Source organism: Sylvia atricapilla, chromosome Z (genome assembly GCF_009819655.1).
Source record: "Sylvia atricapilla isolate bSylAtr1 chromosome Z, bSylAtr1.pri, whole genome shotgun sequence".
NCBI lineage: Eukaryota > Metazoa > Chordata > Aves > Passeriformes > Sylviidae > Sylvia > Sylvia atricapilla.
In genome coordinates this window covers 15,527,133-15,671,311 of record NC_089174.1, presented here as the reverse complement: position 1 = coordinate 15,671,311, position 144,179 = coordinate 15,527,133, and the positions used below count along the sequence as shown (strand labels likewise).

At 38.7% G+C, this 144,179-nt stretch overlaps 1 protein-coding gene across 2 annotated transcripts; it reads left to right on the top strand.

The window, feature by feature from the left end:
* Nucleotides 1–52,630: 52,630 nt before the first annotated feature.
* Nucleotides 52,631–107,167, top strand: ST8SIA4 (ST8 alpha-N-acetyl-neuraminide alpha-2,8-sialyltransferase 4). Of its 2 annotated transcripts, none has more exons than XM_066339119.1 (5): nt 52,631–53,096; nt 57,437–57,568; nt 67,188–67,445; nt 78,858–79,151; nt 102,381–107,167. In XM_066339119.1, the coding sequence occupies exons 1-5, from the start codon at nt 52,984–52,986 to the stop codon at nt 102,655–102,657; spliced, it is 1,074 nt and encodes a 357-aa protein (XP_066195216.1). In that variant the 5' UTR covers nt 52,631–52,983; the 3' UTR covers nt 102,658–107,167. The 2 variants fall into 2 exon arrangements, with proteins under 2 accessions (XP_066195216.1, XP_066195217.1); XM_066339120.1 differs by lacking the exon at nt 102,381–107,167 and adding an exon at nt 91,226–92,780.
* Nucleotides 107,168–144,179: the final 37,012 nt, after the last annotated feature.

Here is a 144,179-nt window from a genome sequence, read left to right as displayed (position 1 = left end):
GCATCTAATATAATATTTATTTTATATACATTATTTTTATTATATATATATGTATATGTATGTATTTATGTAATATATATTTTATAGTAAAAGCATGGGGACTAGAGCAAATTAGATTCCTATGCTATTAAATCTGGCCTTGTGGTTGATGAGAAATAACTCTTTATTGGTGAGGGAGGGCATGCCACGCTCATTGCTTTCCCTGCAAAGGAACAGTGGCTCTGTAGGCTCTTGCATTTTCTGTGGCTCCTGTGTTGGTGTGGTGGGTTTGTTTTCTTGTTTAGCAGATTCATCTTGGTATAACCAAACAGCTCAATTTTTTTGTGTGTGTGATTAGGTTTGCTACATCTGCTTCTACTCGCCACTCACAGATCATTATATATTGTCTGAAGCAATTTTTGGTACAGAAGTAAATACTTGAGAACACAGATTATTAGCAGAAGTCCTGTGAAGTGATTTTGCTTTCTCTGTGAGAAAGCAGAATTACTCGTTGGAGGTTAACTTACATATATGCCAGGTATTTAATTTTTTTCTTTCATAACAAAAGTATAGAAAGGCAATTTAAAAAGGTTGAATAATTTTCAGATTGTCTGACATTTTTCTCTTGATGAAATATGACACTTTAATTTTGTTCAAATCCAGAAGATATAGAAATTGAAAAAACATAGATGTAGCTCTGATAAAGATTTCTATTTCTTCTCTAAAAATATATATTTTCTGTAGAAATGTAGGAATGTTGATATTTTTGGAATATATCACAAATCATGCCACTCACATGCAAGAACTAACCACCTTAGCTTCTAGTAGCTAACATGGGTTTTCAGAGTATTTTCTTCTCCTCCTCCCCCACCTTGATCCAAAAAGAAAAGAAGTGTGCAAAACAAACGAGAATTTCCTTCATTTTCAAGTTATCTGGAATGATATACGAAATTAATTGCTATATGATTAACCAGGAATATTGGTGGATTTTGTTAAACACCCCTTGAAATTCATCTGGTCTCTGATTCCAAAGTGTAAGTGTTCTAAATCAAAGTGTATAAGATAAAAGAACTTCTCAGACAACACTTTTTCCAGAGGGGTGGGGAAAACTCAGGTCTAGCTGATCGCTGAAGATTTGCTTTCCCAGTACAGCTGCTTTAATATCCAACACTTGCAGAGTTCCCAAGCTCAGTTTTCAGTGAAGACTTGTACGTTTTCTGGAAAAGGCTATCCTGGAATCTTATTCAAAAGCAAAATGTCACTTGAATTATGATATTTTAGTGTAATTTAGGACCTTCAACAGTTGGAGCTATGGCAGCCATAAAACAAACAAATTCTCATTGTACCTGTGGTGATTATAGTGTTACACTGTAGAGCTGGAAATGGAGCATCCCCATCTCAGAAACAGATGAGTGACTCAAAAGAAGAGTGTGTAGTACCTAATACTTTAAGTCAAAGACTAGGCTGAGTATTTCCACCCACTACAGTGCAGAAAAAAACCTTGTTTGTCATTGATTTAAATTACTAGACAATGTTATTTTCCTATCACAAATAATACTTAAATTAAACTGACATCAACTTTACCATCTCATGCTGATTTTTTGTTGTACATTTCTGCCTACTGCTGATACAACAATCATCCTTGATTAAGACAGCTATATGTCAAAAAAAGTTGCCGATTATCAGGGACTGCACAGATACAGAAACTGCTCTGCTATGCCAGGACCAGACAGAGCTATAAATATATTAATTAATATATTTGATCTCAAAAGAATATGTATTATTTTGTGCTCTATTAATTATGTATATTTGGGTTAGAAACCATTTTGCTAAGATTTTATCTGTTTCCTTTCATTGATTTTTTTTATCCCTTAAGAAACAAACTTCAAACCAGATTCCTGGAAGCTTGCAAATACTTGACAGTTGTGGAGAAATAATGTGATGGACTGGCCACTTGCTTTGTGTATTTCTGACTGTCACAAGGATTAGAGTTTTCATCTAGAGTACCAACGATGCAGCTAAACTCAAGCCAGCTTTGGTGATATTAAATTCAACATTTGGGTATCTACATAGTGGTGTTAACAACCAGGAAGAGGAACTAGGTTCACAGTATAACCACAACAAAAATAAAACCAATTAAGACAGAGCTTGCAGTGCATAAATTCCAATATGACAAAAGAGCAGAACAATGTGAAAGATAAAGTGAAAATCTAGAAAAAAAAATTTTATATATATATATACACTTATATTTATATGAACAGTACTCTGACATCAAGAACTCTCTGAGATGCAAGCATTTAGGAATGTTTTTCATGTCTGGTGTTATAAGATGAAAAGGAGATATATATATATATGCTATTTACTCTAAAAGGTAGAGAAAAGGCACAAAGGACTCATTTTATTTTTTATACTAAAGTAATGTGCTCTGTTTAGCCTTAGAGCTGCAAATTATGTAAGTAGATTTATCCCATAGACTAGTGTAGCTATTTTAGCTTTCTTTCTCCCATGTAATTTGTTTAGCATTTTTAGATTCCTTGTCAAGTGATACCCAGTTTAAGTTGCAGTTGTAATTGATACTATAATCATTACATCATCAGTTCCTATATGCAAATCAGAGATGTTTTTTAACATGAATGGGATATTTTGTATACAGTGACAAGTTATGATTGTTTTTCACTGTTCTGTTTCTTTTCCTAGATATTGAAAAGCAGTTCTTGTGATCTTAGGATGGTCTTGGCTTGCTCACTATTGCATTTGTGACAGATGATGGATATGGCTCATGAATAAGAGGGCCACACAAAATACAGCCCATTTCAATTCTTTCAGGAAAAATTTAAGAATTCTTTTCAAAGCCAGCATTTGCATAAATATTGTTGAATGATGTAGACATGAAGGATGGTGACATGAGAATAAGTGTACTCTTGCCATTCTGGTTCTGTATTTATTGACTTATTCAGAGCTTATTAGTGTTTTTCTCTGATAGATTGCAGTGTGACAGCTGCCTGAAAGCCAATGGACAAGTTTTAAGACTATTCAGCTGGTCTTCTGATTGTTGGAAGATCTAGACTTCTGGTTATGGACCAAGTCCTATTAGATGGGAGTTAGGATTACAATTTTCATTTTTAGATAAGATTTCTCTATTCATCTGCTAGCAATTTCTTTCACTTGACGTGAACCCTGACATAGCTCATGAATTTCTGTATCCGTTCCCACAGAACAGTTTGTTTCCCTTCTGACATTCAAATTAATCTTTATCCTAGGGCATAGCTGCCAAAAGAAGTTCTATATAATAAAAGTTACATTTATTTAAAGTCATATCTATTGAAAGTTTTATTATATTTTTGTCTAATATATAAAATATCCACTCAATATTGTAACTATGTAATGTAAAACTCCTTTTCTACTAGTGTAGAAAAGATATGGGTAGTAGTTAATACTAGAGGGGAGATCATCATATGTACAATATATTTACTTTAACTTTGCACTAAAACAAAAATCAAACCCTTTACTTAAAGCTGCTTATTGTTATTTCCCAAGGAATGTTAACTGGTAACCATGACAAGCATAAAACACCCCAGTTATAGAATTACCTTTCAGAATATACATGGTCCAACATCATTCTCATGTTCCAGAGGCAAAATATTATAGATGCTACAAAACTGTCCGAGCTGAAAACTTTGTCTTCTTATGGATAGGCAATTACTCAAGGTAAAATCTGCATGTATGTAGTCCAAGCTTGAAAGCTGTGCCTCAGTCTAATGTGAGTCATAAAAAGATGGGCACATTTTCCAGCAGGTTCTCAGTTGCCCATACTGGTGCTTGGTCTGGCTTATCCCTGTTACAGTTTATCATTGCTTCTGGTACCTACAGAGTGCATTTGTAGTCAGAGGTCCTGTACCCTCAGTCAGCTCAATGTAGAAATCCTCATTTAAATTATACCCAAGTTCTGCTTTCAGTCCTAAGGCTAACAAGAGTAATAATCTCTGGTTTTCTCTTTTGCTATCCCTTTGCTGCCTCTGGAGTATTTTTTTCTAACAGATACTCCTAGAAGTCTTGTAAAATGCCAGCAGCTGTTGTGCTGATACTGGCAGTTTTTGCACTTCCTGTTGTACTACAGCTCTCCCTGCTTCTGTTGAAGTTCCTCTTCTGAAGAGATAAGTTCAGAAGGATAAAAATGACCCCTACATCATGATTTGTTTACAAAGTTATTTTGAATTACTTACTGAGACAACAAGCATTAGTGACTGCTTCTTGATCCTAGAAGATTGCTGTTAAAGCACTTCTTAGAGGGTCTGTATCTTCTCTGTCACTTCAAAACGTAAAGGAATTTGTCTTTGAGAATGTGAAGAATATCACAAAGGAATTCAAGGCATCGCCGCTCAGAAAACAAACTTAAGGCATTGTCTTTCAGAGAAAGAAGCTAATTTAGGCGCTGCCATGTGCACATTTAAGAGTCTGATGTACACGAAGAAATGCTGATGCATTAAACTTTAAAGCCATAAAATTTGTCACTGTATTCTTTCCAAAGCAGGCAGACATTCTTGGGGAGAAGCAGCAGGCTTGAAAATACAGAAGACAAAACAGTAATTTTGTATTACGTATTATCCATACAGATAAGGTAAAGGCCCAGTCAATCCTATCTACTATTAACTGATTAGAAAAAACACTGCCATTATTTCTTTCTATCCTTCTGTCTTTACTTGTTTATTTGGCTTTGGAGTTCTCTGTCAGTTAGAACTTTTTCTTTTCTTTCAGTGAATGTATTACAAGTTAGAGTGGGGTCAGACAACAAGTGTAGTGGGCAGGTGTGACAGCTTTTTAAAGACAGTTTAACAGTGCAGATAGAGGTTGCTCTGTGACAACTGGCTTCAGTAATGGTCATCTGATAACTAGCTAACTACTATAGCAAGTGAGCTTCCAGCATATCCTTAAATACATAGGAGCAGAACACTAATGGGAACACTACTGGTATTTGTCACCCTTTTTTAACAGAATGCAATGGTTCAAAATTTCCTCCCCCACAGAGAATTGTCCCTGGAATTACAGAAATATCTATAATCACAGAAAGGAAATTATACTACTTTTTTTCCGATTAATTGAGCCTAATATTCAGTTCTTGAGAACTGATAGGAGACAAGAGGCCTAGCCAGATTTGATTAAAGATTTATTTGTTGATAAGAGGAAGATGGACATTTTAAGTTAGTCTGTTTCAGCTAAGGATAGACCAATAAGGAGGCTGTTGAAAGTAGAGCCAAGATAAGATAAATATTTATTTTTAATTATAAATATTATAATTTGCTAAAAGAGGTAAGTTACCATGAAAAATGATTGTTCACTTTTCCTTCCAGGAGAGTCAATTACATCCTTGTAGCATTTTGCTTTGAGAACATGACAATCTTCCTAGCAGGTTTGAGCTATCACATAGGGAAACTAAGGCAGTGTGGATGGATTGTCACAGCTCCCAGAGACACTGCAGCAGATACAGTACAATTGCTTCAACTACAGGTGACTTTTATAACTACCCTTTTAACTGAATATTAAGGTCAAGTGCTGTTTTTAGGACTCCTGGCAGTCCCGGCTTGAAAATGAATGCTAAACCTTGTGTTGCCTTTTTGGACGTGACATTAATTCACTAGTTTCACAGATGCAATTTTACATAGAGCTTTTTTGGGAGGTTGTTTCTAACTATGCTCCCCACTTGCATACTCCTAAAAATGGAACATCATGCTGTGTTGTAATGTTGTAAAACAATTACTTTACCTTATTTTCTGATATTAAAGTTTAATTCAGGAATGCATATGTGTAAAATTCTTCATGGGTACTGGTCAGTCTGGGGTGTAAAACCAAAAACTCTATTTTTTAAACTTATTTATAATGCTTCATAAACATTGAAATTGCTTTACTCATTAAAATTGTGTTAAATATGCCACCAACCAATCTGTGGCATATTTAACATCACTATGCACGGTTGTAGTGTTTTTCCATTTGTTGCTGCTTCTGTGAAGCTGATGTTCTCAGGGATATTTGATATTGTGTCCAGTGACTGGCAAATAAATATTCTTTGGAGGCTCTGGGCATAACTGACTTCTGCAGAAGTTCATGACACAGCAAGGAAACAAGCATTCCAAGATTCTGCCCGAGACCCAAACATGTAAGTTGCATTTATCCTTCTTAAACCAATAGTGCTAAATAACTAGCTAATTTCTTTATGTTTATGAAGAGGTAATGGTGAGCGGAAACCTCACTGGTTTGCATTTACAATTTTGGTCTTCAATGATTTAATCCTAGCATAAGCTTTTCATTCAGCTGCTTAAATCTTCCAACAATTAAGTTTGTGTCTTAGCTGTTTTCTAAGTGGTGGACTTTTTGGTTAGTAGTATTGTTTTACCAAGACAATATAAACTTACTGATTGGTCAATGGGCTTAAAACTAGAAAAGAAATAATGAAAGACTGTAAGTAGCTAAGCACATCTCACTGTCCATGCATATATCATGTTAATGCATATCGAGAATCTTGCCCTTGTGAAATAAAGATCTGCTTCTAATCATCATAATGAAAAATGAAAAGAAAAAATACTAAAATCTCATCAGAGGGAAATTTGATAAAGAGGATGTTAGCTTGGAAAACTGCAAGTAAGAATAGCCTTCCACTTCCAAAGAATTATTCAGACACTAAAGAGCAGTTTCTGAATGAATTGAATTTTAAACCCAAAATATTGACATCCTTCACTGCTCTCAAGTAATACAATCAAAATTTGATGGTTAAGATACTCATTTAAGATATTAAAAATTAGGGTAAAATGTAATTTGTTTTAAAAAAAGGAAAAGATAATGTCCTCCTCCTGGGATATTTTTTCATTAAAAATTATCTTCTCCAATAATCAGCAGAAATTTTATTAGATAACTTAAATATATTCACTACTCTATAAAGCAAGTGCTAGACTAAGAGAAATTGCTAGGACAGATTTGTAACTATCTCTTGAACTGATGGATAAGTAAAAGGTCTTACAGCCACATGGCACTGCTGAATACCAGATTCATGTCTTTGCATTTACAGAGTAGCAGAGTTACTAGGGAAAGCTTGAGAATGAACGCTTGGAGAGCTCTTAAACTGACATTTTAAATTTATCATTATCTGATAAGATTGTATACAAATAGAATTTTTTGGAAATTTTTGGAAAACAATCAGAGAAATTAAGAGAGAACTCAGACTTTTTGCTTTGTTTGAAAAATACTTAAGAACACCTGAGCATGAAAAGGTGTATTGATGTCAAAATAAATTAGATATGTCTGTGTAGCTCTACAAGGAACACACTATAACTTACTACCATTTAAGTAATAATGGAAAAATTTTAACAAGGAAGAAATTCTTGCATGTTGTTTGTCCTGGTTTCAGCTGAGATAGAGTAAATTTTCTTCTCAGTAGCTGGTGAGGTTCTTTTTCTTCAGTGGGAGGTCATGTTGATAAAGAACTGATGCTTTGGCTCTTGCTAAGCAGTGCTTGCCCTGAGTTAAGGACTTGTCTGTGTCTTGGGCCCTGCCAATGAGGAGCTACACAAGAAGCTGGGAGGGAGCATGGCCAGATCAGGTGACCTAAATGGGTCATTGGAAAGAGATATTCCAACACCATAGAACATCATTCCCAGCACATAAACTAGGGCAGTTGGCTGAGAGAGACCAAGCACTGCACAGGGTTGGGCTGGGCATATTTCAGTGCCTATAGACCAACTGTGTTGTGCATCACTTATTTTTCTTTGGTTTTATTCCTCCCTCTCTCTCATCTCTTGCCATTACAATTGTTATTTTTGTTGTTGCTGTTGTTGCTATTTTTGCTGGTGTAGTTATTAATTTTTTCTCTTTTTTTAACATGTTTTCATCTCAACCCACATGTTTTACTTCCCTTCTGACTCCCCTCCTCATGGAGGGCAAGCAGATGAGTGGCTGTGTGGTACTTGATTGCTGACGGAGGTTAAACCACAATGATTTTAAAAGCAGCCTGAAAATATGAATTTGAGTTGAATCTTTTTATAAAAGGGGAAAAAGCCAAACAAAGTTAATATAATTGATAAAGGAGTGCAATAATTGTAATTTGCTTGTCATTCAGTGTGCTTTTAGTTCACTAGAGATCTTTACTTGATGGAAACCATGGACCGGATGGAGTACAGTGTGAATCCTCAATATAAAATAAGATAAAGTCTGCCTGTTAGTATTTTTTCAAATTAACTTTGGATCTTGAAAAAACATTCCAAGACCACTTTGCCTGCCTTGTGGAACTGCAGTATTATCAAGTTTGATAACCAAATATTTTTAATGTAGAACTTTGAGTTCATTTAAATGTATTAAGATGTTCCATAATAAGAACTTTGGAAGCACTGTCCTACAACCAAAAGTCATTCATTTCTGTGGTCTTTATTTCCAGACTGAGCAACACAAATTCTCTTATTTAAAATTTATTGACAACTGAGAATCAAAATTTGCCTAATACCTACCATTTTTAAGTCTGCATGTTCCATAGATTTCAGTGAGACAAAACTGGGGTCAAAAGTGGAGCTAAAATGCACCCAGAATATTTCATATATAAGAAACCTAGTCATCGCTATGTGAAATGTTCAGTCAATGCCACCAAAAATACAGCCAAATCCAGAAAAATTTGGAGAAGTGGAAATTATAGGCAGAGTAAAGATATCAAAGTAAAACCTTATGTGTGCCCTAGACAATTCTTAGCTTCTGGGCACATCCACTTTGGTATAAAAATTTCTGTGTGATGACAGTTTCAGAGATTTTTTTTTTTTCAATCAGAGTAACAAGTAACACTGTCAGAGCATTGCTGCAAAAGTCAAGATTTTCCTTTTCATCTCCTCAAGGGGAGGAGGAAATTCAGTCCAGACCTCACTGGAAACAGGAGGAAACAGGAAACATTGTGTGAAAGCTGGTACTTCACTACACTACCAAAATCAGACTACAAGAGCACTACATAAAATTACAATTCTCCCTCAGTTCTTTGAAAAAATGGCTGGAGATACATTTACAGTATATGAATCACAAATAATAGTTTTTTTACATGAATATTTTACTTGTAATTACAGCTCCTTTAGATGCATCTCAGGAAAGGTTACACCAGGAAAGAATGGTCAGTGGAAAAAATTTCTGCCTGCTAGATCTATAGATCTCAGTTAACAATTGATCAGTAGAGGACAAATACTAAAAGTAAACCTTTTGACTATTTGTCAAATGTCAAATTATGCACGAAAGACGCTTTTCAGTAGACTACTGCCATAGTCTACCTTATGCTAGGCAATGTTATCTAGAAAATGCTGCCCAAACCAATACTTTCCCGAGAGGAATCTGCTCCATGATAACTCTCTGAATTTATCTCTATTTAAATTACAACTTTCCAGGAACACAGATTCAAAAACTTTTCTTGTAACCTTTACAGTTGGCTTAAAATGCATAGTAGCTGTAGTTGGTTTTTGTTTTCAACTTATTTTAAGGTGTTTTTCTATTAATGTTACATTCTATTAACATTCTAGAAACAAAACGTTTGATGGCCGACAACTAAATTGGTCAGTAAACCCTTGTATTTCAATAAACTGATTTTTTTTCAGCTCTGGGTAAGGCTTAACTTCTTTAGATTTCTTTGGCCAAACAGGTGTAGATTTATATATACAGAAAGAGTTCTGTTACTTACACATTCTTATGTCTCAAGACAACTAAGAGAATCAAGTATTTTTACTGGAACTAAGTACTCCGTAAATTGGGTAATCTGATTCACAATTGTGGAGTTCAGATGTTGATCAAATGCCTTTTCTTAAACTGACATGTCTCTACTGAAATTAGTGTATTAGTTGTAGTGTGGTTGCTTATTAAAGAAACACAAAGTTGTTAAAAGAAAAGCAATAGGATTTCAGAATTAATTACTTGAAAGTTAGACAATAGCAGAGTAAGTATTTGCTGTGGAAACTTAGTTCATCTGACTGAGTGCATACAGTGCATTTTTCATGGATCTCCCATTTCATCTGTGTTAGTACCAGATACTGTTCAATTAAATGTTCCCTCGCTCAGACTATGCTCTGTGGACACCATTAATAACCTACTTTTAGAATTGCTCTGATATATGTCCTTAGGATTACAATATTAATGAATTATCTTCACAGCATAGCTCTGAGGTGAGGGAGAGACACTAATCCCAAATGCAGAGGTATCAGAATTGACCAAAACATTTGGCTACCCTGAAGAGCTAGGATCAGAGACTTCCCTTCTCACTGTGCACGAAGCACACATCTGGTGATTTCAGCAGAGATTTCCAGAACTATTTGCTACTGCAAATCACAGTCTGTATTATATTTGGTTTGCAATCCTAGTTCAAGGACTCTCCAATCCCCTTCCTCTTCTTCTCTTTCAAAGACAGCCAGGGTGGCGCAGGTCCCCATGCCCAGCACTGTCTGTGAATGATATCTGACGGACAAATCTCTGTCATCCCATGCCAAATCCTACAAGGTTTAAGAGAACTCTTTTAACACATGAAAACACTTGGAGCCTCCTGCTATAGCCCTGAGAACCAGGATACGTTTTGCATCAGCATAGCCACAGGATCTCTACTGTATTTCCCAGTAAACAGGGTGGTGCTTACTGGAAGGAGCACTAGGGCCAAGTGAAGAGGGATCTAACTTTCCAGGGCAGTGTTCAGGCCCTTTCTCTTGCCCCATTTTCACACAAAATATTCCACTTCATTCATTCCACTCCTCTATGAGACCAGAACACAGTGAATGAAGTAGAAGGAAGAGTAAGAGAATAACTAACATGTTTTCTGTAGGAACTATGGGAACTAAATTAAGCCGTGACCAGCTTGATAGCTTCATTTTAGTTGAAACTCCTTGTCTTGGCAAAAACAGTTACATTGTCTCACTTATGATAACATTATTTCAGTGTTTTGCTGTGATTATACAAATTGCATTCTGTGAAAACTGTGAGATGAAAAAGACCCTGAGGTGAAAAAGACCCTGAAGCTGCTGAAAGCTGTTACCTGCCTGATCACGTTTTGACCTGAACTTAATGGCTGGTTTATAGTACCTTACTGTATCATGAGCATTGGGAGCTTGATCATTCAATTAATTTTCTTTCATTTGTAGGAATGCAGCTATATTCTGACAGACTTATGCAAAAAAAAAAAAAAAGAAAAAAAAAAAAAACAAACACAAAAAAACCCATTATTTCTATATTTTACTAGAGTAAGAGAAAACAACACAAAACCCACCCACCCATTCACCCATCCCTAAAGAAACCTCCAACCAATTAAAATGAACAAAATCCCACACCAACCAACCAAAAAAACACCTTCACAAAATACCCAACCCAGCCAACTACATAAAAAACATTCCAGAAGGCATTTTACAGTATTTTAGAGAAATACTACTACTATGTATAGGTACATACATAAAATGAACTATGAAGGTAACAAAATTATATTTTAGTGTCATGTTAAGTGTCAAAAAATATAATAATTCATCACTCTTCAAATTTCTCACTAGTAAACTGAAATCCCTGAAGGAACTTTTATTAAAAATACTTGCCTGGTAACAGAACATTGTGGACTTGGGTTTATATATTGAAAAATCATTTCAGAGGGATTTGGACTAAATGAAAAGTTAAATTAAATGTCTATTAATATTTTTAAAATCTCTTTTCACATACATAGCACATCATCACTGTTGGGTGTCACTCTCATAGTGGCTGTTTCTGTTATTTTCTCATCTTTACCTCATGGGAAGCCACTTGGATTCTGTAGCATTGGAATCAATGCTTTAAATTTTGACTTGTAAAGATGTGAAAATCAGCAAGGAAGTAACAAGATGAAAAATGGTTAAATAGTACTCCTTTTAGGAAAGGAATGGAATCAAGCCTGAGAAGTTGTAATCAGCTTTACAAAAAATTAAAACATTATTTAATGTCAAAATTAGCTAGTATTGGTGTGAAAATGATGTCAGCTTTTTAACCAGGGGGTAATATTTAAACTTACTATAATCAATTCCTGCATATATTGTAGTTCTGGAAGTAATTATAGTCTTACCTGCCTTGGTTTTGGAATCTGAAAGCTTGGCGACAGTTTCAAAAGTAAGTCTCCTTAGTATGAGGCAACTCTAACCTGGCTGGGTTTAAGAAAATCACTCAAAGCTTGTACTGAGAGAAGCATGTTTTCCCTTCCAATTTATGTGTAAATTAGCATGCCTTATTTCAAACACAAAGAAGAAAACATTTGTCCAAAATTGCAGAGTGCTTTCTGATCCACAAAAAGATAGCCACTTCTCCTTCTTTTAATGGATTACAAGGTATCATGTAATCCATTAAACATGATTATCATGATTACAATGGTCATGAGGTATCTATTTTCATTTTAGATCCTGTATTTGGTGGAAATGAAGAAGCAATGTACATCTATACACATACAAATGAATATCTATATCTATATATATAAATGAATATGTAATTTTGTATATACATGTATATATTTACATAAGTACAAAGTCATATAACTTTCAAGCTTCAGAGTTGGTCTGGAAATAAATCCTGTGTGATGCTGAGTTGAAAGTGCAGAAAATAGTCAGGGCATGGAAAGTTATGACAGTCCTCCATTTTCCATATAAACTTAGAATCAGACCAGATGTGACCTTAAATATGGGGAAGACATTTGGCTATGCTTAAAGAAGCTTTTTTGAAGCACTAGTGTTACAAATATTATTTTATGATTATCTTAAATGTTAACACTGTAAATATTTTTCTTTGAGGTAGTTTCCTCACAAATAAGGATAATCTTTTATTTAATGTCACAGGTCTCATCTTCCTGAATTTTCCATTCTTACAGTTTTTAACAGGGTCCACAGCAGAACCAGTAATTTTTTTCAGTATTGGTTCTAGCTGCAATACTCTTAGCATCATCTGCTTCTTTTTGATGTAGCTTTTGTATGTAAATAATCTGCTGTTCAGGTAAAATAAAGCTATTACTAGATACAAAGATCTTTTAAAAGTAGATATATTGTACATGTAGTATGCACATTAAGAGCAGATGCTCTCTATCTCCTGTTTAGATGGTAAAGAATCCTGATCTGAACATAGGAATGACAGTTTAGTACTGACACTTCTTTGTAACCCTGCCTTGTGAATTGAATATAAAGTTCAGGTTTGCTCATGCCAGATTGTTTTAGTTGCCCCTTTCTTATTTAAATGTTTTGAGTTTAGCTGTCTTACCAACTCTGCATGTTTAGAGAAGCCTGGGCTGTCTGTAAGACTGCTCCACTTCTTTTTGACAGATATGTAGTCTATCTGGGAATGGTCCTCACCACTCTCTTTAGGCCTGTCTGAGTTGATTTAGGCAGATTTGATAAATGAGGGAGCAGGTTTAAGTCCACTTTAAAATAACAGGTGTACTGCAACACCCTGAGTCAATAATTTGAGCTCAGGCCATAGGGTCATTTTATTTTAGGCTTACCTGTTATCTTTGTGTAGTGTGTTATCTGTTGACTCTAACAAGCTCTGTGCTTATCAGTTTTTGAAGACAACACATCACCAATACTTCATTGTTCTTCCATAAAGGAAAGGTAGGATTTTACATTTCTGTCCTTCAAAGAATGCAGGACTACATTTGTTTTCTTGAAAGCTAAAAAATGTGGAAATCAGGAATGCAGAACATGTTCCCCCCAAGATTTACAGTGAAAAAACCCACCAAAACTGGCCAACCACATAATCCAGGATGGGCTGTGACCTGCAAAGTGTGCTGACAGACATTTCTGCATTCTTGGATATTCCAAGCTACATGGTGTAGCTTAGTGTTTCCCCACACTGACATTATGCTGCATTAGAGAAGGGATTTTTAAATGGAAAAAACATGCTGGTGTCAAAATTAAGGGATATTTAAAATCTCTTACACATTTCAATCATTTAGAGAGCTGCCTCACAACTTTTTACCTTGGAGCCATTTTTTCTGAGTAAAGAATCTAATGCATTATCCTAAAAAGAACATTTAATCAGTGCCATCATCAAATTAATGAAATTAATTAAATCAATCTAATCAATGAAATACACAGTAAAAAATCCTCAGCATCCAAAGTGGAAGAGTTAAAAGTAAGAAAGAAAACATGGAGCTGCAAAATTACTAGCCATAGTTTCTAATTTCATGAAGCCTCAGCATGAGAACAGAAACAAAACTCTATATTCACCAACCTTAAAAAGGGCTTTAGGAGTATTGTAGAGAATTGCTGACTCTAGTTTACTTACTAGGGTAAGTCAATAAAAGCAAGAGCGAGATGTACTATAATAAAGCAAATTTTAACATATCCATCACTAAAGACAGTTAAGAAAATCTTACATTTCTTGCCTGGTTTGGGACAAAATTTAGGAGGAAACTTCCCAAAGGGGTCTCCTCTCAAAAACAAATTCCAGCAGCTCCTTACCCAACCAGTTTGGGAGAAAAATCTCCTTGGAGAAAAGTGGAAAAAAATAGTTTATTTAACAAGCAAAGTATTCACAAGCATGAAAAAACGAATAATATTAAACAATGCTTGGAGAAGCCTCTAAAGCATCTCTAATTGCTCTGAAGAGACGGCAAATTCAGAGAGTCCTTCTGTAGTTCAGAGAGTCCTCTGTGGGTGTGTCTCAGTCTCTTCAGTCTCAATCCCTCCAGGTTTGGACCCAGTGTCCAGGCTGCAGAGCAGCTTGGGGCCCCCCTGGGCGATTGTCCTGGTGTTCTGGACTGGACAGAAGCTGAACAGTTCCAGAAAAAAAGACACAATTCTGGGAAAACCTTCCTTTCTGAAGCTAATGAGAAAAAACAGTGAAAAAAGTGAAGAAAAACTCCCTCTCTCTCTCTCTCTCTCTGCAAAAGCCGAGAACTCGGAGAGTGCTGAGCTCTTATCTCTCTGTGTTTTGAATACAAAGCGGGAAAAATTCCGTGGCCTTCTCTCTCCCTCTTGGCCTAACTTAAAGCTACAAGATCCATTTCTGAGCAAAAAGACAGATGATGGGGGTACCAGCATCATAAAGTCACCCCAGGAAACTTTCTTAGGATAAAAAGACAAACTTCTTATGTATTAACAACAGATTAGGATTAATAGGAAGCTGAAAATGTAATTTTTCAGAACAGATTATTATGGTGGTTTAGCATGAATGTGAAAGGGTTTTTTTTCCCCTAAGCAAGTTCTAGCATGGATTGACAGCTTGGCTGACAAATAAGTATTGTATATGCCTCTTGACATGCAGTCTTAAATCAAAGATCCCACTTGATCTGGGCCTCTTTCCTTTTCCAGATGGAAAGGAGCTAACATGACCTGGTAAGTCAGAAGTTCGGGCTGGGCCTCCCCGGGCCAGGCCCAGCCAGGGCTCAGGGTGTGCCCTGCCTGTGGACAGTGGCCAGGGCTGGCAGCATCCCCTCTCTGCCCCAGCAGCGTCCCCTCTCTGCCCCAGCAGCGTCCCCTCTCTGCCCCAGCAGTGTCCCCTCTCTGCCCCAGCAGTGTCCCCTCTCTGCCCCAGCAGTGTCCCCTCTCTGCCCCAGCAGTGTCCTCTCTCTCTCCCGGCTCCTCCGATGGGGAGAGGAGGAGGAGGATTGCAGATGGGCAGCACTGGCCCTGTGCCAGGGGCCACGGTGACTATGCTCTGGGCTTGGCTGCCGGAGATCTGGTCCGAAGGAGGAGAGACTTTTGAGAACTTTTCTCCGGAGCTCCAGGGAGCTGATCCAAGTTTGAGTTGCTTTAGATCTGACCAGGGTGGAGGAGGTTTCGTCCATCAGCATTCCTGAGCCTGCTCCTTCTCCCCCTTCTTCCCCCACATCACCTGCAGCCTTGAAGTTCTGAGAGTCAGCTGGAGAGGAGATAAAAAATAACCTGGGCAAAGACATTAACCCTTTTTCCCTCCTCCTTGGAAGACAGAGTGATTTAGAATGTAGAGAGACAGCATTGAGACAAAGTCAGTGAAAGAACTGAGAAAGACTATTGGAAGATGGAATGGAGGAAATGGACATTTTTGATGGGGCTTCTCAGGATGTGAATTATGGGGAAATGGACTGTTTTTGTAATATCCTAATGCTGCTTGGGAGACTGCAAGTTCTAGCCAAAGGATTGTGTGTACTGATATACATGGGTTTTAATTGAGAATGTTGAATAGAATATGTCCCCAGCTCCTGGGAAAGAATGAGGAGGTCTCTATTTCTTTTGAGATAGAGACGAATTTAGAGATAAAAGAGAATCCTTGTTTTGTGCTAGAAAAGCATTCTTAAAATGATGCCCCAAACATGTGGAAATCCATAAACAGCTTGGGAAACTGTTTTATGGGTGGGACTGCACAGAATCTCCAAAATTTGGGGCAGTTGCAGATCTGTGGCGTTGAAAGCCACCAGAACTTTTCTTGTGGCATGTTCTCCATAACTTTAGAGAGGCTCCTCTCCCAAGGTGATGTAGGATCATGTTTAAATGGTGGCAACTGACTGAAAATCATAGTTTTCTCTCTGTGTTGAGTGGGAAAGTGAACAGAAGGAGGTGGGGGGGGAAGGTGTTTAAATGTCTCAAGTTTTTGTCTCTCTCTTTTTCTTTAGTGTATGTTAATAAAATCTATTTGTTTTTACTTTTAAGTTGTGCCTGTTTCGCCTTTTTCTCCCAAAATCCTGCCTCCCAGTTGGTAAGTGGAATTTGGTGAATGTGAAACCACAACATAAATGGTGCATTGGCCGGGAAACTCAAACTGAAACCACAACAGTTGTTTCCTGGTTGCTGTCACACCTGCCTCTGGTAGTTCAAAATCCTCTCTCTAAAGTGAATAAGATCTTTCAGGGGAACAAAAACAAAACCAAAAAATCTATATACAGCAAAACAGCTCCTCCACAATCCCACACTCACTTTCACTCCAGACTGCTCTCCTGACCACTGATAGCATCACAGGCCACACATTTTCCCTTCAGTGGGGCTGTTGAGTGGCACAGTGTGTTTGGGATTTTCTTTGCTGCTGCTCCTTATTTTTGTAGTTTTTTCTCCATGTTGTTGTGGGTCTTCTGGAAGCTGCAGACTCTTTGGGGAAGCACCTCCTCCTTCTCTGACCATAGTACTCGCAACATTGTTTCTCACTCCAGCTTTCTTTCCTCCTCTTCTTCTCATTCTCCATTGTTTCTCACCTCCTTAAATATTCTTCCACAGAGGCATGACCACTCTGGCTGAAGGAATTTTCTTAGGGCATGAAGACATGCCCTAATAAAAGGAGGTCCAGTAGTGCCAGCTGAAATGGCACAGAACAGTCTCACTGTCCCCTTTCATAAGTGCCTCTGAAGCCACTCGCTGCCAGCACCTGGGCACCTGCACCCAGTACAAGGATTAAGGTAGTTTCTGCTTCAAAATTTTCCACAGACAAAACCACTAAGATCCATGCAAATGGTTGTAGAAACTAGCTGGTGAGGAAATAGCATAACAGAGGACATGCAGAATCGAAAAATGCACAATGATGTACAAAAGGAGAAGCACATTTTTTGTGAGTTGAGAACTACTCATTATAGCACAATTTTTCCAGGAATGGTGGGCAGCTCAGTCCAAAAATCTAGGAAATACTAAGGAAGAATAGAACAGAAAATATCACTATTGTGCTGTCACATCTTGAACACTATGTGCATTGTAACCCTTTCTCAAAATACTTAAGCACAAAAATGCAGAGAATAGTAACAATTGTGGCTGAAGTTATACCATGCTTTTTAGAGGAAAAGGAACTGTAAAACCATAAAAATTACAGATAAGAGCAATAGGTGATACATCCCTGCAAAATCAGGTATGGTACAGAAAAGGTAAGTATAGGGTCTTCATTACTCCTTTTAGCACAAAAACAACCTGGCAGGCTCCCACTGAAATGAGCAGGCAATATTTTCCTGGGCTTTTTTTGAAGCGGAAATGCTTTTTCACAGTGTGCTTAACATTAAACTGAAATTAATTTCCACAGGAGGTTATTAGCACCAAAAGTGCAAATGAATCAGAAAAAAATGATAAGGTGAATTAGTGGAACAAAAGTCCATGGGGACTAATGAATGTGATCATGTGACTCAGGATGTCATAAAACTGATTCCTGGAAAGGAACACCAGCAGATGCATTACCTTTTAACAAACCTTGGAGAGCAGGCTTTGCAGGACACTTCTGAAAGCAAGTTTTTGGCAAATGATCTGAACCAGTAAAGCAGTCCTAAAACACAAAAGATGAGGAGCAGCCTTACTTAGCCTAATTCCATTGAAATACATATGTACCAAAGAAAAGAGTATTTGGATTTTACCTCCTTTTCTGTCTTTTTCTCCTGTTGGTAAGTTGCAGGCTTGTGTTGTGCATTCTATTCTCATTGCCTTTTTTTCCTCCCAGAAAATGTGAGGGAGAGTAGTAGGAAAATAAAATAGCAGTATCAGCTGTACAGTTACCTGTTTCTGAAAAACAAAACCCTAATATGGAAGGAGGCTCACAGGAGATAGGCAAAGACAATGTACCCACAATAGTACCATGATGTAGCATGGAGTGACTGTTTACCTACATTTGCATTATGTTTTCAGCACTTTTTTTTTTTTCATTTTTTTATCAGTTTGTTTAATTTGATTTATAGTAAAACAGAAACCCCATTTAACATCATCTGCAAATAAGCAAATTTTACATAAAATATAGCCTTCCTTCTGTGGAAAATCTAAAAGGACCCAGTCAGAGAGTATTGGACTGTAGTACTACGATAAATCTGCACAATTTCTTTCAAAATAACAGTTATTAAAAGTATGCTGTGTAACAACTGAGGCATGGACTCAGACCAGCAGGGATACTGAAAGGTTTATTCAGACAGACAAGCTGTTTTTATACACTTCTTCAAGACACTGTATTTCCTTACATGGTATTTTTCACTAAGTGACCTATCACACATTGCCATGTCAGAAACACACTTTCCTAATGCCTTTCTTTGAGGTGATCACGGGCTGTTCAGGTGTCTGGCAGCTTATGGCAGTCTCTGTCAGGAATCTACCACATTGCATCTCCTTCCCAGAAGGTCAGCCAGAGACAAGCCTCTCTGTGCTGCCACGGGGTTCTGCAGGTGCATCTCACAACCTGTAACTTTATTCTATTTTATTTCTCTCTAAAATGCTGAGGAGCCCCAATCATACCTGCAAAATATTTCAGATCTTCTGTTTACTTCTCTGCAAAGGGTCTGTCATGGAACATTTTAGTTCCAGTTTGGGTGTTTTTGTAGATACAGTGTTGACTGCAACAGCAAAATTCAGCTTATTTTTCAGTATACAGTCTGATGAATGAACTAAAAGAAATTACAGTCTTTTCTGCACATTTAATTTTATTGTTTATGACAAAAATAGAGCTCACCTCAACCTATTTGCTTTGGACCTCTCTTCTTTGCTGATTTCATAGCTTTTATTTATTTAAATATTTCTCAGCAAAAGTTTTTCAGTGCTCTCCATTCACATAGCCTTGCTTCAAACACTCATGCCTTAGTCTTAATAAATCCCAAATATATCCACTCAGCTATAAAACTTTATTGATGTCAACCCTTGAGGTGTTGTTTTTTTTTTCCTTTTTTCTTTTTTCTTTTTTTTTTTTTTTTTTTTTTTTTTTTTAGTGGGTGACTGAGTGAGGAGCTAGTGAGTAAGTGAGTGAGTGAGTGAGTGACTTCTTAGTACTCAGGTACTGGCTGGGGATAAACCTCAATACACATTAATTAAGGAAGATGATATTACATACTAATACATTACTTACATAATACTTACATAGTAATATATTACTTATATAATACATTACTTATACCCTGTCTAAGTCAGCAAATTTTGACTAAGTGGGACAAAAATGCAATGATCAGTGACAAATAAAAATTCCCATTAGAAAATACAGCAACATTTGCAAACATTTTGTAAAAATGACTGAAGATACTGGGGTTTTTCCACAAAGGAAAAAATAATGATAGAAATTGCATAGAATACAACTTTTCCCTAAAATATACTTTCATTAGCTCCAGCACTTAGCACTCATCTGGCTCTCAGCTCCCGGCATTAATATCTTTAATGTTTAATATTCATGCCATGCTCCTATAGTAGTAACTTTTAATAAAAATGTAAGGAGAATATCAACTCGAACACATTAACTTTATAACATGTTTCTTTATTTGAAAGTAAAGCACTTAAATTATGTCATGAATGTATTTTTTCAAATTGCAACTCTCAAATGGGTGCTCTACTGCACTTACTCCCCTTATACTTCCTTGACATGGAAGTAAATGAAGCTTTTAAAATAGGAGTTGAATAACATAAATAAAAAAAATTATGACAAAGTTTAAAATAACATTTTATAGACAGTTACCTTGGTAAGTAATAATGATTTTTTTTCAGTGTGTTCATTGGCCATATCGTTCTCACCCAAACACAGATTTCCCAGTAGATCTGAAAAAAACTCAGAATTTGATAACAATCTGTTTTATTTCAAAAGGAGCTAGTTACATGAAATGAAATACCAAAGGGGGGTTGGATTTGGTTTTAATTTTTCATACACTCCGTTGCTAAAGATTTTTGTGTGGTAACACATTCCATTTTTATGGGTGCTTTTGGCTAGCCTAAGTAGCACTGGAGGCAAAAGAATGAGATCACTGCTGCAATTGTAAAAAGGAAATACTAGAGGTTATTTTGCATAAATTAGATTTATTCTGATTGACTGGGCTAGTTATTTAAAGATCTGGTTTCATCTCCTATTCAGTGTAGGCCACTTAGAGAAAAATTTTATAGTAGTAGAAATGGTAATGTACAAGGAAAAAAAGGCTCTACAGGCTGAGTCTATCTAACTGTAAGATTGTCCAATTTACAACATAGATTTTCTGATCTTGAGAGTGCATGTCTAAAATTGTCAAGTTACTATAAATACATACAGAAAAGTTGGAATTATTTTCGCAAGAGTTAAAGTCAAAATACAGCCCAGAAATCTTATTTCATCTTTAGCAGGTCAACCCCTTGAGAATTTATTACTGTAACAGTTAGGACTAATTGAAGCCCTGACAAATTTGAAAATCATCTGCCTGCTTTACTCATGCTCCTGACAAAGTATTTGTCTTTTAACTTTACTGAAAGTTTTCCTTTCATGAAGAATAGACTTTTTGAATTGGTAATTTAATTTCTGATTCTCAGTTAAGGTTTAAATAAAATTTCCCCTTTCATTTGTCAGTGTTGTATATACAGATGTGGTTTGAAATTTAACTGATAAAAAAAAGCAACTTACAGCACTTTTAGCAGAGAAAAGAAGAAAAGCTGTACAGGTCATATGGCCTTACAAGTAACTTAGGAAAAAAATAGAAATTGCCCATAATGTGGAATTTACATAGAAGTTTATTAGTGGACTCGAAGATAAACATTTATTGAATTTTTTTTCTTTTTCATCTGTTTGCTACTTGAACATCAAAAATTAAATCCTGTCTGGATTATATGACTCACCAGAAGTCTAATCAATCCACTGAGTCTGTGATTGAAAAACAGGATGGAATTTCTTTGTTGCAGTTATTAGACAGCTGAAGCTGACAAATGGGGAAATCTTTCTCTATTCCATATTATGATACTTCAAAGAGCAAGACCATCTGCAGACATACATACTTTTTTTGCATACTAATATAAGACTGAAATTTACTCGCATGGCAATTACTAAGAAGAATATTTATATGGAAGATACTTTGAAAACAGAAAGAGATTCAGCAGTTCAAGAAACACATATTTTTTACATTCACTTTTTTTTTTTTTTTTTTTTTTTCCTGACTGAAAAAAACATTCCTGTTCAGAAACTGCTATTATGTGAATGATTATCTGTATTAGATCTGCATGGGAAAACACAAAACAGTTGTACAAGTATTTAATTCTTACACATTAAAAATAAAACACAATCTAAAATTTAACAAGAAGTCAAAATGCTTTAGCAATAGTTTGAAAAAAATGTATGTGGCAGATATATCAGATGACTTAGCTGGGGAGGTTGGGGCTGGGCAGAAGAGTTGAAACACTTTAATGTTAAAACAGTGTGTTTAGACTCTATTTAAACCTCTGCATGGTTTTTGAGTTATTATTCAGACCTTATGTGTATTTAGCTGCCAGGGTTGTATTCATTCCCATCTTGATTTTCAGGATCTGACACAAGAGATATTCTCAGATTATGCTTTTTGGAAACTGTTCAAATAAAATAGAATATTATATTTGAAAAGAATCCTATTGCAATACTATCAATATCTCTGTCTACTTTTCTATTTTTGCATTTTTGATCTATACTTAGATGGTGGGATTAACACAAATACTTCTTAATTAATTAGCAGGAATTAATTAAGAAGTGAGTACTTTAGCTTTGGACTATTATCCATGCTTCAGTCTTTAATCCAGGCCCCAGGGCAGAAAGCATATCATCAGTCAATTGACCAGGACTGATGATTAGGTGCTTAGGATGGTGCAAAGGTAAAATCCAAGTGAGATGTGACTTCATTCTGCTGTTTTCAGCCCGTGTGGTAAGAACAGATGTAGACTGAGATAGCTTCTGTAATGTTGGCTGGGTGCTGCTCTGCTTCAGAGATCTGAGTTCTTGAATGATTAATTCAACAGCTTGTTAAATTTTTCCTTATAAGTAATGTTAAATGCTGATTAAATATCTGCATATGAGAGTCCTTCCAAAGTGCAGCTGGTAAAAATAATGTGATACCTGTAGTCCTTGCTTGTTCCAGTGTATGCATTAGATCAAGTTTTCTTAAAACACAGAAACTGAATACAGATTTTAATGCACAGAACTCCTCCTACATTTGGCATATCTCCTTAATCTGTATTTATTTCTATAAATATTGGGCCACATATGCACCCTGTTAGTATTTTTAGATTATGACTAGAACTATGCCATTTTAAAAGTATCTCCATCTGTTCTTTTATGAACTCACAAAAAAAACCAAGACCAAAAAACCCTGAGAATCAATACGAAGAATATATTATCTGTAAGGACTAAACAGTATCCTAAAGAGGCTTTAGTCTGAAATAATCTTGAATATTTTAACAATATTTTAAAAATCCCCTCTATTGAAAGTAAAATAAAACCCCAAACATTATTATGAATGTAGTTTTATACAGTCATAATGTATGCAGACTGCAGCAATGCTTGGGTCTATCTTCCTTCATGTGCTTGCTATTTTGTAAGCATAGCTAAAGGACTTCACAACACTGAAGATTAAAATGCTCTGGTTTTCTCTGCTGCCTGCAGAATCCCGTAGAGTCTTTTCTGAAGTACCTGTCACACGACTTTGAGTTCTAAGAGAACACAGCAGCTGTTGTTCATTGGCCATATACAACAGCTATAAACAACATTAAAGACAACTCTTGATATTGACTCATTAATCACTTCATATAACACACTTAAAGACCCTGGCCAATATATAAAATCCAGCTTAGTGCTGGATACATAGGCACATGTCCATAAATATGCCATAAATGTGATGCTTAGAGATAGATAAGAGTGTTCACAAAGCCTGTCATCAGGAAATTACTTCTAAAAAAACTCTTTAATAGCCATGGCATGCATGCAGAGGAGCAGTGTTACATATTTTCCCCATATTGTTTATTTAAGTGAATGTAATTGATTTTAGGCTGAACTAAAAATCCTAAAATGCACGTAGGAAAAATAGAGGTGATCAGGGTAATATTTCAACCATATCAGCTTTTAGAGATTCAATAACTGCTCAAATAAAAATGCTAAAACAAAAGTAAATCTGTGTTTGAATATATATGTATATATATAACTTATTAAACAGGAAAATAGATTAATTTATCTAAAATGAGCCAAAAGAAAACCTCTATACACTGAAGATAACTTAGTAATCAGAGTGTTCGCTTCAGCCTGTGTCGTGCTTTTGATGCCTTTCCTCCAGATAAGTAGTTTTGTGTCTTCTAACACATGCTGTAAGTATAGGTAGGAGGGGCTTTAGCAAGCCAAGAAATGCAGCAGTGAAACAGGAGCTGTCCTTTCACTTACGGTCAACTGAAGTGACACACGGGCCCCTGAGTGCATTCCAAGGGCAAGTGGGTGGCAGGAACCGAGACATCACTCCTGTCCAAAGATGTAAGAACAATTAGAAAGGGCAAAATGTCATTTCACATTGAGCCCTGACAAAACTCGTCCTCTTTCTTCCCCTGAAATGAGAGGCAGGGCTGGGCCTTTGACGAGATGGGACCGCAGCATTGTAAGTCAAGGGCATGGAGCCCACAGGAAATGTTGAGATGCTGGAGCCACTCCTGTAGTGCTGGGCTCATTGTACTCCCCCAAAATATCTTCCTCTGCCTTAAAAACAACTGATGGAGATGGAAAGTGCAGTAACCAGTTTAGTCATAGGAAAGCACTCAGGTGCTTGCCCTGGCCCTTTGGGCTGGTGCCAGCTACAAACCTGTGACAACTTCTGTCTACTGCCGTGACCTACCAAAACAGGGTTTGGAAAAAAGGACATGTTTTTTTCATAAATGCACCAGCTCTTTCATTTTACTTCCTTTTTTGTGAGGGCTGCCAACCCTTTTGTACCCTGAACGGCTCTCCAAGCCTCTATCTGAAGGCCTGATCTGAGCTGTGATCTTCCAGCCAGCACCCCACCGTGAGGGGATGGCGAGAGCTCTGTGTGTCAGCCTTGGTCTGGAGGCTGAGCTAGGGGTGATAATTATCCCTTTTTTGGATGACCTGTGAGCAGTGACTGCCAATTCTCCAAGGGCCATGACAAGTTTCCTGCAGGAGCAGGAGGTCCCCGTGACCGCAGGCCCTGTCCTGCTCTGCCCTGGCCCAGAGCCATTGAAAGCTGGCGCTCTCCAGTCACCCCATGGTTTCTCCTCAGGCCATGGCATCACTCTGGGGGCTGCCAGGGTCCCACCTCACCTGGGAAGCTTGTGAGAGTTTGACACATGCAGGTGTTCTCCCAGGTTATCCCCATTCCTTTGGGGGGTGACCATTTGCCCCTCACGGTTTGCTGTCAAATGGTGCCTCCTCCCTCATGCCTCCTCCCTCACCCTGGCGGTCACTATGAGGGGACATTGGGGCTTGGCTGGGGCTGGAAATGGCCCCAAATGGCCTTGAACTCCTGTGGGAACCGTGCCAGCAAGGAGGTAGCACTACTTCTTTCAGGGAACTGTGGAGAGAGATGAGGTCCCCTCTGGGCCTCCTTTTCTCCACAATGAGAGAAACTGTGCTTTGAATTAATATCTTTCTTTGTATTTATGGAACCTGACATGCAGCACAGTGAGTGCTTCTGGTAAAGAGGGAGGTGTGTGTGCTGTGCAGCCAATAAATAACAATGGTTAATAACTGTTTTGTTAACCAGCAGTGTAAAAGCCATTGCCATGGGCCTCACCAGCCTAGTATGCACAAGCAGACACAGTGCCCATGGACGTAAAGGTCTCCCAGGCCCATATCCCACTGCTGAAGACCCCAACAGCTGTGATATTGTCAAGGCTACACAGTTAGTACATGTTCTGAGTATGAAAAGTGTTGAAATAGATGGAAGTGTCCTCAAATGTGAACCAGGATGGGTATTTTTACAAAAGAAACATTTCCAGTTTCATTTTCTTGCTGTAGTGGAAGAAGAAAAATCACTTACAATTGCTATTGTAAATAAAAGCATTTCAAGCAAGTTTGTTTAAGTAGAAAATTCTACTCCTCAAGGTACAGCCCCACTCTTTTTACAAGCCTTCCACTGAATGCAGTAAGGAATTTCCTCAAGTAGGAACTGCTGGGTGACAATCAGATGTACTTTTTTTTCAGGATGCAACTGTCTCTAGACTGGGGAATATTGAAAAAATGGTAAGTAAACTGATTTTTTTTCCCCTCTCATTTAAGGTATGGAATGCCAGAGTGCTGCAAAGGACTGGTAGAAGCAGGATATGCTGTTTGACAACCAGACAAAGAAAACGTGACTCTTCTTCACTGGACAGCAATAAACAACAGACAGGAGCCAGCGAAGTGAGCTGGGAGTCCTCGTGACAGTAACAGTGTGATCTGCCACTGTTACCTGTAATGACTTTGTTGCTTTTGTCCCTGAAAACAAAGGAGTGTTGCTTGAGAAGAAAAGGGTAGAATTCTAATTCTAATGCACTTACCTTTGTGAAGATGTCACTGAAATGTAAAAGATAGTCCGTTTCTTTCTGTGTGAAACTGTGTAGTACATGAAATCCTTAGGTTTTCCTGGGTTTGTTTCTGTAACAAAAATGAAAGCTGGTTTTAGAACTACCTTGCTAACAATTATATTTTTTCTTCAACATTTTCTTGACACAGCATCACTTACTGCAAAGCCACTTTTGTCCATTTGCTTCTCTAGTGATTTTTTTATTACATTATGATTATAATTTACTCCTTTAGCTATGTTATCTTTAGTATAACATGTCACTATTTTATTATGTCTGTTTCTGACCTTATTGTGCTGTTATTACACAGATATGACATTTCCATAGGTTCCGTGGTGGATCAGCTCAGTGGAGATTTGAATTCTCTGCCCCTGCACTGCATTAGGTAATGCTGCTTGCAACCACTAGCTGCAAATCTGTCGGTATTTACAGCTGTGGTAGCATTTCCTGAGATCCAGAGATCAAAGCGCTGCTTGTCTGGAGAAAACATAACCTGAAATAATTCTTCTGGGAAGACTTCTCCATTGAACTTCATTTGGAAGTTCAGTGCTTTCTTCTGGACTCTCAGTCTTTTGCCAGAGTCAGGGACTTGGATGACTGCTCCCAGGAGAAGTTACTGTAGAAAAACCATTGTATTCTAAATCAGTGCTTTGCCCTAGGCTCATTAATTAAGCTGTATATATTTAATATAATTTCCTGAATAAAGCCATGCAAATCTGAAAGAAAACTGCTTTCTGTGGGGTCTCTATGACAACTATAAGGACAATGCTTTAATTAAAATATCAATTTTTAAAAATCAACTCTAGCGTTTCATTTTACACATCGTTATAGACAAGAACACCTTGCCAGGTGAAGCCAGTGTCCAAAGCAGCTGTACAGGGATGTGCAAATGCCAGAAGGGATTCTAGGACAGCTGGACACCCTCCGGTGGGCTCAGCCTCCCAGGCTGGGGCAAGGAAAGAGCTTGAAGAGGCCCTCACTGCAGAGGAAGAGGGGCAGGGACAGGGGCATGAAGTGACCATAGCAAATGTTGGGAAGAAGGGGACAGAGGGATATTGGTGGGAAAAGGGAGACACAAGAATCCTTGAGGAGGCCAAGCCCTGCTCAGCAACAACTAAACTCTCCACCTGTGATCCACAGCCTTCCCCTCCTACATTAAACCCAGCACTGTGACAGTTTCTGGAGGAAAGGAATCCCAGGCAAATCCAGAACAGTGGGAACATTCAGACACTCGTCCAAGAAAATCCAAACTAATTTAAGACTAATGCCCCTTAGAAGAACTGACCTTGCTCTATAGACACATTCCCTGTAGTGCGAGGTTATCTCGGAGGAGATCAATCTCCTTGGTTTCATCTGGATCATCTCCACTGCCAAGCACAGGCTGTTCCGCATTGGAAGAGCCACAGCACTGTGATACCTGTAGGCTGAAAACTAATGGCTCCAGGAAACTTGCTGCTGGGACACTTGCCTCTGGGAACATCTTGGAGAGGGATAGGCTCCTCTTTTACCTTCCAGGCATTTCCTGGCCATCTGCATCCACAGGGATGAGCAGGTTCCACTCACAGCCACGGCTATGAGGGAGCAAAGACACCTGGCCAAAGGGCTTCCAGCCTCTGCAGTCCAGAAGCCATCAGGGTGATTCCGGGACGGATGGATGCTCTTGCCAGAAGGAGCCCAAGTGTGCAAGTCTTCCTCATCCCACTCCTCCATTGCTGATTGTCAGGGAATTCCCTGGAGAGGCAAACACCTCCCTTTGATGCTGGAGGATCTTCTTGAGCACCAAGGGGGAAGTCTTCTCCTCTGGCACTGCAGTAGCATCCTGGAGCCACAGACTGGGAACTGCTAGCTCCAGGATGCATCCTTCTTGGACAAATCTTTCATGAATTTCGCTTATGGGGTGAGCAGGGCTCAGATTCATCTGCTAGGCTCTTCCTGGCCATCTGCCTCCTCAGGAATGAGAAGGTGCTGTGGACAACCACAGCTCTGAGGGAGCAGGCAGTCCTGCCCTAAGGGCTTCCTCTGTCTCCAGTCTGGCAGCTTTCATGCAGGCACGGGGAGCGATGGAGACTCTTGCCATGAGCGTGCTTTTATTGTGGAGGCAGGAATGTGACGTAACACACCACTGTTAACGCACCACAGCCGACTTTTATAAAGCGCTCTCTTTCTTATACAGACCTGAAGGTCTGCACGCTCAGTCCCCATTGCCTGGGCCAGTTGCCATCCATCCATCCAGCCAATAGCTGCTCTTGGCCCCAGCCATCAAGGCCTGCTCTTCAATGGTCCTTACTGGCTAAGAAACATAATCACGCTACTCATATAATTAGTTACTTTTCAGTTAAAAAATGGGGATAAATTATTACTGTGAAGTCTTCAGGCCAGCTGTCAGCCATCACAATAGTATTTACAGTGTGGAGATCTTCCTCTTCCTGCTCTTCCACTGCCTGCTCCAGACAGTCAGCTGGAAATGGGAACACCTACCTTTGCTGCTCGAGGATCTTGTCCAGCACCACACCAAGGGTCTTCTCCCATGGCACAGCTGCATTTTCCTCAGAGCTATGGACTGGGAATTGGCAGCACCAGGATATTCACTCCTGGGACACACCCTTCTCTCACTGCAGTACTGCTGAGCACTAGGCTCAAGTGTCTGCTTTCAGGCTTTTCTTGGCCATCTGCATGTTCAGAGACAAGCAGGTCCTGCAGAAACTCATGGCTCTGAGTGAGCAGGGAAGTCCTTCTTCTGACTGCACTCTGGCAGACAAATCTACCTATCTGGAGGAAAGGCATCAAAAGCGTGACACAGGCTGAAGGGAACGCCCTGATCACCCCTCTTTCCAACAGGTTTCTTTAGCTGAAGTTGCTAACAAGTTGCTAACAGACTCGAGAGCACGGAATGGATTTGCAGATGTTTTATTTTTCGGACCCTCAGTCCTGCGTGAGACTCGGTAACTGGGTGCTGCAGAGGCGCCGACAAGGCATCACAGACGCCCGCCACACACCCAAGGGTGCCACAAGATCTGCTCCAGCTCTGGCCGGTCCGCGGGGTGCTTGGACAAACACCAGCGGACCAGGTGTTGGCACTCTGGGGACAGAAGGCAGACAGCGCCGGTCACTCGCCGGGCCCGGGCTGCGTGTGCTCAGAGCTGCCCTTTGCGGGCCAGCGGCGCGGCAGGACAAGCGCCACCTCCTTCAGCCACAGTGCCACCACGCCCAGCCCGTCACGGGCCACCTCCAGCAGCCGGCCCTTGAGGGCCTTTGAGGACCTTTGCTGGGCTGGCAGTGCTTTTGGTCCCCCAGCACCTTTGGGGGACCTCTGTGTTCGTGTCCCCCCCCCACCACCACCACTCTGGGGAGGCAGGCGTTGTGTCTGTGCTCCTCCAATTTAGGGGACAGGGGTTATTCACTCCTGCTTTGTGCTTTGGGGGCAGGCAGCGTCAGCTCTCCGTCCCCTTCCAATCTGGGGGGTCTGTCTCTTTGTTCCCCCCTGATTTGGGAGGGCACCACGGGCTCCATCCAGCTCCTGTTTTGAGTGGCCAGCATTCTTTCCGTCTCCATCTGATTTGGGGGTGTCAGCTTATTGTCCCCCTCTGACTTGGCGAGGGGCTGGCACTGTTGCTGTCCTCGCAGCTCCCAGCCACTCTATGTCCTACTTACCTTTTGAGATTGCACTTGGGTTTGGTCTTAGAGTTGCAGTTGGGGCTGGTTTTGGGTTTAGGGCTCAAATTCCCACTTGGTTTAGGGCTGAGCATTTGGGAAGGGCCTGGAATTGGGGCTGGTCATGGAGTTAGGGCTGGCTTTTAGATTAGAGCTGGGATTGCTAAATGTGGCATTTGCCTTAGGCCTGGCCTTGAGATTAGGTCTGGAGCTGTACCAGTCTGGGACTGGGATGGGGTTAAATCTGGGACTGTGAGGACATCTCAGCACAGAGTGAGATGGAGATCAGCATCAGGGTGAGGTTTAGGACCAAGTACACGCCCAGTAGCACGGGGCAGATGTCACTGCAGGATGTCCCTCAAAGAATATTCTCTTCTCCAAGCTGAACACCCCCAACTTTCTCAGCCTTGCAACATCATTGTCAGGGCTGAGACAGATGCTTTCACATTTTTAAAATATTTTTTTTCTGCAATATAAAAATGAGAGAAGCTTGGTGCCTCTGGCTTCCTCTCCTGGAGGAAGATGTCTGGAGAAGGGCAGGCTTAGCCAGTCCTACTCCATGGCACCAGCTGAGCCCAGGATTTGCTGGGGTTTCCACAACTGTGCTGAGTGAGCTCTAACCCAGGCCACCCCCTCTGCAAAGGAAATTGCACTTTTCTGTGGAAGTAAATGGAATGAGGGCAAGACAATTTCACCAGCTCCATTACAGCAAGAGGCTGGAATAGCTGGGGATGTGTCAACTGAGCATGACAGACCCCTGAGCTTCTTCTTCCAGGAAAAGCCCAGCACAGAAAGGGTGATAAAAGGAATCCCTCCAAGCCCCTGTGCCGCAGCTACAAGCACAGAGAGGGGTGGAGCAGCAGAGAGCACCCAAGTGCCAGCAGCCAGTGCTGCCTTAGGAACTGCACTTAAACCCAGGGTCATCTCTGTGGAATTTATTGTCATTTTCTCATCGGTTCTACAGTACAAAAGCATGCAAAAAATAGCCTCTCTTTTCATCGTACATATTTACAGTGCAACAGACAACACACACGCTGTCATAGTACTGAGTGCATTTATATCATGCTTGAATCATAGCAAAGCACATACAGGGGCAGAGGTTCAATTTCAAGTGCAACAAGAGACTGAAATACCAACATAACAGGCCTAGAAATTAGAGAGAGCATCGAAATTACAGCACAGAGAATCTGCATTGTACCCTCAAGAATTGCAATTCATGTTTTCTTGACTTTACACCTTTTTTTGAGCACCTTGATTGATGGCTTGTCGATACTGATGGTGGGTCTGGGTTCTGCCAGCAGCAGCTCTGAGCATGCATGGCTTTTCTTCAGGAAGGGAAGGAGCAAGGCAGTGACTGATTAGCTGCTTTCTTCCCTCATTCCATGGAAGGCTGCATTCAGAGCAACAAGGTCATGGCCTAATGCAAGTAAATTCAGCCTGGGAATGCCTTGAGCTGAGCATGGACTTGAGTAGGAGGATCTGGGCCAGAAAGGAATGCCTTGCACTGCTTTGCTCAGCAAACTCCACTACAAATGCGCCCTGCTAAAGCAGAGAAGTTTGGCACCTCATCCAAGTTCTGTTTCCACACAAACCCTCCACTCTGCTTTCCAGTTTCCTTGCTGCACACCAGAGGTGCTCTCAGTGGCACCCCTCAGCACAGCCTTGCTGCCTTGTGAAGTTTACTGAGATATTCCTGTCCCTCGGAGAGCCTGGGCTTCTCAGGGGCTGGCACAAAGCCCCTAGGCTGGTGGGACAAAACTCATGCGGTTTTTGGCAAGATGGGAGGGAAAGCACTAAGCTGGGGAGAGCAAGCAAGCTCCCAGCCACACACTACAAATGGAGAAATTTCCCCATGGCAGTGCTGCCAAAGGCTTCAGGACAAAGTTTTGCTGCAGGAACATGAAATTTCTTCCAGGAGCTCCTCCTTGCAAGTCTGGCAATAAATAAGGAATGAAATCACACCCTGGAAGTTATTTTATCAAGCCACTGTTTTGCATGAAGCAGCTGCACTGTCCCTTGTCAGGCTCCCTCTGATTGTAGTCCTACACAAAGTCAGCTTTCCCACCAGCAGCCTTGATGCTGAAAGCCTCATCTGTTTGTGAGTGTGACATTACAGCAGTACATTCCTGCACAAAGGGTTAAAGACATGGATTGTGCATTCCTCACTGCAAGACAGAGGAGACATGACCAGGATTTTTGCTTAGCATTACCTCCCAAAACCAAAAGTCTAGAGCCATTAATTGAGCAAAACGAAGAAATCCACCTCCTGAAGATCAAAGAGATGTTCTGTTCCCCCAAATGAGAAATTTCAAGAAAATCATCCTCAGTCTGGAAGAATCTGGAAAACTTGATGAGATGCAATTATGTTGGGGGAAAGAGGAGCCCTCTTGATGACTCTGAGCCCAGCTAACAGAGGCCAGAGCTTCCCAGTGCTCTAGAAAGAGCAGAGGTGAGGACTTGGAGGGGAAAAACAGAGAGCACACACCAAAGCATGAGAGTGCCACACCTGCTCTGCTCACTGCCCTGCAGAGCTCACAGAGCTCACACTGCCCCTGTGAGCCCTCTCCCCTCCATCACAGAGAGGAGCAGACAAATATTTACCCATCCAGCCATAGAGAATGATTTTACTCAAGAGCTAAAAGCACTGCCTTGCCCGGGATGTTTATTCTCAAATAAATCCCAGCTCTTCAGTCTCTCCTTTCTTCAGAGCAGAACCAATGTTGCTGTGAGCTGCTCTAACATGCACATAAACAAGATTTCATTGCAGACAAGCGAGTAGAGCCTATTTTTGCCTATCTGAGTGTTTCTCCTGTGCCAGGGCACATTTTTCATCTCATTTCATGCAAGTTTTTTCAGGCTGTTGTTTGTGACACCATGGGGGTGACTTCTGGGCTATAAAGGGAAGACTGTTGGCAGATTTGTTGAAGAAGCAAGGTGTGACACAAGCTCAGAGCTCAGCTGTGCAACTCAAGGGGTTGGTTCTTGGACCTGTGCAAACAGCTCCGGAGAAGGACTTCTTTTAGCTTAAAGGGCAAATATTTCAAAGTGGATTTTGAGATAATCTTAAAAAAAATTCCATTCCTCTCCAAAACTGAAGTGATGATTTAGGTACCACTAAAGTAACATGATATGGAGCTCAGTTGTAACTTACCAGTTGTTTGGTTGGATTAATTAAGGCTGAGAAGCGCCTTCCTGCATCTTTGCCCCACCAGCTCCCACCCCTTGGGCATCACTAAAATAACCCCAACTGCCCAGCTTAGCAAATTATTCTTGCCACAGATTAAAAATAGAATAACTAACCCCATGTTTGCATTCTTAGAGCTCTTTGAGCACAACCCAGGTATTGCGTAGACTTCAGGAATCTCACTGGGATGAGGATTACCAGAACTCCCTTTTCTGCCTGGGGTAGGACATGCTCCTGAGATGTGTCCTTCTCCAGAGTCACTCCCTGGCCCTGTCCTGGGGACACCAGCTGGAGAATGGTTTTTCCACGAACTGTAGGACAGTTTGCCCAGCTTGGCCCTGGTGTGCAGCAGGAGCTGGTGGCACCACAGCACAAATCAGTTTGTATCCAGAGATATTTGTCCCTTCCGAAGGCAGCAGTTCCACCTGGACAATCTCTCCCATTTGCAGAATCCCCTGTGCTCTCAAGACTTTTCACTCTCTAGCTCTGGGTACTTAAATCTTCAGTACAAGGCAGCAGGACCCAAGCAAAAGGTCTGGTGGAACGATCAGGGCATCCTTCTGGTGCTGAACCAGGCTCCTCAGAGGAGGCTGAGCTCACAGCTGGTGCAGATACAAACAGGCAGGATTTAGCATCTGGAAGCAGCAGTGGAGAGCTCAGGCCCACAGCAGTAACCTTTACAAGATCCAACACCATTACTAGCTTTCAATATTAATGGTCTCTATTAAATAGAGAAGCTGCAGTGTTATTTCCCATTTTGCCAATATTTACAGGTGAGATGCAAGGAAGAGCCCAGACTGGTCACTGCTGGGCATCCCACTGAGGTGGCTGAGGATGAGTGAGGGGAGGTGACAGGCTGAGGACAGACAAAAGGCACCAGCAGCAAAGCCCAGCTATAAAATGTTGGGAACCATCAAATAGGATTGCAGCAAAAAAACCAGGAACACCAGGATATACCAGTCACTATCAACAATCCTTATACATGTGTCCCCCTGTACAAAAAATGAGGGAACAAAGTCCCAAGTCCTCAGGATTAACCTAAAAACAGACGCTAAGATGATTATGTAAGAACCAAATTTAATCATGTTCTTTCTTTAAATACTATAAAATAATATTCCAATCCCACTGGCTTCCCAGGGGCATCTTCAGACCCCATAAGGCTCAAGGGAAAATAATGACATATATTTTGACAGATGATGTCACTGGTTTAATTCTCTGAATGGAAGAGTGAAATTCCTGATCCACACTGTCTGTACAGTCAACAGCCACAGAAATGGCTGTATTTGCCTTTTTGTATTTGCCCTTTTAAGTGCAACCTCTTACCAGTTTGTCAAACTGTTGAGATGAAGCTTCTAACCCCAAGTTTAGAAGCAATCTATGGATAAAATAGCAGCATCAGCAAATGCATAAAAATCAGAGTCTTAAAACAAAATTAAAAATAAAAGCCTTAAAAAATTTAAAAGATGAAGTTGTGAATTTGTGCTCTGTAGTTTCTAGAAACTCTCCACCAACATTTTCCGTCCTAGGAACCTCTCCCAGTTTGGATCATTCTCAGGAAACTAAAGTTTAAAAGCATCAGGGACACAAGAGATGAGTGAAGAGGACGAAATTAAATAAAATAGAGCTCAAACTGCTACCCTTTTCAGCTGGAGAACATGGTCCATGGGTGCAGGACTGGGTGCAGCTGATGGGATCTTTGAGAATTCCCATTCATTCCCAGCTCTTTAGGAAGAGCAGCTCTGGCAGATGTCCCTGGAGCACTAATGATACACAGATACGCTGTTCTGTGTAGCAGAGTATCGCCATGCTCCAGAGCTCTGTGACATTCCAAGGCTCATAGCACACACAGGGAATCTCATGTAACTCTGCTTTACAGCACTGCCCTGACTAAAGCCATGGCTGGGGGCAGGACTGACACTGTGCAAAACTGAGGGATAACAGGAAAAGGAAAGAAGGAGAAAGAAAGGCATAGGGTGAGACAGTGTTCACTCCAACAGCAAGATCTCATCCTCATTTAACTGATATCCAAAGACATTTTGCCATCAACTCCACATCAGGAGCAGGACTCCTGATGTACACAAGTGCATTAAATAAAACAATTGCCCTCTGATACAAAACCTGTCTCTAATACCATTTTTTTTCCTAATGCTTGAAGTAGAGAATGCAAAAATGCAAGGGAAAGGTCTCTGGGGGGAAAAGGACATTGAGACAAAAAGACCTCGATTCCTCAGCCGAGAGCTCCGACAGAGCCCCGAGGTGAAGCATGAGTGGAGAGCAAGGCACACATGGAGGAGCCATGGAACACATCCAAGGAACACGGCTGCACTGCCTCCGGGTTCGCTCTGCTCCTCAGTGCTGCTCTGATCCTCCTGCCTGGCTTCCTGGCTTGGTCCATTTCTGGCGGGTGTAGTCTGGTTTTGGTGTTGCAGTGCAGGCCCCACACTGGGCGATGAGGGCAGATGTGACACCATGAAGGGTGTCGGCCTCAGGATGCAGCCTCATCTTCACACGTCTGGCAGCTCTGGGTCCCTGGCTGCTTTTCTACTACCTTGTGTTCTACACATGTGGCAAGGAAACAAAGACATTGTGTAGGCACAGAGCAAGGTGGGGGGGTGCTTCTTCCAACCCAGGTCAGCAAGATCAGCAGGGAATAGCAACCAGCCTGTTGTGCTGGTACCATGTAAACACCTCAGCAATATCCCAGCACAATGCCCTGCAGTGATGTGCAGCTTGTGCCTGGACAGCTTTCTCCTCTCTGCTCCCAAAAATGGAGCTCTCCACTTCCCTGAATGTCCTTCTCCATGAGGAGGTATCTGGTTCTAGGGGAAAGCCTTGCAGACCAGCAGCATGGTTTCCAAATTACCTAGTTTGCATTTGGAGAGTTCTGGCTTGCTCTCCTTTAATATGATTTTTTAATAAAGATCAGAGTGATAGGTTGATCCCACAACTGCTTCTCCAAATGTAAAAATAAATGTTTCTGCCAGAACCCAGTTTGTCCTACACAAAAACTGTGCAATTGTTTCTGTGAGACTGCCTGGTCCCCAGAACAGCAGTCCCCAAAACCTGAGAGCAGCAGCCCCAGAATCTCAGCCAAGTTACTTACTTGCGTTGCACATACACCACAATACCTTCAGCCTTTTCTTCCTACTCCAAATCTTTGATGGTTTCTCATGTAGAAGGCTTGAGCTGTACTGCACTTCAGGGCATCCTCGAGGAGCAACATCTCCACCCAGGCCAGCCACCCCCAGACAGCATGTGACTGTCGCTGTGACTAGATGGAGAAAAGGGGACACCTCCAGGTGCCACCAACAGCAGAAACCGATCGCAGGCAGATGACTTCACCTAAAACACCCCCATCTCTCCATCATAAAGATATCCACAACAGAAAAGAGGTGATCATCTCCAAGCAATTGTGTCTCCCAGGTGTCCAACCTTGCTCACAGCAGTCTGCTTGTATCACAGAATCATGGAATAGTTTGGGTTGGAAGGAGACCTTGAAGACCATCTAGCTCCCATGGCTCCTGTCCATTCCAAGTCTTGCTCATGGCCAAGTCTTGGAATGGACGCTTGTGCTGGTTTTGCATTGATTGACATTAGTGAGGAGGGAAGAAGCCACCCATGAAAATGATTTTTCTAAGAGGAGCTGCTAAGAGTCTCCTACATGCCTGATTGTCCTGGGTTGTAGTTTAGGATGTAGTCTATCACCATCTTCAGTTAATGGCCCATCAATACCTTTTGCATGACTCAGAGATAACTCCCTCCGGGAGTTATCTCTCTCTTTAATGGGCCATTAAGGCTCTCTTCCATGACTCATCATCCCATTGTAAGATGCTCCGCCCATAAGAAAGAACCAAGCATTCTCACCTAAATATAAACTGAAATTTTAGGACAGTAGAAGCAGCCCTCACCCACTGAATTCCCAGAAAACCAGAGCTACCAGACCTTTCTACAAAATTTCTGTTTCAAGAAGACCACCTCGTCTGGACTGTTTCCATCACCCTGATCAGGTTGTATTCTGACTCTGTCACTGGTTTTTCTTTTTATATTTATTTTATTTTATTTTATTGTATTTTATTTTCCTTTTCTTCTCATTAAATTTTATTTCTGACTTAAAGCCTCTTACTTGGTTTGTTTTCAAACCACAACACTGATAAAACCAATCAGTGACTGGTTTTGAATACTGACAACCTGTAAAACCAATTAAAGAGCAGGATATGCCTCTGTGATATTCATATTTTAAGACAAACAAACCCAGGAAATTCTCTTCTTCCTCTGGCCTGAGAACAGGTAACAGGCTGGCCCAGACCTCTCCATGCAGCTGGGACGGGACAGGTGAGCCCTGCCAAGGGCCCAGACCCCTTCCTGCCAGGCCCCATCCCGGCTGGACTGGGCCCCGGTGGCTGTGAACATCTGGCTGCCAGGCTGGATCCCCCACCTACAGCATGGTCAGGCTGGGCTGCAGCTGGAATTAAACACAGAACGGGCCTGAGACCGGCCGTGTGGCCAGAGTGGCTGTGGCTGTTCTGGGCAGCCCCTGAGATCCTGGCACAGCACAGCCTGAATCTACCGCTATGGCTGCTTCGACCACTGCCCGGCAGAAACCAGCAGTGACCCTCTGCAGGCCCCCGGTGAGACATTAGCTCTTTCATTGCACAGATGAAACTTGCAGAACATCAATCCTCTCTCAATTGAGAGAAAAGAGTGAAGACACGTAGAGAAACACCATGAAGACACCAAGGTCAGTGAAGGAGGAGTCAAGTCCCAGATGGGAGGAGAATAAGATGATGCCTTAGTCTTAGGCTGAAATTATTTTGCAAGGCCGTGTCGAAGGACTGTGATACACTAGAATATTCCTTTAATTCATACAAGAAGTATGGGAGGATGGAGTGTTCAAATTGGAGACATGAGCAACGGCATTCATGCTAAAGCAAAATAATGCCGAAGTGATCACATGAGAAGCTTGAACAGAGAGAGAGAGAGATGAGAGTGATGAAGACCCTTTGCCCCAGGGAAAGAAGTCCTCTGTTCCCAAAGATGAAGATGATATCAGAGATAGATGAAGAGAAACTTTGCTATTGAACATCTCATCCTTATAAAAAGTACCCCATAATTTGATATGGCCCATGAGAGCAGCTGTGGGAAGGCTGCATGAGATGGGAGGGACTTCACAAATGCAGATTTCTGGGTGGCTGTTGTTAGTGAAATTGAAGTCACGAGAGACTGTTTTTTGTGGAGAAGTCTCCATGACATGGCAAGAGAATCTCTCCTCCCTAAGAGAACGGATGAAAGACTATTTTAGAGGTGGTAAACTGATCTAAGTTGCAGGTTTTGTCTCAGTATTTTGTCAGTGGGAAAGAAAAGAAGGTTGTGGGAGGAGGAGAAGTGTTCTGAAGGTTTTATTCTGATAGTTATTTTTTTTCTTTTCTTTCAATTCTGTTTAAAGAAAGTTTTCTTTGTACCCTTAAACATTTGAGCCTGCTTTGCTCTTCTACCATCTTGCAGCAGAAAAGAAGTAAATAATTCTAGTGGGTGCATTGGCATTTCACCAGTGCTCAACCCATCACATTTATTAGGTGCACTGGCCGGGAATTCTCAAACTGATGAACCAAAACCGCTGCACTAAATTCATGTTTCCACCTGAAACCACCACAATTCTCTTCTAGCAAACTTGTTTTGCCTAAAATTGGAAAATTTTGAAGCCCTGAGTGACAAAATAACTCACCTCATGAAAAAGCAAAATGCATCCAGGACAAAGAGAACTTTAAGTCTTCAAAGAATCACAAAATATTTTAAGTTGGAAAGGACCCATCACAATCAAGTCAAACTCCTGGGCCTGCAAAGGACCATCCTCAAGAAACACAGCATGGGCCTGGGAGCCTTGTCCCAACACTTCTTGAACTCTGTCGGGATTGGTGCTGTGAGCACTGCTCTGGAGAGTCTGTTCCAGTGCCCAGCCACCCTGTGGGTCAGAAACTTTTTCCTGATATCCAACATAAACCTCTCCTGACTTAACTTCAGGCCATTTACTTGAGTCCTGTCACTGGGCACCACAGAGAAGAGATCAGTGTCTGCCCCTCCTTTTCTCTCACAAGGAAGTTGCAGGCTGCAATGAAGTCTCCCCTCAGTTTCCTCTTCTTCAGGTTGAACAGGGCAAGTGACCTCAGCCACTCCTCATACATCTTCCCCTCAAGCCCTTCACCATCTCCATAGCCAACATTGGATGGTCTGTAATAACTTTAGTTCCCACTTATATTGTGCTCCTGTAATAAATGAGTTAATTGCAGGTTGTTTCCTTGTGTATCTACAATGAATCCTAACCAACAAATACTTCTGCATCACTACCAACTTCAAATTCTTTGCTTTTCTCATCAGCAGTATTTTTTTAGATAGCACATATTGTTATTGCTGCTGTTTTTCCTGCATTGCTCAGCATTTTTCTTTGAGAACTGACCTATCTATTGCAGACACCTTGTTCTAGTTAGTGATTTAACCTTCTGTGACTCTTATTATAATACCTATGTTGAATTATCTAGAGGTTTTTTCCTCCTTTGCTTCCTAATGAGAGCATTTTGAAGCAGTTTTCACTAGCCTTGGAGATATTTGTTAAGATTTGCAGAGCAAGCTTCTTTCCTCACACTAACTCTATATGTTGCCTTTCATGTCATGCTAAATATGGTCACTGAATAAATTCTGTCTGTGATATTCAAATATGTGTAACAGCTGTACTGCAGGTTTGTAGAAAGATGGGTCTGCAGTTTCACAGGCCACCTTACATTTCACCCACAGAGCAACTTCTTAGGCACAGATCAAAGAATTCTTTAAATTTTTAATAACTTAATCTAGCAATTTTTCCCATTCCTGGTGAATACTTCATAGGTTCCTGAATTTTTAGACATGCAGGATTTCACACATGCAATTTCTTTGCATTGCAATTTGCTTTAGATGAGGAAAACCCCTCAACTTTACAGAAAGTCAGACTGACAGATATATGAGGGAATGTGAAGGGTTTATTTCACTTTTGCTAAGGATTTGTTTTATTTCTCAAACCATATAATGGAAATATGGCATAGATAAGTGATAGAGGAAAATTTTTTATTTTCTCGGGCTGGTCAAATGTCCCACAGCATAAGAAGTCTCTGTTGCTGGAAACTGCTGAATTAAATGTCTACTCCTAGAGATCCCCTTAGTCACGTGGTCCAGAAACTTGCAATCCAAAAGGTTGCATTGTTTTGGCACTGAAAGAGATCACCAAGAATTAAAGCAACTTCAAAAGATCAAGGGACCTAAATTTTCTTTTGCACCTTTCATTTCTTTCTAGAAGGAAGAAAAAGACCAGATACTTGCTTTGGCTTCTGCTGAGAGACCTTCCCTTCTGTTTCAACCTCATTTAAAAGGCTGAGATGACCAACTGCAAAAGTAGGCACTGCTTTAGTCAGGACCTCTGGTTTTGAAGTGTTTCACTTCTCAGACACAGAAACTCTAAAAAAGGTTATCATTATCACACAGACAAGTTACAGGGAGACTGGCAGAGTTTTTTCACTCTTGCCTGAAAAAGGGCAGAGCAGCCATGGACTGACTAATTACAGAAGAGCACTCCCACAGGACACATAAAATGGTGGTGGCTGGAAAGAGAGGATAGGCAAGCGCTCCAGAAAAATTAAAATGTGGTAGTTATGAGGAGCTGGCTGACACGGTAGTTTGGGTTAATATTCACTTGAGACCTAAGACAGAAACTGAAGGTCTGCTTTACTTAATGTGGAAAGGGACCGGCATATCAGTTTTCAACTGAAAAGTAAAAATTGCTAAAACAACAAAAGAGGAAATCTTGCAGTCTTAACTGATTAAAATAAAGTCTTACTGAGAGTGATGATAGTAGTTGGAATACAGAGATGCCAACTAAAACAGAGCAATAGCTAAAACTTGCTAAAACTCACTGAGCCAAGAAGAAACTTGAAGATAGAGATGAAGAGATACAGGCTGTGACAGCCAGGAAGCCACAGTGTTACATGACACATGGAAACAAAGGTGCAAGCCATGTGTCAGAGTTGGTGTGGGTTGGTCAGTACTACTGAGAATGCACAGGGTGGGTAAGGAAAAGGGCCTGCAGAGCATGCTGAAATATAATGTTTTCAGTTCTACGTTCATCTCTCTGGTGGAATATAAGAACGACTGACTTATGCTTAAATACAGAACTCCACTGTTAAGAAATATTCAGCATGGTTATTTGACCTTACAAAAATACTACTTTCATTTGATTGGTAAAGGATCAAATTAATTTTACCAGACTTTATTTTCCAGCCTTTAGGAAGCAATCATTAAGCCAAATTTAAAGATGAAACTGAGCAAATGACACACAATTTATTTAGTTATAAAACTTCCTGTGCTGTACAGGAGACAGAGGAAAACAAATATGCAATGCAGTGGGTAATTGACTATATATGGGAAGCCAAGACTAAGTTAAAAAATTGTGTTCACAAACCCAAAAAACTGGTAGCCTCCCAGAAAAGCTATATCTATTGAGGATAAAAAAAAAAAAAAAAAAAAAAAAAAAAAGAAGAGCATTTGTATGGTAGGTTATGTATGTAGAATCTGTCAGTGGAGAAAGAGGTCTGTGAATACAAAACAATGTTTAACAATGTTTCATTTGGAGAGAGTCTATGTCATCGAATTGTTTTCTGGGTTGCCCTGTAGAAAGAATTTCACAGGGGAAGAGCACAGAACGGCATGTGATGTAAGTTAACTTAGCAAAGAACAAGGATTTTTTTGGTAGCCAAGCGTGAGCTCATCCATCAGCAACTTGCTTGCTTCCCTGAACTGAAAATGTACTAAGTTCCCGCCAAATAAGTAAGTTTTTCTTCCTAAAACATTCACCTGAATTCTAAAACCATTGTCCTAACAATGCTGCTCTGCAGGATGCACAGCTCAAATCTTGATAATCTGAGACACTGACAGAAGTGCTAGGATGTGAGACATGTCCAGCATTAATTTGTCCAGCCCAAGATTCAGGGAAAGGGGCTGCTAAATCCCATTTGCAGTGGTGTGGTTCAAGGAGGCTAAGATATCACAGGTGCTTTTGAAAGCTGAATGTCAATGCACCTATAAGAGATAGTCCTTTAAGATACTACAAAATCTGAAAGCGTGATTTGGGGGAAGCAAATGTCACCTGGAACTCATCATAAATATTATACTGCTATGAAAAAAAAAGGGCTTCTTAAGCTCTTACTCGGAGAGCATTGTGCCAGAGCTTGGGCTGGTAGGACTTACCTCACTACAAAGTGATTTCCAGTTACTGCCAGAGAGAATTGTCATTGTACACCACACCTCTCTTCTGTCCCTCCCTCTGCTTGGCATTTTTTTATTTTGAGGAAAGGACATGGCGATGAGAACAGACCTAGATGTGGTACATCTGTGTTTTGCATTGTGAAAAATCTCCACTGAGCAAACAAGACTACAGCACTTTGCAGAAGCTGAAAAAAATATTTTCGAAGTACCCGTTTCTGGACACAAGCCTAGATACGTAATATCTTTCTTTCGCCTAAGACCAACACACACCTTCCCACTCTCCAGTCAGAAAAAAACAGGTATGTGAAAATAAGTTCCCAAAATTCTATCCAGCTAAGTGGTGAGTTCCTGTTCAAGCATTTCAGACTCAGATTTGTCTCTTCCTCTGTAATTCTGTAATTAGAGAATATTCACATCTTGTGACTTACAGTGCTTTACAAGTGTTTGTTTACATATATATTTTTTCTTCCTTTCATGTATTACTTTATTTCATTCAGGGATAAACCAATGATTTCAAAACAAAATACTTCTTTTGCTCCAGTGTTAAAGTTCACAGTCTGTGATAAGCTTGGTAAATCAAATTTATTTTCCATAGTATTTCTCTGAACTATATAAATTGTGATGTTCTTTGTTTCTATCAAAAATAGCTATTTTTGATTTTGTGACATAATTTTCTTTAAAGAGCACAAAAAATAGTTGTCTAAGCAAAACTAAAAAGTCCTCTGTCTTTTATTTAATGCAAATCACATTTATAAAGTCAAAATAGTAAAATCTCTGAAATTGATACAATGCTTATACTTCCTAAGAAGAAAAGGTCCTAGCATTGAAAAGCTTCTAAACAACTTCTATTATGGTGTCTGGTCAAACATTTGTATGCTTTCCCTGAGTCATCAAAATACAGAAAGAATTATTGCTCTCAATACTGTCTTTGAGGAGACTACAAGAAACAGGATTAGATTATTACTTCATTTTTTTATGTGATGAGTTGCATTATTTGTACTTTTAAAAACTTTTTCATCTAAGAGATTTAATAAAATACACTAAGAAAATTATCTTTCTTGATATGTCTTTTTAAAATTCAGTGGGTGCTTATCTTCAGTATATGACTAGAAGTTAGCTCACACTGCAGAAGTCAAAATTTAACACCAACATCAGCAGATAAGCAATACAATCTTAGATCTCCTTCACATGTCTTCCTATTGACCTGGATGACGTACAGGAAATGTAATTTCCTTGTGGATTTTCCTTGCCCAGGTTGGTGCCAGTATTTTCTCTGTGGGCTGAAAATTTCTGATGCAGGCTTTCCCATGGGAATTTAAATAACTAGGACCTTGGTGATAATGTGAGTGGAACACCAAATCCTAGTTTGCAAAGAAATAAAACATAGGTGGAGGGGGGGAAATGGACATCCTTGCATTTAAGAGAATGGCTTGACCTGAAGAGGATACTACTTACTTACTCTTGGAATGGAGTAGACGAAGTGGGAGTTGTTGTTTTAAGTGCCAGGTCATGTTGTAAACCACTCTGGCTCACTTATACTGTAAAACTGTCATTGAAAGCAGGCATTAAATATTAACTTGATCATAGCAATGCAAGTTGAGAATTAGCTTCACAGTTTACCACAGTGGAGGGTATACTGTAAACTTACAGCATCTTAGTTATGCAGTAACAATTTGCACACATGCTTTTGTCTGCAGTAAATATGAGATTATTCTAAGGTATTTTAGCTGTCAACCAAAAGGGCTTGGTTGTTCACCTGCCAGTAAAGGTCTATAAGGTCTATAAAGTGCTGATGAAGACAAAGAAAAATCCCTTTTTTGACAGGAATTTGAGTCCAAATCCTTTGTATGCCAGGCAAGTGCAGAACAGGCTAAAAGCTAGGTCTGACCTGTCCAGAAGACCAGAAATTCAGTTTTGGGTATGAAGAAGACTTCTTTTTGTTGAAACTTACAAGGATGCCATAACAGTGTTGTTGAACTATGCTTTTCCATTTAGGAAAAAGAAAGGGGAAAAAATCTCAACAAAATGTCAAATTTAGCAAATGCCTGAAGTGTTACTGTCAAAAAAATATGTAAGAAAATATAGTTGAAAGCATGGGAAACTCTTTTGTATTACTTCATCCAGCACAAAGCAATAAAAGCCAGGCAATTTTGTATTGTCTAACTACATAATTTAACCAGCATTAAAGTAAGCAAAATTTAAAATAGCAGTAACAAAAATGGGAATTAGTTCCCAAAGACTGAATAGCTGTTGCTGTGGTTTGAATTCAGAAAAATGTTCTTCTCCCATCTTCAAATCTACATAGCCTACGTGGGTATCTGGCTGGAAACTTTTATAAAAATGATGATTCTCAATGGGAGGCCATTCACTGTTATTAAAATATAATAGAACCTCACAAATCCACTATTTAGTTTCTCAGAAAATCTCTTTCCCATTGTCAGTCATAGAAAGTTCATGAAGTAATCTCTTCAATTTCACAAAAAATTTTTAGGTAATATATTTTCTCTTCATCCACTAATGTGCTACATAGAGTTATAAATAAATGAAACTAAAGCATAGCCTTCCAAACAAAGGAAAAAGTCACCTTTGCTTTTACAACCAGTTACGCACTCTGAAAAAGAAATCAACTTGCAAACTCTGTATTAATAGATGTAAAGCGAGTATTATTTTATGACTGAGATAATTCCTTAAACTTCATTTCTGCAGAAACAACTGAAAAACAGTATGGTAGCAGGTGTGTTGACAACATGTCTTAACTACAAATAATCACACTGTTGTGCAGGGGTTTCAGATTGTGTGGAAACTCAAGTTCACCTTCCTGTGATTCTAGGTTTTCAGCCCTAGAAGCTTGCCTAAATCATAGAAGAAAAATATCGACTTGGACATTTTGTGCCGTATCAAAAGAGTTTGCAAAAACAGAGATGATCTGCCTAAGTCTGATTTCACTTCTTAGCTCAGGAGAGCCATTGGAAACATCACAGGACCAATACAGGGTGTCATGGTTAAACCCCAGCCAGCAGCCCAGCCCCTCACTCACTGCCCCACCTGTAGAACTGGGGAGATAATTCAAAGGGTAAAAACCAGAGAACACAGGGGCTGAGATGAAGATAGTTTAATAAGGAAAGCAAAACCTACACACACAAGCAAACAAAACAAGAAATTTATTCACTTCTTCCTGTGGACAGGTAGATGTTGAGCCATATCCAGGAGAGCAGGGATAATCCGTAAGGGTGACTTGAGAAGAAAAACATCAAACACCATCACTCCAAACATCCCCTCACATCACCCTTTCCTCCTTCTTCATCCACTTTGTATACTGAGTATGATGTCACACAGTATGGAATATCCGTTCGGTCAATTGCAGTCACCCATCCTGACTGTGTCTCCTCCCATCTCACCACATATCTCCAACTTCCTTGTCAGTGTGTCAGTATGGAAAACAGAAAAGACTTCTATTATGCAATAACAAAAAAAAATTTAACATTATCAACCCTAACACCTAACCCTACCACCCTAACCATCACCCTAGTTCTAGGCACCCTAACTCTAACCCCAAACCCAACCCTAAACCCTAACACCTAAGATTTCACTGCAGGCATGACCAAGCACAAACAAATTAAGATTAACCCAATGATAACATACAGCTGTGATCTTTCTTTTTCTCTTCTTCAGCAATATGTTCAGTTCAACTAATAGAATAAGGAGGTGTACAGAAACATTTTAAACTCTCAGGAATACCCCATAGCTCATAAGGAATGTCTCAGTGGGGCTGGACAGTAGTGCAGGTGATTTGTTAAAAAAATATGGATATTGATCTAATACTGATATCCAACTATGACGGACAAAGACTCCCTAACAGTTTGAAGTTAGAAAGTGTATGTTTATTACATACAGTAAGTGTGCGGGATAGCTCCCAAATACACACGTGCCATTTACAGATGCTCACAGGGTCTTTTTATGTACAGGAGTATTCAATACCCAAAACACAAATGCATATTCATAACTCTGGTCCATCCCATTCCCCGCTTCATATGGTAATTAGCCAGAAAGCAATTAAGCATGTGTAGTTTGTTCTTTGAAATGGGTCGGTGGTCCTTCTTATGGGGTGGGGTCTCAAAATGATGAAGTAAGATGGGTCTTCCTCGCTTTGCCTTTTTAACCTTTTAGTGTTGGTGACACCTGCATCCTGTTTTCTCAAGACTATCTATTTATGATCACATTGTATTCTTGGAGTCTATTGATTAAGTTGACAGGTCTCCTGATTTATTAGTTCCTTAAATCCGGCTTATGTTAAAAAAAAGGGAAGTTTACCTCAACAATACCTAGTTAGCAAAGGGAAGTCTACACCAGCAATACCTAGTTTAACTAAAGTCCTTTATTCTTCAAAATTAATATCTCACAGGTTTTCTTTATCAGTTCCCTAAGTCTTACCTGGAAATACTTTAAACTATTTTTGCTGTTTTCAGAATCTGAAGGAAAAGCTGCCCTTTGCCTTAATGAAGAGAGGAGTTGGAGGTTTGACGTAATGAGGAAGGCAATTGCTTTCTGGAGTTGTAATTATTTATCCAGTTATGTTTTAGATGTGTTTGCAATTTAAAAGTTAAACTGCAAGCATGGAAATACGGCCAGAAATTTACTTCACTTTTGTCATTTGACCTAAAAGAAACATCTAAGTAAAAAGCAGACTCCTGGCTAAGTCATGTTTTATGTTATAGAAACAGAAATTCTTCATTCAGACTCCAAAACAGAATTGTATCTCATCAGTGAAGTGAATTCTGTCTGATCACAGACTCAGGCATGTTTAAGTAAGGGAGAGAAGGGGCCTGTTCTAGCCAGAAGGACAGATTGAGAGAAAAAACAGACACAGCTATATGCATTTCTCACCTTGTTTATTCAGTAGGCCTGAATTAGTCACACTTCTCCATTTGTATTAGTTTGAAAGCAAACCAGTTCGAAAGCAAGCCAGAACTACAATTGCATAGGAAAATTTAAATAAAGGCAATTGTACTGAAACAGTGGCTTAACTTGACAGAATCAGGATACAGCCTGACACCCCGTTGGTTGGGACGGTGTTAGCAGTCCAGTCAAATGGCGGCTGCAGTCCTTTTGGAGTGATGGATGTGGTTCTGTCAAAGCAGTGATCCTGTAGTAAAGTCTGGTCCTTCTCTGGAGTTCCAGTAATGGTTATGTGACTCTTGTCCTCTAGGAATCCAGTGGCAGGTACTGCTCTGGTGTTCTAAGCCTCAGATTATAAACAGGTAGGGCTGTTTGGTTCCTCCCCCTGGGTGGAGCATCTCACAATGGGATGGTGTAATTTTATGAGTCATGCAGTGAGGCTTGATGGCCCATTAGCAGACATAGCACCACCCCCACCCTCTGCGAGGTGTTATCAGGGCTGACTCACAGAGAAGACAAAGAACACTGCCCTACCTGTCCTAACACCTTATGAAGATTGTAATAGAATACACACTTTTGGTTACATCTTACATTGTACCCTAAAACACCATTTAAGTAGGTTCTTGTAGCCTTTCTGGACTCTGAACTTTTCCTCTAATTTCTTTAATTGAACCAGATATAGCTGTTGCCCTCTCTCCCAGTTGACAACCCCTTAATCCTTTCATCCTCACCCTTCTTCTATATCTACTTCCTGTTCTGTCTTTCTCTTCTGTTAGTTTCCCAGTGTTCTCTAACCCTTATCTCTGCTCCCTAATTTTTCTCTTTATCCCAATTACAAAAAATACAGGCTGTCTTGAGCCTCATTCAAATACGAGAAGTACTGCAGCTCATCATTATCAAATTTCACATACACAGTCCCTACGCATACGACAAACATTTTGATAAAAATGAGTGAGGTTTTAGCCTTCTTGAAAGGCATACTAGCTGACAGCCATCTCGAATTACCACAGAATTAGCATTTTTAAAATCAATGTTTGTGGGACTTTTGCAGTATCCTACATCACAATGATAAGGAGGAGATCATGAAAACTGACAATTTGGAGTGGTCCCTGCCTGGATGGTCATTCTGCTTGAAATATGGACATGGTTTGTATTTTCCTGCTACATAAAAACGTGCATTGATCAGAGAAGTATGCAATTTAATATACACAACAGTGTATCCCCCTAAATTAAACATCCCTCCTTGCTGTTGCACTGCAACTTTATCTTCTACATAAAAGAATGTAAAACAGAGAGTACGGTTTCATTTGGATTTAGTTCTAACTATTCCTAAGGAATTGCTGCAGAATTTCTGCTAGAGAAAAATATCCTCTCTTCTATCACACACACAAAAGAAATGGCTGAGAAATTCGGATAAGTTTATTTTAACTGTCTCCTCACCATTGATCCTGTGGTTGTTCTGCAAGGTGATTCCAAACACGAAGTCATCACTGCATGCTAGTCACAAAAGTGACAGGGGAGGTAAATGGGAATATGGACTCTGACCTGACTTTTGTGCCTCTGAACATCAAGAGAAATTTAATATCCACCAACCCAAACCCTGAATCCTATATGGTAGAATAACTATGCAAAAATGCAGCTTAGTGCATTATCTTTTATTCTGTTGCTTATGGAAAAGCTGTTGCATTATAAATATGAAGTATTTGATGTGCTGCTATTTACAATGCTGGTAATGCTAAAAATGTAATATTGGACTTCTACTACAAGAGGAAGAGGTAATACTTCAAGAGGTCCATATTTTGATGAAAGTATGTGTAGATGATGATAATCAGAAGCATAGGAAATATTCAAATTCAGACTGTAAGAGGATTCTGTGAATTTAAGCGCTCTGTGCGCATTAGTCATAAGGAACTGTGGGGATAGTGCTCCCCATAGTTGGTGCTTTGGGGGTTTTTTGCTCAAACCATCAATTAACCATGTTGAGGGTTATTGAAGTCTGCAATGACAACAGATTGAAGTAGCAGCAGTACTTATAAACTCACAAAGCATCATTCATTGTTTTGGTTGGATTTAAAAAAAATAAAAATTGAATAGTTAATACTATTAAATGCATTCCATAGGATTAAATCAGAGTTAATGTCGTTAAGCAAATGCAAGAATGCTACATCAACTTTGCCTGCTCCTGAAACAAAAGCATGTACAAACACATGACCTTCTCCACAATGTTGAGTATTTTGTTAGAAGTTACTATACAGGAATCAGAAAGCTGTATCACTGCAACTTGATAGATTGACATTAAAATAGTACGTAAAAATGTAGTTAGAAGGGTACCTGACAAATTAACCTCATTCATCCTTCCACTTTGAGTTAAAAACCTGGATTTGTGTAACTTGGTCCTAAAGACAACTAGTGATTGAAATGCTACAGCTTCCCCAGGAAATCTGTTCTAGTGTTTCTCTACCCTCAGTGATAAAACAGGCTGAATTGATTCAGAAGAGATTTCTGTCCACCCACATAAAACATGAAATATTCTTAATGAAAAAAGGACTTTATATGGTAATATGTAGTAACAAACATAAATGTTTCACGTTTCTAGCCACTATCTTCAGCATGAAATGCAGTCTTTCAAGAACTCTTCGCCATAGAAACTAATTAGCACTCTGAAATTTGAAATGTTTAAATGCATGATTATTTGTATAATTCACGTTTGCTCCTCCAATAGTCTTCATGAAAGAAATTCTACTGTTATCATCAGATGCCATGAAATAAGATTTACTGAACATGCTTCTGTTTCACAGAGCTAAACCATTCCTCTAATTAATGTAAAATAATCCACACTAATTGATATAAATGCTATTCATTATTTAAATATCATTAGGATGTATGAGAAAGAGGAAATACTTTCAAGGCATAATTTAGATAGCTTGTTAGAGGTATGAACTGCTGTTGATGATGACACATTAAAGAAAGATAAAGGAATTGGTGAAATACAAGATATGAATATTTAAACTCTGCACAGTAAACTAACTTTCTGTAAAAATTAATTCTATAATTGTAAATGTAATGTAACACCTGGCTGAATTGTATTACATATGTGCTATACATATATATATTATTTGTGTCTGCCTGTTGCTTGAGCATAGAGCTAGAGAATAAAACTATGTCAGGAGAGAAACCCAAAGAAGGGCAGAAGAGCTAAGAGAGGGGTCCTCCTTACTGTAGTCAGAGCTGTAAGCCTGTTTCTGAATGAAAGCTCAGGAGTGATTTGGAAGAGGAATGAACAAATTGGGAACCTGCTCTGGATCCACTTTTAAGCAGCTTCTGAAACTCTGGGACCCTGTTACGTACATAACATCAGTGCTTTGAATGGCATGGGCAGAGGGTGATGACAGTGAATCCCTGTAAGGGATGAGCTGGTTAATGTCTCAGGATGACACAGTCCTTTTCCGACCCAGAAGTGTGTTTTCATGGTAGTAGAATGACAGGTATGGGAAAAGCTGAAATTTTCAGAAAAATGCCACAGGCTGTTATGCACATTGTGCTTTTGTTGAGAAGGGGTTTACTCTCCATATTTTACTCAAGCATAAACTGACAGTTTTACATTCTAGTAACCAGAAAAACCTTTAGAACCTTGATGGTTAGGAGCTAGAAATTTTGGGTCAGTCAAACTGGTTGCAAACCAGACTGTGCAGGGAGAGAAAAGTGCACGGCTGGGCATGGCACAAACAGTTCTCATGTGTCTTAGATGCAGGGAGAATTTCTTGTGTGGGGTGAGGATTAGTTTTGACAAAGCAGCAGGGGAGCTCGGTTTTAACCTTCAGGGAGGAAGAAGAGCAGCAGAAGGTAGAGGAGAAGAAGGTGGAGGCAACACTATTCTCTGAACGTACATGAGGCCTGCCATGAAACCAAGGAGCTGCTATGCCTTTGGGAGTTGTGGATGGAATCAAATAAAACCACTTCTGAAGACAGATCCTCTATATGTATTTTCAACATCTATTTTCAATGAGTCCATCTAACTACAAAAATAATGTAATGCAAAAAATTAGTAAGGTATAAAAATTATCACAGATACTCAACAGAATTAACAACCATGCCAGAATCCTGACTGTTAGACTGAACATGTGATGCAGTTTTTCACAAAGGTATTAAGTAGGGGTTTGCATTTAATAATTTATTTTTTTTCTTAGAAAAGAATGTTAGGTATTATATGATGGGAAATTTGAACTTCTCTCTCACAGACAAAATGGCATTTTTGTCCTTTTGCTGCTGGTGCCTTATAGAGATCACTTTCTGAGTCTAAGTTATCAGAGCCACAGGAGAAAATGCAGCTTGATCTGGCTTGTGTGGAAGGAAATTGCAGTAATTCGATTCCACTCAAACTGAATTAAAACTGTTTTACTACACACAACTGGTTTTTCCAAAACAACTATTAGCAAACTATTTTCAAAATCTTCCCTAACCTTTCTTCACTCTTAATGCCTGTGAAGGAGTACTCTCCTGGGAAGGAAAATTCTGTACTTACTTCGAAATCTCTTTGCATCCTCCAGTGAAATGTCTGTTATGGATCAGTTCTGGACGTAAGATATCAGGCCAAATAGACCCGGGAAGTTTCTGTCATCTCGTGAGCTCTTGCTTGTAATCTAAGCTAGGAAAGAGAAGTCACACTAGATTTACCAAAGACCCTTCCTGGGTCCGCATGGGAGAACGATGATATTGGTCTTGCTTGTTCCTTAAGAGGAAACTTCAGGGCTGTGGGCAGATCCCTGTTACACAGAAATCAGCGTATTTCCAGGGTAGTTCACTCACTTTGAAAAAGGCAAAACAATATTGAGAAAAGCGGATATAGACAATAATTTGATATTCATGTTGTATTATCCATCTCAAAGGTTTGGTTTTTTTCGTTTAGTTTTGGGGTTTCGTAGGTTTTTTTGTGCATTTCACAGAAACCATGCCAGCACAAGTTAGGAAAATAACGTCCGTGTTGAGACCGTGCGGATGAAACCAGACCCTGGGGAGCGGGACATGGGCAATGGATTTGGCCGGACTCCAGGCGGGTGTGTGCAAGGGCCACGCCGCTTCCCTTCTGCATTCCCGCCTTCTCCTGCGGCTTTGGGACAGGGAGACCGGGAAAAACCTCCAGCGGCTTGCTCAAGCCACAATCATCCACAGCGGAGAGCGAGGGGGGAAAAAAATTAACAATGAACATCCCCCCGCCCCCCTCTCTGAAAAGGGAGAGTGTTCCATTTCAGAGACACAGCCTCAACACTTCCTCTCTCTCACGTTGAGACGCCCGACTGCCGATGCGGCACAACCGACGTAGGCTGGCGAGCAAGGCACGCCTCCCCAAACCCGGCGGAGCTGCCGGCGGGCCCATCGCTGCTCCTGTGGCGCCGCCCGCCCTCCTGCCCGCCCCGCTGCCCGCATTGGCCGCGCTGCGCTCTCCCCTGCCCCGCCCGCCGCGCCGAGGGCGGCTGTGGCCGCGCCCCCGCCGAGCGGCGCCGCAGCGGATCGGGGCGCGGAGCGCAGCCGGCGGAGCGGAGCCCGGCGCTGCCCGGAGAACGCGCTGCGGCGCCGCGGGCTCGCCTCCCCGGCCGAGGCGAGAGACTCACCGCCTTCCAGCCCAGCTGCCTGGCAGGGCGAAAGAGGAACAAACTAAACGCCAAGGAATGCCCAGCCGCTACCCCTGCCTGGTTTTAATTTATCTTCTGTAATTATTTCGGGAAAAAGTAAAAAAAAAAATTGACATCGCCGTGTTTTTAGCTGTTCGTGCTGCGTGTGCAGGTTGTTTCCAGCACACCCCTGATAAACAAAGGAAAAGGGGGAGGGGGCCCGCGTTTCGCAGAAGACATGCGTTCCGTCAGGAAGAGGTGGACTGTGTGCACCATAAGTCTCCTCCTCATCTTCTATAAGACGAAGGAAATAACGCGGACCGAGGAGCGCCAGGAGATGCCTCTCGCCGGGTAACTGCGGGGCGCCGCGCCGGGAGGGCGGTCCGAGGGGGCGGCGGGGCCGTGCTGCTGCCCGAGGTCCCCTCCGTGGGCTGTCAGGTGCCCGGCGCCGCTCGGGTGGGACCCGCAGCCCGCGGTGCCGGCGCGCCTCGGGTGGCTCGGAGGGCGCGGGTGCCGCTGCGGGACGGGCGGCGAGCGGGGCTTGCTGCCGGGGCTCGGCGGCCGCAGGCTGGGTGCGAGTGCTCGGGAAGGGGTGGGAGCTGCCCTGCCTCTGAGGCTGCCTCTCAGCCGCCGTAACGGGATGCTCCTGGGAAGTTTCGCCTGTCCGCGGCTGCCCCGGGGGCCGGGACGGCCCGAGGGGGCGGCGGCGGCCGGCGGGGCGCGTTGTGCCGCGGCTCCTTGCCTTTCGGCGGGCAAGCGTGCTGGATGCAGGTGAACGCCTGCTTTCGTCTTTGAAGTTTGCCTGGGAGCTTTGGTTAACTTGGCTTTTTCTTAAGGATTCTTGCTCTGAGTGAAGTGTGGGTCATCCCCCTAAGCTCTCGAGCTGCCTTCCCTGGGAAGGGTGGTTCCTCGCTGAGACCGTCTGTTACGGACTTTTCTTTTGCTGCCTGTCGCTGGCTCAAAGCGGAAAGCAAAGAGCGCCTTACCATTTTGTGTTTGCACCTCAGCTTTCTCTTTATGTGAATGCCTGCATTCCTCATTGTTCTCCCAACTTGCAGCTGCTCTCCAGAGATGTTGGGTTTTCAACCAAACTGTTTTTTCCTTGGAGGTGTAGAAGATGTTGGTTTTACTACTATGCATTTATGCATATATTTATTGGTCGTTTTAAATGTAATCGGTAAAAGCTCAGTAGGGACTCACACTTTCCTTTTGCTTGTGCATGTCGACTGCGGGTAGGGTTCTTTCACAGCAGATTTTTGTCCTCTTGTGTGAGCCCTTACCGTAGTTTAAGGAGGTGGCATAGGGGGGTTGTGAGTACCTGTACAGGCCTGGAGGAAGCTGAGGCAATTAGAGCCCCGGAGTTAAGGACCGAAAGCACATCCCTCTTTGCTCGGCAGTCGCTGAGGGAGGGGGACACAGGCATGGCTGGGCAGCTGTGGCCCCGGCATGTGCTGAGAGCAGGGGCTGTCCCCACCTCTGTGCGTGCTATATTTGGTTCCTTTGCTATTCAAGATTTTCACGGTTTGCTGGTATCTCTTCCTCTTGTTCAGCCTAGGTGTAACCCGGTTTCTACCACGAAGGTATCTGTATTTTTAGGTGATGTACAGAAGTTTAAAGTTTTGGGGGTTACAGCTGTGTGAAAACAGGTTAAAATGAGCGCGTGAGGCAGGATTGTCATTAATACCTCTGTTTCTTAGAATGTGCTCCTTCCTCTCAGATTAGAAGGAACTGATCATTCAGAAATTGCTTTATATGTAAAGTTTGTAAAGAAAAAAAACACCTTCAGCTTACTGCACATAGTTTTACACAACTTAAAATTTACTAAAATGAACTGTTGTTTTAATATTAAATGAAAGAAAGCAAGTGTGTTTAGTTATAAACGTGTATGTTCCTAAAAAGCCTTTTAAAATACAGCAGTAATATACTTCTCACTATCTTTACAGCCTGTCATCCCATTCATTATTGTATGAAGCAGAAAAAATACCCTAAAAGTGTATTGCTCTTAACTGCTGCCCCTATTGGATGTTACACTTGCCTTTCTTCTGAATTAGGAGTTGGAGACATTAGGTTATTTTTAACTGGCTGAGTGGGCAAACTAAGTTAGTTTTCCATGGGTTGTTTTACTTTTGGAAGTTACGGATGTGTGAGGTGGCCCATTTTATGGTTATTAGTGGCACCAGAGGTAAATCCAGACAATCCAAAATGGACTGACTATATACACTTCTAAATTACATGAGAAACTTTAAACCAGTTGTGTGCTTTTATGGAAAAATGTGCTAGGACAATTACCGTGAAGCACGCCCTGCTTCAAATAGACAGTAATGCCCCTTTAAAGGTTAAGCAAGTAATGAGACACACATTATGTGCAGAATAGTGTTTCTTAAGCAGTCATCTTCTATTGATATGGAATGCACTTGAAGGCAGTTATATTATTTAATAAACTTATTTATATGGGTCTGATTGGTCACCAAGGCAAGGTAATCCAAAGTGAATGCTGGCACTGATAGCTGTATGTTGCTGTCACAGTATGGCAGCTCTTTCATCTACATCAGAGGGGATTTACAATGATTCTAGAAGATACAAAGTTATCCAATTTTTTTTTATTATTATTATTTACACGATGAAGAATTACCTGGACAAAGCTTTGATTTTTCTGGGTTTTTTTTTTTTGTTTGTTTGTTTTGTTTTGTTTTGTTTTGTGATATTGCTTTAGATGAAAGTTAATCCAATAAAAGGGAGAGGGGGATCTAAATGAACACATGTGTGTTCACAGTAATAACTTTAACACAAAGTGCCTAGGATTTTCTTTCATAAGAACATAATTTAACATTTTTTCAATGTATAATCTGTGTAACTCACTGCAGTTTTAAATTGTGACTATGGAAATCAATCACATTTCAAATGCTATGGCTGAGTGTTGGCAGTGCATTTTGTTGTTAAGATTTGTCACTTGTTTTGCTGTTCACGTGTGTACTAAATAATACTTAACCTAGAATAAACTAGATACATCTCTAAAGTATCCTTAGACTGAGAACTCTACCTGGATGTAGTTTGGTAATTTTCTTTTAGATGCATGCACTCAGTGCATCTAGAAAATTAATATTATTACATTTTGGAATAGTTTCAGGGAATAAAAAAATTAATATCGGAAAAAGCGTCAGTTGGATTCTGGCCATATGATTTAGGGACTTCTACAGCATCCTCCTGTGCCTTCAGGTTAGCAGGATTTGGGTAATTTACATACAGGTCTTGAACCTAAAGTAGTAGGTTTTCGGTAGGTGGCAGCCTTACTTCTGTGTGTTGCCTGGGCTGCAGGGTGTTGTCATGGGGGTGAGCGAGAAAGGGAGCTGCAAGTAATGCAGGATGGTTTTGGTGAAGTGTATGATACTGGTTTATTAGTTATAAGGGCTTTTGCAATGAAAGCATGTTTTAGAAATTACCAGGTTTGTTAATTCAGCTTAATTAATGTCCCATTGCAGGTTAGCTTCTGTTTGTTTAGTCTGTTGTATAATTTACTAAATATTATTGCTTTCTATATAGCAGTAATGTTGCTGTGTGTCTTACTAAGGGCAGTGTTCCAGTTGTTATCAGAACTTACAGCCACAGAAAAACACAGCTCAGCAATTCCTGGAAAGCTTACAGTCTCACATCTTTACCATTTTGTTCCTTGAAGGGCTGTTGTCATATACTCTGTTTTCAAGTTACTGTTACTGGCAGTATTTCAGAGCATGCTTACTTAACAGATAAATGGATTTCTGTATATTATTGTCCTGTGCACACATGAGTTACAAGACTCCTGAGTTACCAGACTTTTTTTTTTTTTTTTTTTTTTTTTTTTGGTAGATTTTTATATCCAACAGCTTTGATATATTTGTGATTAACAGCTGTGTTTGAACTCAGCTGAATATTGCTCTGGCATCTAAAAGAGAACACTGTGGATGATAATGGAAAGATGTGGGGGAAAAAAAAGAAGTGTTTTAGTCCTAACCTTAAGTTGTGCTTGTGGTGTCTGGGCTTCTCTGTCCCGTTTGTGTGATTCTGTTGGCTAATATCACTGCAGCTTGTGCTAGCTCACCAGATGTTCAGTGGTCATCACCCAAAGCTTACTGTACTTATTTTTTTAAGTTACCTTGCTGAAAAGTTACAATCATAAGACTGATGGACAGGATAAGACAATTGAGATGTTTTGGGGGTGTGCATGCAAAAGTTGCATGAAGTGTTGGGGAAATTCTGTATTTTGTATACCACTAAACTTCAGAATTCCATGCTTAAAAATCTTGAGCATCTGCAGGAGGACAAAGATATCTGTTAAGCCAGTGTTGCAGATTATGAACTGGGCAAAGGCTTGAAATGTAACACTTAATTCTTAGCTTAGTTCTAGAAATTTGGAATCTGGAAGTTCAGAATCTGCCTCACAAATGTACTGAAGTTTTGTCCAGATTCACATTTTGGAGTTTGTTGTAGTTCTTGTTATGTCTATTCCATTGCAAATATAAACATATTTAAGCTCTTAATTTTCATATTCAACTGTTACAGATAGCTGTCTTATAGATTTTTTCTGTTATGGCTTATTTTCTTTAGAAAACTAAGAGTTAGTTGCTTATTTTTGTTGTGACTAAAAGGATATATTGCTAATGCTTGGGATATAGTTAGACTTGACGTAATTGTGTGTTTTCTATATTGCATTGCAGAGATGGTGAACTGAGTTTGAGTAGATCAATGATCAATATCTCTGATAAGATAATTCGAAAGGGTGGCTCCTCAATCTTCCAACATGCTGCAGAAGGTTGGAAAATCAATTCTTCTTTGGTAATGGAAATAAGGTGAGTTTCTTAAATAAAAAGCAGTTCGTTTCACCTTACCTAAAATTCTTCTCATCCGTGTTGCTTTATAATTCCTTTGGTCTATGAAACAGTAATTTGATTTACGTTTGCAGGTGGATGTTTTTAAACTGTATCTATTTAGGTTTCAGTGGTAGATGCAACTGCATTACATTAGGCTTCAAAGTCAAGTCATCCTTCATAAGAATTAATAAAATGTTTTCATGTGGCTGTGACTGTCAGACCTGTGCAATCAGTCCATATTATTCATGTCCCTATTTAAGCTGGTTATCTAGAACTCTTCCACAATCAGTGGTGAGAAACTGTCGCTTTTAGGACGTGATTTTCTCTCATCCTAAAGGTTTGAAACAGAACAGGTGAAAGTATCCTGAGCGTACCAGTTTTCCTGCCTTGACTACAGAGGGAGCTTAAGACAGCTGAGATGCAGGAGTCTCAGCTGGGCCATCAAGTGCTGTGAATCCACTTGTGGCTGTGGATGGTCCACGTCACAGGGTCAGACACTGATGATAGCTATGTCTCATGCAGTTTCCCTTCTTGATGTGAGAAAGGCCAGAAAGAGCCTTAGGCTTGTGCTGAGGGGGCAACCCGGTAGCAGAGTTAAACTGAGTGATAGTTCTGATGTGTCTTTACAGTGGATCTCTGCACGTTGTGGCCACAGAGAGTAGCAAGATGTCTCTGAGTGTGTCGTGTCGTATCTTCCCCATCTTCATCAGGAAGGTGGCCCATGACAGAAGCATATGGAGCGTGGATTGGCAGTGTGGAGTCCTAGGAGTGTCGCGTTCTATGAAAAATGAGGGAAAGTAACTATTTTTAACAACAATCACGTAGCAGATTAGACTTGATTTTGTTAATACTAAGATCATGAATAGTGATGTGTTCTAATTCAAGTGTGGTTTTTATGTGATATTCCTTTTTACTTTTAATTTTTTTTTTTAGTTTTTTTAAATTAAAAAGACAGTTTATGAATCCTTTAAACAGTTATTGTTTCCATGTATAAAAGCATGGCCTCTCTGAAGGAGAAATTTAGGGATTTTTTTAATGACTGCTGTTTTATGTCCCTAATTCTAAAGCATGCAGATGATAAAGGTAGCTTACAAATGTATGTATCATAACTTATGGGTCCAAAAGTTGAGAGAAAACAGCTTTTTCTGCTTGTCAGGTAAGCTGATTTGCAGATGAGCGAGTGACTGTCAGTAGAGACAATTATTCTCAGACATTTTACTAAAAAATTGAGTATCATATTTCAGAACCATTTAAAACCAATGCATATTGCTGCTCAAGCCAAACAGCAAACAAGAAAAATATTACAATAATGTTTTGGTTAAAATCGAGAGAAAATTAAGCTTGAGTTATGCCAATTTTCCACCTGTTCCAAATGCAAAAATATATTATTCAGACAAAAAGGTAAAACAGTAGAGAATGCTTTAGTATTTTTTTCATCCTATAATACGTATTTATCATCTCAATCTACTAAATTAATAAGATTCAAAATAAGTTTTTTCTTTACTGTTTTCCAGAGGGAGGAATTTCTCTTATTTAATAAATTGCTATTTACTTAAGAAACACTTTCATATGTGGGTTTTTTAAAATACTGTGCTGGGAAGGATTTTTTTTTTTTTTTTTTTGTCTCATTAGTAGAGTGAAGAAAACAGTACACTGGCTTAAGCACTGGAAGTAGAGGTTCCACTGTAATTCTTCCACTGTAAGATTTTCTGTACCATAGAAAGCATAAAGCTGAGGTTATTTAGAAGTCCATATTGCCAGTCTTGTTTTCAGAGGAAATGGCTACCTTAGTGAACACTGGGTCAGAGAGTAGGTGTGAACCAGAAACCTGTTTTAGATTAATGTGACTTAGGGCCAAAAGTTGGCATGAACTCTACAAAAGGAGTCAGTGCTGCCTGCCAGGCATAGTCTTGACATGCATAGCACATTTAATTATGGTGCTCAGTGGTGAGGCAGGATTATCAGGCATGATTTTCACTGAGGAAGCTGCATGCATTCCCTTACGTTTTTCAGCGTGATGCTGACTAAATTATGTACATTCTCTCACTTTTACAGGTGGTTTGCTATAGACCTTTCTTCCATGTTGCAGCAGTAAGAAGCATTTCAGCTGTAGTTTTACACTTGCACTTACCTATCAGGACTAACTTTTAAAGTGTTTAGCAAAGTTGTACAGTATTCTTGTGCTTTAACTAACTGCTCAGCCCTGTGTAGACCATGAAGATTATTCACAGTCTGTAACTGCAGCTGTTAACGTGAACAGTTGGTGGTGGTCTTGTGGTGTGAGGTTGACCGCAGGAGGTAACAGTAAGACAGAGCTATAGACAAGCTAGTGCCTTTTGAATAATACATAAAATGTTATCAATTTTAAGCAGTGGAGAAATAATTTGTGAAGCCATTAGTGTGCGTCATAAAGATATTTCATAAAATTTACTCATACATGATAGATGTTTTTTATGTCTTACATCAGCTTGCCACCTACATTAGCAATTTTCAGATGTAGAAAGTGTTTTATAGTGACTTTTGCTTTGTGCAAGGACTGTTGGTCAGCGATGTGTCAAATCTTGTTGATTGGCATCTAGAATATTGTACTTCACTATTACTTCATTGACTTTGTGGGCATCACCTCTGGCTATTTTATTTTTTGCTCAAGTTAGTGATGTGTCTATCAGCCTCAAAAGCCGTAGGAATTCTTGGCAGGGACAGGTTCAGATATGAGTTGATGTGTGGTAAATCTCCTTTGTCCGGACCCTGTGGAAGGATGGAAAGCGTCCAGTGGGTTTCTGGTGCTCGAGGACTTTGCAGCCAGAGAAGGGAGTCTGTGGAGTGTCACAGCCCTCTTGGGAGAGCAGCAGCTCTTTGGAAATACTAAGCAGGCTTAAAGAAGAAAAAGATAGACTTTCTGTGATTGAGGTGGAAATTAGGGGTATTACAAATTATTTGAGACTGTGTGAAATATGCTGCCTTGACAATGACTGGTTTAGTGGGAGAGTGGTTTTTGCAACTGATGGTGCCTTCTCATTGCTGGCGACTTCTTTGAAGAAGAATCAATAGTTCTTGTGACAAAGGGAAGAAAGAGAAGAAGACTGCTTTCTTGGCTCTCCTTTCCATCTGAATTATTTCAGTCATGAAGAAGAGTCCATCATCTGCTAAGGTTTTATGTTTTAAGTCCTTTCTACTCTCTGTAGCAATGTGAAGGTTTTTCTTATGCTTATGGAAATAAGGAGACTTCATTTGTAATGAAGGCTATAGTTTCAGAAAGTAGGGTTGGGGCTGAGATGGTACAAACCTATAGGAGAAAGCCTTCCTGACAGGGCTAATGACAGCACATCTGTGACCTGTGTGAAATGAACCACAGCTTGATGTCTGTGACTTTCTTCTACTTACTTTTAAATAAATATGAGAATTTATGCTGAAAGCAGCAGCAGAAGGTCATGGATTGAAGGAAGGCAAAATTTTCAAAAAGTACACTGGAAATGTATCTATCTGTGCAATTTAAGAGAGAATATTTCCTGTCAGAAAAGTGTGAGAACTTGTAAAATGTCAGCAGCATCTTAAAAAAACCCAAAACAAACCATCTTCCTCCTTCAAAAGGTTCAGATTATTATCAATTTTTTTCTTGCAAGTTAGTGTGAAACAGCTGTGGTAAGTCTCTGAAGTGCAAGCAGAACCAGCAATGTAGCACTGCAATTGCTTTGAAGCTTTTGGAGCAATGTTCTGAAGCCATTTGCACCATTTCCTTCTGATTATTTTTGTGTCAGAGACATGGAATCTGGGGTTCTCTGGTCTGGTTTAGTCATAATAAACCTCAGGGGATTTTTGCTTGGCAATCCATCTTACTCTACCTTCCTTATCTTTGTGGTAAGCTGGTATATGGACAACCTCCCTGTGATAAGCAGTAGTAGAGTCATGGTCTGTTCAAAAGCCCTCTTCCTTCTGCATGCCCACTCTCTTGTATTACAGCATTTCTGGTTGTGTGGCCTCCATCAGCTGCGAGCTTCTAGGGACCCTTCCAGGGTTACTTGAGTTAGGTATGTTTTTAACAAGTCCAAACTAGTGGTTGAACTAGATTATATTTCAAGTCCCCTTCCAACACAAACTGTCCTATGATTCTAAAGGCTGCTTTCCTGGAAGAGCTTTTCTTAAGACTTTATTTCAGATGAAAGTAAAACCAAGCACAGGGTGCAAATACCTGTGGTCCTCACTGCCTCCTCAAGAAACCAACAGGAGCTGTAACTCTGAGTCATGTGCAAGAGCAGGCTGTGACCTTTTGTTACCACAGAGTTTGTTCTTTCTTTTTGTTTTTAATTAAACTATTTTTTCTGGCAAAAAAAATGTGTTTTATCTATGCTATAGTCCGTGATGACTCTAAAGGCTGGGAGCCAGCTTCTGCTTCCCAGCTGCAGAGTGCAAGGTGGAGTCAGGGTGAAATAGGGTTAGAAAATCGAATTGTCAGAGAGAGTCTGCAGAAGATCAAGAGGAGGGATTAGAAATCTACAGTATAAGTTTAAAAAAAAAAGTTGAGTGGTAAGAATAAGGTATAGTCCTAAGCCAGGCATAAGGAACAAGAGCAGCCTCAGCTGCTGTGGAAAAGATCTGAGGAATACTATGCTTTCAGTAAGGCCAAGGAAGCACTGACAGAGGTGCTTGGTGTGGTTGTCAAGTCCCCAACACAAGGAGTTATTAGGAACATACTAGGTAAACATGGGATGGGGGTCATGTAAAGGCCAGTCTTCAGAGGGCACAGAGAGGATCAATTAAACACTTAGTCTGTCTCTGTTCTGTATAGTTATTGCTGGTGAACCCTCCTGGGCACTTAGGATGCTCTGCAGGGGCTTCTCTTCATGCCTGGGGTCCACTCAAGTCCAGCAGCAATGACTTATGGCACGGCCTTCCTCTACAGAAATTGTTTTTTCCAGAAAAAGCTTTGGAGGTCACATTTCAATTTTCTTGAGAATGTCTAAAAATATACATGCTTTTGTAATCTTAAAAGTCAAATCTTCTAGTTGTCAATTTTCTCTCATTCATTCACACAGTTCTGAGGCAGATGAAGAGCAGTTTGAGATTATATCAAAGTTTTGTGGTACAGAGACCACCGTACAGAATAAAACTAGAAAAAGGCATCGTGAAAAAATCTCACCACGTTGCCCCAGGGCAGTATGTGTTCTTAACATTTAGAAAGTTGTTCAGAGACATTACTGTTGCATGAATTCATCCAATAACTGGTACTTGGTACTTGGTACTTAAATGTTACAGAGGTCTGTTTTTCCTTATCAAGGGAAAACTGTAGGCCAGCCACAGATTGACGCTGAGGTTTTTTTTACATGTGTTCCAAGGAGCTGCTTGGCTACAATTAAGGGTGAGTCACATCAGTCTCACCTGCTCACAAAACAGTTCCAGTCACACGCCAACACAGTTTTATTTGTCATAAAAAAAAAACTTGAAAACCACCTCAAATGAAATTGGCAGGTTTCGGCTTAAGGTTGCAGAATACTGTTTCTTCAGGGTTTCCTAAAAATCATGCTCTTTTTTTCCCTTGGTTACTTTTGTTCAGGCTTATTTTGAGTTTAATAAGCAGCTTGAAGTGGATTAACACTTGTCATTGTTTTGTCATATCTGTTTAATCAGAATAACGTTGTGCCATTTTTAGTGCTGTTTGTGGGGACAGAGCAGAGGTTTAAAGTTGTTATAGTTAATCAGCATCAAGGTTGACTGAGACACTCATGCACGAATGCTCAGTATTTGTTACATCCTTCAGTAATTTTTTTCTCTTAGCATTTATGTGAAAATCAGAGGTACTGTTATCCCCATGGTGTGGATGAGTCAGTAGGACAGAGGAACTTAAGACAATAGCTTAGACTCTGCATTATTTATCATATTACTCTCAGTATTAGAAGATACTTGGATACAGCCAGATGAACCAATAAAAAAAAAAATTAATGTTAGCATTATTGCAGATCTCTTATACGAGGATTCTGTTGCATACTGCAATACCTGTGTGCACATTTAACTAAAAATGCTAATGACAGCTTCAGATAAGAAAACATTTTCAAGTATGTGAGAAGATATTAAAATTAGTGACTTCTGACCATCTCAGCATTTTATTAAAAAATAAATTCCTTAGACATTTTGGAAGTTTTGCCTGTGTTAAATGAGTGGTTGATTATGTGATTCTAATTCAGGTCCACATGAATTCTTTGGAGGACTTTTATGAACATATAGATAAATGAGTTTTGAATGCAGGCAGCCAAATGAATAATGAAAGCCAAGGTGCTTTTACATTTTTTGACACTGCATAACTTCACTGCCTTCCTTTTACTTTTTAAAATAATACAGAAGATACTATGTTCATATGCAACTGCTGCTACTTTTTTTCTAATTTAAATTTTTCTAAATTTTTTCTAGGTATCAGGGACTAAAGCAAATCTTCCAGTCATCATCTGACTTTTTGTAGTTGGAAATCTATAGTTTCTGTACATTTCACATGATTTTTTGAGGTTTTGAGTCTTGTTTAAGGTCATCCATTCTCAAGTCAGAGTTCATTGAAATAAGTCTTTCCATACATTGGCTGATGATGTTCATACCTTTTGATGCATTCATATTATCTTTTACAGCCCTAGCTGTAGTAGCTGTATTCCTATGTAATGAATAATTGCAGTAATTTTTAATACTGCTAGGTTGCACAGTTCTTTTCTTCTTCCTCTTTTTGGTTTTACATCAGTTGAGCTATCTGTTGCTGACTGCCAACGAAGTTAAAGTATCAAACTCAAGGAGATTTAAAGTCCATTCAATTTGATGGCCAAATATGAGTCTCCATCTTCCTTTTACAGAAATACCTTACCAAAGGCTCGGGATTTTAAGACTGTCTGTCCTGATTTGTTATTCTGGGTCCCTCATGTGCCTCTGCTGCTGCTTCCTTCATATGTGACAGTAGTAACAGATAGCCCAACACAATCCAGATATTCCTTGGTTTTTTGTGTTTTTTTTTTTTTTTTTTACAAGTTTAGGAAATGAGAGGAATTACTTAAAAAACACTTGTATTATGTTTCACTTCTCCTATGGCTTTTAAGATCGATTCCATGGTGAGTATTTCATGCTGGATGCAAGATTCAGACATTGTCTTCTTTCTTGAGGCAGCAAGACAAGAGCCAGCTAGTGAGCATGGGTGTTTCTATAGTTCATCGCTTTTAATTTGTAGGGGAATTATTTCACCTTTATGGCTGTGATTGAATGTTGCTACTGCTGGAATAACATTTCTAGCTGTCTTTTCCTGTTTGGTTGTGCTCTGTGGAATTTCTTCTCTAGAAGCTTAATATGCAAAAATAACATTTTTTTAACAAAGAAAATATCTATTTTGTTTTAAATCCCACCTCACCTACTGACAACAGTGAAAAATACAAAGTTTTTGTTTTTTCTTCTTTTCTTGTTGGTCTTGCAGATGCAGAAGTTTCTAGTAGATTCATTATATCCTGTCCCAGCTCAGCACTCCCTGTCTGTTCCACAGTGGTGTTATATTTGGTTCAGATGTGATCTTTCTTCACAAACACACCTGCTTCACAGATGGATGCAGGCTTCTAAAGCTTTGCTCACTTGCAATCCTGTGTTATCAGGGGCTCCTGCAGCTCTGGCCTAGGGACTTTTTCAGCTTTTTGTGTCAAGGGTGTACTGAAAACTGCTCTGCACTGCCAAGTGCAGGTATTAGTCATTGCATGCATTAGTCATTACATTGCAGTCAGTAAGCATCTCTTTTGAGCCAACATACTGAACATGTGCCAGTTTTTGGACCCCAGTCTGCAGCTGGTGTAGGTAGAATGGAAGCTTTGGACAGACTTTATTAATAATCCCTCCCACTGAGTTACAAGCTAAAGAACTTGTTTTCTAAACCCCCTTGCATGTTAAACTCCCTCTTAGAGAGAAGTCAAGGTGTGATTTGGTCTAATCTTAGCCCCAGACTTGGTCAACAGTTGATGTTTAAAGGACTGTGCAAGTGTAATTGAACCTTTATGCAACATTGTCCGACAAGATTAAGGATGGCAAACCAAATATACTTAATGTATTAAAGTAAATTATTTATTGATGATCATAATGACAATAATTAGACCAAAAGATAATTTTTATTTAATACATGGTATAGTTATAACTTCTAGTATAGTGCACTGTTTACTGAAGCTGTATAGGAGCAACAATATTAAAGCCAGCAATTGAAGCTATAATTAAGTAGAAATTGATGGTACTCTACTCATACAGTGACCATGGGCAAGTCTCTTTTACACAGCCTTAAGGAGTAACCTGAATGGGAATTCCTGCTCAAGGAAGGAAGCTACACACACACTCTATCCAAGAAGGAGTGTGTCAGAATTCCCTGCCATTAAAAAGAGGGCCTTGGCTTTTTTACTGTAAAGTGACTGACAGATATATCAGCTCAGATATATCAGCAGCTTTACTTAAGTTATCAGTACTGTCACTTATTGGTTCCATTGTCAGGAGCTCTGTCTGCTGCACCCTCACCAGTGCCAGTTTCTGTCAGGAAAAACTGTTCTTCACAGAATAGAGGGTCTAACTTTGGGATTGATGAGTCAGGCTGGTCTCAGCAGTCTCCAACGAAAGCAGGGTGAACCCCTCTTCTCCATCAGCACTGAAAACTTTTGCAAATATAGGCAAGTTTGAGCTGCTTGACCTCTGCTTAGGCAGAGCATCCAGACGGCCTCATAAGCAGTTACCACGACTTCACTTTTCAGCTGGCAAAAAAGCAAACATGCTTCATCAGTTACTTGCTGGGGCTTGGGAGTATACAACTGTTTAATTGTCATAGTTTACTTGATACATAGTAGTTCATTAAATCCTCATTTTTGGTCACATATGCCTAAACCTGTCTCATAGTTTGAACAGTTACCTGCAGAAAAGATGATAAATGTTTCAAAGTGTTGATGAGTTTGTAAGAGATTGAGTTCAGCTAACAGCTTGACTGGACCCTGAGCTGCAGTAGTTTAATCTGCAATATATTTTAAGCTGATTTTATTCAAATTGGTACAAGATGGGGTGTGTTCTCATATCAAGTTAATTAGGATAGCTTTAGGTAAACTTCAGTTAATTAGGAGGAATTTTATGCTAAACTAAATATATTACTCCTATGGTGAGATAAGAATCTGTAAGAAAACATGGCCATTCCTGAGCCAGATTGATTTGTAAGATGACATTTCCTGATCGCAAATACTTCTTTTTGTAGTCTAAGTTTGTTTTTATGAAAACAAACTGCCACAGTCCTTCTTGGAAATGTCTTAATTCCAAAATTTTGTGAAGATAGTCAAGCACAGTATGCCTTCAAATTTTCAGTTATTTTTCCTTCATCTCTCTGTGCTTCTGTGTGTCCAAGTCCCTAAGCTCTAGTTGGGTAGTATGTTACTTGTAACCACAGTGTGAACTCCATTCTAAAAGCTTTGCTCTAGCTCCATCCTAGAGGATGGGAATTCCCATAGCAGGGCTGATGCTGTCTACCCTCTGCTTTATGTTGTGTGCCTTGTCCAGTCTGTGTTGCTGTTAGATAAACTCCATTAGAGCAGGAGGTGTTGGGTTTTATCTCTGAATTTTTCTGTCAATGCAGGAAGAACATTCTGCAGTTCTTGGATGCCGAGAGAGATGTGTCAGTGGTGAAAAGCAGCTTCAAGCCAGGAGATGTAATTCATTATGTCCTGGACAGACGTCGCACTCTGAACATTTCTCGGGATTTGCACAGCCTTCTCCCTGAAGTTTCCCCAATGAAAAATCGCCGATTTAAAACCTGTGCAGTTGTTGGGAATTCCGGCATCCTTCTGAAGAGTGGTTGCGGAAAGGAGATTGATAGCCATGACTTTGTAATAAGGTAAGTTTTTATCTGATGTTGAAGATACAGGCTATCATGTTTTTTGGACAAAAGCTCAGAGAAATGTTTTAAGCTAAGATTCATATTACAGGCATTATCTGAAATTAATCTGAAACAGTGTCCATCAACATGCGATTCCTCAGATTTAAATTCATGCCTATATTATTAACAAGAAGATTATTTTTACAGTGAAAATAAGACAAGGGAGAGAGGTTTGCATTCCTTAATTTTGCTTTTTACTGTGCTTATTCCAGACAAAATTAATCTTATAGAGGTCTTGGTAGCATAAATTCAAAATGATTTCTCCTTTAAAAATACTCTTTCTTAGCTTTTGGTCAGCACAGATGGCCTTCTGTAAATTACTACATTACATGTAGTAAAATTTCATTGTGGTGTACTGATGTTAAACCAGGATGCCACTGAGGTAGTTTGAAGTCACCCTAATTTGTTCCTTCACGTTGGTTTAAGAATCTATTTTTGCCACTTGGGGAAAAAAATTATATGTTTCACTTCTTATTCATTCTTCAAACACACAATAGAGGGCCTTTGGATTTCGTGGATCGTGTCAAAGTTGACCTCATTTGACATCTTGGAATTACATAGAAAATGCTGAGCAAGAGATGAGAGTACTTTTGCCTTTGAAGCAGAAGTTTCAATTGATTTGGTTTGAGAAGGATGAAAGGGCAGAAAACAGGAGGTTTATGACAGAAAGCAATATAGAAATAGTAGTTATTGTGAGTTACTTGCTTTTTCTTTTTTCACCCTAAAAAATGATGTGACAATGAAGACATGGAAAAGAAAAGTAACAGTTTTTGCAGTACATAAATAAAAAAATATACATGAGTTTTGTATTTAATTTGAAAGTTACTTTTACAAGTTGTGACTGGAGCAACTTCTCTTTCATTTTTGTTATTAGTCTTACTTGTACCACTAGTTATTCAAATTAGTATCCTTACTTACTGCAGAGGAAATCCAAAAGTAATTGCCAAGTTTTAAACTGGTTTTAGCCTATGGCATGCTTTTGTATGCTCTCTGAGATTAAATGTGACTCATTTAACAGGATGTCTTGGGTTTGGACAAATTTATGAGGAAACGTTCTGAAAGAGTGTTTCCTTTAATGAAGAGTAGGCTTTAGCAACTTTTTATTTTTTTTACAGATTCTTACAGGTCCAAAAGGATATGTCTTGGAGAAAGTGAAAAAATTGTTTATTTAAAAGGCCAGTTGTTTACAGGAATAAAAAGAATGAATTTTGTTAAATAATAAAACTTCTTGCTGATTTGAGAGATCCAGATTTTTTTCTGTAGGGTTATTTTTCTGAGTCTGGAGGTGGCCTTGGGGCCGCAGCGCAGTTCAGGGCCCCAGCAATGTTTTGATGTTCTGGTTTGGAGAAAAGTTGAATGGCTCTAGAGGGCGAAGCTACAGTTTCAGGAAAAGCTTCTGCTTCAGTTAACAAATGAAAAGCTAGCTTAAAAAGCAAAGAAACAACTCCATCTCTTTATCTGGAGAGAAAAAGCTGCGAGTTGGGAGAAACCGAGAGTCTTATCTCTGTGATTTCAAACACAGGCGGCGAAAAAAAATTTATTGCTTCTCTTTCCTCTTTCTTTCTCTCTGGGCTTAGCTTCAAGCTATAGGGCACATTTTTGGGCACAAAGCAGGCAATAGGGCATACAATAACATCACTCCAGGACACAGGGCTACAGAAAAAATAAGATTTTCTAAATTAAAATTTTCATAAAGAAGGCAGTGTACATACTTTATTTTAAATCTTGTGCTGAATTTCTTTGCAGTCATCTCCATGCTTTTCCACTGGTTTTAATGAGCCATGAAATTAGGTGGTGATATCTGATATCTGGTTTTAACTAACTCAACTATAGAAAGATAATGTTCTAAAGACTTGGTGAAGCTTAATAGGAACAGTAGGAAGTTACTGTTGCTAATCAGTTCTTTAGACAGAGAGATGTGGGTTTTCTGTGAAGATGGTGAGGAACTGGAGCAGGTTGCCCAGAGAAGCTGTGCATGTCCCATCCCTGGAAGTGTTCAGGGTCAGGTTGGATGGGGCTCTGGGCAACCTGGTCTAGTAAAAGGTGTCCCTGACCGTGATGGGGGATTTAGAAGTAGACAATTTTTAAGGCCCCCTTTCAACCTAAACCATTTTATGATTGCCTGAAACATATCTCATGTGGTATATGACAGTTAAAGTGATCTGTATAACAACTAGTGAGTCTGACAATATTGTGATTAATAATCTCTGATGCTTTGGGAATAACATGGCCTGCTGCCTATAGGGAGTTTCAGTGCAGTGCAGTGATTTTTAATTTTTTTTTTTATTTATTTACAAATGGAAGTTAAAGTGTCTTAGAATTTACATATTATAATTTACAGTATATGATATTTATTTATTTAAGTCTCGATGCATGTATAGTTATATAGGATCTGTTAAAATAGCAAAGAATTTGTTTGTAATGGAAGGTAAAGAAAAAACAAATCATTCAGAGTTAGTTTCCTATATTCCTCATGTTCCGTTTAGAAAAAGTTGTGGTATGTAATCACATGGTGTAATGATGAAGTTCTGGTAAGTGATGAAGCACTTATCTATATTGCTGTTAGGATTCTGGTATTAAAATGTACCCTGACACTGTTAATCTTTTTACTTTTGTCTGATGTCTTGAGAAGTAAAATGTCCTCACTTAGGTGCCACCTGGTATTCTCCAAGGGAGTTACTGAATGTGTCCAAGTGTGTAGGTTAGTGAAGGACAGTTTTGCAGAATCCTCTGATGCTAACGTGCATTATTCTGTGACAAGCATGTCATTCTGGTTAAATATATTCCCTTGATTTTGATTGTATTTTATGAGGAGAGGGGTGAAATCGGAAGGAGAATTGTCTCTGAGAGTTTTTTCTTAGAGGAACAGTTCTTATGTTAGAGTTAACACCAACAGTACCATTAATTTAATGATAAAACTGATGCTGAAGGTTTGTGACAATGAAGAAGACACAATGGATGTCCAATATTTGCAGTGTAATAAATAAACACAATATTCTGTAAAGGTAGTGTGAAGGTGTTAATAATAATGGACAAACACACAAGAGTTTCACAAGATTAGTGAAGTCATGACTATTTTGGCAGTAGAAAATGTAGTCCATCTGATTACAATGAGAAGCAAGGAGACTCTTTGCTATTAAAAAAATCCCAAACTGTGATGACTATGACTATTTGCTGTTTCCTGTATTCCTTTACTTTTTACCTGTCATGCTTTTATACGCCATTAGGAACTACTGATCTGTGTGCCCCTACTACTTTCTTCCAGTGCTGAGCTTAAGTGTGCTGCATTATGATACTATACCCAGACAGAGTCTGAAGCATTCCAGAACACCTGATTAGATGAATAGGTACATCTTATTCCCGTGTTATCTGCACTTTCTCGTGCTGAAATTACCAAGTCAGGGCTGAGTTAGCTATTGCGTCTTACAGAGCAGATGAACTTGTTACAATTAGTGGTATATTTTGAAATGCAGTGGTTGCATAGGAGTTTCTGAGTATTTTGGGCAAGTGTAGAATAACAATACTAAGCATTGCCAGGCTATAACTTGGAATTACTTCTGGAAGCCAGTATGTACCAAACAGTTCAGTTTTGGGTTCAGAATTTGAACCCAAAAATCAGAATAATTTGTTTTATTTTATATTTTTTAAAATAATTTAATTCCACATTTGTGATGAGACCTATTCAAAAGCAGAGGCCACATTCAGTTTTGTTGTTACTTGGTTAAAACCAAACAGTCAAACAAACCCTAGTAAATATATTGTGGGGTTATTTTTTGTGGTGGCACCACCTCTGGAAAAGTCCCTTTCGTTTCAGTTGAACAGTATGGAGAAGAGAGCTGTTGTGTGTAGCTTTTTCAGTAGGTTAGGTCTGCTAAGAAAAGTACCTTGTCAGCAAGGAACAGCCGTGAGAAGATATTAGTGACTTCTTTCTTTGGATTGAAACGTCTAGTTTATATGTTACAAGTCTTCCGATTGGAGTTTTTTCCTGGTGACTCTGCCAGCATTTAGGAACAAAATGGACGTTTTTGCTATCACTGGTGATAAAATTTTGCTGGGCAAGTGCAGCTCTATTTTTCTGGCATACTTTGACTTTCGTATTTTCAATTTGACCATTCTTGTGGTTAGTGACTTTGACATGGAAAAGCTTGTATCCTTTAAGAGATTTCTTGGTTTACCCTGTACATAGATGAGGATAATCTGTTTTGGCTTTTTCTCTAGTGTATTGATTTTTGTGGGTAATTGTGATACGCAGAAGCAAGCATCATGTGTGGTATGAGCAGAAGACAGCAAATGTAGTCAGGCAGAAGAAATGGACAGACCTAATCATACTGTGGAGGTCTGGTATCTTATTTTAGGAGAGCAATTTAAATTAATAAGAAATTCGTAGTAGCTTCATTAATGTGTGTTGTTCCTTCAGGTGCTAGGAAAAAAGCATTGTAAATTTGTCAAAATAAAAATATTTAGAGTCTTAATTTACTTATATTCTGGAACTTGTTTTTTGTAATTCTTATCAGCTTTTTATTTCCAGGTATTTTTTTGTACACCTTGCTTGGACCATGGCCATCCTGCTAACTAGAGCTAAATCGTTGGAGCCAGCAGATCTGCTGAAAGCAAAGTTGCCAATTTAACACACATTTTTTAAAGCACGAGTCTTCCTCTAAAAATAGTATCATGACTAGCTCATTAGACCCTTTTCAGATCTCAAATGTGGCAGCTCTGTTTTTGCCTTCTGTTTCTTCCCTTAACTTGTCACGCTACATCGGAACATTAAGTGAAAGCAGAGGAAAGGCATCATCTTCTAGTGTTCTTGCTCAGAGATTTGAGTGTCTGAGAAAGGGGAGTGGAATTGTTCCAGTCAGCCAGGCGTGGGTGGGCTCCACCTCAGGAGAGTCTTGGAGAAGGCTTGACTCATGTAGCTGCATTTTAGGGTTGTTTTTTTAAAAGAAGTTAGCCCTTAAGTAGGTGATTTAGGAGGATATTTAAGGACAGAAGTCTAGAATGCTCAGGAAATATCTGTAGAAAGTGACTTTGCACCCATATACAAATGATCATGGGTTCTAAGTACATGTACTATGAGCATCCAAATGTGGAGCATCTTCCTTGAATCTTCTAATAACTATCCTGAGAAAAAAAATTAAATCACTTATTTTAAAGTCACTTACTCCTATTGTTGATAATACAGAGCCTTTAATTTAGTAGTTTTCTAAACAGTTGGAAACTCAGGAACACTATGCTTTTTTTTTTGTTCCAGTTGACTCTTATAAGAGGTGAAAACATTCAGAACAGTCTTAATATAAATAACTGCCTTTTTAGCTGTTCTCCATTTTGGAAAGTTCAAAGTACTGATGCTTTCTACATTCTATTTTAACAACTCCAAAGTGCTTCTTCAAAACAGTGAAAATCGTATTTTTTTTCTGAATTTATCACAAGGGTAATAAATTTTTTTAACCCTTTCTATCCTCATAATGTTGCAAATTTTAAAAAAAATCTGTATCAGAATTATAACAGTTCTGTGGATCTTCATGATTGCCCTATAGAAAATGCTCTTTGTAGATAGTAATGTGTGATGGTATTTTCACATAAAAAGGCAAAGGTACAGGTGTTAAGGATACTTCTAGCTTCCATTTCTTAGTTTTTCATTCATTAAAATATAGTTTTCAATATTTCACTGCTGCAATTTTTGTGGCTGAAGAGGCTGAATTTTTTTATATATGCAAAAAAGACTTTCAGTGATAGAGATTAATTGCTTTATTTTGTTGTCAAAGGAATAGTACTGGGAAGAACAGCAAAAGTATCCATGTGTAGTTTTGCAGCACAACACACAATAAAGATGTAAATAATGTGTTTTGCAGCTCTGACTAAAATGCCACTTAGACTTTTTCTGACACTCCACTATGCTGTTTCAGTTGGTGATAACTTGGATTTCAGTCACTGATTTTAAGGAAGATGCTGGGAAGAAAGAATTCGTTGATTACCAGTATAAATTCTAACCTGGGCAATAGGAATTGATGAAGTTTATTACCAGGTGATGTTAAAAAACTCATCTTCATACTGAAGTCATAAATCCAGTGTTTTTGTGAACTTGTGTTGTGAAGGGTTGTTTCAAGTCAATATTTTACATAGCACATACTAAAAAACCCTCATGATTGTTGCATGTGAGTAGAATCTGCAGTGCTGTACCTGAGCCTCTAACCTTGCAGCTCTTCATGAGACATGCATTGTGCCATGGATAGGGACTGAGATGAAGTGGGTGTGTCAGGGGATTCACTATTATTACAGATTTCCTATGCTTAATTTGAAGCAACTTTAGTTTTTTCAGTAGCCAAAGAGGCATGCAGAACATGTGAGAATCCGTGCACTTTGCTAATAATTACATTTGTTGGGGGAAATAGGAAGTTTTTGCATGGGTTTTTTTAATTTCACAAATCTCTCTTTTTTAGGCTTATGTAAAAGTTACCACAGCTGTACTGCTGCACACCTTTATTTGGAGGGCTAGGTGAGAAGATAAGCTGTATACACAGAAGTATTAGGGCTGTGTGCATCTTGCATTTAGATAGGGTAGTGTAGTCCAGCTGTGAGGTTCTCTTCAGTCCTGAACTCTTTTTTTTCCTCTCGTGCTTGCTCGAGCCTTTAATTTTTCTTTCGTGTCCAATTATTTCTTTGAAATGGTGTGAATTACTGAATTCAAGATTACTATTTTGATTCTTACAAGAATTTGGATATGAATCTGGAAACGAAGCCTTTCAGGCTGTTCAGGAAGGAGTGTATGTTATTGGCACTTATCTAGGTGTATTGCTTTATGTTTCAGAGAGGTTTAATATGTCTGCCAGCAACAATCTGATTTTTTTCTATTTTTTTCTCCTCAGAATGTATGTGGTTATTACTGTGTAACTGATATTTTTGGCTTTGCCTTACCGAGAGAAAATACTAATGAAAGAAAGCATTGGTATAAAGCACTTCTTTCCCCTGGTTTTATACTGTTTTAAAGCATTTATTTCAACTTGTAAACCTGAAGTCCACCACTTGTTAGAGGATTGAGAAGTGTACAGATTCGTGGCCATTTCTTGCGTTGTTTTACTGTAGGTAGAATATTCTTTTGGTTCTCAGTGTCAGATAAAATGGAAATGATTGCCATTATACTCAGGGAAATTTTAATGGCCTTTATTTAAAATTTACTTGAAATATGGTCTATGTATACTATGTACTGGACCTTTGTATACATATACATGGTTTGTATACTGATTAGTAACAAAGCACGTTGAACTGAATCTCTATGGAAGTCAGTTGACTTCTCATTTGAGCATATTTTTGTGATTTTGATCCCATTTTTTTCTTTGTTAAGCTCTGCTCTCTCAAAGATTATGGGCGTTATGGATGTTTGTTTGGCCACAAAGATGGCACAGCAAACGCAGAGGTGGTCACCCAGTTTGGCCAAAGTGTGGTATAGAGGCACCTACTCCAGTCTTCATTTTTTCTCTTATGCCATATGACTCCATGTGTGGTTTTTCCCCACGCTTTTTCTTAAGGTATCCCACTCGAACTAATACATGCAACGGGTGGTTGTCGAAGAAACGGGTTTTCAATCACTGAGACTTTCTGGTCTGCATGTCTTAGTATCTGAGTTGTTTTACGCATGCTCAATACTGTGTGATATTTCAGACATTGTCTAATTTATCCTTTTTATCCCAGAACTCTTTTTAGTGATGGCATTGCAGTGCATTTTTAAGTTGATAATCTTCTGTTATCACACTGAAAGCTCATGTATGGGAACCCCTGTATTTTTACTGGGAATATTTCATAGATATATTTGCCTTCTAGTATCATGGTTGTACATAATGTTTGTGTAACTTAGGTGCCTCTGTAAGCGTAGAGATTTCCTAAATAGTATAATTGATGCCTAATACTAGGTTTAGAGTAACCACCTTGTTGTGCAGAGGTTTTATGTATGGTCTAGTCTGGTGTCATGGGAACAACAGGCACCACAGCATCAGTTTGAGGTATGGATTTTATTTCCTATGACACTACCAATCACATGAATTACGATTGTTTCCCATACACTTAAGTCTTTTTCCAATGCCCACTCTCAAATGTATCAATCTTTGTCTCATTAGACCATTTTCTAAGCATTTCTGCCATAGATACTGCTTACAAGATGTAAGGGAACAAATAATAACTAATTACTTGCTGATTTTGTGCAAGGGAAAGAAGTAGTAGTTAGAGTTTCTGATTAAATGCTTTAATATAGAAAAAAAACCCTGTAAGATTGTTTGTTTCAAATATACTGAATATACTGAAACAAAAATTTTACCATGAAAAAATAGCAAAGGAATCCATGAAAACCTTTATTTGAGAAAATAATTTTTGTGGGGAGAAAACTCATCGCATCTTTTTGTCTGGAAACAGCTCAGGAGAAGGAGATCTACAACCTTTTTTATAACATGATGTATTATCAATACTCATATTTTCAGCTATTTGCTTGATTAAGTCACTTCTCAGTGTTCAGTGTGACCCTTAATTACTGTTCTTATATTCTCAGTAACAGTAGAATGGCAAGTTTATCTTGCTCAGCTTTCACCTGTAGGCTGCTTACTTGCATGCTAACATGAAGACAAGACCGAAGCTGTTTTTAGAATGATTGCGGAGGGTATGTTGCAGGAAATTTGTCCGTATGCATTCATATGTTGCAAGGTACTAATAATGTGGCATGTGAAAAAGAGGAAAATCAGTAAATTACAGTCTTACATATATTCTTCCTTAAAAAAATACAATAAAATATGGTTTTATTTACAGTGATAAATCCCTAGGCATGTAGTGGTAAAGCTTTTGGTGCAGAAACTCCCTCACTGCTTCACTTCTGTTGTGATTATATTTGGAATTCTATGCCTTATGGCAAATTAGCTAGAATTTCAAAATACAGCTATTGCTTTGCTTATTTAAAAGTTGTTCAGTTAATAGGCTTCTTCATTTCATATTAAAGAAAATTCATGTATGTATGTTTGCCTTTGAATGTGAAGCTTTCTTGAAAGAATCATGAGGAATGGTGGGAGGTCATTGACATCATCTAACAAAATGAACTTAAAAATTTCAACAATGCTGTGAAACTGTGGCAAAGCATAAAGAGTATTTATATATTAATAATACATACATATAATAGTATGTATTAGAGGTTAAGATAAAAGCTCCAAAACAGGTAAAAGCTATATACATGCACTCAGGTCTATATACAAATACACAATTTCCATTCTTATTAGCCTTGAAACATAAAAGAAATATAGGGGGTATATAGCCCAGCCTCTTGCACCAGGACAAGGTGAAATAATTTTAAAATGAAGGAGGTTAGATTCACACTAGTTACAAGCAAGAAATTTTACAGTAAGGATGGTAATTCATTGCAGTCCTTTTGTTACTGAGTGTATTTGGATTGCTCATTATTTTCTGAAGTTATACTTGAAAAATCTGAATATGGAGTAAGATACAATTTATACTGCTTACACTGTATACCATTCTAAAATACAGTTTTGAGTTATTGATAAAGCAGTAATGACATACAATGTATGCATATGGCATACAGCTTTATAAACATGGTGATACTGATACATACATGGTCTGTTTCTCAAAGTTGGACTCAGAGCAGGATTTGCAATGTCAAGATCTGTCTTAAATTTTTAAGTGAAGTATTTCATCATGTGCATATATGTGACTACTAAAACAAACCCACTATACAAATCCCTCATTATTTTGTGCAATCTGCCCTTAAAGGAGGTATTTTCAAAAGCAGCAGTAGTTCAGTGCATTTGATTGGTTGATTTGAAGTACTTGGTTTGATTATTTTATCATGTTTATTTTTAGATTTTAAAATACTTTTAATAATAGCAGATTGTAAGTTTGTGCTTTAATGGTTTTCAGAAACAATTTACAAAGCCAGTAATAAATTCAGTGGGAATTTTCCTCATGCCCTAACTACCATTTTCTAGAAGATACTGCTCTTAGCAGCCTGAAATGCATGCAGATGGTTTATGGAATACATGTATAAAGATAATGAAGAATGTAAATCTGTTTCCTTAGCCTACATCTGCCCACATGTTATCAGAAACTTGGACTTCCTTATCTCCTAGGAATATATTTACTTTATAGTCTCCAGAATGTCTTTCTGAAGAAGACCTCTTCTTTACCTGAAAATTGCAAAATGAAAATTATTTTCTGGGTAATTAGTATTCTCAGATCATCAATTGATGTTAAGTAATGCTGACTTATTTTTATGTTGTTGAACATCTGGCATTAGAAGAAACTAGTGGATAAAAAACTGCAGAATTAATGGAATACTGTTTATATTACGAGGGTGATAACATGCAAATGTTTTGGAGGAGCTGGTTCCAACAGTGCTTCTTACCATCCTTTGCCTCAGCAGAGCAGTCTGTTAAGTTGTGAAAACACTGTTGTGTCAGGATACATTTTTGGGGCAGTTACAGGCTGATTCATTGAGGATGTTGTGGAGATGGTTTGTTTCAGTCAGATCATACTGGTCGCTGAAATCACAACTAATTTCTGAATCACGTTTTGTCACCTGCGTTCAACGCATATGTGTTCTTACATATGTATCTATTTATGCAATTGGGGTAAAAATTTGCTGAACAGTGGCATTATGAAAACTTCTCAACCCTAGGGAAAAGGCACAAAGCTACTGCAAAATTAAAGGTTTGAAAATGAGATATAAATGAAAAATTGAAAGTTTAATGCTTTTTTTCCAAAAATCTCAGTTCTAAGTCAAATAAAAATACTAAATTTCTAAACTTATTTCTAAACTTAGTCTTATCAACTGCAGTGATAGTACCAAAAACAAAAGTACCAAAACCACATTTAATTCTGGGGTTGGTTGGTTTATAAATAATATTTGTTGGTTTATAAATAATATTTAAAAACCGTGTTGTAAGCAAAGTAAAATAAAAATGCATGAACTAAACTGTGTAAATTATGTCCTATTTTGCTAGTATGGCTTTCTTTGTGTGAGAGCTGTTGGTAACAGGATGACAAACCAATAATGAAAGGTAGTAGGTTTAAGAAAGTGTATTATTCACAAGTGCTGCTTTAGTGATAAATTCTAGAGCATAATGAGATGGTTTCCAAATGGTTCCAAAGAGGATTTTTTTTTCTCACTGCATTCTGCACACTTAGCGTTTTTAAAAATTTGTCTGATCCTTGTCCAACTTGAGTAGAATACTTTGTGTTATCACACCTGTTATCTCTGGTATTTATTTCTCACATTAAATTGAATTGGTCTTGCATGTTTATTTTTCCCTTCATGCACACATTTTTCTGAGTTAATGTTTCATATTTATTTTCATTTTTTTCCATTAATTTCTTCCTCTTCAGGTGCAATCTAGCTCCTGTGGTGGAGTTTGCTGCCGATGTTGGAACTAAATCTGATTTTATTACCATGAACCCATCAGTTGTACAAAGAGCATTTGGAGGCTTTCGGAATGAGAGTGACAGAGAAAAATTTGTGCATAGACTATCCATGCTGAATGACAGTGTCCTTTGGATCCCAGCTTTTATGGTCAAAGGTGGAGAGAAGCATGTGGAGTGGGTTAATGCATTAATCCTTAAGAATAAACTGAAAGTGCGAACCGCCTATCCATCACTGAGACTTATTCATGCTGTCAGAGGGTAAGTGTGTGGAAAAGACTGGTCTGTCCTCAGCACAATGAACCTCATAACTAGAATTCCTAGCAAGCTGAAAAAAAGATGAGTGTTGAAAGGAGCGTGGTATTTCCCTTATTGGTGTAATGAATTGCATTTATGACAAGTTTGTTTGGTAATAAATGCTGGCCGCTCGTTTAGCCAGCTCGGCTGCTAACAGCTGAAATGCATTAGCACAATAACTATTCCAATTGCATTTCTGTGTGCAAGCATGTATCATCCTTTAGTGATAAGCTAATCTTAAAAATAGACTGAAATCAGTGTACAGTAAAAGTACTACATGTCTTCTTTGGGAAACAGCTATGAAGGTAAAAAATACAACCTGAATAGCGTCGGGGTAAGGAAGCAACCCTGTATGTAATGAAGCTTGGCAGATCTGAAAGTACTGAGCTCCTTCATAAAATATCTAGGATTTGGAGCAATCTTTCTTCTTTTGAAAGGAGATCCTTTGCCACATGCTTGGGCAATTCAAAAATACCGAGTAGAATCACTGAAAATGTTAATGAAACCACTTATTAGAAAAAAGTTGTGTCCACCCTTTGAGCAGATATTTTTCTTTTTAATCCCATAATTGAACAAAACTGTCAGATGAAGGCTCCAATGTCTTTGTCATTACTATATAGTACAAGTAGGGCTATGCCTGAAAATCGTTCAAAAGATGATGGTAATGCATTTGTACATAAAATTATCACATTATGGTAATATTCTGCTGGAGTTGCTTGAAATGTGCTGTTTGTGGGGTTTAGGAAGATGCCTTAAAGTACTGCTATTGGCTTGTACATCAGTTACTGATTATGTAGCTGCTCTTACTGTTACAGCAGCAGAGATACGTTTAGAAAGGATGTTTGAACCATTATCGCAATGTCGTGTGAGAGTAAAGCTTAGACATAAGTTGTTCAGGCTCTTTTGCCATGTCTTGTAGATTAACTGCTGCATTCCCTCTATGGTGCACTTCTGGCACTGGAAAAATATTCTGTTGCCTCTGAAATTATGAAATCCTTCAGAAAACCTTCACTCTTTTGTTGAATTACTCAGTTTCATTAGACATTTTAGACTTTAGCTCTTTATGGGCCATGATTGAGTTGAATTATCAAGTATTCAAAATGTCTGTAGTACATAGGTGTAGTGATTTGTATGTGTACATAAACCTGTCTGAAATTGTTTCCAGTTTGCAAACAACTGTTTTAGTTTCCTTCTCCTAAATCTAGACAAAACTATCAAATGTGAATGGTAATTCAGAATACATAATCTTTAACCTGGCCAATTTAAAGGTCCTTTAGGGGGCTTTGTCTTAAAAAAATTATTAGTACCTATGTTGTCTCTCTGAATGAGGCAACAAAAGCTCTGCCATCCTAATTGTTGAAAAGTTTGGATTGAGCTGTATTTTAGATTATATATAGCAGTATCGTCTGATATATAGATTTGTTGAATCTGTGGTTTAAATTCAACAGTAAATTTTAATTGATATTAAGAATTCTTTGATTTAATGAACCTAAAATTTTATTAAAATATGGATGTAAGGTGAATTTTGGTCCATTTAATACCTAATAATCAATAAGGTTCATGATTCCAATCTGACATGCTGAATACAAATGGAGAACATATGATGAAGGCTGCAGGCTCAAGATTTGGAAAGTGTTATCTGCAGTCCTTTTTATATGTATCAAACTATCAGTTTTTTTCTTCATTAGTCTTTAAAGCGTGTGGTGTTAGGTACTTTCTAAGGTAAGAACATAAAGTTCCTTAGATTTCTGATCTAATGAGCCAAATTCTTTATTTCTAATGCAATATAAAGATACGTTAGAGTTTTACCTACTAAAATGTCAGTTTGGCTACAATCACAGCTCTGCACTGAAGTTCTCATTCCTGTTCTTCCTTCTTCTTTAATGAAAAAAAACTTCATGAGCAGTACATAGTGTTCCAGAGTTGCTGTTGATCAAATAGTTTCTATTGATCAGATGACTGCATTCTGAGATAATTTTAAAGACTTTTTTCTATCCATTAATCACTTTTTTGGTTAGAAAAAATGGTAATGTCGTATTGGAAAAAGAAATTACTGTTTTGCTGATTTCGTGCTTTATAAAACTTCTGTGAGTGATGGATGTTTCCCTAGAATCTCAGAAGGATTTTAGGTTTTGAAATAAGATTATATACATACAAAGTCCAGGACAATAACTACTTTTTAAATCAGTAGTGTCATAAATCACTGTTGTATTGAATTTTTTTTTCTTCAGTAGATTTAGATCAAGTGATTACCTGTGATGATTTTTCTGTATTTTGCTTTTCCACTTCTTGATCAGTAAGTTTTCAGTATTAGATTTTGAAAGTGATTTGGGAGCCACTGCATGATTTTTTCCCAAAGTGTCTCTAAAACCTGATTTATGGAATTTTGAATGTCACGTGCACATATTGACAAAGTAAATGAGGCAATCAATACATGACAGAGTTCAAGATCTTTAACATCTTAACTGATTAAAAACATTTACTTGCTCTCTAATGTCACTAATGTCTAGTGCCTAGTTTCAGAAACTTTTTTTTATTAAGAAGGCTGAGATTTAATGCTGAACTATTTCATTAGGATTATTTGTGGCAGTATTTTCCAAATGAAATGACACTCTCTGGGCTGTGGAAAGTTTCTGTATAGAGGCTTGTCCCAGTGTCAGGGCTGTAATTGAATATGGATTAGACAGTAGGCCAATAGGAGCAGAACCTGCTGGGATTAAAGTCCAGATCATACTGTTTTCTTCTAGTGCTGGCAGACAACCAAACTAGAAGTAGCATCAGCAGGATGTTCTGCCATGGATCCAACCTTGTGGATCCTTGGAGGGGTAAGAGAGGATTCCTGAGACTAAACATGTAGGGTTTTTTTTTTTGTTTTGTTTTGGTTTTGTATTTGTTTTTGTTTTTTGGGGTTTTTTTTTGTTTTGGTTTGGTTTTTTTGTTGTTGTTTTTTGGTTTTTGTTTTTTGGGTTTTTTTTTTCCGTGCTTCTGCTGGTGAGTATTTGAAAACATCTGTTGAAGAGGCTGAACAGTACCACCCCCTTGCCCTGACAAGCAATACAGATTTAAAATACACTCGTTTTCTGAGAAGCTTTTTTCTTGTATTTCCTCTCCTAAATCCACAAAACAAAGTTCTCACGCTCGTCTTATGTGTAAGAATGTTTTCTTGGCTGCCCTTCCAACTGGAGCCATCCAGTAGGAAACTTGATATTTTGAACTATTAGTCACTCAGCGGCAGTATCACTGAAATTGCTTCACATTAGATTCCTTCCCATCTTTTGGGTACAGAACAATTGTGTGGACATCCTGTGGGATTTGCCTGTGCTTTGCTTATTTCCTCCTTGATCCTGCCTGTGAAAGAGCAATATTATCCTGTATTAAACATGGCAGAACTCCCACTGGAATCTCTGAGTTTTGCCTGTGTAAGGAGTATGCTGTGACTATTTATGGTCATTTCTCAGTGCAGGGTCTTTTTTTCTTTACTAGTGAAAGCAAACAGCTGTTCTTTGGATGTAGTGACCTTTTGCACAGCTTTACCACTTCTTCAGAGTTCTTTACTCTGGGATTTATAATGAAAATACTTTCAGAAAATGAAACATGCAGAAATCAAGTAGTTTTCCAGCAGCTCTGTGCTGAGAAACAAGTACTGTGCCAACTTCTGCAAACTTGTTTTTATTTTCTTCCTGCTAACAGACTTCCCTTTTCAGTTTACTGCTAAATATATTTATTAAGAAAAGATGGTTTGAAATTCATGGATGAATAAATCACCTGAGAAAAAAAGGGCCATTATGCTAAAAATAGAATTCTGAATATAAAATGACTGTGTCTTTTGCATCATGTAGATAAATATTCAGAATATTGGGAAAAAAATCACACTACCTATGTTTCAGTGGAGTACAGTCCTGTTTTTTATGTATCTGGATGTTAAAAATGTGAGGTTTACATTATAGTATCCTTGTGCCCTAGCATAAAGTGTCCTTGGGGCTGGCTTTGTTTAACTTACACAAACAAATGGGAAGCCAGTTTGGATTTTAAGAACGTAATCTATTATGTGAAGTTGTTCATCTAATCCTGATATCCTGTCCTATGTGGAGAGCAGGAAGTGATGTTCTTGTTCTTGAAATGGAGACACTCCAGGGTTCACCTTTCAGTCTCGCAGCTACTTGCCAGAGCTGCAGCTCTCCTGCATCTCTTAAGGATATGCCCTGATCCAGCTTAAAGTTTCAATGAGATTTTATTTCCATTGCACAAGGTCTCCTATTTTATCGTGTTTCTGAAAGATTTAGCAAGGTCTGTCAAGAGATATCTCACATTTTTGAAAGAGGGTTTTCATTGAAGGAAAGCACAGTTGAAGTAGAGAACATGAAAGCAGAATTGTATTTTTCACTACCTGGTCCATTCTGCCAGGTAAGCCAAGAGAAGTTTATCATAATAATAGGGATATTTTTATCCAATTTTTTCTATTTTTATTTACCTTTTGACAATAAACTTCTGTAAGTTTTTGTTTTGGGAGGGCGGTTTCATCTCTTACTGAGGCAACTGTTTTGCTCCTCTTATCAGCTGTGTTTATATACCTAACACTTGTAAAACTTACTATTCCCAGATTGAATTTCAGGTTTCAACTAATGGAGAGCAATAGAATTAGTCATAAGAAAAAATAGGAATGAAATTTTCCATTTTCAAGTTTTGTTGCTTAGGTTTTCTACCACTCTAACTAATGCTAATGACTCGTAGGAGCTAAGCAGGGAGTAGGTAACATATAGTTTATTCATACAGTGTATCTGCAAATTTATATTTATTTGAAAAATATTTTGGTATTTATTGTGGGTTTGTTTTTTTTTTTTCAATTTTAGGTTGAGGTTTTTTTAATTTGTTTTTCCTTACATAAAACCTGTGTTTCTGAAAACTATAAAAATAACTGCCATTTAATGATTTCCTACTGCTGTAAAAAAACTCCAAACTGTAGCTGTGTGATTGAGAAGCAAACTGGAAACATTTTTGTAGTCTGTTTCTGATGTACCATTAATGGGACTGGAATCCACAGAGAGTGATGTTTGCCCTATGGTATTAATAGAATTGAGAATAGCTTCTCTTGGGATTTTCTTGGACACATGAGATGAATTATCTGTTGATTCTGGCTGGAACATGTATGCATGAGAAAATTGTTAGGTTTCCTTCCTTTTTTTCTTTTTTTTTTTTTTTTTTTTTAAGCAATGTTTCCAAGATAAGACAATAATAAAAATTCAGCTACTTTTTGTTTTGATGGTAATGTCTTCCGGGAGTTTTTAAAGATGTGTGCTTTTAGTTTTGATATCACTGAGCTTCTGTGATGAGGAGAGGTTGTTTTGAGCATCCACCCAATAACAGACTTCTTCAAATGCTAGGTTAACTGCTGAGGTAGAGTGGAAATAAGCGACCAAAGCTATAGCTACAGGCACTATATGGTTTGGACTTTTGCTTTGGTCAGTTCGGGCCATTGGGCTGTTAACATGAACAGTGCTTCAGTGAAATAATACACTGGCACAAACCTGAACAGTGGTATCAGTAGAGGATGGAGCAGTTTGTCTTCTGTAGCCTTTCCTTTTGATGCATCTGAGTTCCTTCAAGAACGTTTTAATGGATTTGTTTGAAGTCTCTGAGTTCTTGTTGGTATACAGGGAGAGATTTAAGCGTTTCAGATCAGAAGCGCTGAGAAGCATCTGAGCATATTTTGTCTGGACTGAGTGCTAACACTGATGGCTGCTATCTTCTTTCTGGACATTTCACCAAAATGTAGCTGCTGTGTCTTCTGTTTGTGGGTAAAAAGTTGTTAATAACACACCAGTGTTTTGGCTGTGCCTGAATGTCACTTGCACAGCCTCAAAACTTCTGTTTACCACAGGAGATGCCATGCCATCCAGTCACATGCTCAGCAAGCAGTACAGCTTGGGGTAGCAAAGGAAGAGGTGGGAGGCAGCTCTTTCATTGACCTAGTAAGCTGTCTTTATCTTGATCCCTGACTTTACTTGGTTTTGCTTTTCCTGTTCTCTCCCCACCCCACTGAGCCATGGGGAGGGGAGTGGGAGCATCTAGGCATTGTCAGGCCCCATGTGAAGGAAGGAGCTTGTTTATTTGGTACATAAGCCATGTATAGGCTTTTCAGAGGCTAAGGGGAAGCCTGTTTCAATTTACGTCAAAGAATTAGAAAGTGAGAAAAAGGGTGAGCATTGCTGTATTTCAGACCCTTGGGAGGGTTAGGTCAGTGCTGATGTGATGTGTTAAGAACAGAACATGTTTTCAAAGAAAGTAACTGATTAATCAGGTGACAAATCTGGATTCTGCTCCTTTGCTGTTGGAAAGCACACCATAGTTGAGGTAGATACTAGTATGTGTTTCAGATGGAATGAGATTTGGAGTCTCTCACCAGTACTTCCAGACTGAAGGCTCTGTCCCTCTCCGTTCTGTCTTGTGTGTCTCTTTCAGCAGGGGTTGCTCCTGTGAATCCTGTTTTTAGGTGTTATGCTTATCCTTATCCCCACTGGTAGCCATGAGGACATACCTGTACATGTGTGGGAGGTTAGTGCTGCTTGGATTCACATTATGAATCCAATACTATAACCTGCTGTATTGAAGTCCTTTTTTGAGATCTGTCTTTCTGTCTTCAACTGGTGAATTAATAGGCCATTGGAAAAGTGAGGAAAATAATATTACTTCTATAATGTGTAAAAAATAATTACTTTAATTTCTAACTTGTTTTAAGCAATATTTCTGTATAGAAATATTATAGTTCCTATACCTCATGAGCACTGTAGAAGCAGCCTATTGATGTTTTCAAGTTTGTATTTAGAAGCAAGTGTCATAATTTGCATTTTTGTATTATATCTTTAGTGAAGTAGTGAAAGAAAACAAACTTAGCAAAAGTCATTGCTAGAACTTGCTTCTTCATTTCACATTTCTTTTGTACTTTATTGTCTACCTCTGGAATACAGGGGACTTTCCAAAGAAGATTAGTAATCATTTTCTTTTGCAAGAAAGAAGACCTGTAAAAGAATATGAGATAGTGCCTTACTGAAAGCAAATGCAGCCTCTGGTTTCAGAACGCTTTGGAGGCTCACAAGGTGGGGGGTTTTGTTCCCTTTTTTTTTTTTTTTTTTTTTTCCTTTCTATTTTAGTATAAATGTGGGCACACTAACTAGCAGAATTGGCAGAGAGGAAGTAAGTGGGTGTTTCACAGTCATACTGAAACCAACAGGTGGCACAGCTTATGCTTCTAGCAAATTATTTAGCCTCAGAGGAAATGTAACATAGAGATGGGCTAACAAGGCGGTAGAAAGATTCATGTGTGGCACAAACTTGACAGGTGAGGCCTTGCCTTTTTCCCCTTTTAGTCTATAATGGAAAGAGCATTGAAATGCAATAGGAAAAAGGTTTACAGAACATAGCTCTCAATGACAAAAGGTTTCAGAAAATAATCTCAGTGTTAAGATTCGTCTTCCTTTGCAGAGCTAGCAGTCATTGAAAAATCACTAAAGAGGAATCCTGAGATCTGATAAAGACAAGATCAAGGAGTGAAGCCCTCCCTCCATGCTGCAGTGTGTTCTCCTCTCCAAAAGGCATCCACCGGAAGCTGTGCTGGGTGTGTGAAACACTGGGAGCACAGCTCTGAGCTGTGCTGTGGAAAAATGGGTGCCAGGCAGATGGGGCAGCTCAGCCTGCTGCAGGAGTATTGCTGCATGTTGGCACTGGAAACAAAATGCAGGCTTGACCCCCAGATCACTGGTGGCACTTGGGATTTCTGCTGCCTGCAAGGGGTTTGTTGTGGGTTTCCAAAGAGGAGTTGATAGGATGTTTCACTGTGGGAGCAGATCCAGAGGGGATGCTGCTTCCTGGCTCTGGACTCTATTAGAAGATGCACTGGATGAATTCAGGAGAGAGAGAACAGGTTTTAGAGGATGTGGGTAGAGGAAGATTTGGTTCATGCATTTGTTAATGTCAGCTCTCCAATGCTGTTAGTAGCAAACATCTTTTCCAAATGGATCTGTTAAAAGAACAGTAGGCTCTCACCAGTGAGGATGATAAAGACTGGTGAAGGGCACAGAATTATGTCTCAGATCTCCTTGTGTTAAATTATGAGATTGCTATTTTGGTATGATGATCATTCTCTGAAGCAGAGGTGAAAGAGAACAGGAGATCTGTCTTTCTGGTATTGTTTTCAAATTCTATAAACTTGTTGGTAATATGCAAAGCAAGTTATGGGCACAGACTATCTGGGAAGTGTGCCAATGTGTAAACACAATTTATTTCTGTACCATTGATGACTTGAAGTTGAGTAGCTTGAATTCAGACTGAAGATCTCCCTTCAAATGACTGTTAGTCACATGGTTGATGGTAACTTAGTAAAGCCAATGACAATATATGAAGATAGCATTGTAAGTAGCAGTAAGACAGCTCAGACTTTGTTTAAAGGCTTTAATCCATGAAGTTAGAACTATTTCCTTTTAAAATAATTTTAAATGCATTTACACAACTATTTTTTAAAATTTTGCTTAGTTTTAATCTTTCATTCTAATGAAGTGGGTATATAATTTGGTTCAGGATTTGTTTTTTTCTTTATTTCATATATAACAGCAGTGAAAAATAGTAGATACCTACTTGCTGTATGCCTCTATGCAGTGCAGATTTAAAGTGCATGAAACCCACATAAAGAAAATAAAGCAAATTTTACAATGCAGAAGACACATCCCTATTTTTTTCAATACTAGCCAATAATGGCAAAATCTTTTGTCATTTTTCTCAATGTTCCTGTCATATATAATAGAAAGAGAAGATGATGCAGAAGGCTGTCATATCAGAAAGCAGGCTAAAGACAGAAAATCTTTGTGGAGTAAAAACATCCGTTAATCTTCTTACTTGAAAATCACAGAAATTTCTTTTGGGAAGTTATTGCCTGTAAAATCAGTAGTGGTATCTGCAGCCTTACACATAGGAATCATATATTTGTTTCTGATGGATTGCAGGAGTCAGTGCAAACTGTTTCTTCCTTGGTGTATTGCATGTCCTTGTGAAACCAGTTGATGGGTTTGGCAGAGCTCCAGTCACATCCTACTGCTATTTAATGGGCTTTTAGTTGGCATTGTTTACAATAAGCTAGAATTTAATAAGATACGAAGAGTGAGCATTCATTCTTTAAAGACACTGGTCCTTTGGCATGTGGACTCTTTTGTATTGTTTAAGTGTGCTTTTCATATTTAATGGATTTTGTAAGGCAGTCTGCCGCTTTGAGTTCCACATTAAGCTGTGATGCAGCAAATTGATTCTGCTCAAACACATTCTTCAGCACATGCTTGTACATTCTTCAGAGGAATAGACTATCATAACAAATCATTCCGAGACAGATAGTAAAATTAATAACTTTTGTATCTGATTAACCTGCTCTGGTTCATTGCACGGATCAAATTTAAGGTCCTGTAATGCATATTTTCTGTAATAATCTCTAAATAGGAGACTTCCGTTTGTACTGATTGAATCAAAAGAGACTTGAATTTCTTCTGTATAACTGAAGTTACTCTAATGAGTAGCATAGCACTGAACGTGTCGTTTTACTGTATCCAGACCTGATGTTAAGCATTATTGACTTGAGCTGTAAAGGGCAACTGGGCACAAGCTGAAAGCAGTTGAAAACTGTTTATAGTCCAATGAACAAAGAGAATCCTGAACATATTTTTAAATTTATGAACTGTACTTTTCCACATTAGTTTCAGTATCAGTGCCATTAATGAAATGCTTTCAGATGAGGGCAGAGTACTCATCCTGGGATCATGTTTCTAAATTTTGCCCTGTTTCAGGGACATTTAATACAGTATTCCATAGGAGGGAGCAAAAAACCCCCAAGTTGACTCCCTTTAAAAGCAATTGACTCTAAAACATACTTCCATTTGTAGCCCTACTTAAAATGGAGTTGTTTTCTTTTGCCTACATTTATAACTGTTTTGTTAGGATTGGGCCCAGAATGGAAATTCAACCCAACTTTGCCTACCAAAGTTTTTCTTTTTTAGATTTGACAGGTGATTTAAGTTTTAAGAAAATGGTCATTCAAGAATACTGACCTGTGGAATTGTTGTTTGCCCTGGTTTAGGGCAGATTTGGGAGGAAGCCTCCGAATGGGGTCCCTCTAGAAGGCAAATTCAAGTGGCCCCTCCCCCAGCTGGTTCAGGAGAAGATTTCCTTGGAGAAAAGTGGGAAAAAACTGTTTATTTAGCTAGTAAAGTATTCACAAGAATAAAAGATGAATAATGTTAAACAATAAAACGTCTTGCTGTTCTGAAGAGATGGCAAATTCAGAAAGTCCTTGTCATGGGATGTAGCTGGGCTCGCTGAGTCTCTTATCAGTCCCTCCTGCCCTGGAAAATTCTACATCCCGGGCCCACAGGTGTGAGCTCCTGGTGTTTTTCTGGGTTTTCAGTCCAGAGCAAGTTTGAAAAGTTCCAAGAAAAAGAAAAACCACAATCCAGAAAAATTCTCTGCGTCAGCTAGCCAAAAACCAGCCAAAAAGCAAAGGAGAGCTCTCTCCCACTGTCTGTTCATGCTGCAGACAGCACAGCCCAGGAGCAGCAATGCAGGGGAGCAAGTGCAGTTTCTGAAAACAAACTCCTCCATGCTTTTCCTCTGCCCCTTTGCTCTTGGAACCAGTCTCAAAGGTGCAGAACTCAATATCCAGCATAACCAGAACAAACAATTGAGGATACAAGCATCATAAAGTCACTCTAGAACAGTGTTCTAGGCAACGGATAAAGTATCCTGAAGTGACAAAGGCAGAATTTAACAATTTGAGTGGACCCTTCCATTACTGTCTTCCTAATTCCCAAATATGTGTAGTAGGCACTGCATCTTATTCTTATTCTTAATTTATTGGATATTTCTTCTAAACATGACTGTACTTGCATTGTTTTGAAAAGAGAAAAAATTAATTAGGATTTTTTTCTGTAACAGAAAAAATTACACAGAAATTTATTCAGTGGCCATTAGCATAAGAACAGATATTCACTCAGTAGGAAAGACTAGATCTAATGGTGAAAGCTAGAATTAGGGCAAGTTATTAATTTTAATTACGCCCCTCCAGTTCTCTTCAGATTTTCATAGGAAAAATGCTAATCAATTATAAGTTGTTGTGATGCCTTCATAAAATACAAAGAACTTACACTTTATATTATAAATTTTATTTCATAAAATATTAAGAACTAATGTAAGTTTTTGAAATCCATATTTCATTAATTTAATCTGAAGTTACCTGTGTGTTTCAAAGCACTTAGCAATGACCCCAGTCACTCTAATACACGTTACTGTTACAACTTTCCACTAAAGTTACACAGTTCTTTTTAAATCTGCTATCCTTTAACTGACTTTGTTGTATCTTTGTTCCAACAGAAGGTTTTTCCATGTTCTTAATTTGACATGGCTTTCCCAAACTAACTTTCACTAATAAATAGAGTTGAAGATTTCATCCAGTCAGTTATGCTCTTTTTACAAACTAAATTCCTCTTTCACTCCATTTGCCTGTCTTTGGCATGGAAGATAGATTTCTTTTGGTGGTAATTTTTAATGAAATATAATGTAATTTTTGTTATGGCCTCACCAATTCCCAGGAAAAGTCAGAACCCCAGGAGACAGTTTGATAAAGCACTGAAATTCAAGATCAATATGCACATTTGGTTTTGCATGCCAAATGGCATTGGTTCTGTATAACCAAGTTACTGTGCAGAACATGAGTCAAATTCATTTCTTGGCTGTGGTACCTTTTCTGACTTAAGCCATTATCATTTCCTGTCAAGGGACTGCTTCAATAGTCTTTTTGAGGCTTGAATAGCTACTCTGAGAAGTATAATAAGGGCACTTTCAGGAAGGAAGTATAGCTGGTACAAAGTAGGCTGTTTATTTATCATCCTGCCTATCTCCGCCTCTTAGAGTTGTCCCTGTGGGCCAGGTGGGGTATACTTTTGGGTTCAGGTTTCTCAGTTTAGCTCCAGAAATAAATCACAGAGTGCGCTTGTGTCATTGTCTTTCAGCTTGAGGATGGCTGCTGATACCAACCTTCCTGATGCCACAGGCAAAATCCCTGCCAAGGAAGCCATTCAGCTGTCACAGCTGGTCTGGATCAACTTCTAGGTTCATAAAATGTTCCAGTATTAGGGAACAGCAGCCACCTCTCTTGTGTCATCTCTAGATGGAAAAGGAGCCCTAGAAGATGAGTGGAGAGCAAAGGCATTCTTTCTGGCAGTTCTTACCACTCACGGCCAAACTTTTCCTTCAGTGCAGGAGTCTGCTTCTGAAACAGACTAGCACGAACATGAGTCAAAATACAAGCTTAGGCTACAAATGTCCTAAAACTTGAAAATATCTCTTTCCTATGTCTGCCTTCTTATATTGCTGTTAGGAGATGCTGCAGCTTTTCTGTACATTACACATTTGGGGTTTTTTTTGCCTGGCACTTTTTCCTACTTCCACACTTACTTCTCTCACTTTTAAATAAGTTTCTGTGTGTGGAATAGTGGTAGGTAATCTTATTTTACTGAGTAGAAAAGTTAGTTTTTAAAACCAATAAAATATTGTTGTGCCATCTTCAATCTGATTATGAATCATCCCTTTGCTTCACTGCTTCTGTTTAATCCAAACTAATGCCAGTACCTTTCTAGAGAAGAAAATAAGTAATGTTTGTAACCTGTACGAGAGGAGAAAAAGCCACTGGTTCCCTCTGAAACCATTTGTATCCCTATTATTTAAAACATAATTGCATTCTTTTTACTTATTTTATTAGTGTTTCCTTAGAATGGGCCAGGTGTACTTTCCAGAATGGCAGTCTCACAGAACTTTCCCAGCCAAGGTATTTTCTTTTGTAGCTGTGCTTTATAGTTATAGACATAGGTAAATAGTCTTCTTAGGTATCATGCAAGAAGAATGAAATAAAGGATTAAGGAGGACTATAAAATTATGGCAAATAGTTGCTTAGATTTGATATTCAATTTGATGGTTATATTTCTTCCTAATTTATCAGATACTTTCTCTTTTGTGTTTTATCATTGCTACTTTATGTTGCTACAAACATTCTATTTTGCTTAGATTTGTCTGTTTATGTACCATCTAAAAGCATCTCCTATCTGACATTTCAAATCCTTAGAAAGTCATTTGCATGCTTCTTGATCACTGTTTTTACATCTACCATTCACACTGTTCATATGTTCTCCAATATTTTTAATGTTTTATCTTGGTCTTTAATAGTTTCATATTTTAAATTGTTCCATGGCACAAGATAAAAATATGCAAAATAATAGTTGTCTTAACTGTTGGAATTGTAAAAGGGAAAAAGAAGGCCCAGAAATGTTAGCAATTTTCAACAAATGCATAACAAAAAATAATTCACTTAATACAAGTTCAGTCTGTATTAATCAAAAGCAGATTGGTTTGAAATTGCACATTGGCAATGGACTTTTGTTTTATAATTGCAAAGGTAGTTCATTAATTTATAATGTCTGTGTGGGGAGTAAAAGAATATTGTTGTAATCTTGTTGTTTCTCCCTAGTGGCTTCTAGTTTATGGCTACAAATCGATAAAAAAAATTAAAAATGTTTTTTGAGAGATTAGGATTTCTTAACCTGAAAGAAACATTAACATGTCTTTACATGTATATGACCTGGAAATATATGCTCACAGCCCAGAAGGCCAGTTGTGTTTGGAGCTGCATCAAAAGGAGCGTGGTCAGCAAGTTGAGGGAGTTCATTCTGCCCAATTTTGCTCTGCTGAGACCCCACCTGGAGTCTTGCAGAAAGAAGACAGGGACTTGCTGCAGTGGGTACGGAGCAGGGACACAGAAACGGTCAGAGAGCTGGAGCATCCCTCCTCTGAAGGAGGGCAGAGAGAGCTGGGCTCCCTGAGCCTGCAGAAGAGAACGCTCCAGGGAGACATTATTGTGGCCCTCCAGTACCTGAAGGAAGCCTACAAGAAAGCTGGAGAGGGAGAGAGAGGCTTTTTACCTATATGTCCAAGACAGGACAAAGGACAGTGGTTTGAGCTGAAAGAAGGTAGGTTTGGATTAGACAGAAGGCAGAAATGTTTTATTGTGAGGGTGTTGAGACACTGGAAGTGATTGAGGGAGGTTGCGGATGTCCCATCACTGGAATTGCTCAAGGCCGGGTTGGATGGAGCTTTATGCAGCCTGGTCTAGTGAAATATGTCCATGCCAAGAACAGGGGAAAAGGACTAATTGATCTTTAAAGGTTCTTCCCAAGTGAATAAATTCTGTGATTCTGTAATTCATAGAATTCCTTATTTTGCTGCATTATCTGTACAGGAGGCGTATGTTACTATCCAAGTATGTCACAGAAACAAGATGGAACAAGACATGGAACACCTCTCTGGAAGATGTTCTGTCTCTTTCCATCATATTTCAGTAAGGACCTGATCTCTCAGGAAAGGAAGACCTTTTCTGTGGAAGTTTCTCTCTTGACTTTCTGAGCCTGAAAAGTGCACTCTAGGTCTGTTTTGCTGCACCTTTACTATGTGCCTGTGTGCACATCTAGTGGAACTGTAATCTCAAATTATTTATAGATGACATCTTCTAAAACTAAGCTATGTATCACTCTTGAAAATGGTTTTGTGCTTGAGTTGAGCGATCATCACTTTTTAACAGAGGCATGTGCTGTCCTACAGTGTCAGTTAATGACTTTCATGGCTCTGAACCAAGGGTAGATGTTTCAGTCTATGCAGTAGAAAACTAATCATATTTACTGACAAAGGTTCAGGTCTCTTTTTCATGTAAATGGATTCCTGAGCACCAAAATAATTTTTAAAATATATCAATAGATACTCAAAATCACAAGTTTCACTAGAAACACAAGTAAGTAGCCTTTACTTTCCCATGTTGTCCTGTAGTGTGATGTATCACAGAGAACATTTCTACTACTGAAGAGGCAGATCAGAGCAGGACAGAAACCTGACCTTTTGGGTAGAGCTCTGATGGAGTTTCAGCTCTTCATAAAGTGCTTTGTTCCCTTCAATAAAAGAGGGGGGTTTAGGTATATTCTTTGAAAATATAGTACACTGAAAACTTTCAAGTAAATGCAAATGCTTTTGGCACATTTTTTATGCTGTTATTCACACTTTACTACTTCTACACTTCAGATTCCTTGTGCAGCATTCTGCACAAAGCATACCTCAGTAAGAAAAAGACAAGTAGTGTATTTTTAATTAAAACATTCACATAAATTGAGAGGGTAGATTGAATTGTACCTATCATTGGTGTGATTAATCCCACTGAAGACAAGAAAGCACAAGAAAAGCATTTGTTCTTTGAAATTGAGGAAAGTACTTGCCCTAACATCTTCTTTAGAAAACAGATGTTAGGTCCAAGAACATAAAAGTGGTTGTTTAAGAGAGACCTTTCTAGCCTGTAGCCTTACCAATGCCAGTGCCAACACAGAAACATAGAAGAGAAGTTAGAAAGAGTGGAAAGATTACCTTGTAATACATGCTCCTGTCACCAGCAGCTTAGCAAACCTTTGAGAAGGAGCTTCATCAGCACCACTGGGTTTGTGAACATTGACAAGTTTTGGGTTTTTTAGTCAGTTGGCCAGTGGCATCCAAAGCATCCTATTGCCATGAATTCCCAGTTCAGTGTTCTATTCTTAAAACTACTGTCATCTGTTTATTTTGGACCTACTAATAAATGACTTTACTGAGTCCATAGTTTTTTATGTTTACAGTGCTCATGTTAAAGTGGTAATTAAATTCCTATTTGCCACCTTCACGACTTCATAATTTTGGTGTGTTTTCCGTCTCCCCGCTTAGCTGTCTCTTTTTCAAGCTACTCTCCTTATTCTCTCCTCATACAGAAGTTACTTTATTCTGCTTATAACATACGTTGCTTTACTCTGTGTCGTGTCCTTTTCTGAATTATATTTGGAGGAATTGTAATCCTCTAGCTTCTCACACAGACATTCTTGAGTAACACTGAGATGTTTTGTCATCTTTCAAAATCTTTTTTCACCTACCTTCCTATTAATGTTAATATATTGACTTCTCAAATACCATATATGATTTCTCTGGAAGCTCTTTTTACAAATATTCTCTCTGTTTGTAAAAGGAAAAGAATTTCAGTGACAGCCAGGTGTGTTATGTAGGTTTGCTTGGAGATCAGCTTGGACATCTCAAGAAACAGAGCTCGGTATATAATCTTTTGAGCTATTGAAGATTTAAACATGTTTCCTCAGGTTCTGCCCTTTCCAGAACAAGGAATTTAAAATCAATTGAAATATATGCAATGAGATTCCGAATCTGTTTATGCTTTGAGATCTTACGAAATTTGTAGATAAGGCAAATAAAGATGCTAAGTACACTAAATTACCTGGTATTTGAATGTAACCCATCATATCGGATTTTCTTTGTCTGAGGCAACACTTTACTCTGAGTACAGCCATGAGAAAGCACAGCTCATGTTTTAATTTAGTCAGAAGTAATCTATTCCATGGTAGCAGGATAAACAATTGTAATTTGAATTCCCCAGTATTCATATAATGTAATGATGATTGGCATAGATTGTTGCGTGTATTAGTAATTGTAATAGAGTCTCATCGAGAAGATCACTTTAATGATAACTATTTTTAAAACAGATGTCTATGTGTTTGTGTGTTTATTTTATTTTCATTTTTTCAATAGCTGCAAGAAGTCATTATCAGGTAGCAATGTGCTATTCCATTGACATTCCTTCACCAGCCAGGCTGACAGTAGAACATTCCATTTTCATAAATATAAGGATGTCTTGCTAGATACGGGTGAAAACGTGGTGGATTTGGCCGTGTATTTAACTGCAGGTGATAGTTTGATCTGGTAGAAGCAGGTTCAGTATTTTTAAAAGCCAAAATATTGAAATTCCATAAACTCAAAGACAAATTTAAGTATCAGTAATCTTTCAACAGTGCTTATGGTTGTAAATAATTTACTTATCTCATATTCATCAGACCAGACTTCCACTTTTTTTTATTGCTTTTTTAAATGTAGACAGAGTTTCCCACTCAAGCACCTTTGGGCCCCCTAAAGCACAAAAGATTTGCCAACTGAAGGAAGCTAAACAGTGAACTACAGAGGTGGTTGGGCTGGAACACAGGCCCAGCCAGCAATGGCTGAGGAGCTCTAAATGGAGAAAGAAATTGGACTGAGATCTGTCCGAGGTTGGTCAGAGGTCTGCTGACATTCCTTCCAATAAGGAATGATCACATGATTCTTGTAAAAGTCATTATTATGAGATGTTTAGGTTTTGTACCAATGCCTCGATTAAAATTCAGGTTTTTATGTAATTTTTATAGCTTGATATATGATCTTAGTAGAGACAAAGAAAAGTCTTTGACAAAACATACATTTTTACATACAGAGTTTTAAAACATGTCTTTTATTTATGGTGTGGAACTGCAAATAAGAACTGCATATAAGAACTATATAACCATATATATGAATATATGGTTATTACCTTCATTAAGGTAATAACTATAAAAAGGAAGGAAAAAACATGTAAGTTTAAAGCATTAGAAAATACTAGAATAATGCTGGCACCAATCCATTATTGACAGTATGTATGTCCAGTACTAACAGAAACACCAAAAATGTCTTTGAATATTTTTATTGTATGATGTAAAACACAGTGAAACATGCAAGAGATCATTGTTCAGATTTTAAAATCATGTAAAATCTATTTGAAAGGTAAAAAGGAAGGATTGTAGAAGAGAGGTCAATATTGGACTGCGTAAAAGAGGTCTCGGATGTGTGCCCATGGCTAAGTACAAAATATGTCTGAATTGGGTAAGAAGTTTTGGAGGCAAAACTGCTTGGATTTGGGGTGAGAAGCTGAGGTGAAAATAAAATGATAGTCTGAGCACAAGGATGTCGTTACAGGAACCAATACCTGCTCAAATGCCTTTCCTTTTCGTGGAAGAGGCATTTTTAGCAGTCCCCTGCTGTCAGCAGAGTGACCCTTATAGTGTATTGTGGACTTTTTTAGTTTAGTTACCTGTTGCAAACATGATATTTATTAGCAGCTGTTTTATAAAATGCAGTACATGGACCTGAGTACTGGCCTGACCTTTTGCTGCAGGAAGTTCAACATACTCTCTATTTGTGCTGGTTTTCACTTACCACTGGAGATTACTTCTAACTTCTTTAGCATAAGTTGAAATTGGTATCTTGCCAGTGTCTTTAGTACATTATCATCAGCCATGTATTTTTAAGTAATTTGAAATGAGATCTCTTTGAATTCAAGCTACTCAACTTCAAGTCACAGAAATTACAGAATTAAAGAGTGTTTATGCATTGGTATTTCCACTGATCTTCAATAAATTCACCCTTTGGGCCCCACAAAGGAATGGTTTTAGCATGAGGCATGAAGAAAATGAGTGCTTGTAGTGGTGCACTGCGTTGCCAGTTCATAATGATGTCTATTTTCTAAGATGGCAAGATCCACCCAGTCTTGTCAGTTAAGATGATTCCTTATACAGCTGGAAAATCAGGAATTGGTCACGGGTGAAGATCTAGAGATTAGTTTTGAGAAACAAGAGAGATTGTCATTCCATTCTATACTCAGTTGCTTCCTTCATGATGTAATCTTAGTTAAACAGGAAATGAGTGCATCCCGGAAAAGTAGATCAGGAGAGTATCTTTATGCTGTAAACAAAAGCTATAATAAAACTCCAGAAACTAAAAAAGGTACAAAAATGCTTATTGGTTAAAGCGTCTACATCAGTCGACCCTTATCAGCCTTAACTCAGCTTGAGATTAGAACAGTTACCTGAGTGACTGAAAAGTTGACACATATCTTTCAGAACAAAAATCACAAAGGCTGCTTGTGATTTGTGTCACCACTTGAAAATTCTGTTAATTCAAGCTGACTTGGGAGCCAGGAATGTGAAGAGATAAGTGACCTTTAGGAAGCATCAGCCTCGAGCACTGAAGCCTCCAACTGTTTGTTACATTTCTTTTTTTGTAATCTGAAGTATAATTGATCGCAAGTTAAATATTTTTATAATAATTACATCAAGAACTCTATTTTCAGTATATATAGAGAGAGTTTAGATACCTTTTCAATTTATAGAAATAGCAAATAATTAAACTCATGTTTTGTATAATACCTGAATATGACAAACAGAAGAGAGGATATGTTTCTATACTCTTCAATTGTAAGAGGTTCTTCATTGCATCTTACTTCTTCATTACATACTTTTTCTGGACAGAAATGCTTAAGTAAGATACAGTATCCTTTTCAAATTTTGTTTACTGATGTTTACTAATTTAATGTTCTGCCATGAGCATCCTATTCCTGGAAGGGTGAAATTCAGCTGGATGATAGCAGTGCTGTAGTACCAGAAGCATCAGTTTTGACTGCTGTTTGGCTAGAACAAGTAGAAACACTCTTGTAGTAGATGGATGACTGCATGAGATTAAAGTACTTTTCAAAAGACAGCCACCAGTTTCTACAAAAATTAAGTAATTAGCTTTTAATTTGTTCTGCTGTACCTGTGATATGAAGTGTGAAAAATGCTCAGATTTCTTTCTCCAGCAGCTTTTTCTTAAACAAAAATTTATTTTCTAGAATGGAGTCCCTCCTTTGGTTTATCTTGTTTTACAGAGTTTCAGTTTATCAGAGTGAAAAGCAAACTGCTTAGCATCACATGTCTAAAAAATGGTGTTTATGAAGATAGTGAAAAATGATACATGCATGTGTCATTTGTAGATGTACCCATTCCCAATTGCATTCACTCCTTAAATATGCTGTTTACCATCCTGTTTTTACAGCCAAGCAAAATTCTGAGTCATTCCCCGTGTTGGTATTGGAGAAGCAGTTGCTCAGCTCAGAACTGTTTTCTGCCTGCAGGGTCCTTCAGCTTTCAAAAAACAAACTTGAGTATAACACAAAAAAACCCCACCCCCCAAAAAAACCCCACAAAACACACACACACACACCCCCCGAAAAAACCCAAAACAAAAAACCCAAAACAAACAAAAAACCCCTCTAAAACACCCCAAAACAACAACAAAACAACACCCAAAAAAACCAACAATAAAACAACCAAAAATTAAAAAACCCAAACCAACAGAAACCCAAAACAAAACCCCAAAATAGAACAAAAATAACCCAAAGAACTCACCAAAAATACCAAACCAGCTTTCACACGGATACCTATCTCTGATTCAAAGCTATGATTTTGGCAAAGAATGAAATTGAAAAGGCCAGTTACAATGGGATGGTTAATTTACCTGTTGCATATTTCTGGTGCTTTTAATGTACTTTATGCTTTGATTAAAGACATAGTTTTGCTGTCCTGTCTCATACTGGAGGGTGGACAATGCTCTTGCTACATGATCGAGGCCTTTATAGCACTCTGGATGTATAATTTTAAGTTCCAGCCTTATTGTAATCCCATTTTAAACAAGGCTAACTCTGGTCTGCTGAGGTTTATCACCCTTGACCTTCTTCCTAGACTGTGGTAGAAGCAATTCACAGCCTACAGCTAAGAGTACAGTGGCACACTGCAATGGTTTTACATTAGTGTGGTAATGCTAAGCAGTACTTACTTCCCTTATTTGCAGTCACACATTTCCAGTCTGATCAGAACAGCTGTGTGCATGGCTGTTGTTCATCTGAATCAGCAGAATAACCAGGTTTAAGAATCTAAGTTACCATCTTTTTATTTCTATAAAGTACTAATGGATTTTTATTTCCATAAAGTACCTAGTGGGTTTCTTTCGAATCAGACCTGGGAGAAGTGTTTTACCAGTAATAGCTAGCACTGTTTTAATGACATTCTGACTTTAAAGGTTAGAGATGTAGAACAGTGTCAGTGAAAGACTTGAGGGTACCAAGATGAGCTACGTGCTGGAATCCAGTTAAGTTTCCATTTGTGTCTTTGAAAACTCTCTACTGCTTTTAGAGCCATAACCAGACTTCTTCGTAGTGGTTCAGGAGAACTGTGCTGTGTAGCCTCAGTCAGGTCAGAATGTTTGAGTGCAAAACAAAACCTTTTAAAAATCGGTACTTTAAGGTTTTGCTTATCTGGAGACTGCCTTTAACAACAGGTGGTTTTATGTGTTGAATCACAAACAAGTAAATCAAGCTTCTCTTCTACTGACTTCTGAAAGTTACATGCTTAACTTACATTTATCAGTTCATTTGCTTTCTATTTAGACGAGCAGTCTGTGAAGTAACCATCAGGTCTATCAAATATTCAGCATAGAGCTCACTTGATCACATGAATTGGATACCAGAACAGGTCAGGTTTTATAGCAAGAGACTGTTCCCTGATCTGGCTGAGAAGGTCAACTACAGTCTTGTAGCTTCTGCAGACATGATGTTGTGTCAGGATGAAAGCCTGAACTAAGTCCCTTAGTAGCCCAGGTTTTTCCCAACATTGTGCTAAATAAGCGTGGTGGTTTAGCATGAACGTGAAAGGGTTTTTTTCTAAGGAAGTTCTAGCATGGATTGACAGCTTGGCTGATGAATAAGAGTCAGTTTTCTATGCCTCTAGAAATCCAGTCTTAAATCAAAAGTCCCAGGTGACTTATGCCTTTCCTTTTCCAGATGGCAAGGAGCTAACATCACCTCTTAAGTCAGAAGTTCGGGCTGGGCCCCCCCGGGCCAGGCCCAGCCAGGGCTCAGGGTGTGCCCTGCCTGTGGACAGTGGCCAGGGCTGGCAGCGTCACCTCTCTGCCCCAGCAATGTCACCTCTCTCTGCCCCAGCAGTGTCCCCTCTCTGCCCCAGCAATGTCCCCTCTCTGCCCCAGCAATGTCCCCTCTCTGCCCCAGCAGTGTCCCCTCTCTGCCCCAGCAGTGTCCTCTCTCTGCCCCAGCAATGTCACCTCTCTCTGCCCCAGCAATGTCCCCTCTCTGCCCCAGCAGTGTCCCCTCTCTGCCCCAGCAATGTCCCCTCTCTGCCCCAGCAGTGTCTCCTCTCTGCCCCAGCAGTGTCCTCTCTCTGCCCCAGCAATGTCCCCTCTCTGCCCCAGCAGTGTCCCCTCTCTGCCCCAGCAGTGTCCTCTCTCTCTCCCGGCTCCTCCGATGGGGAGAGGAGGAGGAGGATTGCAGATGGGCAGCACTGGCCCTGTGCCAGGGGCCACGGTGGCTGTGCTCTGGGCTTGGCTGCCGGAGATCTGGTCCGAAGGAGGAGAGACTTTTGAGAACTTTTCTCCAGAGCTCCAGGGAGCTGATCCAAGTTTGAGTTGCTTTAGATCTGACCAGGGTGGAGGAGGTTTCGTCCATCAGCATTCCTGAGCCTGCTCCTTCTCCCCCTTCCTCCCCCACATCACCTGCAGCCTTGAAGTTCTGAGAGTCAGCTGGAGAGGAGATAAAAAATAATCTCTGGGCAAAGACATTAACCCTTTTTCCCTCCTCCATGGAAGACAGAGTGATTTAGAATGTAGAGAGACAGCATTGAGACAAAGTCAGTGAAAGAACTGAGAAAGACTATTGGAAGATGAGATGGAGGAAGTGGACGTTTTTGACTGGACTTCTCTGGATGTGAATTATGAGGAAATGGACTGTTTTTGGACTGTAATATCTTAATGCTGCTTGGGAGACTGCAAGTTCTAGCCAAAGGGTTGTGTGTACTGATATACATGGGTTTTAATTGAGAATGTTGAATAGAATATGTCCCCAGCTCCTGGGAAAGAATAAGGAGGTTTCTATTTCTTTTGAGATAGAGGCAAATTTAGGGATAGAAGAAGAGAATCCTTGTTTTGTACTAGAAAAGCATTCTTAAAATGATACCCCAAACATGTGGAGGCCCATAAGCAGCTTGGGAAATTGTTAAATGGGTGGGACTGCACAGAATCTGCAGAAATTCTGAGTGGTTGCAGATCTGTGATGTTGAGAGCCACCAGACCTTTTCTTGTGGTATTTGTCTCCATGAACTCTAGAGAGGCTCCTCTCCCAAAGTGATGTAGGATCATGTTTAAATGGTGCGTTGGCCAGGAAATTCAAACCAAAACCACAACAATAAGGTTTCTCTTAACCTCTTCTAGGAGGAATAAAGACACTGCACCAAGCAGTGTTGTTATGATCTCACTTTAGAGAAAAGACTTTGACATTTTCATAGTGTAGAATGAATGCATAGTAGATAAAATAAGTTAACAGGATTTATTCACATAAAGTTATATGTGTTTCTCAATGCACTTTTTCTTTCTTTGCAGCTATTGGCTAACAAACAAGGTCCACATTAAACGACCCAGCACTGGTCTCCTCATGTATACACTTGCCACCAGATTTTGTGATGAGATTCACCTCTACGGATTTTGGCCATTCCCAAAGGATTTCCATGGAAAACCAGTCAAGTATCACTATTATGATGATCTGAAGTATCGGTACTTTTCTAATGCCAGTCCTCATAGGATGCCATTAGAGTTCAAAACATTGTATGTGTTACATAATAGAGGAGCACTTAAATTAACAACAGGGAAATGCATATAGCAATAAAGCATATGTAAAGGACAACAAATATAGAATACACACCTCATCATAAAGATGTTGTGGAATGGCAGTGGGACCACAGTGGGGGTTTGTTTCAATACCCACTAAGTCATTGGGAAAAGGTGTTATATCAGAAGTACATAACCAGCTATTATACCTGTAAAGTGCTATATAACTAAGCTATTTTGACTGCAAAAGTTCAAGTAAGTGCCACTTTCACTAAGAACAAAGCTTGAATGTATGCTCAGTAGTGTTTACAGGATGCAGTGACACATTCATCACGAATTAAAGAAGAAAAAGAGCCTGCCAATTTGCAACTGTGATCAGACAGCGCACACAATGATACCCAGTGGACAGAATATTTACTTGAGTAAATAAATCAGGCTTTGACAGAAGATACCATGATGGATTTGAGTAGAGAAAGTGAAGTCTGTAATATCAAACAAATCAGTAAATGCCTTCAGTCAGAGAACTATTTCTGATATTGTATTATAACCTCAACTTCTGTTGCTGTTTTTCTTACCTCTTGGCTGGGTTTTGTTGCTTCTAAGTTTTGGAGACCTTACAAAATTTCAAGGATGTTATGAGTAATCAAATTTTTTATCTTATGGAATTGTTTTAAGGAAAAAGATTTGTAAGCATGGGAGGGTGGAGGGGAACATCAAATATTTTATCAAGTATTATTGTGTTGTATCCTGCTGTCACACAATCCTTAACATCTGAATTGTTTTTCTAGCTATTGTTGTCCGTACCCATTACATGAAACCACACAGATATCATTTTGATCTGACTTAAAGAGAAGTTTTTCTCTCCTGTACAGATTTGCAGACAAACAAGAGGGTACCCTTGTTTTCGGTGCCAAAGATTACTTTTATACACATCTTTTCCTTTTCTTGGGGAAATCGTATGGATTTATGTTTCTTTGCTGCTTAAGGGAACATATCCTTTGTTATTTATATTTTTTAAGCATCTCAAATCAAAGCCTCTTTACTGACTTTGCGTAGAGAATTCTTCAGAAAAATCTGCAGGAGTAAAGAAATTACTTCATGCATTCAAATAGATATGTGTGTATATATATACACACACAGTTTTATTCTTGGTAGAAAGGAAAAGTCTAAAGAAACTCAGGTGACAGTGAAACTAAAGAAAAAAAAAAAAAGACCAAGTCAATTAATGCAGATCATTCAGTTCTTTTAAACTTTTAATGCTGTTAAATTATCTCTTTATTTAATATACCTCTTTTGTATCATCTAGATGTTCTTATGTGTTACTGACTGAAAAAATGCAGAGCTGCATTTTCTCACAGTTGTTTTTTTGATCATCAGTCTCATTTATTCAAAAAAACCACGAGTTCTTTCACTTCCTTCTTTCCAAAAAAAGAGAACAAGAAATAACAGGAGCTTAGGAGAGGATGGAGTGTCAGTACAGCATACACTAAGAAACAAAACTTGTCATCCTATGGTATATTTTAGTGCTAAAGGAGCACAAAAATGGGTAACATCATGGTTTCACATCTTTCCTGTTATGCTTGGCTAAGGAGTAGTCATGCAGGTATAATGTATGGGTATTTTCTTGTTATGTTTTCAGAGCTACATTAGGTCCTGGTCTCCATATATTATATTCAGTGTATCTATTGAATTTTGAATTAGTTTTAGCAATTACATATGTATCACCACTCTCACAAACATTTACTAGATGAAAATGCTGCTTATTACCCATTTTCTCTTCTTAAATTTATGTATTTTGTCATGCATGACTGGAGATCTGTGATTGTGTAGATTGCGTAGCTAAATCACTGCCTTGCAGCCAGATATTATGGGAAGTAGAAAGTCAGTTCTGTTATATGTAAGACACAGTAACATCTTTCCTTGTTCACCAGACTCTCCTACCTAGGACAGTTTACTTTGGCCAGATGCTATGTGCAATAAGCAGTCCTAACATGAAACTCATTGAAACCAAGGCATCACAAGGAACTAAACAGCCATGCAGACTGGAATGTGTTTAATTTGTTGTTGATAAACCAGAGGGTGCTATTTGTTCACTATGTACGCCTTCATTTTAATACAAGGTTATTTCTTCAATGAAGTGTGAGCCTATTCCTGTTCTTGCTGTTAGGGTTTTGTTCTACAGTGTATTACATATACATTGACAAAATTGCTATTGAAATAAAGAATTCACAGATTGCCAGTCTCTCAGAAGCTCAGAGAAACATCTGCTCAACATTACCTTCTGGGAATGTCTTTTCTTCTCTCTAGTGTCAGGCCATGTCACAAATGGCATGCTCAAGTAGTCTAAAATATTAACTGACAAGTGATTTTGTTCACCTATGGAAGGTTTGAGTATGCCAACTGATTATGTATCTGACAGTAAAGTCAGTGGGGACTCTCTTACTCCTTGGAAGTAAAAAAAATTGTGCCGATGAATACATTTAAAAAATATTATGTAAATAGAAAGATAGGTGAGAGAAATTGCCTTTAAAAGTCAGCAGACAAACCTTGGCTTAAGCCTTAGTTTTGCATGCTTCACATTTGATTTTCTGTAAGTGAAGTTAATTTTAGTAGCCGTGGAGTCCAGATTTTTACCCCTGTCACTAAATTTCTTTGACTTGCTTTGGTACAAGACATGACAGTAGCACCTGCTTCAAAGACAACAGAGTTTTTCCATACCTCCTCAAAACTGGGCCTTAACTTCATCTTCTGGAGGCTTTCTACCTGCAGTACTGCACTCTTGGACACCGTGAGCCATGTGCTCAGGACACTCCCCTGTCCCCCGCACTCATCCTTCTCACAGCACTCTCCTCTTAAACCAGCACCTTGGTGTGCCTCCCTACCAAAGCCATGGGACTCTGCACCTCTTCTGTCACCTGCCTCACTTTATCCTGAGCTGAACTGTGATTAGTGATGAGTGGGTCTCAAACTATTCTCTGAGGCAAGTAGCAGTTTAGTCTTTGACTGTGTAAGTTTTCACAAGCAGTAGGGGTCATTTTACACTATTGTTCTTGTATAAAACGTGTGCCCATGTGGAGCCCAAAGATTCTGGGAGGCTCCCTGGTGTGTGGTTTGTTGTGCTACAAATTGTTTTGAGATGGTTTGTGACCACCAGTTACTGCTTGGTCTAAGGCAACCTGAGGTGAGACATGCCCAGGACTTTTCCTGCAGTTTGCACTCTACAGCTGGGAAGCTGTAGCAATGAACTTATTGCAGACATCCTTCTTACCTTCCCTTTTTACCTCCTGGGGCTCTTGGAGCATTTTTATTAAGGCACCCCAGGATCTAAATGGAAAAACACGACTACTTCTACTGTGTGACTTTTTCCCTAAAGGTGACCCAGGGCATTACAGCAAAGTCTTAACTGCTGTATAGAGACTTTGAGGTGGAACAGATACCACTTTGTGGTTCTTCACTGGGTAGCAGTCAACAGCTTAAGCCTCCAGAGCTGCCTTGGGTGATTTCTGTTGTTTATCTATGTTCACACCTCTGCTGCTCACAGCACAGAATAGATAATAAAATTATATTATAATTACCACTTTTATAATCCAACACTAGCAACAACTAATACAAAGTAGTAGGATAAAAAGAGAGATCCCTAATGTTGTAATGTTATCTGCCCTGGTGAGAAACAGCTGAAATGCCAATCAGTTATGTTCAGAGTGTTCCTCAGATTTATCCTCTCATCAGCTGTATCAATTGCCTGCTGTAGTTCCTAAATATACATTAAAAATAAGAACTGGAAACTAAGTCAAGACAGCAGAACATGTATATTTTTCCAAAGCTTATGGCAGCTTTGCATTTAACAACTTAATTTCATTCAGATAAATTGATTGTAAATTGCTTATTAAGATACATGTTAGTATTTCTGTGACAGTCATATTGCATACAAATAATAGATAAATGTTTGATAGTTAACTGTTCAGCTTTGGGACAGTTCTCTTCCACAGCTCTGAGCCACTCTCCAGATATAAGATCTACTGAACCTTTCAAATCTGAGTCTGACATGTAATTATGACTGTATTATTATTTTGTTAAACAATATAAGCAACATGTGCTTGAGGCCAGTACTTTTTCTCTAACTGATTGCGATTTGAAGAAAACAGGTGCAGGTTCAGTACCTTTTTTTAGTGGTTGATCTAGCAAAGTGCTAAGCACTCTTTGCGGTGACTTTCCTGGGAGAGACATGTCCAGGATTTAGATGGGGATCTAGATTAGCATATTTCAGGTTAGAACTCTGAAATTGCACATTATTTATTTTTAAGAGCACTGTTACTTTGTGTAGGGAAAAGCACAATTGTTATAAATGTAGATAAAGAAAGCGCATTTACAGAGATTCATACCTGCACAGTACTATTGCTACTGAGTGTATGTCATACAGTTTCTGTGGTTTAAAGTATTGATACATATTCTCTCAGAATTGTCATGTTCGACACTGTTAGTCTTATTTGAAGTACAGCTATGGGGATTGTTTTTTATTTGTATGACTGAAAAATAAAAATTTCTTTTCATGTTTTCTGCTATATTCTCTTCTGTATTCCTTTGTAATACAGTTATGGTAATTTTATCAATCTTGAGCTAACTGTAAGAATCTGTGGAAGAGTGCCTGCTCCTTTAAAGTGTCTAATCTGGGCCTTTCTCAACACAAAAGGGGATATTAAGAAAAGGAGGAAGCCATAAACAGGAACAGAGAGACACAAACTTGTCTGACCAATAACAAGGGAGGCAGAGATGAGAACCAAAACTGATGAGTCACATAAAATGGTAAGGGTAGAGTGTAGGATTTTTTTGTTCCAGTGTGATTTTCTGATCAAGGACTTTGTCAAATGGGATACTAAGGAGAAGGGGGAAGCAAAATAGATAGATACCCAAACCCGACAGGTAAATGATAATGGAGACAAGGAGAAGAAGACAACCTCATCAGTCACACTGAACAGCTATCAAGAAACTGTGGGCAGATGGTACTTTGCAACTAACAAGGACACAATCCTGAGGGTCCTGGATGTTGGAGGGGAGTGGGTAGGTCTTTGCAAATGGGACAATGCGCAAGGGAGGAAGAGAAGAGGAATAGACAGAAAAGGGGCTGGTCACATGTAAACCACGGTGGGTCACTATGCTTGTCTGGCAGATTCCTAAGGCTGACTGCCCCAGTCTATCTTAAGTCCACTGAATCTTCTCTTACCTCCTTCTCTGTGTAATCTCACTATCTGTCCCATGTGTGTGCATGCTGGAAGGACTCAGTGCCAGATAGTGGGGGACTGTTGTGAAGGAATTGGGTGCCAGCTGCTGGAGTGCTGATGAGGGATGTGGATGCCCCTGGCCTGTGGTGTTAGCTGCTGGTGAGTGGTGGGGGGTCACGGTCACTCTCTTCAACTAATGGAATTAAGGGCTTTATGCTGGAGGGTTTGCATTGGATATTAGAAAAAATTTCTTCACTGAAAGGGTAGTTAGGCATTCAAATAGCCTGCCCAGAGAAGTGGTGGAATCTGACCTGAGGGACATGGTGTAGTGGTGGATTTGGCAGTGCTGGGTTAACAGTTTTACTCCATGATTTTAGAGGCCTTTTCCAACTTCAGTGATTCTGTGATTCAGTGTAGTAAATAGTGTTCCCTAACCTCCTGTCGGGGGGAAGGGAATGCTGAGTGTTCCCAAAACAGCTGCTGAGCAGTCTCTGCATGAGTGAGGCAAATGAGGGGATCAGCGCTGGTTGCTGCAGTAGAACCACAGCTCACAGTCTATCTGTGTGGTGCCAGCTGCTGGGATGAAGTGTCTGTGTTCTCCCCAAACCTGGTGTAGATGGAGTACATGTGACCATCACCAGCAAACTTCCATCTGGACCAGCCAGCAAGTTGAAGACATATGGGACTGACGAGGGGCTCTGGGACTGGGGCAGGGGTACCAGGCAGGCACAGGAGCCTCCATGAATATATGCTCATGAACCTGGAAAGTTTCTAGAGTGTTGCACCAGGCATCTTCTGCCTGCCAGCCCAGGAGGAAGAGCAGGAAGTCCTAGGGTACTGTGCAGTGCCAGGGCGAGTGACCAGCCAAGTCCTGTGTGTGTCACAGGGATGTGTGCTCAGCCTCACTTCTGTGTGTGCTTGAAAATGAGAAAGCATTGCCCTCAGCCTGGCCCAAATGCCTCATTAATAGAATCCATTATAAAATGTTTAAAGCAATTCACAGGAGAGGAAAACTGATTCAGTGAGATGTAGATTTAAACTCTGTATGCACTTTAGATTTTTAAATAGAATGAAAAAAATCGTACTCAGAGATTGTATGAAGGAATGTAGAAATCATAGATAGTACTGCAAGTACCATACAATATATTTAAAACCTATTAAATCATCACTATTAGATTCTAAACCTTTACCAGACATGTTGCAAAAGGAAATACACACCTGCATTCTAGGTATTGATACTAGAAAATATCCCCAACTTTTTCAATAATGAGTTGGAAATTTTTATGCTATAATTGCAGTTTCAGTCTTCACACACTGTTGGAGCTTATGCGTCTTTGAGAATTCTATGACTCTCTTCTTTTTCATTACACAGGCATAAAAGAGGCAAAATTTTGCTGATTTCTGCTTATGACTCTGTAATATTAATTAGATTGTGTTAAGTTGCTGTCTATTTTTATTGAAGAGTGCTGTCTTTTAATTGCTTACTACAGCAAAAATGTAAGCATATAGTTGATAATAAGTAATTGCGTTCATGAAAACTTACTGCACTGTAATGAAGACCTGCTCACACTGGCACTGTTCAGCCATACTTTCTCCTGATGCTTTTGAAAGTGGCCTCATGAACCTCTGCTTTTTGTATTCAGTTTATGCCTTATCTCCTGCTTGTTCCTTAAATGCCCAAATAAATGCACAAATCAATGAGACGTTTTCACCCTTCTCTTACTGCGAAACTTTAAAGATTTTTTGATGAGATTCAAGTGCTGCCTTAAGAAATCTTATTGACAAGATGAAAGACTGCTTTTCAGAAAAGTACTCCCAAAAGGAGTACTGCCAAAAGCAGGTAATTTCCACTTCTGGTTTAGTTGTCCCTTCATGGCACTCAGGTGGTAACAGAGCTAGCCAAGTGCACATGTAGCTAATCAGCAAAGTAGCACTGAACAGCTGGTTGAAAGAGACCTCTGGAGATCCTTTAGTCCAACCCCATTGCCAGAACAGCTTCATCTGATGACCGGGCGACTTAAGAATATCTCCAGAGATGGATCCTCTGCAACCTCTCTGTGCAGACCCTTCCAGTGCTCTGTCAACCTCAAAATCAAAGTTTTTCTTCATACTGAGAGTGAATTTCTGTGTTTCAGTTTGTTCTGTTGCCCCTTAGAGAGGCCCCAAAGAAAAAGAATATTTCTTTCCCAGAGACTAAAATGCATTCCAAGGGAAGTGCAATGAGAAATGACGAAAATGACGAAAAGGAACAAGAAGGAGCCACTCTACAAAGGAGATGTTGCTTGAGTCTCAGTGCTCTTTGATTGTTTTAGAGCAAACAGCTGCTAGATCGGAAACCAACACAGACAGTGGTTCTTGTTTTGGTATTTCTGACTTGATTTTCCTCTGTATGTTTCATCCATGTAGTAACCAAAAGAGTGAGCCTTGCCATCCAACTCTTGTTTTCTGCCTATTTAATCAAATCTGCATTTGCAGATGTTTGATGGTGGTTCTTTAAGGAACCTAAACCACTAATTGACAATACACTGAGAATTACGTTCATGTGTGAATAACATACAGTGAATAATCATGAGTATACTCAAGTAAAAGTTCAACTCCTGCCTTTAAGCACAGATTCCATTTAAGTGACAATAAAAGGCATTCCTGGAATGCCCCTGCTCAAAAATCCCCTGTTGACTCAAAGGTTGTTATCAAGGAATTAAGACCAATACCTATGTAAAGCAGGAAAAGTTCCAGTGTCAGAATGGGCATGGATAGTCAGCCAAGGCTGCCTGAAAATATGTCCCATACATGAAATAAACCCTTCAAAATACTCACCATTGTTGTGTACCTCCAAAAAGACTTTGAAGAGATGCAGGATTTATGTAGTAGGTCTTCTTGCCTCAGATTAGTAAGCAATCAGTCAGTTTCTGAAATCCTGATAAAATGGATTCACACTTAAAAAGTGTTTTGCTAATACAGAAGAGATGAAATGGGCTACTTCCCTGGATGGCAGCAGATACTCAAGTGCAAGTATCTTTTCTCAAAAAGTACCTTCTCAATAAAACTTTTTGATGGATTAGCTGTGCTCTTCAGATAGTGTTCCTAGGACTTCTGCTTCCTTATTACCTCACTAATATTATTCTCAGTAGCTTCTTTTCCTTTCAGAGATTGACAGCTGCTATTAAATCAACTAATTAGGCAACTTAATTGCCTCCATTTACAATCACATATCTCAGGCTTACCTTCATGACTCAACAGCTGTTCTGGGGCATTGAAATCCTTGTTTGCAGCCGCTTGCAACTTGCACTAACAAGAAAATACTTCAGGTCTTATATGTTCAAGAACAGTGTCTGAGCAGCCCATTCACATGTTGATGGCTATACAATCCTCTGACTGCAGAAAATCAAGAATCAAAGTGAAGGTTAATGACATTATAAGAGTATGAAAATAGCAAGAGAATGAAAAAAAACCCCAAAAAATCCAGTAACTAAATAAAAACAGATGCTTTCAAATACCTCTCCTGAATCTCCATGGCATTGACCCTTTCCTCTCCAGGGCTGTCCACTTGCTCTCCAAGCTCTCTGTTCTTCCTTCTGCTGAAACATTGGCAAGTGCAAGCTGAGTCCTAATTCTGTGTGTTAAGAGAGACTTTGAAGCCTGAGGCAGTGTTATATAGCAATGCACCAACCTGAAGGAAGAATAGCTATTGTGGTAAGGTACTCCACATGGATAAATTGCTTCTTTAAGAAGAATGAAGGAGTAGTCTGGGCAATGATTATGGTAATGCTCTTTGCTCTGCTTCTACAGCATGGAGAAAATGTGTGATACACAAGCAGCATTCAGGGCTGTAATGGCTCTGTTTATCAAGCAAGTCCATGCCTAAGGCCTGATTTTACAGTTATGTTCTGAGGTAACCTCAGCTCCTCTCATGGCAGCTGTATCACTGCTTTTCCACATTCCATCTTTACACTTCCAGTGTCTTCTAGAGCCCTCTCACTGAGCTGCCTCCTCTTCCAATGATCCCGCATCCCTGCTGTATCCACTGTTGTAGAATGGGAAAAAAACGACCTGTTGCACAAACCCAGGAGAAGCTCATAAGTCAGGTAGCACTAATATGTCCATGCTAATAAATCTGAATCCCATTTGGGAGACTATTGGTGCTGAGGGAGTGCAGAGTGCTGTCTTTTCTGCAGAAGTAAAAATGCTGTTCCCTCTTCCTCTCTTCCTTGTAACTTACTTATTTCCAAAAAGTCCTAAGAATTTAAAATGAAGTTTGCTACTCTTCTAGCAAATGTGTCTGAATTCGATCAGACACATTTGGAATGTGTCTGATCAAATATGGAATCAGAGAGTCATTTAACTTGGAAGAGATCTCTTGACATCAAGTCTATCTCCTGCTGCTTGTGCTGGTTCAAATAGAGCAATTTGTCCAGAACTGTTTAATATTTTGAAAGCCTCCTGTGATTAAGACTTCACAACCTCCCTGGGCAGCTTGGTCCTTTATTTCATCATCCTCACAGTGAAAAAAAAAAAAAAAAGAAAAAGGCATTTTCTTGTTTTTATATGGTATTTCCAGTTTTTAATTTGTACATTTTCTCTCTTGCTTTGTCAAAGTGCACTACTGAGAAGAACATGGCTCCTTCTTTACAGTCATCATTTATTTCTATACAATTTTTGAGACCTTCCTGAGCCTTTCCTCATAAAAAAAAAACACTTTGGACCCTTGAACTTCTTCATGGGCCTGTGGAGTACTCATTGGCTCCATTATCAGGGTGAACTGACTGTGGCATCATTTAAGGTTTATTTCCTTAGCGAACTGGGATGAAGTTAGCTGTACCTGAAGACAAAAGCATCAAAAGTATGTGACTGTAAATAGAAAGAAAGATACCTGAACGTAATTGTTTACGTTTCAATGAGATAAACCCTTGGATTCACTACTACTGCTAGTAGTTGAGCACCTTCACTGGGGTATTGGCTGACATATAAAGGCAGATGAGCAGTCATCCAGACCATATTCTCCCCCTTTCATTTTCAGTAGTTTCTTGCCTGGAGCATGTAATCAACATTGGAAAGATGATGTGCAAATCTGATGGAGAAAGTAACTTGCTTCACAGGAACAATATGGAAGTTATCATGCAGTCTATCAGAATTTTTTTCTTAAGTTCTTATGAATTACTAGGGCCAGATTATATTTTATAGCTTTAACATGGCTTGTCTTGAGCAGATCCCTAGGTAACTATAATGAAGTAAGTGATTCTAGATACACTTGCATATTGTTTACTCTGATACTTTGGACAAGGTTTCAATTAATGGAAAATATATTAAAAACATATGTATTTAAGCTTTATTTTTAGAGCTAAATTGACTAATATGTCTGGAAGTTAGCTTGAAGGCAAACACTTATACTGAGAAAATATAATATACTGGATTTTCAATGTGCTATTGAAACCAGTTATATAGAGAAAATAATTTTGTGATTTGGATACCAGTGGTTCTCTAAAAATTGGTAAGATTTTGTCATCTCTAAACTCATTATCTGAATAACCCATAGAACTTGTATATGCATTTGTAATTATTTTGCATAGAAATAGTTTGTTTAAGGTATATTTATTCATAGTTGCTTGGCTTTTTCTTAACTAGATATCTTGGTTTGAAAGACAGGTGTCTGCCAAGGAAGGCAGGAACCTCCCTTGGAATGGAGAATACGACCCCCTTCCCTCTGAATTATTGTAACTTTAAAAAATAAGGGGCTTTCAAGGAAAGCTATAGGGAAAGGAAATAACCATTCTTTACCAGAATATATATGTATGTGTGCGTATAACAAAGCAAACAAACAACAATGACAGCAGCAACAACAAACAGAAAAATCCAGAAACCAACAACAGCCTTCTCAGCCTCAGGCCCTTTCCCGGGTGCAGTTCCGCTCACCGCCGGCAGGGGGCGCTGGCGGCTCCCGGCGGGCCGGGCGGGGCGGTGATTCCTCCACGCCGGCAGGGGGCGCTGTGCGCGGCTCCGCTCCTCTCCCTCCCCTGGCTCCCACGGTGATGGCGGATGCGGCCGGCGAGGGGATGGGGAAGAGGCCTCCTTTAGGAACCCCAAGGGGCCGCCGGCCTTGGTGCCCCTCAGGATAGCAAGAGGAGCTGTGGCAGGGACCTCGCAATCGGGAAGTTGAAACGGCAGGGAGGAGCAAAGTCCCGGAGTAGCGCAGGGGATGTATCGGAAACTCCGCAGCTGGAGCGGAGCTGGGAAGGGCAGGGGGCTACCAGAGGGCTACAGTACAGCAAAAAGCCCCGGAGCAGAGGCACGGGGAGGGCTGGCAGCAGCAGCCCGGCTCCTAAACAGGGCAGGGAGAGGCTCCCTGGAAGGGGGAAGGGCTGGGGGATCCCGGGGTTTTCCTTGAGGCCCCCCAGCAGAACGTGGAGGGTCCTTTGTTTGGTGAGGTGGGTGTTAACAAGGTCCCAGTGATTTATTAAAAAAATATGGATATTGATCTAATACCAATATCCAACTATGATGGACAAAGACTCCCTAACAGTTTGAAGTTAGAAAGTGTATGTTTATTACATACAGTAAGTGTGCGGGATAGCTCCCAAATACACACGTGCCATTTACAGATGCTCACAGGGTCTTTTTATGTACAGGAGTATTGAATACTCAAAAAGCAATTTAAGCATGTGTAGTTTGTTCTTTGAAATGGGTCGGTGGTCCTTCTTATGGGGTGGGGTCGCAAAATGATGAAATAAGATGGGTCTTCCTCGCTTTGACTTTTTAACCTTTTAGTGTTGCTGACACCTGGATCCTGTTTTCTCAAGACTGTCTAATTTATGATCACATTGTGTTCTTGGAGTCTATTGATTAAGTTGACAGGTCTCCTGATTTATCAGTTCCTTAAATCCGGCTTCTATTAACAAAGGGAAGTTTACCTCAACAATACCTAGTTAGCAAAGGGAAGTCTACCTCAGCAATATCTAGTTTTACTAAAGTCCTTAATTCTTCAGAATTAATGTCTCGCCAGAGCAAAGGCCGCCCTTAGGAGCAGAGCTCCAGACGGAACCCCACAGTGGGGGCAATTCTTCTCACAGCGACTGCAGCCTCCTTACCCCACCCAATGCCGAGAGTGCAAGAGAGCAAGGAGCTGCACCCAGCTCCCCTTCCCCAGCCCAGTTCTCACGGTGTCTCTGCCTCTCCTCGAGAAACCCACCCAGCTAAGAGAGCAGTCAGCACCTGTCCTGTGGCAACATCTTTTGTCTTTCTTAAGTACCTAGTCGTTATTGTCTCTTAGCAACAAAATAGGAAAAAATTCCCTAAGAGAAATAAACAAAAGGTAAAATTCCTAAACCCCAACTCTAGCTTTGGTAATTTTCAGTTTCGGTAATTTTAGTTTCAGCTTGGCTGGTGCCATAATGACATTCAACAGAAAGTCACGAAAGAAGTAACTGAGTTGATACAAACATCCTTCTGTTCTTATATAGTGCACATCTAAAAGGGGGTCCCTAACCAGAGGATCTAATCTGCTATAACAGTAATAGTTAATCAAAATTTATAATGGAAAGTTTGAAGATGGTGCTCATGTTGCTCTTATTTCATCCTGTGGAGTGGTTTTTCAGTTTTCTTTTTTAAGAAAATACTACTCTTTTAATGAAGATGTTCTTTATTTGCTGGCTTCTTTGGTCATTGTTATAGAACAACAAGGTTTATATCCCATATGTACTTACCAACATTAAGAAAACAATTGACAGAAACCTTGTAAACTGGGAAAACACCTGTGTTCAGCCAACCTTCTCTCACAAGGCAATCATTCCATCCTTACTAGGTCACCTATCCTCCTCACAAGGCAGGAGAGCATAGAAATATTAAAACAGTGTAACATAGGGACAAGAAGTCAGTAACTGTAAGAAATTAATCATTAGTTATAGTACACAGTTTCCTATTTGCAGGGCAAAATAGGCAATGTGAAAGAACTAGTAGAAGATCTAGAAAAAATCACCCAGCTGTATTTATACCAGTCTTTGGACTTCACAGGAGGTTCCATTACCCTTTGGCTGAACACAACATAGCAGGAATATCTGAAACAGTCTCTGACTTGCAGTGGAATTTCCTGCTTGGCTGTTGAGAGAAGAATGCAAGTTCTAATTTAAGCCAACGCTTCTTGAGCTGCCATGACAAAACAGTAAATATTTTACAGAACAGAGCAAATAAAACATACAGATGGGTATTTATTTAATTAATGAAGTATAATAATATTTCTGACCACCTAAGTTAACATAAAGCATTTGACGCAATAAAGTTGATCATTAAGCAAGCTTCTGATTTGACAAACGCAAAAGCTCTTACTTTTGAATGTCAAATAACTTACAAATTAGGAATGATCCACAATACATGTGACTTCAGACCAAGCTCATTAATAGGGTGGGTATATATCAGAACAAAGGATTTTTCCCTAGTCTATGGCTGATGTCACTGCTGTGGCTGATGATGCAGCTGACAACTCTTCTTAATGCTTTTTCTTTTTCTTGTCTTATGATAGAGACAATTTAAAGTGAAAAGGAGTCCAGGTAGAAAACAGGTGAGTATTATACAGACAATGGAGCAAAACCCTAATTGGGTAAGGATGTCCGCACATTCAAAATGCTGACCAAGCAGTGATATTTTACATGGGACATGAGCATCTATATATTTTTATAACAGTTTTAATAGAAGAATAAAGCTTTTGTTTCCTTAGAGGAGGAATTCTGGAATAATGACTGAAACCACTGGTAGAAAGAAGTACATGAAGGGAGACTTAGTCCAGGAAAGTGATGAGTAGTAATGTGGTGATGGACAAATTACAAGCACCATAAACACAGCAAGAGAGAAAGAAAAAGTTTAGAGAGCTCATGTTAATGGTGTGATCCTGCTGCTTTTGCCATGTAAGTAAAGGGCACTCAGCTGTGCCAATGTCCCCTTCCAGCACCTGGAACAGCCCTATTGTTTGAGCATCCTCTCTTTAAGACAAGGGGCACTTTTCTAACTGCTGGTGATAAGTTTTGGTCTGAATAGATTTGTGGGACAGAGGAAAGTGAAAGAGTGGTTTAGGGAAACTATCTGGGTGAGTTTGTTTCAGAGTAGCAGCACAATAAAGCCATTAATGTTATTAGAGCCATCCAGGCTGTTTGAATCTTAAACTGTTAGAACAAGATTCATCACTGCAGAAGCTTTGTTTTTCTTAAGCATTTATAAACATTTAACCTTCATTTGCTGATCCTTGAAAGTTTACGCCACTTAGAACTCATAATCTTACACAGATCTATTGAAGTGGAAGAGTAAGAAAAACATTTTTTTCTATGCCATGGCTTGCCTTGACAAAGCACATGGATTATTTTAATATATTTTGTACATTGCCACATATTGTCAGACATTACTCTTTTTTTCTTCTTTTTTAGTAAAATTTACTATTTAGGTTTAATCAACCTCTGGGATTAAAACCAAGTTCTTGAACAGAAACCTCTGGGTTGCTGCTAATTGCTATCAGACTCTCTTCTTATTTTAAAGGCTTTCCTGCAGCAAGCCAAAAATTAGGATTTAGAGACAGGTGATAGATTGGGTTCTGATGCTGTGTAGGTTAAGCAGAAAAAAAAATGGAAGCACTTGTGTTTTCTACCAATAAGAAAAGACAGCAGGATGCAGAAATAATCAATGAGTGATAACATCTCATATATACACATGTGTGGAGAAAACACCAGGAGTAAAAGGTGCCAAAAAAGTTTTTGAAAGGAACCACTGGCCAGAACTGAAGACTGACAAATGTCAGCAGGAAAGGAGTGATACAATTTTAGCAGTGAGGCTGGTTAAGTAGCCTAACATTCACTAGACCCAGAATGAACCACCAATTCTATATTTCTTCAGCAGAAAAATGCCACTTTGGAGAAAGGAGACCTTTTATAGTGAGAATGTGACATGATTCTAGGCAAATTCTAGTCTAAGTAACTCCGTAGTTTACACTACTGAAATGTCGAAAAATCACATGCTTCGTCCTGAATGGGGACCTTTAAGCCCTCATTTCCCCTAGGCCTTTACCCCTCTCATTTTTCAGCATTCAGATAGATACCAAAAGTGGCCAGTTTTTATTTTAAGCTGTTCTTAACACATTGTCCCAGTATATTCTCAGCTGCAGAACAAAGCATCTCCAGAGCTGTTTAAGCAGTGTGTGTTGTGTTTGTTAGGTAGTGGTAGATCTGAAATGTTTCCTTCTGTCAGAAGGTAGGTGCAACTAGTTTGTTTTGGGTGGAGAATATTTTGATTTTTAGACATTTAAATGAAAGTCCTACATTTCTGCCCACTTTCTAGGAGAGTCGTAGCCTTGTCAATTGAGATATGAATCATGTGATGATACAGAAGTGTTCATTGTAGAAATATTTAGAGTAAAATATCTGCAGGTTGTTGAATGTTACACACTTCCTCTTATTGTAGTGAGTCATTCCTGGGGCAGTGGAAAAAACCTGCCTTACAACTCTAGATATGTATTCTGGCTGGCATATTGTATTCTGGTTTAGGCATATTTTAGGTAAAACAGAAAAAAAATTATACTTTAGGACAAGCAAATTGAAAAAACCAACTGACTAATATATTTAAATGTTTCAAGTCCAATGGAAAGGCAGTTCCTTACTCAAGTGCTGCTTAAAATAAACCTTCATTTTAAAGAACTGCAGTATGTCATGTTCTTTGACATCCTTAATATCTTTCTGAGTACTTAAATTTAAAACTTGTAACTTTTTTATTCTGAAGGTCTTAAAAAAAAGTTACTTAAGGGGTCTCTCATCTAAAATAATATTTTTTGTTTGTAGTTCCAGACGCTTTGTCCTTGAAAAGCAGATAATATTCATATCACGATTTTCCTAACTCATTATTTTATATCAGTAATTTGCCTGCATATCTTTTTCCTACCAAGCTATTCAGCTATTCCACAAAAGTGTTTCATCAATTTTTCTATAAAATATGCATACAATGTTTATGCAGATTTTCAGAAGGCAGTAGGTTTCCAACATATATAATTTAATAAAATAGCTGCAGCTCTAGTATCTTTAGTTTGTGGGATGAAAGTAACAAACTGCAAAGTTGTATTTGTCCGTCTCTGTATTCTCTGATTCATGGAGCAGCCTCCCAGCAATATTTGAGTAATCTTTGAGCTCAGTTAAGCTGAGCTGAAGTGGCCTTGAGAGACCTGTCAGTCACTGAACTGCTACAAAGAAAGAAATCCTTTAATCTGTGTACACTCAGTCTGCAGGAAACTGACTGGGAACCACTGTAGAAAACCCAACACCTGGTTTTTATTTTATTTTTTTTTTCCCTGATGGCAGCCAAATATAATGGAGACCTATTAGTAAAAATTTTTTCAGCTAGTTGCATGCAAAGATATGGGCAAATCCTTGCAAAATTCTTGATCCCTCTATCCACAGTGTGAATTACTTTTGACATGGATGTACGTATAGGAAAATGGTATGGCACTACTAACCTGAGAGAGCTAACAGCTTCTGAAAAGTGCTGGATATGGAAACACTCATGGCATTAAATATTCTCAGGTTAATATGGTGCTTGGCAGGTGAGTGTGTCATAGCTTTATGAATAGAAACATTCTTCTAGGTTTTAAACTAATTCATTTTCTAGGAAGAATAACAGAAATGCATCTTGACGTGATGCTTCTTACTGCTTGAGTGAAAATACTTTATTCTTAGCAATGCTTTTCAAAGGTTTACATTCCTCCTGACTGAAAATTTGGCTGAAATAATGTATTTAAAAAAAAAAAAAACTGGGAAGTTAATCTCATGTGGGGAGTATTTCGGGCTTCAGATTTGTTTGGGCATGATGCAAGATTCAAGTGATGAGAGTTCTGCCACACCTCTTAGAGGAAGAGCACACGCTCTTCCTTTCCCCTCCCAGTAGGATGAGCTAGAGGAAGTTCAAACAATGTTGAGAAGTCAAAGGCAGCAAACTGAGCTTTAGTCCCTGAGCATCAAGTGTCTCTGGCATCCTGATCACTTCAGAAGCTACTGTGCAGTATCAACATGAAGAACAGCAGCACAGTTGTATTTGGGTTGATTTCTTCCCAGAAGAATCTGTGCATCCATTTACAAAGATAAAAGAGGGTAGAGATTGGCAGAGAAATTGCCTCATTTTTATTTTTAGTAACCATATTTAGACATAGGATTGGATTAAACCAGAATATGATCTCTTTATAATTTTCAGGATGTTTTGCATGTCTCTTTGCTTGCAACTTAGCAAATGTTTTAAGATGAGATCAAAAAAATCCTTTAGAAAGAGTATGCAAATCACACATGAATGAAAATTATTGAGCATTTAATTTAAGGTCATTTGATCAGAGCTAGTGACAGCTCACCAGGAGGTGCTCAATAACCCTTCACATTTCTGTTGCTGACTTGCAAGATGCCCAGTTGTTCTGACAAAAGCTTTGAATTCCATGTTGGTCACAATTTTCAGGACTCCATTCATACTGTTCCACATTGTGTGCACCATCAGGAATGTATTTTTTCTGCTTGCAATCTGTAGTTAACATTGAAGAAAAATATCCGTGATGAGCCAAAACCAAGTCTTTCAATGACAGCAGCCATAGCCCAGCTGAAGTACTGCAGCTGAAGTCACCTTATTAAAACACAGTTTTCATTTTAATCAGAAGAGATTATTTTGTTTAGTGCACCCAGTGCATATAATGAACTACCTCTTGCAAACTGAATCTTGGAAGGTGACATATGGAGGTTGGTCCAGAAGTTTGTCTGTGGGGACTTGGAGGCTTTTCCTACTTCTCCCATGCTCCTCTACTCCAAATTACAATAAAATTTCTGATTTTTCTCATCATAGCATAATACTGTGTGATTCTCATGCACATATATTTTATAGATACTGGTTTAATGTTTAGATCACAGTGCCTGTAGTAGCAGTACTGAAATATTTATGCAGTTTCATAGCAGAAGGTGTGGAAGGGAGATTAAGTTCTGTTTCTGTCACAGTGAGACCCACTGATCTGCCTGCTGGTAGAAATGCATTTTTTGAAGTCATCTTTAGCTTTGCTAAATCTATTATTCTCTCACAGGGCAGACCAGGTCTCTTGACAGCACTTTGGGACTAATATAATATTTGAGAAAACAGCTGGTTGAAAATGATGTCAAAAGGGGAAAAGTTTTGGGTTTGAGGGAGGTTTTAAAACTGCACATGAAATCCAAGTCGAAAATATGAAAATGTATGGCAGGAAAATGTTTCATTTCCTTCAGAAGTTTTTTTTTGTATTTCATTAGATGTCATAAATCCTCCTCAGTTTTACTGATAATTTGAAAATTATTACTTCTAGTGCTCCTCTCTTCCTCATGCACATTTTGTCTCTACCCACCCCCATTCTTCCTTTTATGTTTCCATCTCTCCCTCTTTCTTTCACTCTTTTCTCATATAGTGCTGCCTCTGTCACTCTAATTCTCACTTTCTCTCTCTCATACCCTCTGTGTCCAGCCATTTCTCCTTCATGCTCTGCCTCTCTTCTCACCTCCAAAGCCACTTCCTTCTCTCTCTAGTTCACTCAAAAGTAAAGAAATGGAAAATTCACCTAGTTGGTTTTTTACCTAAGTTTAAGGAAAATAGCATTTACAAAATAAATGGTTTGGATTTAGATTCCCTTTTTGTCAGAACAAATAACTCTGCTTCTGTGGGATAATTGTAAACAAGACTGTATTTAGATAATAGTGTGAGCTGTAAGAAACCAAATAAAACTCTATATTCTTTAAAAATGACATGTCTTTATGTGGCTACAATTCTTTTCCAGATAATGCCATGAATGAAAAAAAAAATTCTGCCAATATTGAGAGAAAATTATTGTCTTGTTGGTAAGCTTTTTGTTTAACTGATGACCTGGTTAAAGAAGCTATGTTTAGTTAGATATGTAGGTGATGTCATGCAAGAGCCTGAGTGTATCTATTTTTTTTTCAATTTCGTATTTGTTTGTATAAAATTATTGTGATTATTTCCCTTAAAAATCCATCTCCTTAACTTTATTATACTTTCTGTGTTAACCTATTTTAATTTTTTGATGTCTGTTTTTTCTTTAAATAAAACTACTTGGCAAGTAGATGTTGTTTAGAGGGGTGAATCAGAGTCTTTGGCATTTTTTTCTTTGCTAAAGAGCATATAAAAATTTAAAAAATTCTTCAATTTTACTCAACAGCTACAACAATAAGGAAGTGATAGTAATGTAAGTAAGTCTTCAACAGTAATTTCTAGCAGATCATGATATTTTAAAATACTGTTGTATCTGAAATATAAAGAAATCATCATTCTCTTTTGTTTGTTTATAACTAGTTCAGCTTTGCAACCAAGTATATCGCTTTCTCAGCTGAGTACTCAGATGAAGTTGCTCTGTTGAAGCATCAAGTAATCTTGATGTTTGCTCCTACCTTTTCACTTTAGCTGATTTTCAGATTTGTCTTGAGATTATTTAACTTCTGCCTAGGAATTCTAATGAAAAATCCAAAAAACAAATTAAGTATAATTTAAGGGAACAAGTTAGTTGTGAATAAAAGGGAGCCTGCATTTCACTGTTAGGCAATCTAAAGGAAAAGAGGCTATTTGGCATCAGTGACAAATGTGTGCTGCTGTCAAAGACTGGACATGTTTGATTATAAGGTCAGGAGAAAGGAAGTTTCTGAGGGGCCAAAGATGGTAAAAAGCACAGGAGAAGTCATATCACCCAACAACGGAATGAAGCTCTTCCCTTCCCTTCAGACTTAGTGTGGATTTTGTGTGCACCTAAGCCAAAACCGATGGAAGCGGGAAGGACTTTTCTTCAGATGAATGACAGCACTGCGAAACTGTGCATGTGAGAAAGGAAACACATTCACTCTCACAGGGCTAAAAACCTTTCTAAACACTATCTCTGAAGTCTTTAACGCTTCTGCAGCAAACAGGAAAAAAGCCTTTTAACACATCTGCAGCAAAGCAGAAAGAGGTCATTATCACCTTGGTCTCACCTTGTATCACAAGGGAAAGGAAGAAAAATTGCAGAAATCATTACAAAATTACATATAACCCTTACTTCTTCACAAACTCTTGCATTTTATTCACACATGGATAGGCAGCAAATATTTTCAAAAAACAGACAGTACAAATGACAACTTAAACCTGGAAGCATTTACTTTTCACTTCAAAAATCCTTCTGTTTTCAGTGACCAGATATTATAGTCCTATTTTGTCATCTCAGCTTTTTGGTTGTATATACCTGAATCTATATAACTGAATATACCTAATCTGTATATACCTGAATTGTAACAAATACTTGTACAGGGACCTGTAACCAAAGATGTTAACATTTAAAGTAAGACTGTTCCATTTCTCCAAATTTAAAGGCCCTCAAGACCTAGAAATAAAACTATGTAAAAGATGGACTGTGATAAAGAGGCTTTCTAGACTGGAATGATGATATTCTACAATCCCCTGGTGTGGTTGCCTCAGAGCTTAGCTTTGGTTATGGAGGGAATGGATAGGTCCCAAACAAGTTAAACTCTACTAGGATAAAATCTAACTTGATATGTCTGTGGAGCACTGACATCCCAAGGAAAAAGGGGAAGTTCTGGGGAACTGTAAGATGACCATAGAGACTTTTATTTCTCTATGCTTGCAATGGCAAATGACGACAGGATGAAGTGGGGTCTGTGTGCTTTGTTAGCCTGGTGTTTCTTAATTCTTTTTAAGACTCTTGCCTAAGTTTCTGAGGTCTGTTTTTTCTCCTGCCCATCTACAAGGGACTCACAGAATTCCCTGATAGCACATACACAACAGCAAAGATATCTAATGTTCTTTAACCTCAGGAATATGACATACTCAGAAACCGTTGACTTTCTGCTGATGCTAGTCTGTTTCAGATTAAGTTCTCTACGACACTGTGGTGGTTTAACACGAATGTGACAAGTTTTTTATAAAGCGAAGTTCCAGCATGGATTGTGATTGACAGCTTGGCTGACGAATGAGAGTGTTTCAACGTCTCTGGAAACACAGTCTTAAAATCACAAGTTCTCAGGTGACTGGGCGCTTTCCTTTTCCGGTCATCCAGAAGGTAACATCTCCTCGTGGGTCAGGCTGGTCCTGGGCCAGGCTGCCGGGCCTCGGGGGGGACCCTGCCTGTGGGACCCTGCCAGGGCTGGCCGTGTCCCCTCTGTCCCCTCCCGGCTCCTCCGATGGGGAGAGGAGGAGGAGGACTGCAGACCAGCATCTGGCCCTGCGCCAGGACCATGGTGGCCGTGCTCTGGGCCTTGGCTGCCAGAGCCGCTGGGCCGAAGGAGGAGAGACTTTTAAGAACTTTTCTCTGGAGCTCCAGGAAGCTGATCCGAGTTTGAGTTGCTTTAGATCTGACCAGGGGTGGAAAAGATTTAGTCCATCAGCATTCCTGAGCCTGCACTCTTTCTCTCCCCCTTCCCCCCCCCTCCATGACCTGTGGCCTTGAAGTTCTGAGACTCCGCAAAATAGAAAAAAAACTCTGGGCAAAGACATTAACCCTTTTTCCCTCCTCCATGGAAGACAGAGTGATTTAGAATGTAGAGAGACAGCATTGAGACAAAGTCAGTGAAAGAACTGAGAAAGACTATTGGAAGATGGGATGGAGGAAATGGACATTTTTGACTGGGCTTCTCAGGATGTGAATTATGGGGAAATGGATTGTTTTTGTAATATCCTAATGCTGCCTGGGGGACTGCAAGTTCTAGCCAAAGGGTTGTGTGTACTGATATACATGGGTTTTAATTGAGAATGTTGAATAGAATATGTCCCCAGCTCCTGGGAAAGAATAAGGAGGTCTCTATTTCTTTTGAGATAGAGGCAAATTTAGAGATAAAAGAGAATCCATGTTTTGTACTAGAAAAGCGTTCTTAAAACTATACCCTAAACATGCAGAAACCCATAAACAGCTTGGGAAACTGTTTTATGGGTGGGACTGCACAGAATCTGCAAAAAATTCCAGGCAGTTGCAGATCTGTGAAAGCCCTTTTCTTGTGGTGAGTTCTCCATAACCCTAGAGAGGCTCCTCTCCCAAGGCGATGTAGGATTGTGCTTAAATGGTGGTGACTGACTGAAAATCATAGTTTTCTCTCTGTGTTGAGTGGGAAAGAAAACAGTTTGGGCTGGGGGGAGGGGGGGGAAGGTGAATCTCTCAGAATGTCTCAATTTTTTTTTTCTTTTTTTTTCTTTAGTGTATATTAATAAAATCTGTTTTTACTTTTCAGTTGTGCCAGTTTTGCCTTTTCTTCTCAAAGTCCTATCTCCCAGCTGATAAACAAAATTTGCGTATGTAAAACCACGACAAAAATGGTGCATTCACCAGGAAACAAAATTGAAACCACAACAGACACAGAAATTTTTTTCAATATTTTTATACTTTTACCCGAGAGGTTCTGCATTTTGCTAATTCCCAACTGACATGGAATTAGTTTCTTGCTTTACTGACTGTGAATGTGCACTTGCCCATACTGTGTTTCATATTTTTAGAACATACACATACACAGATAAATAGAAACACACATATAACACTAATCTTTTGAAGAGAAATATGTATCTATTAAATACATATACATAAAATCTAGTGAAATACATATATATTTCTCACAGGATTTTTTAGTTACTTATAAATTGGTGACAATTTTTTCTGTCTTATATGTTGACATGTTCTCAGATAATCATGTTATTTTTTTTCATCATCAAGGGTATAGAATCCCTTTATGTGTATACTGAGATGAAAAAGGAAATATTTTATGATATTGTCTGTTAGCAGATACTTCATTAGGAGTGTATTGTCTACAGCACTGTCAATCATTACTAAGGCAGTTATTTTAATTTTAGCAGGTGTGCCCCTTGTTAGCTATGTGCCTACTTCTCTCTACATTTTTATTCAAAACAGGGCAGTCCTTCAGCCTGGGTATATTCCCAGAGCTCTGTGAAATTTGCTGGAAAAAGAGCTGGTTTACCCCAGCTGACTTAAAATCTCCATGTGTAGTTTCCCACAGACGGATTTCACTTCAATTCGCCTCTATGCTGTTTGATTCTTCTCCAAGAGAAGAAAAAACATAATGAAAAGGAGAAGTCAACAGTTACAGATCAGACACCAAAAGAATTTCCACATGATCTGTAGGAGAAATGAAAGTCTTGCTCCTTCTTTCACTTCCTGCACCAGTGTTTATCTGTATGATGTGGAAACACCAGTGTGAGGGAAGAGAGGTTTCATATGATGCAAGAGTTAGCATTTGGAAATTCCATCTGATATTGAAAACACATTTTATCTGAGAGTGAGATTACTTATTTTTGGCTTGAGTTTATGAAAGTTGTTCTTATTTAACTTGAGAAAACTTTCAAAATGTGCTGAGCTGTAGCAGCAGAAGCATAATTTCTGGAGGGTTCATATCAGCAAGTGCAAAGATGCCCAAAAATTTGCCTGTTCCACAGGATTGATCTTTAAATCTAAATTTAAAACTGATTTAATAAATTGGGCTAATTGAGAATTCTTCAGCATATTTGAAAAGAAATAATTCCATAGTATTTGATGTTGCTTGATTTTACTTCCTAAATATAGAAGGGGAAAATAAAGCATGGATGGCCTTACTTCAAAAAGAGGATGAAATGTTAATCAGATCAGTAGCAGAAGGCTCAGCACAGAAACTCTGTCTTTCTTCATAAATAAAAATACACTTTTTATGCTGACTAATCAGAATGAAGAAAGATTCCTACAGTGTATGCTCTAGTATTGAAGTTTTGGCAGAAATAGAATGCATGTTTTACACTCAGAAATATTGATTAAAACTATGAAATTAAACTATTATTTGTACAAAAATATGTAGAAGAACTATAGAAACTAGTTAAATAATAATCTTCTAAAAATATCCCCTATCTTTTATTTTCACACACTCTGTTTTGCAAAATAAAATCTAACTATTTTTAAAAAATGGCTATTTGGATATTTCTTTGCAAGTTGTGTTACAATAACAATGCTGACATAGAGAAGCAGGGATTTCTCTGGGTAAAATTAAATCAACAAACTGTTTTTTAATTTTTTACTTAACTGATGCATAAGGAATATATATTCACAGGTGAGAGATATATTCCCAAGAATTAATTTTATTTGATGAAATGAAGAAAATTACTTCTGCCTCCTCAAAGTAAACAAGAAAAGTTATGATTACTTTTAAATTTGTTTGGGTAATGGGAATATAAAGAAACTGTAAAGAAAATTAATTGTGTGTGTGTGTGGAGAAAATATTAGTTGTTTCTTCAGTGAAAAAATAAAAACAAAGACAAAATTAGGCAGGTTCAGCATCACAAAGAGGAATGGGCTAATGACTTTAATGCTGTGCCTGTGACAACATCTCCTTTCCAGATGCTGCTCATAGTATCATTGAAATAATTTTTACTGATAGAAACAAGAGATAATCAGAATAAACAGTAGAAATAGGTGGTCACTGGGCTATGCATATATGATTTAAGATCCAGAGTAAAAAACTGAGCATATATTTTGTTTTGAAGAATTCTGTGGAAGCATCCAAGGGAGGAAAATGGCAATTAAATTAGGTTTTCATAAATACCAAAAATATGTGTCTTCCTGCAGCATCTACATAATAGAAGCCTTTACTGTCCTGACAGTCTAAAAAGGAGAAAAAAGTGAGAAATTCTCATTGTACCAAGCCCAAAGCCAAAGGACAACCACAGCTGAATATTCTAACTAATAGTGATGCTATATGGTATGCAAAAGAACAGCTTATTATCTCTCCTAAATGCAGAGATGGGGAGCTCCTGATCCATCCTTGTTGCTTTGGGGTAGAATATTTCCAAATCATGGTATGGTTTTTGTTCTGCTCTGAACGTCATACTAGTTCTGACAAATGCAGCCATAATCTGTGCTTGCTCAGTGTAAAATTAGTTTACCACGTCAAGTTATGGTGATTGCAAGGCATTCCATGTCAAAAATGAATATTTAGGCAGGATAAGACTTAGTTGTACCTATTGTATGGAAAACAATAGCCTAAAATTATGCATTTGCAGCCTCATGTTGCTGTCAAGCTCTGTTCTTCTGTTTCAGAGGGCTCATACTAACTCAGATAACATCATAACCTTTAATTTTCCAGGATCTGAGTGAGTTGACTCGTTCTTATTTGTTATTCATATATTGATATATTGATTTGATTTCAAGATTAGGAGACAGCAATTTTTTTCATTTTAGTTATATTGGTTAATGCCCTGGTATTTCAAGCTGTATGCATAGAAATATATACTCAATTTTCTGGATTTTCTGTAGAACAACAACAAAAATACTTATCTATCTTTATTACTATATATAAAACAAAGGCTATAACAAAGATTTACAACTATTAGGTTATTTGTTAATTTCTAAGACTGGGATTCCAAATGTGTGTTGGAACGTTGATCTGGATTCCAAATGTACATTGTTGTCATTCCCAATTTACTGCAATACTCCAATATTATAGCTCCCTTTGTCTTTCTAATTTGCACTTTGATTGCACAAGTTACTTATAAAGTGTGCTTTGTGTTTTTATATATTTTAAATAGCCTCCAGATGAATTTGTCAGCTAAAAGCTTATGAAAAGTTGAAGACTTAAAGTTATCTATTGTGTTCTGTATGTAGTATTGACAGTTCAGATAACAGTGGAATTAGATTCAGTCTTTAGTTCTGAAACAAAAGGGTTTTTGTTTTTATCCTAAAGATACTTACATTTTATCTTAAATATTCACAGCCATTAAGGACATGGAAATTTATAGACTCTAAAAGGCATAAAATCAACCTCCTGAGAAAAAAATGAACTTCCAGTAGATGTGGGTTTAGTGTACACTGTTGTCAATAGAACAAATTTAAGATTCAAGATGAAAAATTTAGATAAATAAAAAAATGTTGCTTATTTTTAATGTCTTCATTATCTAAATGAAGGTTTCTGAGTTGAAACTTGAAGGATCTCAAAGCTTAAGTCTTTGTGGCACCATATTGAGGTCAATATAATAGGAATAACAAGGGAAGAAGCACCGGATATAGAATATCCCCAAGAATACAATATTTACCCTTTTTGGGTAGTATTTATATTACCATAAAACTCAGTCTTTAAATATCCTTTTGTGTGTATGTGTGTGGCCTACAGAACTGGCAAAGTCCACAATAAACATTCCTAATATGAACAGCTTTATGTGTCAAAATGAAGACCATAACATAAAGGATTCATTCCTGGTAGTTCTGGTGGTTATTTCAATTCCATTAAAATTAGTTTTCCAGATAAATGGGTCTTAAAAGCTTTCATCTAAGAGAAAAACAGAAAAAAATTAATGAACCCAAGTAATCACAGTTCTTTCTAAGGGCCTTTTCAAATAAACCTCTCTTTTCTGTTGGTCTTCGTTTTAAAACTATGTGTTTCTGACTGCAGTGATACAGTTCAGTGATAAGCAAAGAAGACTAAACCAACCTTAGGTAACACTTATACTATTTGCATGTAGGAAAAACCATGAAGATTAGAAGCACTCTTTGGATAAATTGTTTTATAACTTATTCTGACCATACTGGAGAAAAAAACTGTTTAAATGTTACAGTTTTCACTGCTGTCATAGTACCCAAGAACCTAAAAATTATAGGCACAAAATGGATTGTCTTAGACACCAGTGTATTTGATTGAATTTTGTATTAGACATTTTTGTCAGATGTGATTTCACTTTTGACAAGTGATTTCACTTTCGAAGTAGACCAGAAAAATTTTGAATATCGAGCTCAGGAACAGGGGTTTTGTTAGTATGTTCTTTGAATTAGAAAAATGAAAATCACACACATTGTAGAAATACAAAAGAAGATAGTGTAGTTCATGGGGTTTTGTGGAGACCCTGATCAGTGCTCTTTACACACACAAATACACCCAGCTTTATTCCTTTATTCAAGCCCTCAAAATACTTTGTTATTCAGAATGGCAGTCTTGCTTGCAATGTTATTCATAAAACTACTGATTATATGGGGATGAAATATAGTATTTGCAACTAAAATAGCACAGAATAATTTTTAATTTTAAGGCTATTATGCCCTTATTCAAAAGATATGTGTGCGTGTTACTGAAAACTTCCTGTCAAAAATTCATGTAGGAGAAAAATGAAGATGGAAGAAAAAAATGCAACAGAAAATTGATGCAGACACTTGCATTTCTACCTCTGTTGTGAAGCTACCCTAAAAAAGCCTAACTTTTTTTTTTTTTCCTTCTAGTTTAATTCTGATTATTTCTGGGTTTTATGCAAAAGCTTCCTAATGTAGAACAAAGGAGTTGTGGAAGGAGCAAGGAAGTTACCATAGGATTCATAGTGTTTTCTCTTGCAAGTTTGTTCACAGGCCCATATGGTAGTCCATAACCAACTCCAAATGTGATTTTTGGACTGTAACTTACACATGGATCACTAAGAAGTAGAAGAATCTATCTCTTATCAAGCCAGTTATAGAAGTCTGTTATTTCTTGAGTGAGTCTCCTCTGCATTAACAGGAAGAAGCTAGGAAAATCTTTCTCATGAATATGTGTTTTATACCTATGTTCCATTGCTATGCAGTGAAACCAAAACACACTAAATATCAGACAGTATATCCCATGGAGTGGAAATTTCATCACAAATCAAGATGGAAAGAACATATGGCCTGTGATATTTCAACAATTTTAGATTGGGAAAAGAACTTAGATGCTTACTACCTTTCAGAATGATCAAAATAGAATTGTTAGAATCTAAGTCACTTGTGGCTTCAAAATTTGAATGGCTAAGCAGTAATACTAAGCAGTAAAGACACTGAATGCCTCCTAGTAAGCCTAAGAACCTGGCAGACTCTTATATTACTTTATTTTAATGATCTTCAACTTTAAAGTTTATATATGGTATGCACTGTGACTGTGCTTATAATAAATAAGAAGTGACATTGGTTTAGATTTTTGTCGTAGGCTTCAAGAAAATATAAAGTCATAATGAAAATACAAAATAAAACATGAGAATTATCAGAAAATAATTTTGACAAGGCTGTCCTTTGAGAATTCACTAAAATCTTACTCTTGATCTCGCTGATATTGACTAAATTTTAATAGCTTTGAAAGAACTGATGTTGCATAGTCATCAGCCCCAGCCAGCACAGGTTCACAAGGGGAAGGTCCTGCTGTTCAAATTTGATTTTCTTTCATGAGAAGGTTCCCAGTCTTGTTGATCAAGGGAAAGCAGTTGATGCCATCATCTTTCTGAATTTCAGTAAAGCCTTTGATGTTGTCTCTCACAGTGTCCTGGACAAACTCTCCAGCACGCAACTGGATAAATACATCATCTCATGGACAAGTGACAGGCACATGGGTCAGGCATAAAAGGTGACAGTGAATTGGGTGATATCAGATTAGTGACCTGTAATGAGTGGGATTCCACAGGGGCTCCATTCCAAGGGCAGTCCTCTTCAGCACCTTCATAAAATTGCTTGGATACAAGACTGTAAAGCACACTAAGTAAATTTTTCAATGACACCTTGATGGCAGAGAGGCCCTGCAGAGCTATGTCAACAAATTTGAGGGCTGGACAACCACAAACTGTATGAAGTTTAATGAAAATAAATGCCAGATTCTGCACTGGAGATGGAGTAACCTTGGAATAATGGACAGACTGGGAAATGAAATGCTGGACAGCAGAGCTATGGAAAGGGATGTAGGGGTCCTGGTTGATGGCAAGTTGAACATGAGTCAGCAGCCCAGGAAGACCAACCATTTCCTACAGGGTACCAGGCACAGCATTGCCAGCTGGGCGAGGAAGGGGATTGTCCTGCTCTGTTCTGCACTGGGGCAGCCTCACCTTGAGTGCTAGGGGCAGTTTTGGGCACCACAATATAAGAAATCATTCAGCTATTAGAGAGTATCCTAAGGAGGGCAGTGAAGATGATGAAGGATCTGGAGGGGAAGCTGTATGAGGAGTAGCTGAGGACACTTGGTCTGTTTAGCATGGAGAAGACTGAGGGGAGACCCCATAGCAGCCTACAGCTTCATGTGAGGGAAGAGGAGGGGCCAACACTGGTCTCCTTTCTGTGGTACCCAGTGACAGGACACAAAGTAAATGGCATGACGTTGTGTCCGGGGCGGGGGGGTTAGGTTGGATATCAGGAAAACAGTTTTCACCCAAAGGGCAGTTAGGCACTGGAACAGACTCCCCAGAGAAAAGGTCACAGGATCAAGCCTGACACAGTTCAAGAAGTGTTGGGACAATTGGCTCAGGCCTGTGGGTGACTCTCGGGGATGGTGCTGTGCTAGGCCAGGAGCCAGAATTAATGTTCCTTGTTGGTCCCTTCCAACTGAGCATATTCGGTTATTTCACTGTGGGTTTACAAATTTATCTGTGCTCTATAATGAAATGTAATAGTACCATCAAAAACTAGCAATTTCTCATTAGTTAACCCTGAGACAAAGGTCTGCTTTAAAATACATGTGCTCCATTTGCATCCCATGACATTTTAGTGTTTAAAAATTCTTTGGATCATGCTTACATGTTCAAAAAATGCAGAATACCTCTGAGAAAATCTCTGCTGCTCCACCTCTGTTGCTGAGCAGGTACTGGAAAAAAATAATGAAGAAAAAAAACAGTGAAGAATTTTACCAAGCACAGAAGGACTCATGGCACCTCAGATAAATATTGGAAATATTTGAATATTGCAGTATCCAAATCTCTTCTCAAGGCATTAGCCCATAAGCTCTCTAGATTCCTCAGGAATTTAGATTAGCAAACCATTCTTATTTACATTCAAGAGCTAAAGATAACTAAGTGTAAAATACTGGTCTTGTGGTAGAAGCTCTTCCTATTTACCAGCTCTTAAGATAAACAATATTGTGGTAAGAAATATTTTTTAAAACAGTTGTTTATTGGAAATGAAATATCCTAGTTACTTCATAAGTTCTTATAAAAAAAGGAGAAAATTTTAATTTGGGGATAATACAAAACTGTTACAAAAGATCATTAGGCACAAAGTATAGAAGAACTAGTGAAGCTTTAAAACTGGTAATTAAAATAGCTGATGTGTGTCTAATGCATTTCCTTGGTGTCTTTTAGAACCAGATCATGATAATGTATATTTAACTTTTTCTTTCATTTAGTGGAAATTATTGCTAAAACCTGTATCTCAATAGCCTGTCAATATCCTTGTCTGGTATTTGTACTTGGAGCATAAAAGTACTAGTATGTTGTCTACTGAAAAATCACTCCGTGAATGTACGATACCTGACCCATCAGGTTGAGTGCTCTACCTCATTAGAAGGCAATGCATAAAGCATTAACTGACATGAACAAACACTGACTCTGTAGCATATCATGTGTGTTTTAGAATAATGAATAGCTCAGAGATGATGTATAGACTCAGTGATCTGTGAGACTGGCGTATACTACCCTTGTCAATCTGGAATATGTGTTTTGGAGGAGTGTGTTTTCCAAGGTTTTCTTAGGGGTTTTGAGCTGCTTTTCTCTACAATGGAAGAACCCAGCTTTGTTCATCTTTTAGATCGTTCTATCCTGAGTGAAGTGGTCATGACTAGACACACTTTTTAATCCATCTTGTAGAGCTAAACGTTGAAATTCATCGTAAATAAAGTGATCTCTTTTTCTTCATAGCCTTCTGCAGGACCACTGAGGGATGTGAGCTGAAGGATGTTCGCTCATGCTTTTTTAAATGTTGTCCAGCTCTTTGATCCTTTCAATATGCTTACCTGCTTATCTGTTTGAAGTTCGGAGTTCTTAGTAAAATGATAGTAAATGCAAGTGAAATTGTTAGTGGCATGCAGTTTCAGTAGCTTTCACTTGCTTGACTGTCTGTCCCCTTACTTTCTTATTTTTCCTTTAACACAAAAATTCCCACAGGCAATTGTTCATAATGCTTGACAATTTTACACAAGCCCTAGAGGTAAAACAATTTCATTTATCAGCATATACAGAATGGACTTCTCATTTTAAAATTCTTTGTATATAATTAATCTCTTCTATTTTTGTAGAGAAATTAACGAGGATTTCAGCAATTTACCTGTGAACGTAGAAAACATAAGAAGGAATTATTAATGACCATTCTATTACCTGGAGAGATTTAAGATATGATAAGGTATAAGGCTTAGAAATGCAGTTGTGGTACCTAGTTCTCTGCTAGGCCAGAATTCAAAATAAATTACTCAGAAACATCTATCTTATCACATTTCTAGCTGTTTCACCCATAGGATAACTGCCATAGCTACCACAGAGAAAGATGATCTTACCATTAACGCCCTATCAAGAGATTCCTCAGAAGAAAGAGCAATACAGAATATTTGTAGAATATCTACTCCACAGTTATTTGTAGGGCAAAGATATTTTATTCAAATTGCATTATTCTTAGATAGAAAACTTAAATATAATTGGAAATGGAAATACCTATACCTGAAAGAGGTATCGCTACCTAGTAGAACAGCTTGTGACCTACAAGAGGCTGGGCTGAGAGACTCCTAAAAGAGCCAAATAACTCACACTCTATTACTTTGTGAAGTCAAATGCCAAGAAAGGATTAACTGTTGTGATACTTTCTACTGTCATGCCTTCAAGATAGATTTCTTGCTCAGACGTAAAATTTACAAAGTTGAGTTCAAGTAACTAAATTCCCCATAGAAATTTGGGAGATACAAACATTAATAAATGTGTGCACAGAAACCAGCACACTGACCATCAAAATCCTTAGTATTGCTACTAGGAAATGCTGAAGATATCAATGTGCTTGAATTCTCTTTAAAAAGACAGAAAAAGTAAAAGAGACTGAGTGTCTCTTCTCTGTCTATGTGCATGTGTATGTGTGTATGTACAAACTTTGTAGGAGTCCAAGGGCTTACTGAAATATATGTCAAGTATGTATCCTGTGCCACAATTCCAAAAAGGGAGATGTATTTGAAAAAGCAGAATCATAGTATCCAAAATATTTAATATTAAATCAGGTGAGAGAAGGCAAGAGACTGTTGTGTCCTGTATGACTATTACCCATTAAACTGTCATTTAAATAGAATTAACCCTGAGAGTAATACTTATGGACTCATTGTGAACAGCTATGTTGGGACAGACATTCAAAATATCAATCCTCCTTTATTTGCAATTGTCTTGTCTAGTCCTCTCTTGTGTAAATCAAGAGTGGTAATATTTCTGTACCATAAAGAAACAGTCTAATTTCATGCGCATCAATTTCAAGCCTAACAGCATAAAACAAGCACTCAATTTTATAATCCCAAAGCTTTTTCTCAGTTTCTATGGATTCTGCTTCCTTTGTATCTTCATACTGCAATTAAGGAGTAGCAGAGTAGCAGTACTTATCTGAATTATAAATCAGACTTATTCAGTGTAGCCAGCTGTAACAGCTTATCTGTATTTCTGTAATTAAGCAACTTTATTATCACTGCTTTGTGGAGGCCAACAGGTGCTCTGCTCACTGTTCTTTGCAAGAACAAAAATGCAGACATAAAATTTTTAATAAAATTTCCCCGGAAGAGGTATTTGTTAACTTTTTCTTCTTATTTTCCCTAGTCCTTCAGGCAGGTCAAGATGACAGATTGTTTCTGCTGCTTTCATTTTCTAATCCATCTATTTTTAATCTTTGTTTTTTCACTCATTTAGACATTTGCAGTTCAAAGACTCCAGTTTAATGTGGAAAAACTCTGTTCTTGAGAACATAAATCTTCTACATTACTGTTTCATTTCAAAACCACTAAATCATAATACAATTTTCTTAATCACCTTTTAACTCCATTAACTAAGATATAGAAAACATCAATTTGGTTAGTTATTTAATGTACCCCTTGTCTTTATTTCATCTTTTAAATACTTCAATACTGTGTAGTGACAAACTTCAGTCTTTGTCTCAGCCTTACTAGTTGGATCAGCTTCATGAGATCAACCTGTGCATAAAAGAAAAAGAGGATATCTGCCACGTGCATTGCTGGAAAGAATTTCTCTGGCTGTTTGGATAATTTTTTTGTTTCTTAGTTGCTTAATAACCCCATCAGATCATATTGACTTCTTCAGATCATACTGTCTTCTTCAAATATAGATTCAATTCTGAAATCCTAATTCCCTTTCCTGAATTTTTAAGAGAACAAAATAAAGGAAAAGTTCCTCCTGAAAACACATAAAAGGTGTGTTGAATTCCAATTCCGCTCAATATTAAATCAATACAATTTGCTGATAAGCCATCTCAGGTCAGCTGTGAATTGAATCAGGAATTTTAAAAATTATTGTATAATTAATTTAAATTTTATATCATTAAAGGGAAATATGTAAGCAATAGGAAATATGTCAGATGGTAGCAGGTGTAGATGGGTTCTGAAATAAAGACAGTTGCTAAGGCAGGTAAGGATTTCAGCTAAACCTCTATAGCTAGATAGGGAGAAGAAGGAGTTTTGGAGTTTACAGTATTCAAGAAGAAATTAGTGATTTATCAATAAGAAAGAGAAGACTTAAAACAGAAACAGGCATTTCTCATTTAAGTATTTATGAACAAGGATGATTTGGTATCACAGTGATATGAAGTTCAGTTATTCTTAGGGACTGCACTTTATTGTGAAAGAAATAAAATTATTTCTTTCATTATTGGGCTGGAGCAATTGACACCGAAGTTTTCTTAAGGAGAATGATAAGACCCCCAAAAAAGAAGCAAAATGAAAACATTATGCTGACTATGTAGAAACAAAAAAACCCAAAAGCAAGCAAGCAACCCACCAACCAAAACAACAACAAACCCCCACACACACACAGAAAAAAAGGACACAACTCTCCTCCAAACAAACAACAAACAATCTTCTATTGAAAGAAGATAAGCTAAATAACAATGGACTAGAGAAATCCACACAAATAATAAAAATTATCTTGCAAGAATCACTTCATAAACAGTTTAAAGGATAAAAATTTATATGGAAAATGCATCTTCTGAAACCAGAGTAATTTTTTTCTTGGCTGAAATAAGAATTTTAATGAACAAAAGCAAAAATATGTACTTGGAAGTTGTAAGATATTTGATAATGCAAACACTCTGAGTAAAACTGACTGACTAAAAGTTACAAATATAATGAAACAAATAAAGCAAATGTTCAATAAAATCTACCTGATGGATTGGGGTTTATATCTGAGTAGACATAAATAGTAAGTTCTGCTATCAACATTCATGAAAGCAAAAGAAAGAAATTTATCCTGAGGGTGAAATGGTGAGACTGACTCATTCAGATGCACACCTTTTTAAAAAGGCTGTCATGGTTTAGGAATGGAAGTTCCCAATACAGTTGTTCCAACAAGACTCCAAACCTACTGGAAAAAATTAATCCTGCTCTGGGCAGAACCAGGACAAAAGGAAATGGAAAATTGGATAGATTACGGAAGAGAAATTCAAAATAGGCTTGAGAGAACTATTAAACCGCTACAATATAAATGTGATTCCTTCTCTCCCTTCACAAGTTTTGTTGGAATTATTCTTTCCGGACAACTCTTTCACCTACAGCAACAAAGATTTAGTAAAACATGCCCTTACTAAGCTGAAATTCCTCCTTAAGCAAACACCTTTCCATGCAACCTTATACTGATATTTACTTGAGAACATGCCTTACTACTACAGAAAAACACTTTCGCACAGGTCATTGCAAAGATGCTGTTTCAGAAAAGAGCCTGTAAGGGGTTAGTGTGGATATGTAGAATAGTTGTATAATAATGTCCACAGACTTTTGTGACTGCTGTTATAAAATAAAAAGAACTGTATGCAAAGAGAAAAGTGTTTGAGATTAGGAGAATGTTAAAAAATATGTTCGACAAATTCTGTACTCAAGGGACCTTATATTAATCTTTGACAATGGCAGTACCTTTAGCACCAAATACAGCATAATTCAGATGGAAGTTTCTAGCCTCTTTCTAAATTTAAACACAGTAAAGGACTCATTAGGAATGCTCCTTTCAGAACAAATGAGAAGAAAGAGCAATTTATCAAATGTTTTTATGTAATATCCTCACATCTGTAATTACTTTAAGGTTCAGGAAGACTGATACATGTGACTTATTTGTTTTAGAGGAACAGAAATCAAATATAATTTTGCTTTTCCAATAAAATGTATGAAATAGAAAGCAGTATTGTAACATGCCTTACAATGTTTTCATAACTCATTGGTTTAAAATAATATGAAATAATGAAATAAAGAGGTCATCTTCTCCCTAGCTTGAATTTTTTTCAGAACCAGAACTAATACTTAGGTTCTACAAGACTGAAGTCAGAAACATTCATTTCATTTCAGGTAGTCAGCAACTTTTCCAATGTTGTTTTGCATATGTGATCTGCCACTAATGCCTCATCAAAGCAAACTCCATTTGTCCCTAAAGCCTTTCTCTATATTATGCACTTAGATTCTTGCATGTTTTATGTCTGAAAATTACTACTGCCAAATGCAGGTCAAAAGTTATGCACCCTTTGGGCAAGAAGAGCAGCGTGGCCAGGCAGGGAATTGTGCCCCTCCACTTTGCTCTGGTGAAACCCAGCCTGGGGCACTGGAAGGCAGTCCTGGCCTGATGGGAGGGCTGCAAAGCGGTGATCTTTTGCATCCCTTTCAACCCAGGCCATTCTGTATGTTCCTGAGAAAAAAACTTGTAAATAGCAAACCCTGGGGGGGTGAAAATGGAAATAATAATTAGTGATAACAAAAGAATGTCAATTTCCACACAAGGGCTAAACAAGTCTGCTCTAAAAAGTAGAGCAGTTAAACAATGGTGGATAAATGTCAAGATGATTGCATTTTAGTGAGAAGTGTAACTACAACATGATATTGGTTACAACACAGTATTAAGGTGGTTATATTTCTACTGATGTATTTTTTTGTATGTGTGTTCTGTGGTTTTATCTTTCCAAAAATAAAGCAAGAGTAGTAAGCAAAAGAAAATATATTCTTTATATTCATGGGTCAGATGCACAATGCTTGCTGCACCCTGATTTATACCATTTGAGGAATCAATCCGGAATTTTCACATTTGTCAGTGATTTCCTACAGGTTCAGCCATGTCCAAGCATTTTTACTTGTAATCATAGAGTCATGTTGTATCTCTAGCATTCCTGCTCTGAACTACTGTTAACCAGCAGGCTTGTCTCAAAATCATCTTCTAGGGTGTTAGCTTGCCTCTATATCAGTTGCTTGATGAGATATATATGAAGACTGCCAAATTATGAATGCTAAAATTAACACAGTTTCTTGTTCTTAGATACTGATGCATTTTAAAAGCTAGGCTTTTTAAGATTTACAGGTTAACATGAAGCAAGTTTTGCACACTTCCCCTTCCCCATTTTAAAAAGAGTTTGGCATAGAAGGTAAATAAAATTTAAAAAGTAAGTAAAATCAACAAGTGGGAAATAGGCAGTGACTCTAGGCAGACTTTTTCTTTTAGATGCTGTATATTTCTCTGCAATTAATTTTTCCTCTTTAGATATTTCCCTATGGTGCCTCAACAATCTGTATCGTGATACTGCCAATTTTTTGCACAGTCCATTTCATTTTGACATCAGCCAGTTGTATTTCCTAAATTTTTTTTGTTTCTGTGTTGACACACATCATTCTACCACAATTAAATTAGAGATGTCCTTTGTAGAAAAGAAAAAGCACAATTCCTTCACTTACTGAACTCCACTAAAGAAAAAGGGTAATTGTTTTTTCCTGACAGTATCAGGACACTGTCAGTGAATGCTGCACTTTCTATTATGGTAATTGAAATGCCATAGATGTGCTGATCCTTGTTTTGCTCACTCTCAAGCCTGAGATTTTTTAGTAAAATTCTCACAAATATAGTCATATTCCAATGAGTGGTCTCCCTATCTTTTGTAAGAGTTATAGACAGTCACACAAGGACTTTGGTGTTGTTGCAATCCACATTCTATTCATGAATGTAATTTGTGAACAACTGATTCATGGACTCAGATCAGTAGGGATACTGAAAAGCTTATTGCAAGAAGCAAGGTGATTTTATATACTTCTTCAAGATACAGTATTTCCTTATTGCTGTGGTTTGACATTCGTCAAATTTCGTTTATCAGCTGGGAGATCGGATTTTTGGGAGAAAAAGGCAAAACAGGCACAACTTAAAAGTAAGAACAGCTAGATTTTATTAATACACACTAAAGAAAAAGAGAGGAGAAAAAAAAAATTGAGACCTGCTGAGACATTCAAACACCTTCCCCCCACCACCCCTCCCAATTGTTTATTTCTTTATACACTACAGAGAGAAAACTATGATTTTCAGTTTCCACTATTTAAACACGATTCTACATCACCTTGGGAGAGGAGCCTCTCTAGGGTTATGGAGAACATGCCACAAAAAAAAGTAAAAATCTAGTGGCTTTCAGAGATTTGCAATCGCCCAGAATTTTTGCAGATTCTGTGCAATTTCACCCATATTACAGCTTTCCACGCAGTTCATGGGCTTCCACGTGTTTGGGGTATCATTTTAAGAATGCTTTTCTTGTAGAAAGCAGGGATTTTTTTCCATTTTTAAATTTACTTTTCTCTCAAAAGAAATAGAAACTTCATTATTCTTTCCTAGAAGACGGGGACATATTCTAATCAAAATTCTTAATTAAAATCTATGTATATCAATACACACAACACTTTGGCTAGAACTTGCATTCCCCCAAGCAACATTAGGATATTACAAAAACACTCCATTTCCCCATAATTCACATCTAGAGAAGTCCGGTCAGAAATGTCCATTTCCTCCATCCCATCTTCCAATAGTCTTTCTCAGTTCTTTTACTGACTTTTTCTCAATGCTCTCTTTCTCTACATTTCAAATTTCTTCCACGGATGAGGGAAAAGTGTTAAAGTCTTTGCTTAGAGTTTTCCTTCTTCAGCTGACTCAAGGCCACAGATGATGGTTGGGGGAGATGAAGGGAAAGCGCAGGCTCAGGAACATTGATAAACGAAATCTCCTCTGTAGGTGAATCTGCGGATGGCTGGGACAAGGAATTCTGCCAACCTGTATATTCTAGAACATGTGGTTTTGTTGCAAGGGTCGTGGGTAAAAGGGCCTTGCCTTCAGCCACCAGCCTCGGCTGAAGGGAAGTCCCAAAGAGAAAGGGAGAAAGAACAGGAGGGTATGAGCTAAGAGAGAAGGGAGCGAGAGAGCAAAGTGGCAAGGGGAAGAGAGCAGGAGAGAGCGAGAATAGGGGGAACAGGAAGGGTAAGAGTTAAGAGTTAATAGGAGAGGTAAGAGTAAGAGTTAAGAGGTAAGAGGTAAGAGCTAAGAGAGCTAAGAGTAGCAGGAAGGAGAGGAGGAAGAGGTAAGACAGTGAGGTCTTTGTTACAATACATTATATCTTCTTTTGTGATGAATATTTTAATTTACAGTGACCAACCAACACAAGACACAAAATCCTACAGAATCTACATACAGCCTATAAGAACTCCTATATTACCATACTGTGTTATATTTTAAACTGTAAAAACTACTCTTTAGACTTCTGTTTTGCTACATTGACCTTTGGATCCCTTAGCCAGCAGAGAGGTATTGTTCAGTCAAAAAGGATTCTCCTCCAGCTAGCTAGGCCATTGTTTTCAGGTTATATAGTAACTAAGACTCAGTATCCTACAACTCAAAGTAAACTTTCATTTCTATTTCAATTATAGGTTTCCTATTTTCAGAATCTTTTGCTATGCAATTATATTTATAAGGTTTCCCTAATTCATCTTCCCCAACACTCCTCCACCCCTGGTCAGATCTAAAGCAACACAAACTCGGATCAGCTTCCTGGAGCTCCAGAGAAAAGTTCTTAAAAGTCTCTCCTCCTTCGGCCCAGCGGCTCTGGCAGCCAAGGCCCAGAGCACGGCCACCATGGTCCTGGCGCAGGGCCAGATGCTGGTCTGCAGTCCTCCTCCTCCTCTCCCCATCGGAGGAGCCGGGAGGGGACAGAGGGGACACGGCCAGCCCTGGCCACTGTCCCACAGGCAGGGTCCCCCCCGAGGCCCGGCAGCCTGGCCCAGGACCAGCCTGACCCACGAGGAGATGTTACCTTCTGGATGACCGGAAAAGGAAAGAGACTGAGTCACCTGAAAGCTTGTGATTTTAAGACTGTATTTCCAGAGGTGTAGAAACACTCCTATTCATCAGCCAACCTGTCAATCAGAATCCATTCTAAACCACGACACTTATATGATATTTTTCACTGAACAACCTATCACACATCGCCATGTCAGCAACAAGCTTTAATGTCCGTATATGGAGGTGATCATGCACTGCCCACTCATCCAGCAGGCTCTGGCAGCTCCCCTCTGTAGGGCATTTGTCACCTCACATCTCCTCCCCACAAGGTCAGGCAAACAGAAACTTCTCTCTGCTGCCATGGCGTTCTGCAGGCACATCCCACAGCCTGTCTTATTCTATCTTATGTCCCTCTACAGTAATAAATATATTTATAGGTTCTGTTTCCTGTAGTTTTCTTGAAAGTTTATCATACTAGTATAAAAAGAGGCCATTCCAGTCTGAACTGGGTCACAGGGGTGCCTTTTTTTACTTTCCCCATGTGCCAAAAAGGGATGAAGCCACTGGCAAGCACACTGGGGGTCTTCACCTGTTTCTGTTCTCTCTGTAAAGGATTCTGGTAGCAATTTAATCATATTTCCTGAGGAAGGGCAGAGACTGTCCATGAGACTGGAAACTTGCCAGACTTCAGAAGTTCTAAGATCAGCAGTCAGTAAGAAGCATTTTGTTCCAAAAAGTCAGGCAATGGTAGGAAGTCATAACATCAGCTGGGTGTAAAGGAGTACTCTCTTTTACTCTCTGCGCCTAAATCTTATTTACATAAATTCAAAGCATGAGTTCGGAGATAGATTTTTATATTTAGTATTTTTCCATTTGCCACTGTGTTGCTAAGTTTTTAGCAGTTTATTTACTTCTATCTCCCTTAGCTTTTTTTTTCAAATTACACTATATTTGATAGTTAATTTATAAGAGTTTCAAATAACCAACCAACTTTTTGCAATGTAATTCCCAACCATATTGCTTACCTGTTTCCTGCTGTTCTAAGCCCTTATATATGGATAAATTCCCAAAGGACTGCAGTCTCAGGTACACTGCTGTCTCTCTGGGACAAAGGCTAAAAAAAGAAAGAAAAGTTATAAAGCACCTGCTCAGTGCTTTGGCATTTTGGCATTTTCAGAGATATTCTTAAAGGGGTTTTTGACATGTGCTTGCTCTTTGGGACGACTAATTTGGGCAACCAAATCAATTATTGTGAGTTCCCAGGCAATAGTAGGCTTTCTCTCTTTTCTTAGATTCTTGAATGACAAGGGATTGGTTCTGATGCCAATGAGACAGTGCAAAAAGACAACTAAGAAATGTTTGCTGACATGACAGGCCCTGCAGAACAGACTGGCCACCAGCTCCTGCTGGTATCTTATGGCGAAGGTCACCACAGGGATTGCAAGCAAAGGAAGCCACAGGAATGGGGAGAAACTTGAACCCTGCATTGCAATGTGTTATTATGACACTGCCAAACCTCTTGATAATTCTTCTGCTCCCTCTGCTTAGCCAAGACCTATCCTGCTACCCTTTAGGCAGAGTACCTCTGTCTGCTGGTAATGAACTGCTCAGGATAGAGTAGGCACATTTCCTGGGCTATGTTGCAAAACATGTTAATTTTTATTATATGAATAAAAGAGAATGAAGTCTATGTAGCTAACTAACAGGATATTCTGATTTGTAGGAGAGGGATAATCTGTGCAGGATTGTTGGGAAAGGAGAGGACTCACAGTGAAGTACATCTCACTACCTTTTGGGTTGGGAGGAAAAAACCCACACTTTTTCTCCAGTTTTTGACAGAAGAAACAAAGCATTTTTAGGGCTGAAAGAGCACCCTGGCACAGAAATAAGAGAAAATCATGTTGTTGGGGTTTTTTTATTCTTGAAAGTTATGGAAAAGAAGTAAGAACACAGGAATTCAGATGGAGTTTGTTGGAATACTTGTGAGACAAGAAAGGAATGGCAAGGAAAGTTTATTTTGTTTTGTTTTTTCCTTGTACTATGATACAAGGAGTCTGTGGATGAATGCAAGCATAGCTAGTAGGATCCATTTGGTCCAGTGTCCTCCAGCAATATTCTCAGCATGATAACGGTGAAAAAACTATGCATCTACAGAGAGTATGAGAACTGGGAAAGCATGGAATATTCATTTATATATCTTTTAAATTTTGCTGTGTAACATCCTTACACAGACTGATATGGGCTGATTTAATCTCCACAGTAATATTCACTTAACAACCTTTAACTGATCCTTCATGTTTGTCAGCAGGTCAGAGATCAGCCAAAGCTGCAAAATCTG

Bases quoted from the DNA above. Each gene is read 5' to 3' on its own strand.
- ST8SIA4 (XM_066339119.1), top strand. From the start codon at position 52,984: ATGCGTTCCGTCAGGAAGAGGTGGACTGTGTGCACCATAAGTCTCCTC. The intron at 57,569-67,187 runs GTGAGTTTCTTA...CTGTCAATGCAG, and splicing joins TCTTTGGTAATGGAAATAAG to GAAGAACATTCTGCAGTTCT. The intron at 67,446-78,857 runs GTAAGTTTTTAT...CTTCCTCTTCAG, and splicing joins AGCCATGACTTTGTAATAAG to GTGCAATCTAGCTCCTGTGG.